Source organism: Gopherus flavomarginatus, chromosome 3 (assembly GCF_025201925.1).
Source record: "Gopherus flavomarginatus isolate rGopFla2 chromosome 3, rGopFla2.mat.asm, whole genome shotgun sequence".
Taxonomy (NCBI): Eukaryota; Metazoa; Chordata; order Testudines; family Testudinidae; genus Gopherus; species Gopherus flavomarginatus.
Genome location: NC_066619.1, coordinates 264,020,642 through 264,164,820, shown reverse-complemented (window position 1 = coordinate 264,164,820; position 144,179 = coordinate 264,020,642). Strand labels below are relative to the sequence as shown.

General features: G+C 42.0%; 2 protein-coding genes across 2 annotated transcripts; both read right to left on the bottom strand.

The window, feature by feature from the left end:
• Window positions 1-26,928: 26,928 nt before the first annotated feature.
• Window positions 26,929-86,328, bottom strand: CPZ (carboxypeptidase Z). The gene is made up of 11 exons (XM_050947651.1): window positions 85,966-86,328; window positions 57,233-57,256; window positions 55,824-56,198; window positions 54,997-55,212; window positions 53,365-53,561; window positions 52,541-52,702; window positions 43,501-43,659; window positions 36,918-37,053; window positions 35,191-35,330; window positions 30,841-30,940; window positions 26,929-28,000 (listed from the first exon to the last, which is right to left on the bottom strand). Exons 1-11 carry the CDS (start codon window positions 86,051-86,053, stop codon window positions 27,636-27,638), a joined length of 1,962 nt encoding a protein of 653 aa, XP_050803608.1. The 5' UTR covers window positions 86,054-86,328; the 3' UTR covers window positions 26,929-27,635.
• Window positions 86,329-110,537: 24,209 nt separating this feature from the next.
• Window positions 110,538-119,634, bottom strand: GPR78 (G protein-coupled receptor 78). The gene is made up of 3 exons (XM_050947921.1): window positions 118,529-119,634; window positions 117,933-118,046; window positions 110,538-113,008 (listed from the first exon to the last, which is right to left on the bottom strand). Exons 1-3 carry the CDS (start codon window positions 119,194-119,196, stop codon window positions 112,771-112,773), a joined length of 1,020 nt encoding a protein of 339 aa, XP_050803878.1. The 5' UTR covers window positions 119,197-119,634; the 3' UTR covers window positions 110,538-112,770.
• Window positions 119,635-144,179: the final 24,545 nt, after the last annotated feature.

Below are 144,179 nucleotides of genomic sequence, written 5' to 3'. Positions count from 1 at the left end.
TTTTTATCAATTATCTGGAAAATATATAAAATCATTTCTGATAAAATGTACAGATAACATAAAGATTGGGGGAATAGTTAATAAAGAAGAGGACAGATAACTGACACAGAGAAATCTGGATCACCTGATAACCTGGGCACAAGCAAACAATATGTGTTTTAATATGACCAAAAGTAAAGTCATACATCTGGGAATCAAGGATCTAGGCCACACTTACAAGACAGGGAACTCTATCCTTGAAAGCAGCTACTTTGAAAAGGATTCAGGGAACATAATGAATAATCAGCTGAAGATAAGCTCCAAATGAGACCAAAATATGATTCCTGGATGTATAAACGGGAATCTCAAGAAGGAGTAGTTAAGTTATACTCTTGCTTTATTTTGCACTGCTGTGACCGCTGCTGAGATATTGTGTTCACTTCTGGTGCCCACAATTCAAGAAGGATGTTGATACATTGGAAAGGGTTCAGAAAAGAGCCACATGAATGATTAAAAGATTGGAAAATGTGCCTTATAGTGCTAGATTCAAACAGCTCCATCTATTCAGTTTACCAAAGATAAGGTTAATGGGTTACTTGATCACTGTCTATAAATATCTGTATTTGAATCTAGGCTAAAAATAAGGCACACATGTTTAACAGTGAAGGTAATTAATTGTTGGAACAATTTACCAAGGCATGCGGTGAATTCGCCACCACTGGCAATTTTAAAATCAAGATTCAATGTTTTTCTGAAAGATATATTCTAGTTGAAACAGGAATTAATTCAAGGAAATCCTGTGCCCTGTGTTGTAAAGGAAGTTAGAGCTATCGGATCACAATGGTCCTTTCCGACCTTAAAAGCTATGAAAAAATGTGTTTTCTACTCATTGTTCAATTCGTGGCCCCATGCCTTATTTACTGCATGCTGTTTAAACCCTGCTTGAAGTCAGAAATATTAAGTTGTGTTAAGTGATAGAATTATGTGCTGTTGCATATCACAGTTTTTCCTTATTCCTGTTACACAGGAAACTTCCATTCCTTACTCCCCAAACTCTCTTCAGAAATGCATATGCTCATTCTTGACATATTCCGTATTGCTTTCCCATTGCTTTACTGGCTGTCATTATGGCACCGTCTTTTGAGGCAAATTGTTTCCCACTGAATACTGTCCTTTTAGTGGAGATCCATTCATATAGTTTGAAAGGGGTCTAAGCTTTTCTTGAACAGATTCTGAGGCCAGGACCTTTATTAATGGCTTTTAGAATGTTAGAACAATGGTTAGAAACAAATTCATTTTAAAAGATATTAAGAATATGCATGAATAAGTTCATAATTCCATTTGATGAGGTTTTTTCCATGTGGGCAGTGGTCTTGGACAATGCTGTATTATATCTAGAAGCAAAATCTTGTTAAACCTGGAGCTATTAACCTGAGCTGCATAGATGATGGGTTGGAAATGAATAGTATGGCTTTGATAACCTTTTCTGTGACTAGCCTAACATTGCTGAATGTTTTCCATCCATGGAGAGCGACACAGCATCATTTGAAGACAGCTTCATGTCAAAGGTTTTGTGTATATTTAGAACATGCAAAATCAATGGAAATGCACAATGAAAATCCTTCTGCAGAATAATTTACATGCCAAAGTCATTTGTCCAGGTTTAATATCTAGTTATTGATATGTCAAAAGTGATTAAATGCTGGATTGCTTTTTGGCAATTTTTTTTTTCAAAGCAGCCTAATTTTTGTGTTGGGGGGCAGATCACCTCTAGGGACCTAAAATCCCATGTTTGGTAACTATTAGAAATGAATTCACTAGGCTAACCCTATTCCTCATTTGTCTGCATTGCAAAATCATCACACAATCCAGCACAACATGAAATCTGTGTTTAAGAGAAGTACACCAGTGAACGTTCAGAGGTGTTACACCAGGTCACAATTGACAAGCCAGGTGAATTGTCAGAATTACAGATGAGAGATTGCAGAACATCTGCTCACGCTTTGTATAGCTCAAGCCTATGCTATTAGTCTTTCTTTTTAATGAATTCACCCAGTAAAAAAGTGCAAAGAGTAGCAATTATACCTGAAGGGAACTGAAAACAGAATTGCTTAACTGGATTCCACAATGAATTCAGAAATATTATTCCCCACTTAACAATGAATCACCTTAAGTTTCTTCTTTTTCATGATCACTTCGTCTCAACATTGCCTCTTGACCCCCTACTATTGAGCCCTTCTGAGTATTCCTGTCTCTCAATATCTGCAACTTCTTTGATGGCTTTTAGCTCTCCCCATCTTCCCTTGGCAGTGGGTTAACGATCCTCTGCTGTTTAAAAAAAAAGTAAAGCCATAACAGAAACCTATGCTATTGCTCAGCTTTCCAGCAAAATACTGCCAAGGGTGGAAGACAGTGGTGAAGACTCTAAGTTCCACATGGAATACAGATGCATAAGTCAAGTAAGTAAGGCTATGTCTACACTACAGCTTATGTCAGCATAATTTATGTCACTCAAGGGTGTGAATAAACCACTCCCTGAGTGACGTAAGTTACACTAACATAAGCACTCGTGTGCACAGCACTGTGCTGGCAGGAGAGCTTCTGCCATTTGTGAAGGTGGTTTTATTATGCTGATGGGAGAGCTCTCTCCTGTCTGCATAGAGCATCTTCCTTAGATAAACTCAAACAGCACAGCTGCATCAGTACACCTGTGCCGCCGCAGCACTGTATGTGTAGACATGCCCTTAGTAAGTCATCCTCACTGCTCTCTTTTATGCTTGCTGTGGTAGAATCCCTTCATTCCTCTCTCCTGCATCCTATGCTTTTTTGACTCTTTTTTCCTCTGCAAATTCTGTCCCTTCAGACCTCATCTGCTGGGACTATTGAGTGTTTCCACATCTGTCTCTTCCACTCCTTCCCTTGAGCCACTGTGCACCTCTGGAGAAAATCCCACCTTTGACCTCTACAGGTTTACACTTTCCTCCTCCTATTTTGCTGTGTTCACTTCCTTCAAATGAAGCTGTATCCGGATCTTGTCACGGCTTCCTCCATAAGAAGATTTCTAAGATCTACCCATTGACTTCTGTCCAAGCAGCTAAAACTCTCATCCAATCCGTCGGCATGTCCTGCCTTGATTACTGTAATCTTATTCTCTCAAGACTACAGCTGAGTGAAATTATTAGGCCAAACCAAATTTCCACCAAAAAAAGAACATTCAGGTCAATAAAAATAGTTTGTGAATTCACAGCAGATTTGCCAAATTATTTTGGCGGAAAATGAACAAAACAACCTTTTCATTTAAACTTTTGCTTCAATTTTTTTGTAAGGTTAAAAAAATCCTTGAAACTTAAACAAGGCATTCTGCTTGACCAAAAACAAAACATACAGTCTGACCTGAAACACGTATTATCTTTTATTTACTTTTTCATTTCAGGTGGACTTGAAACTTCCCTCCCTGCCTCCCATTGTTTTGGTTCAAGCACTGAACTGTAAAACTGGTTATTCGTACACTTGTACACAAAACCTACATAACCATCTCTGGTCTATACAAAACACAGCTGATAAATCACCCTTGCCTATTGCTCTGACATCATCCATCTCTGTGAATCCCTTTCTTGGCAGCAAATTTAAACATCTTATCCTCACCTTCAAGGCCTTTTATAACTGTGCCTCTAATCAGCCACTTGTCTTTACCAAATCCTCCAATCCGCCAATGATACCATCCTACCCCATCCATTTGTCAGCTGTGCATGCCATCACCTCTGTACCTTCTTCCACTTGGCTTCTTACACATGAAGGGCTTGTCTTCACTGCAGGCTAAATCAACACCGCTGCCAATCGATGCAGTGGCGTCGATTTAGCGACTCTGGTGAAGATGCGGTAAGTCAGTAGTAGAGCGCTCTCCTGTTGACTTCAGTACTCCACCTCAATGAGCAGCAGTAGCTATGTCAATGGGAGAGCGTCTCCTGCTGACTTAATGCACTGTAGACATTGCGGTACGTCAATGTAAACTACATTGACTTTCATTACATAACTTAACTTACATCAACTTACCCTGCAACGTAGACAAGGCCAAAATTCTCCACCAAACTGATCAGAAAGGCCACTTCCCTTTCCTGCTTTAGATCCCTCATCAATACCTACCTCTGGCATCATGCCTAGGTTGAGCAGCAGTTGGGGACAACTGACTTTTGCTTTATATATTTATGACAAAAAAAGCAAATGTATCTCTGCATAGAAAATGCATAGATTTGAGTATTTCTCTCATCCTTTGTATGTCACTTAGCTATAGACTGTAAATCCTCGGTGCAGTGACTGACTCTTACCATATATTTGTATAGCATTCATCACTCTCTGGCCTCACTGGGACCTCTAGGAACTGCTGCGGCGTAAATGTTACATGATAATAGTTATAATAATAATTGCCAAATTACATTGCCCAGTTTACAGTATTATCATTCCCCCTATGGATCAAATCAATGAAGCAATATCCCAAGGCCTGCCTCATCTTTATTCAAAATGAAATTCATTCTGAAAGCTGCAAAGCTGGGTGAAAATGAATGCAGCCTTAAATTATCTCTCTCCATAAGCACACATTATTCAGAACCAGTATTAAGTCTGTAAGCACTTGCAGTATAATGGATATCTCCTGCCAGATGTATGTGTTCTTTACCTCATCTAGCCTTCCATTTTTTTTCTTTTTACAAGTCATCCATATGGCAGGACCATTAAACATGTCATAAAAAGACTGCTCAAGTGGCAGTCTTGTTACCCTAATGAAATTACATGTTTTTTTAAATCCTTGTCATTCCTACCACCGTATGGTATGAAAACACAGGCCTGCTAGGATGCCATTTCATGTAAAGTTCAAGTGTCCCACTAGTGAATACATTTAACTGTAACAGCACTTCTGTTAACCAAAGCTAGAATGCAAGTGTAGGGAATCTGCTAAGCAGGAAACTATTATTCCCATCAACACCTTCATTACGGACCTATTGCCCTCCAGAGTGAACACATAGGTACATCCTTGGCCAATAGGGAAAAACTCTATAAAAGATGTTGACACAGGAAATAATCTTTATCTATAGGGAGGGCAGTGGCAAACTGGGAGCAAAACAGGGATGCTAAGTACAGGTGGAGCTGCTGTGAAATCCAGTGAATTGAGCGGCAGCAGGGTATGTGTGGAGTAGACCAGTGGCTCTCAACTTTTTCAGACTACTGTATCCCTTTCAGAAGCCTGATTTATCTTGCATATCACTTAAAAACTACTTGCTCGCAGCACACTATTACTGAAAAATTGCTTAGTTTCTCATTTTTACCATATAATTATACAATAAATCATTTGGAATATAAATATTGTACTTACATTTCCGTGTACCATAGATAGAGCAGTATAAACAAGTCATTCTCTGTATGAAAGTTTAGTTTGTACTGACTTCGCTAGTGCTTTTTATGTAGCCTGTTGTAAAACTAAGCAAATATCTAGATGAGTTGATGTACCCCTGGTTGAGAACCACTGGAGTAGCCAGTAACTGGCATACATTGCAACCAGATTCAGGTCTGTGCAATACTTGTGGGAAACAGATCTAATTTATGTGCAAAACAGGTCTAATTTATGTACAGTATGCAGTTCTCCAGTGGCTACAGTATGTGCTTTCCCCAAACAAATGTTTCAATAGTGTTTCTATTACAATAATACTAAGAAAACATTAATTAGCTAATCAGTAGTCACCTTTGAAAATCATAACCCAAACACACTGGAGGTTTTATGGTCAGGGGAATTGCCAATTAACTTCCTGTTCTCCAACTCTGCACTGGGCCAATGTCTGCTAGTAAAAAAACCCACTTATTCTTTAGTGTCTCAATGATAGCAGTATTAATGACATCAGTGGGGGAATTTATGGGTTTATGTGACAAAATGTACCTCTGTATTCACACCCTACACACTATTTTAATAATCTTTGTACAAAATATGCCTTGTAAGGCATCATTTGAAAACTAATAACTCACTGGTCAATAATATCTTGGTGAAATGTATGTAACAATACTACATGTAAAGTTATGAACATAAGTTGAAATCATGACACGTGTGGTTACCAGGCAAGTTTGGGAAATGGGTAATCTGTTTCTCAGAGACAAAGGACAAGTTGATGCCTAGCCAATGCCTTCAAAGTGGATAGGCCATGACCTATCAAATGACCATTCTTTGGCAAGGAAAGAGGGTAGGAACAAACAGATCTGAACAAACAATTTAGCAAACTTCCCCCCTACATACACACACCAGATTCTGTATCACCTTGCTCTCAGTTGGAAAGAACTTTATCTAGGGGTCACTCTCAGGGAGATTCATTTCAAAGGGTGACTGAACTATAAAAGTGAGGAGCAAAAACCCCTCAAGTTATATCTTTCCCTGTCCATCTCCCTCTTTGCACTTAAGATAAAAGATACAGCTGTTAGACTTTGGGGGAGGGGTCCTGACTGGAAAAGTTTGGTCAGTAATGCTGTTAGAAGGATGTGGTAAGGCCTTGACTTTGAATTAAGTATAGTTTGTTAAGTTAGGTACTAGGAAGCATTGTATCTTTATTTTTCTTGTAACTATTTCTAACTTTTTTATGCCTCATTACTTATACTCACCTAAAATATATCTCTTTGTAATTAAATACATGTGTTTTATTCTTCAGCTGAAACTAATAGAGCGTGTTAAGTTAGACTGACTGGATAACTCCGTTTAAGGTGGCATTTTGTATTGTTTCCTTAAGTAACAACAGACCTACTGTCTCTGGACTGTCCAGGAGAGGGCTGGACAGAATAGAATAGAGGGTTTTTTAGGGGAAATCTGGGACTGGGAGTGTCTTAGGGTCACTCAAACACTCAGGGGCACCTGCATGCTGGTGGATTCAGGTGAGTGATCCAGGTTGGGAGCTAGATGCTGGATCAGGGCCCGGTATGTCACATTTACGCAATTTCTTTTTTTTTTCTTTTTTTTTAGTGCCTGCAAGCTCCTTCTTGAAACTCTTCTTGTTGAGCGCTACTGACCACATGGCTCTTGATTCAGTCCATAAAAATGCATTGCAGTGAGCGCAATCTTTTTGCTGTTATGCTTTTGTTTTTATTTATATATACATACATAGATATTATATTATTAATATAATAGAGAGAGAGAGAGAGAAATATTTTATTGATAAAAGTTCCTTTTCATGTCTGATTAACATTTTTTGAAAAATTTGATAGATTATATGTGAAACGTTTAACCCAGCTGCTGTACTTCCTAGCTCCTCCATAAATTAGGCCCTACATTATGTGATCAACGCACATTTAGAAAAACAATTAATTAATTTTATTTATTCAAGTCCCAGTTGAGTAAACATGAGTAGTCCCATTGACTACAATAATACTACTCCTATATTTAAATTTATGCACTGGCTTAATCACAGAATCATAGAAATGTAGGTCTGGAAGGGACCTCAAGATGTCTTCTAGTCCATCCTGCCACACTTAGGCAGGATTAAGAATACCTAGATCATCGCTGAGAGGTGTTTATCTAACCTGGTCTTAAAAGCCTCCAAGGATGGGGATTCCACAGCCTCCCTAAGTAATCTTTTCCAGTGCTTAACTATCCTTGGAGTTAGAAACATTTTCCTACTATCCAACCTGAAGTCTTTGCTGCAACATGATTCAGAGCCACAATGCATGAGACAATGAAAATGGCTGAAGTTGGTGCGAAACTTTTGGAGACTATTTTATTACATGTGGTCTGATTCTGCAACTCTTATTAAAGCTCAGCACCTACCCAAGACAAGCCAACTCAAGGTCCAATGGCTGGAAGCTAAAGCTAGAAAATTCTGACTAGAAATGAGGCACATGTTTCTTTTCACTGAGAGGGTAATTAATCACTGGAACAACTAACCTGGGAATGTAGTAGCTTCTACATCACTTGAAGACTTTAAATCAAGATTGTATGTCTTTCTAAAAAATAGGTTGTAGTTCATCCAAAAGCTTGATGCCGGAACCACTTGGTGAAATTATATGGCCTGTGCATACAAGACAATTACAATGGTCTCTTCTGGCCTTGGAATCTATAAATACTGAACAGAGGCTCTTATATTAATTGATCTATGATGTCGCTGCACACAACATTTATGAACCATCCAAAGACATTTTAATGGAGATTTTCAGTAGGACCTGTAGGTTGAAGGGGAGGGGACTTCCTTGTTTTGTCCATGCTCTGTAGAACTCCCCAATGCACAGCAAAATCTTGTCCCAAAGTTATTGCAATCATATGAGTAACTTTATTTACATGAGTGTTCCCACTGAAGTTAATAGACCACTTGATTTAAGTGAGCAAGGTTATTTCCATGCACAAGTGTTTGTAGGGTCAGGCCTGAGAAACAAAGGCAAGACAAGGCATAGAATAACTATTCAGGAAAGTTATAATATAGAGAATATTAGTGAGGGTAGCAGCATTGCAAAGATTCCTGGAAAAACAGGGTTCGAAGGAGGGATTTTTAGGAGAGCTGCTCTTGGTTAGAGGTAAGAATAGGGAGCTACTTACAAGCATGCAGAGGCGGGGGGGGGGGGGGGATTAATTGAAGGTACAAACCTGAGAATGAGAGAAGATTCAGTGAGGGGAGCGGATTAGGAAGATAGTGGAGGCATGTGGGAAGCGAAAGCAGAGGTGTAATTGAGGACAATTTTAGGGAAAGGACTCATACTCTGTGAAGGCACAAAAGAGGGAATCCAACGTATTAGATTATTGACTAGAGCAGGACAAATAATTCAATTTTTTGTTTGGTGGGTTAAACTGAAAGATTAGGGAGCAGAGGGAATACAGATTGACCCAAAATTAATTTTTTTTATGTTTCTCATTGAAACAAAAAACTGGACAAAATTGAAAAATAAAGAGGTCATTAGAAGACCCAGAAGCCTTCAGGATATTCCTTTAAAGCTTAAATAAAAAGCATCTGTCCTCTCACTCAAGCTCTAGAGGTGAGTCTGCACAAAAATCCCAGTCCCAAAGAAATCCTATATCGGGGTAGGCAACCCATGGCACACGTGCCAAAGGCGGCACGCAAGCTGATTTTCAGTGGCACTCACACTGCCCGGGTCCTGACCACCCATCTGGGAGAGGGGGGGCGGCTCTACATTTTAATTTAATTTTAAAAGAAGCTTCTTAAACATTTTAAAAACCTTATTTACTTTACACACAACAATAGTTTAGCTATATATTATAGACTTATAGAAAGAGACCTTCTAAAGATATTTAAATATATTATTGGCAAGCAAAACCTTAAATTAGAGTGAATAAATGAAAACTCGGCACACCACTTCTGAAAGGTTGCCAACCTCTGCCCTATATTATGAGATGTTTGAAATCTTTGGCATTTGGAATGTATCTGATTTTACATATGATCTCTGTGTTTATAGTGGTCAGAACCAAAACCATGGATCTAACCAAATCCAAAATTTGCTATGTTTACAGTCCAAATCCTGTTATTAATTTTGTGGCATGAAACTATCTTGTACAAGGTTCCCAGCTTCTTTTTGCTTTACAAGTCACTGCAAATGACGGGGCTGATCCTGCTCCCACAGAAACCAAGGATAAACCTCCCATTGAATTAAATGGGAATGGGATCAGTCTCTGGGATTGCTTTTGTCTTTGCCTGTTTATAAACTGAAGGAGAAGATTGTCATGAAGTCCCAGCTGCAGTCACTACACTCTTCATTTATTTACATTTATTTTAGATTTTTATAGACCACTTGAGCCTACCCAGAAAATATATGATAGTGAAGAATCCACATAATACACTATTCAACAATAATAGCTAAAACTGTATGTGTCACTTCTCAAGTCACAGAAATGATGGTATATGACTAACTGGTCTAAACTAAACCATAGTCAATTGTCAGGCAGGATGTCAGAAGAAGGGAAAAGATAAGATAAAGGAAAAAGGAGAAAGCTAACAATGAAAGAAGGAAGTAGGGAGCAGGGTAGGGATGAAAGGTTCATTTTAAAGAAAAAGAGAAGACAATATTTTGAAGGAAATTAATGTGTTACAGTTGTTCCTGAAAAACAGTGTCAAAATCTGTGCAGTATCATATGCTGTGAGCCCAGTATACTGTGACTGCATCTGCTTGATGCCATAGACATTAAAACTTGACAGTATCAAATTAGGCCTGAGCAAAGACTGGGAGTGGCTGGGTCACTACAAAAAATAATTTTCCCTGTGTTGATATTCATCCCTTCTTGTCAACTGTTGAGAATGGGCCACATCCATCCTAACTGAATTGGCCTCATTAGCACTGACCCCCCACCTGGTAAGGCAACTCCCATCTTTTCATGTGCTGTATAGTTATACATGCTTACTGTATTTTCCACTCCATGCATCTGATGAAGTGGGTTTTAGCCCACAAAAGCTTATGCCCAAATAAATTTGTTAGTCTCTAAGGTGCCACAAGGTGCATTAAATGGCAAGAGGCAAAGAAGTTTGATTTATGGAAAAAATGATTTCTTACGTATCTTTCAGTTTTGTGTCAAATTTATGTACGTCTATAAAGGTCTCTGGGAACATTTTGAATGAAGATTGTAAATGTAAGTTATAATAGAGATGTGTGACAAATTAATAATGAACTCAAAATCTAAGTTCAAGGTATTTTTGCATTCCATTGTAAACTCAAAGTGGACTTTGCTTTTTCAAGAAAATTTTGTAAGGTGCATGAATATATCTAAAACTGATCTCACCTTCCAGTGAAAATATGATTGTGTGTAGCCAAAAAAATGACTATTTCTGAGTAAACATTGGCCATTTTTAGAATAATTTTTTTCCTCTTGATCTAAAGAACTCTGAACATTTCTAGTTTTGAAAAAAAAAAATTGAGGCCAAAAAAAAAAAAAAAGCTATTTAGGAAGATAGGAATGGCCAGGATGGATCAGACCACATGTCCACCTTCTCAAGTGTCCTGTCTCTGACAGTGGCTAGCACTAGATGCTTCAGAGAAAGATGTAAGAACCCATGCTAGGCAGCTGTGGGATAATCTGCATCCCACATAGGTCTCAGATAGTGAAAGATGGCTTAAGCCCGGAAACAAAAGGTTGACTATCCCTTCCACAATTTTTGTTGACATTAATTATAACTCTGGAGGGTCTTCAAAACTCTGGATGAAATGATGTAAAATTGTATCCTTTTGATATTATTATATAAGCATGGGGCCACCTTTACTTAGATTTAGGTGAAACAAAAGGAAAACATTATGTATATGTATATTTTTGTAATATTTAAACACAGACCATTGCTTATTATGCTGACCAGTGTTGTCTCATTGTTTCCCTGTATTTCCTCATCTGTCTATCTGCATCCATTTGTTATCTCTTGTCTTATCCTTGTGTTGTAAGCTCTGGGGGCAGAGACTGTCTTTTTGTTCTGTGTCTGTGCAGCACCTAGCACAACGGGGTTGACATCCTGACAGAGATTCACTTGTTTGTGCACTGAGTTGACTTTCCACCTTCCATCCAAATCCAACTCCTGATCAAAATGGCAGACTTTGAGCACAGACTGGACACAGGTACAAGCGAGAAGATTCAGCTAAGCTCCCTTATTACTGCTTTCAGGTCACTAGGGACTTGATTGTAGCTGAGGCTTAGGTCCAGTGGCTTCCTGTGAGCACAGTTTACACTCTCACCCCTCCCGCTAAGAAATAATCACTAGGGAAATAATAATTTACAATACAAAGTGGTAAAAAAGTATGACTTTTTCAGGGAAAGTTCTGTGAAACCATTTTTTTAAAACTGGTTATAACTCTAGTTATTACTTTCCAAGAATGCACAAAAAATCCCGCAGCTCAAGGAGAAGAAATATGGCACTCACAAAATAGTTCTCTTTGCACATTATTCTCTCCATATTTAGCTTAAGTAACTTTTGAATTGATGAAAATCCTAACCCTTAGTTAGCAGAAGTGCCTAGTTATATATACAACATGTAACGCATTGCAGTTGTCCATTTTGCAGCATGCACTCAGTACAAGACACAGTGATTAGAATCGTGAAAAGGAAAAAAAAATGTTACAGGGCCAACAGCTAAGCAATTAAAATAACACCTATGTTACGCAAATGGAGATATTTTACATATGAATGCTCTGATTGGGTAAACAAGCTTCCTGGATAAAGTTCTGTGGTACCCTATTGTATCTCAAATGCAAAAACCTGCTTGACGCAGCAGATAAATGGTACATTGCTGCCGCTGAAATAGCAAAGTGAACACAATCAGTGAAATCAAATGAAGCACTAACCACTATGGCCTACCTGCAAGTGGCCTGATACTAATGTGATACGGCAGCTGAGAGCAGCTTCATACAACTTTCTCAGCCTCCCTAAGTAATTGGTAACCTCTGACCTCATCTCACATGAGTAGCTGGGGAGAACTACTCCCAGTTAAGCAGACAGGTCAAGCCAAAGCCTGATTGTCTGAACCTTCAAACATGTGACCCTCTTCCTCAAAACTTTCTTTCTCACACCTAAAGATCATGCCACTGGCCCCTGATATTGCACTTTGATCACAGCTTGGAGTCCTTTGTTTACCTTATATATTAGCCCAGTCAAATGTGCCTGAACTGTACACTATCAGTTTTTCCCTGGTCCTTTAAGTTTGTGTAAAGAGAAACTAGCCTGATCTTAGTAAACTTCTATCTTGTTTAGCACGGATCTTAGATATCTGCAAAACTGACGGTGTCACTAATATAATCCTGATGTTGGCATCTGTGACTTTAACACTTGGAGCATCCGAATGTAGTTTAACTGAAGTGATTCACTGAACTTTGGATACCAGTGAAAAAAGGGTTGCTCAGATTTGGGAAGCAGATTAGGTACAAGTGATCTGCTTTGCGTATTCAACCTCTAGATGGAATATGGCCAAATGTATCAATCATGTACTAGTTCTGTGAAAGCAGAATTGTAGTCTAATTGGCCAGTATTCATTAGTACACACCATAAAAGCATGCTCCCACTGAAGTTTTGCAACTGACTTCAATGAAAGCAGGAGCAGGCCCTGGAATTTGAAAGGAGAACACAAAGGGTACATCTACACTGCATCTGGGAGTGCTTCACAGCAAAGGTAGACAGACATACACTAGCTCCGCTCCAGTTAGCACGACAGATAGTTGTGTGGCCACAGCAGCACTGGAAGTGGAAGCTGCTCAGGTTAGCTGCCCAAATACATGCCCAGGGCTCAGATGGGTTTATACTGTAGTGACTGGCCCGAGCTGCCACCCATGCCATTGCAGCCAGTGTGCTAACTCAAGCAGAGCTAGCTCATATTTGTCTCCCTTGAATGGGGAGCAGGTTCCCAGTAGTAGTGTAGACTTATCCCAAGGTTTTGAAAGAAGCCAAAGAAAATTAGGTGCTCAACTCCTATCCAGCTCCAAAGGCTCTGGGTGCCTTTAGTCTCTTTGCAAATCCCATCCAAAAGATCTATAAGTGATGCAAGAAAGTTTGGCATCTCCTCCTCCTTTCCAACATCCCCCCTTACTTGTGGGTAAGTGCTAGGTTGGAATACTTTGTGTAGATATGATTTAGTCTCTGCTCATGTACCTGCATTTAAAATAAGCTTTTGCTCTGTGGTTTTCTAATGCACAAACCCTCTCGTTACACAGAATGCTCTGCTGTGGCTCATGTTAAATAACTAATTTTCTTGAATAATTGAGCAGACATTTTGAAAGTAGTTATTTATATTTGCTTCATACCATAAGGAGAAATGATATTTGTCTGCTCTGCCATAATTTACTTTTTCCTTTTTTTTGCTTTTTATAAATAGCTCTCAAAGCAGGCCAGTATTAAACTAATAAACAATACTGTTTGCAATGTTGTTAATAATCATTGCTGTTGTTATACAATGGTGAATTTCACATAGGCAATTAGTGGTGGGCTTTATCCTCCTATGTCACATACTGCTTCAGTTTAGCACAAATGCTATCATCCTGATTTTAGCAGTAAATATGAAACTTCAGGACTCCAAAAATTTAGTACTCACTTAAACTAGTCAAATCCTTTCATAGTTTAGAAAGCCAGCTGCCTTGCAGTGACCGTCAATTTTATTGTACGAATCAATTTGTCTCCACTGACGGAAAATAATTGCAAAGCAAACAAATTATCCATGGTACATTGAACTCCATTCACTCCAGGGACTCTGAGCTTCCAGCTTTAGAAGATTTTTCTTTGCATCTCTCAAAAAATAACCCCGTCTTAAAAAAACCAAACAAACCAAGACTCTTATTTCTGGTAGAGATCCTCAGGATTTTTATCCTTGCTTAATTTTACAATAAAGATACTACGCAATACAACTAATCTGGATACAGTAAGTCCCAAATCTGCAGCTTTGTGTGGTAGAAGTTTAGTAAAAGCAAAGAAAACTGTAGCTGAAAATGAAGAATCCACATGGAGAGTGAATGTTTGAAAGGCCACACTCAACCTTCTGTATAAATACAATCCACAGGCTACATATAATAGTACCTAACCTTAACTGATATAGGTTCACAAATACGGGTTTAGGTACCTACATTTCTGGGCATGGGTCTGAACATTTTGGCCTTATAACCTATCTTTGATTGTTGAGAAGCACCACTGCAGGGTTCTCAGGGCACTCCAGTTTCCAGCATGAAGTCTTTAGCTCCACCACTCAGATTTCAATTGGTAGAGGTGAACTCATTCCTGGCTGCATGACCAGGTCACTTCCTGATATCAGCTGTGGGGGTCTATTTACTTCTAACCAACACCAAATGGAGGGGTAGAGGGAAACATATGGCATGTAGGGTGCTCTCTGACATTAGTTAATTAGAAGAGAACATTAAAGGGGCAGTGCCTTAAAAATGTATTTCAGAAAAGAAAAAATGCAAACACGGTCTCATTTCCATTCTTTCCAGTATACAGGCCCAGTCCTGCCATCCCTTTATAATGGTGGCAGTCTCTACTATCTACTGTGACTATTCTCCCCTGTGTAAGGACTACTCACGTGAGAGTTATAGCAAAGCCTTCTCTTTGGTACTTAAAACTGAATTTTTGGGTGCAGTTTACTTTGAGCATCAGTGCTTCTTAAAAAAAAAGTGGCTCTGTAAGCATCTTTAACCAGCTGTGTATTTAAAATAACAAATAAAGTAATGGTATTTTTTTACTGTTTCCCCGTTTATTGGAGGAAGTGTGATCTAGTGGTTAGAGCATGAGCTTGAGAACCAGGGACTTCTAGATAGACTTCCATGGCAGTGGGAACCAGGGCCTGGGTTCTACTAGTCTGGCACTGACTCTTGGTGTGACCTTAGGCAATGGATATAATAATACAGGTATAATAATAATAATAATAAATACTCACCTACTTTGCTCTGTGTTGTCTTATTTAGGGCCAGTTAATTAGGGACACATTTTGTTCTCATATACATCACTGTGAATTGAGCATAATTACATTAAAGTCAGTAGAGCTACTCTGGATTTAGACTGATATAACTTACAAGAGAAATAAAGTAGATGATGCAATGCCTATAGAAATCCTATAGAAATACAAAATATTAATAAACATCCTATTTCCAATCATCCCCTAAATAAAATGAAATATTGCTATAAACCTTTACAATATACTATATATATATATATTATATTATATAATAGTATATAATATATACTGTACACTTACTCCTTATTTAAGTGGTAACAGTTAAGGTGATGGGAACTTATTAGAAATCACTAACTGGCATACGAGAGCAGGTGGACAAACAGATAACCAAAAGTCATTCATTTCCTCTAGTCTTTAATTCCAGGAGAGGACATTCACTGACATTATTATGGCTGTAAATTGATAATACGAAATATAGATATATAGGTTTAAGGATATTTTAAAATGTACTGGAATTAATTTTGATCTGTTCTGTGCACTTTTAAAGAATTAATGGTCATATATTAAATTATTAGGCATTTTTTATCCATCTTCCACCATTCAAATCAGCTGATAAATACAGAAACCTGAATTGTGTGGTGGTCATCATAGGTAACCTGGCACCATTATGTAATGGAACCAAAAAGTGTCTGTGTCTAAACTCTGATATGTATAAAGTGAATAAACCACAAACTGGCAGATGGTACATTAGGGACTGATTCTCCTCTATGTAATCATTTACTGCTTTAAACCAAAAAACAATCTCCACCTATGCTTTGTCAATGTCACTGGCTTAACTAAATCAGTTTAAAATGGCACCTTCATTTAAATAGCCAGGACTCTGCGTGGTGATTGTCCTGCTTATCGGGCTATTATAAGAATATGCTGGGCCTGATTATTCACTGATTTACAGCAGTTTAACATCAGCATAGCTCTATTAACTTTAGTGTACTGCAGTTACCCCTGATTTATACTTGCAAGAGTGAAAGTATAATGAAGACCATTGTGCTCATTTCAAATTCATATTTATTTTATGGAGTTTTTAAAAAATCATTTCAGGGGAAACACTTTACTACGGTAATTTTGACTCATTTACCAGCATAAAATGAACAAGGAGCCAAACAATTACAAAGTTAGTAATAGAAAACACCAATTCATGGCTCTTTGACTACTGTGAATAGACTACAGACAACTCCAGGAATGAAATTTAAACAGACTTTTCCATTGTTTAGAGCCATTGGTTTCCCTCACATTGGTTTTTACCCTAAGCACTCATCATAATTAATTGGGTGTGCCATTTATCATGGACTAATTAAGTGGCTTCTACTGTATTTGTCATTGCCAGCAAAGGAAAAGAGCTCATTTCAGCTTAAATTTTTATCACGGGTAAGCAATTTAAAACAAATAGCTTCACAATTTCCAGATAAAAGACATGTTAACTCCCAGCAATAAGCCTTGCCCATGGCAGAGGGGAGACAGCTCATTCCAATGCTCTGCATCTGAGCTATTTGCATTGCAAACTAATTTTTACAGCGTCACAACTTTCTGCAACAGCAGGATTCACTCTGATGGTGCTGCTATGGGAATTTTTCTCTGGTGTTTCATTGTTGCAAAGTTAGAGGAGCTGATAATAACAACTACAAGAGTTGTAATAACAACTACAAGAGAAATCCCTGCAGGTGACCCAGACCCATGCCTTGCCACCGTATTGCTTAAAGGCACGGTGGGCTAGTGGTAACTGCTGCTAGTTCTATTACTCCTTTTGTAGTCATGACAAGGCAGTGTTGTTTCTAAGGGCTTGTCTACACTAGAATGTTTTACCCATAAAAGTTCTGCCGGCATACTGCTGTCACCATAGCTATTTCACATTTGGCTGCCCTTGACTGTGCAGTGTATACTTTCTCATAACATCAGGTTGGATCAGCAAAAGATGTTTGACACTGTGGGTAGGCATCCCAGTGTCCCCACTGTACCATCTGGTGCACTGTCTTTTGGGAAATTTGTGCAGTGTATTGTGGGATAGCGTCACTTCTCTCAGGAAACTGTGGTAGACTGGAGTCAAAATTCTCACAATTCCCGCTGCTTGCACTGTTTTAAAAAAAATTCCCACAGTTCCTTCCCATAATCCACTCTTTTTTTTTCTGTTTTCTGCCAAAGACATGGATGCTGCCCAGATTAGAGGAGCTCTCTTGTCTATTTTCAGGCTCCGCCAAATTATTTTTATTTTCAGAACCAAAGCAACTACTACAGCAGACAGTCAGGCAACTGAGCTACTGAGGAGGAGTGGATGATAAAGACAGTGAATGAAACTGACCAGCTGTGGATGGTGGAACAATGGTTCTGGGCCCATGAAATGAACGTTGTGACACCTTCCATAACCTTGCCTCTGAGTACATATGTTGAAAGGTTTCAGAGTAGTAGCCGTGTTAGTCTGTATCAGCAAAAACAATGATGAGTCCTTGTGGCACCTTAGAGACTAACAAATTTATTTGGGCACAAGCTTTCATGGGCTAAAACCCACTTCATCAGATGCCTGGAGTGGAAAATACAGTAGGCAGGTATAAATACACAGCACATCAAAAGATGGGAGTTGCCTTACCAAGCGGGGAGTCAGTGCTAATGAGCCAATTCAACCTAAGTTACACTACTTCAGTTACATAAGTTAGATAAGAGAAGTCAAAATAATTTAGGTCAACTGACAGCCATGTCTACACTGCGCTTCCGTCTCTTGGGGAGGTGGAGTACACACATCAACCAGACAAGGCTCTGCCATCTACTTAGTTTGTCTACACCAGACCCACTAGATTGACACCTCAGCATCAATTGCAGCAGTGCCGATTTAGTAGGAAGTATAGACGAGCCCTCAGTATAAAGATGATTTATACTGGAATGTTAGTCCTCTTCCAGTATGAGAATAGCTATAGTGACATAAAGTGCCTTTGCATTGATAGAACTGCCTCCAGACATGGAGGCTTGTATGACTTTAATTATACTGGTATATTTAAAGTGGCAAAATTTTCTAGTATAGACAAGAGCTCAGTCACAGTATCTTCAGTTCTCCTGTATGGTACAATTTATTTAGGGCTAGATTGGGTATCCTTTACTCACCTAGAACTCTTTGAGAGTGTAAGTGTTCTCCATGGTGAGTAATGGCTGCATGATCTAGTCCTTTAATAATTAACTCATGATTTTAAAAAGACTTTTTTTCTCCATTACATTCATAGACTGTATGTGCCACCTGAGTTTCTTTCTTTGTGTGTATTCAATTCTATTTATTAGCAATTTACTCTTGCAATAGATTGAAGGTTTCACCTTTACAATCAGATTTTATGGATTATTTGTCAACTGGATTTTGAATGTGTGAGGCAAAAGGTGATTGAGCCAACCAGAATGTGACTTAGGAACATTCATTTGAATACTGGACACTTTAAAAGTAAATATACATTTTGCTGTAATATCATTGCAGCGACCTTCTATCAGCATAACAGCGATAGTGCATGGTCTTTGTTTTAGCTTTGAGGTTTGCTATTTACTGTGCAAATTTGATTGTGATTTTTATCTATGCAGTTTTATCTTCTGCTGACAAAAGTTATCTTTATTTCCAGTTAAAGATGAATAAAGCAAACAGTCAGTACTGAAGTCATTTTTTATTACTCTAACTTATGTAGATTTTATCAGTCATGTCCTCATTAACCATATATTATTGGTGTCATCTGCAGTCACTGTTATATGTTTTGTTGGAATATAAATCATCATTTTTATATGGCCTTAAATGTAATTACTGTTATTGGACATAAATTTAATATTGTTTAGAACATTTGGGCATCAGTCTGCAGTAAGAATTGGTTGCACCTGGCTAATTACGTCTTTTCTCTATGAAGCAGAATGGAGATAAGCAGAAGGGTAACTATGGGGTTGTATTAGCTAACGAATCAGTTATCAGTTGGTTACTGATTAGATATTGAAGCAATGATCCTACTGCACCAACTTTGCTGGGCTGGGCATTGTGTGTGGATGCCAGACTCTTGCCTCCCAAAACAAGTCCTCTCCTCTCAGCTTACCTCTGGTCAGAGATCCCATGGTGGTCAGAGGAAAAGCTACAAAGACACACTGAAAGTATATCTAAAGAAAACGGATTTGGACATTGCAAGTGGGGAAGAGCAAGCCACCAACTGACCCCAATGGCACCATAGCTTCCATCAGGCAGTGGCCCGCTTCGATGAGAAGCGCCTTGCTCTCCAAGCTGAAAAGAGAAAGAGGAGGAAGAAAAAATAAATAACTTTCTCCCAGCAGGCCGCTGGCCTGCCACAAAATGTTTGTACCTACTGCAGGTGGATTTGCAGTTCCAGGATTGGGCCCCTGAGTCATCTCAGGACCCATATGTAAATCTGTGGTAGAGATCATCCTTGAATCGAGGGATCCCGAATCACTGATTAAACAAAATCATTGATGGACATACGTAATGGATGAAATCCCAGGTGTTTCACCATTTACTTCAATGAGGCAAGAATTTCATCCAATAAGTTAGAATAGAAACTCATAAGAACATAAGGACGGCCGTACTGGGTCAGACCAAAGGTCCATCCAGCCCAGTATTCTGACCAATGCCAGATGCCCCAGAGGGAGTGAACCTAACAGGTAATGATCAAGTGATCTCTCTCCTGCCATCCATCTCCACCAGCTGACAAACAGAGTCTAGGGACACCATTCCTTACCCCATCCTGGCTAATAGCCATTAATGGATTTAACCACCATGAATTTATCCAGTTGTCTTTTAAACGCTGTTATAGTCCTAGCCTTCACAACCTCCTCAGGTAAGGAGTTCCACAAGTTGACTGTGCGCTGCGTGAAGAAGCACTTCCTTTTATTTGTTGTAAACCTGCTGCTTATCAATTTCATTTGGTGACCCTTATTTCTTGTATTATGGGAATAAGTAATTAATTTTTCCTTATCCACTTTCTTCACGTCTCTCATGATTTTATATACCTATATCCCCCCTTAGTCTCCTCTTTCCAAGCTGAAAAGTCCTAGCCTCTTTAATCTCTCCTCATATGGGACCCATTCCAAACTGCTAATCATTTTAGTTGCCCTTCTCTGAACCTTTTCTAGTGCCAGTATATCTTTTTTGAGATGTACTCAGTATTCAAGATGTGGGCGTACCATCAATTTATATAAGGGCAATACTATATTCTCCTTCTTATTCTCTATCCTCTTTTTTATGATTCCTAACATCCTGTTTGCTTTTTTCACTGCCTCTGCATACTGCATGGACATCGTCAGAGAACTATCCACGATGACTCCAAGATCTTTTTCCTGATTTGGTGTAGCTAAATTAGCCCCCAACTCAGACTTCATATAGTGAACTGAGCATGGGAACGGAATCCAGAAGCTCCCAAATTCTAGTCTGGGCTCTAACACTTACTTGATGTGTATGGCTTCAACAAGTCATTTAGCCTTGTCACTGGACAATTCATTGGAAGGATTCCCACAAATCAGTGGGAGTAGTTTCAGTGTGTGACACTGGCAGGCCAGCTGCCAGCTCATTATTAGGTCCCCATGTCTGAAATGAACACTGACAACTACATAGCTGGAATCAATCTAGCTCACCTGTGTGTTAATAGTGTTAAATGGGTATTAGAATTAGAAGAATGTGTTTACTGTTTAAACTCTATTGAGTATTTGTGAGTTGCTGCATGCATAAATCCAGGGGTTGGCAACCTTTCAGAAGTGGTGTGCCGAGTCTTCATTTATTCACTCTAATTTAAGATTTTGTGTGTCAGTAATACATTTTAACTTTTTTAGAAGGTCTCTTTCTATAAGTCTATAATATATAACTAAACTACTGTTGTATGTAAGTAAATAAGGTTATGAAACATTTAAGAAGCTTCATTTAAAATTAAATTAAAATGCAGAGCCCCCCCAGAGCCCGGATGGTTGGCCAGGACCCGGGCAGTGTGAGTGCCACTGAAAATCATCTCATGTGCCACCTTTGGCATGTGTGCCATAGGTTGCCTACCCCTGCATTAATCCCATTTAGATAACATCTGTATCCCATACTGCAAGATAATATTTGAGCGGTTGTATTGTAAACCTCTGTGACTATATTAACTAGTGTGAAGGGCTGATCTTCAACAGAAAGTTTTATGCCCTTCCCAAAAGGAAATGTCCATCAATACCAGCTTGACTATTGTGGGATGTCACAACTGGAATGTCCTACCTACTGTCAACAAGAGGACAAAAGCCTTTTTTTATTCTGCCCTCCTCCCTGTGAAGGTGAATCATGCAAGTGGACTTTTCCCATCACCTGAGCTTGCAGCTCAGAGCATGTGGCAGAAGGGGAATAAAACCCCTAACAAGAAGGAACTCATTATCTCTGCTGCTTGGACCTGGGGGGCAAAGTGTTTCTAGCCATAAGAGAGAGATCCCCAGCTGCTTAGCCTGGGTTAGTCCCCTAAAGGACATATAGAGCATGCTTATTATAGAAGCTTCTGTTACCTTTTGAAACATAAAACTGTAAATCGTGTATGTATAACCTGCTTTCATCTTGTAAATAACTCTTTTTTTTTTTTTTAGTATTGTCTTGGTATAGAATCTAAGATGCAAATTGACCTAAGGTAAATGACTGGTCCTTTGTGACTGGTGGTAACCTGAATATTGCTGTGTGTCTTGGTGTAACGGACCATCTATCACAAAAGTGCACTCACCTCTGGAGTAAGATAGAGCAGAGTACCAAAGGGGACTGTCTGTGACTCCATGTTAAGACTGTTATAGTGCATGAGGCATTTTCACTCGGTAATTCATTTGGTGAAATCTAAGTATAGAACTCACAACCCATTTGGGGTTTGTGCTCTGGTTTCTAGCAGTCTTCCTTGAGGCAGCTATTCAAGCTTTTGAGTCACTGCAGGTAGCGTTGCACAGAGCCTTAACCTCTCTGAGTTAAATACATATATCAAATACAAACACGCTGATTAAGACAACTTCAAAAGAAGGGAAGGCCCATATACATAATTACAGTTGCCTTTCAAATATATACTATAGTTATGTTACATCCCCTTCAGTAATTCATGTTTTCAGTGATGAGTGATGAGCAGTGCTGAGTGCCCAGAAGTAATATCAATAATGTAACAAATTTTCTTCATTTCAAAATGTTGTTTCCCTGTTCAAATAGTTTCACATACATTTCTAATAACTGGCCTTTTGTACTACTTAAAGTTTGAGGAAAAAGTCAGAATTGGAGCAGAAAGTGATGATAGTGGGGGAGGGATAGCTCAGTGGTTTGCGCATTGGCTTGTTAAACCCAGGGTTGTGAGCTCAATCCTTGAGGGGGCCACTTAGGTATCTGGAGCAAAAATTAGTAAGTACTTGGTCCTGCTAGTGAAGGCAGGGGGCTAGACTTGATGACCTTTCAAGGTCCCTTCCAGTTCTAGGAGATAGGTATATCTCCAATTATTATGTTCTCCCAACTCTGCACACAAACCAGTTTGGCTCACTCATGACACCAAAATGTGACACCAATTCACAGTATACTGTGCAGATCTTAATAATATAATCATCCCTCTTCTTTCATGCATGCAACAGTGAAAGAGTTAATGGTGACATTTAGAGTAGCTTCACCTGGGTTCTGGGGTTAACCCACTGAGATGAATAAGGACAATGCCCACCTCTCAGAGATATTATTTCAGTCTGTTTGCAGCCATCATTGGATCAGTTTACATTCTGCTCATACTTTGAAGGCTGTCGTCACTGCCATTTAAAGCAATTATTTAAAAAAAAAATAAACTAAGATCCTAGCAAATGATTGCTTCTGGGAAAAGGAATTGGCTTGCTGAGCTGCTAAAAACCTGCCCACTTCAACAGCTACTTCATAGGACTTTATCAGCATGCAAATGGAGAGGTCATTTGAAAGCAGCCCAGTTCACCTTTGTGATGGAAGCATAGTAGATAGGTGTGAAAATTAGGAGAGCTATGCAAATATAAACATTATATATTATATTCAAAGAGAAGTGGTCAATCAAAAGTGGCTAATGATTTTGGATGCCTCCATTTTTGGATGCCCAGCTTGAAACATTTTCTTCTCCTTCCTTCTTTGGAAAAGCAAGAGAATCCTTTGGGAGACTGCAGGGACCATAACTATGGCCGCCTCCTGCACAGAGAGGACAAAAGAAAGCATTTCTGCCTGCCTTCCCCCATCACATTGGTGCAAGGGACAAATATTATCTGACTCAAGAGTTTCTTTAGAATAATAGGAGTTTTCACAATTCTTGTAAAATAGAAATTAATTTTCCTTTTCCTTTGGCATTTTTGCTTATTCTGAATTATCTCTACTGTATAATTAAAAGAGAAACTTCAAATATAACAATAGAAAACACTTCTCCCTGTTCTTCACCTTTTTAAAGGCTGTTAATTACATCTGTATACTGTGCATCCATTGCGGAGTTTCTGCACCGGCATATTAATGCTGAAGCTCTCTGAAGAGTGTTCCCTAGACCTTTAGCAGTTCCAAATGCTTGTTAATGAAACAAGCTTTGTGCATGGCATCCTGCTTGAAATGAACAAAGGTAACAATGGAGACTGGGAAATTAATTATTAAGGAAGATGCTACAAAAACATAGGTCAATAATGTTCAATATGTGGTTGGAAGGTAATTGAAAAAACCATAGGCTTTGACTTAGAAGGAAAAGAAGTCTCACTAGCATGTGCTGTAATTCACATATAAGATGAGCTATGTTTGGATGTAGAGTTTAGACTGATAGTATAGTCCCTCTGAGGGACATGTCACACTCCAAAGTAGTTCTGACATTCTGAAAAAGAGACTAGCCAAGTCTAAATGGAGGCTGTCAGGTAACTTTCATTGCTCTGAATTTCTTTTCTGGGTTCCTAAACCTTTGAGCTGCATGAGGCCCCCCCAATTCATCAAAGCACTTAAACACCTTTGTAAATCCATTCCTGTTCAGAAAAGCAGATAAGCATGTACTTAACTTTAATTCCAATTCCATTTAGCATGCGCTTGAAGTTAAACACACATATAAGGGCCTTCCTGAATTAGGGCATGAGGTTTTTTTCATAGTGTCCATTCTCATGCATTTATTATAGTAGTGCCTAGAGACGCCCCAAATGCTGAGCACTACATACACACAGGCCAGGTCTACACTCAAGCTAGGGATGTGATTCCCCTGCTCATGTACACATACTTGTGCTAGTTCTCATCAAGCTAGCACGAGTATAAATAGCAGCATAGCCGCAGTAGCACAGGTTGTGGCAGCAGAAGCATGGCTGAGGTGTGCCAAATACAAACCTGTCTGAAAACTGGTAGCTATGTACTCAGTAATCATACCCTAACCCACAGTGTAGACACAGTCATAATAAGAGACAGTCTCTGCCCCATAGAGTTTACATACTAAATAGATAAGACAGACTCAGGGTGGGAAATATCATTACTCTCACTTTATAGATGAGATTAAGATCCCAGTTCTAGGGACTACAATCATTTTTAACATCTAACTGGTAATGCTCTGAAACAATTCGTCAGCTTGCTCAATAAGTGAGTTTGATGGCCCCTCATCACTACATTTAAGCCTGCTACTTACAACATGTCCACTTGTAATTGTTAGGAAAAAATAGCCCTTCACAGATTTTAGTGTTATTGACTATTATCTTTATTTGTGGTCCTAAAAGAAAATCCTTTTTGTGCTTGTTTATTTAATGTGGAAGCTATTGTATTCTCAACAAGGCATGTTTATTCTTCTTGATTTTAAAAAATATTTTTAAAAAATTGAAAATTACGTTTTCCCCAGAAAATTGTTGTAACTGAAAAGTGAACTGTTTATCTTCCGGAGAATGAAATAACTTAGGAATTCAGGGAGGTTCAGGCTTCATTTCCAAGATTTTATCTGTTGTTTCCTGCTGGTGTGCCATAACCCAACCCCTGTATCTGGACTACCTTCATGAAACCCATTAGAACTTCAGTCCAACTCCTGATTGTAGTTTGGACAGATATAGCACAGGGAAGGTTATCCTCGCTCTATTTCACACCTAATTCAAATTAGGAAACCCTTGAAGTCTCACTCACAAGAAAAGCTTCTTTGCAATATTTCCTGTCAAATTATCTTGTTACATTTTTTGCTGCTGTTTGCCATTTCAGAGGAGGATTTAGAGAAGGAAATGGATTTTCTGACATGGTCATGCTGCTTTCAGGTTTTCTATGAGAGCTTGCAAAAGGTCTAATTAGCTCTGTGAGATTTTGGAGAATATTAAAATAGCATATAAGGGAAACTGCCATAGAGAAAGTGAGCAGCTAACAGTAAGTAGTTCTGTATAAATTCTGAGTTTGTCAATTCTACCAGTCAATAGGATGGTGGCATTGAAAACTCTATTATAGTAAATACTCAGTTGTAATGGGAGACAATTTTTTTGTCCACTATAGGGAGACAAGAGAGCATTTTTAGTTTGGAGACAAGAATCTTTGTTTGCTTAGTTTTGTTAAATTTATTTTTCAATAATTCATCTCTAACTCTTAGCTAATCATGGGCAAATGACAGTGATTTATATGGACTGCAGTGTGCTACAAAGTTCACCCTGTACACAAGTCAAGATGTTCTTTGTTGTTAACACTATAAAGTTGTGTTCTTTCCTTCTATCTTAGACTCCGATCCTGTGAACACTTAAGCACATGAGTAACTTTACACATGTGAGCAGATGACTCATTAATGTCAACTGGATTACTCAGGTGAGTAAAGGTATGCAGGATTGGAGCTATGAAAGCATCTCTCTGTGTCTCAGGTAACCAAGGCATGAGATGTGTGTGCACATACCATCCATCATGAAAGATACAGCCTACGTACCATTGACAGAGATGAGGAAACCAGGCTTTAGAGATGACAAGGTGATCTTGAGTCCAGTTAATAGAGCAGTATCTGCATGAAGTATAACTCTAAACAATCAGCTTTTTAGAAACCATGATATTGGGGCAGATCTGCACATGGTCTGAATTGATGTAGTTCCCCTGACACCTGTTCATGCCTGCTGAAGGTCTGGACCTCCTCATTTCATCGAAATTAAAGATATTTTTAATGGTTCCAAATAAAATACTTACATCAACATGTCTTATAAACCCAGTATTCACCCAGCTTTTCTTGTGACTCTCTTGAACAGAAGTTTTATCTGATGATCTTGTAGATTTCTTTGATGTTTACTAAGTTCCATTAACAAATATGTTGAATCCAGGCACACTTCTACAATTAAGTCATTGATTACCCTGGTATGACATATGTCACATTTTAACCTAGTTCCCTCATGAATTAGACCATTTAGTTTTCACCTCCTAGTACTTTTTACTAACAAATGTTTTCAGAAATACAAATATACCTTTAGTATTAAAACTATAGTAGGGTCAAATACTCTGACTCCCATGAATAGTACCATACTCTCCAAGTATTCCCATTTATTTCAGTTATCTACTCACGATGTAAGGCACTAGGCAACACATGGGAGAATATCACAATCTGGCCTTTATCACTTTTATAAAATTGTATGGGTCCTTTTCAAGCATTACCAGATGGAAACTGAACGAGAATTTCTCAAATAGAATTTGGGAAAATGTGACTTTGTTCAATAGGTTTCTTTATTAAGAAATGTCTCTTTCACAAGTAACTCATCCTACTGTAAATGTTCCTAATTCAGAAACACAGATTTCTTCTTTCCATATTTCTCATTTCTAGTGAGTCTTTTCCAAAAAGTAATCCGGAGATCAAATGAAGATTTTTTTTCTCTAAAATCATTTTAATCTATGTTGAAAGATTTAACGTACTAAACTTAGTATGCAGAAATAATGTATAAAGGAGAAAAGGCTTTTCCAAATTTTCCTAAAGGTTGTTTTCAGTTTGCAATAATTAATGTGATAAGACATGTATGAAAATGCATTAAAAGATCAGGAAGATTCCTCTGCAGGTACTTTAGAATCTAATAAATAATAAATCTGATGATTAACTGCATGGGCATAAAGAAAGCACATTACTAGGAAACTGAATAGAACCCGGCCTTTGAACAAATGCGTACTGTTTTTTTAATATATAAAAGTACTTGAATATAGTCAATTCTATGAAAAGAGAGAAAAAAAGAATTACAGAAATTGATATTGAGTTAACACTATATTTCCAAATTAAACAGATTTAAATATTGCCATTAGCAATCAGGGTATTAGGATTTTAATGGAACAGTGTCATAATAAGGCAAGCAAAACAATGATCTGACTTAACGCTGTTTGAGCAACCACAGTGGCTTATGTTGGCCTAGAGAGCTGAAGTAAGACCACCACCAAGGCTTCTCATTGTGCCGTGTAGGCTGCCCTCTTCCTTCTCTTGGTTCAGACTGTGCATGTTGGGCATGAGGATCAAAAAGTTCCAATGGGTCGTATTGCTCATATATGTTTTCCATGGGTCCTAGGAGAAAATTTTTAGGCTTTGTATCTAGAGATCGAAGGACAAAATCTACCCTCCCAGCTCTTTTCATCCTGGCAGGCAGAGTGACCCTCTTCATCACCTTGCTGTATCCGATAGCATGAGCACTGATTATGTATCTTCCCGGAGGCAGGAGCCTCCAATAGTCTCCATCAGCAGCTAAAGAAAACAGGTATCTCAGTCCTTTGTCCAGCGGCATACATGCATAAACACATCTATACACAGATAAGCATTGGACATATAAGGGCAGATTTTGAAAAGAGCTCAGCACACTGGGTCTTCCCCTCTTTTAAAAATCAGGCTGCAAGTGTCAGAGTGGGAGCTGCTGGGAATTAAAAATCTGGCCCTTAGAAATAACTAGATTTCCGATCTTGTGAATTGTATTAATATCAGGATAGATGCAGTGTATGTATTACACAGTAGTACGCCACGGCAAACAAAAATGGTGCCTGATTCTGTTTTTGCTTGCAATGGTATGTATACGAAGTAGCTCCAGTGAAGTCAATGGATTTACACCTGTCTGTAGATGATGTAAGTGAAAAAAGACTCAAGACCAATACAGAGATATATTGTATGTCCAAGGGCATAAGAAATTCCTATTTGTAATATATAATACACATGAGACATGGGGCCAGATCCTCAGCTGGTGTAAATAGTTTGTCTCTGATGCTGAGGTGAAAATGTCCCATGAGATGACTACCTTGAAATCCTGCAAGTTGGTGGGCCATTGACTTCAGTGGAACTATAGCAATTTCCTCCAGTTGAGGATCAGGCCTGTGTTTTAATGCATATGCAGAAGGAGGCAGTGCAAACAATGAACATTTATGCACAACTTTATATTTCCTGGATTTTTAATGTTTATTAGCTCAGTGAACATTGTATTAATGCTATTTTTCATAGAATTTCAATGTCTATCTGTTTTGGTTTTTTAAGATGAAAATAAAGGAAGACGAGGGGAAAGAGAGGAAAAAATCAGAGGCGTTCAGCTCCTGGCAATCATAATTTCCTTCATTCATAGGTGCTGGAACTAGAGGTGCTGGGGGTGCTGCAGCACCTCCTGGCTTGAAGTGCTTTCCGTTATTTACAGAGCTTATAGTCTAGTTCGATGGCTCCCAGCACCCCCTCTCTACAAATTGTTCCAGCACCCCTGCCTTCATTTTGAATATTTTGGCTTTGCAACTGTTGGGCATATTCTCTCTTAACTAAAGCCTGGTCACCATAAAATTTCAGCTATACAAACTCTTGTCCATTCTGAAATGAAACTTAACACTCCTTCTTCCTTCATATGGGCACAATATTTGTTGGTTAATTCTTTAAGGGCCTTATTCATAGCCCATTGATGTTAATGAGAAGTCGTTGTCTAGAATGAGGTTTGGAACAGGCCCTAAATCAGGGGTGGACAAACTTCTTGGCCCAACAGCCACGTTAGGGTTGTGCAATTGTATGGAGGGCCGGGTAGGGAAGGCTGTGCCTCCCCAAACAGCCTGGCCCCTGCCCCCATCTGCCCCCTCCCACTTCCCACCCGCTGACTTTCCCCCTCAGAACCCCCAACACATCCAACCTCCCCCCCCGCTCCTTGTCCTCTAACCGCCCCCTCCCAGGACCCCCACCCACTATCCAACCCCCTTGCTCCCTGTTCCCAGACTGCCCCGACCCCTATCCACACCCTCACCCCCTGATAGGCCCCCCCTGGGACTCCCAGCCCCTATCCAACAGCCCTCTGCTCCTCGTCCCCTGACCACCCCCTCCTGGGACTCCCCACCCCTAACTGCCCCCCCGGGATCCCACCCCCTTATCCAACAACGCCTGCTCCCTGTCCCCTGACTGCCCTCCCAATCCCTATCCACATCCCCCTGACAGGCCCCCTGGGACTCCCACCCCCACTCCTCCCTGTTTCCCATCCCCTGACTGCCCCCCCAAACCTTCACCCCATCCTCCCTGACTACCCCCAGGAACCCCTGCTCCCTTACTCAACCCCCCTGCTCCCCATCCCCATACCAGCAGCAGGAGCTTGCAGCCACGACACCCGGCCAGAGCCAGCTGCACTCCCCACGCTGCCCATCGGGAGCGGCGGGCCAGAGTGCGGCCCGCGCGACGGCATGGCTGTTGGGGGAGGGGGGAGAGGGACGACAGCAGGGGATGGCTGGACAGGCTCCCCAACTGGGAGCTCAGGGGCTGGGCAGGACAGTCCCGGAGGCTGGATGCTGCTGGCGGGCCGTAGTTTGCCCATGTCTGCCCTAAATCATGCCCCAATTTCAGCTTCAAAAATGTGCACCATCTCCAATCTAATTTTTAGGTTTACTCAAAGTAGTGCAGTATTCACTACATTATAAGCCACTCTGGCTTTCCACATAAAGCCACCACCAGAGCAAAATTTTACTCCACATGTGACACAATGTACTTCTGGGGTCTAATCCTATTCCCATTGAAATCAATAGCAAAATTCCCATTGATTTCAGTGGGAGCAAGACTGAGCCCTAAATGCTCAGAGCTTTACAACAGCTGAAAATTAACAGTTATGTATGTTAATGACTAGTTAATACAATGAACATAATGTGTAACTCTGTATTCCAATCTTTTTGACTCTGACCTACATACAATCAATCATTTATATATATTTATAACATACTATTCACCTGTGCACAGAGACCAAAATATTGCTCTTTCAGAAGAAAATTTCAGTTTACTTAGCCTAGCAAGAAATTTAATATGAAATTAGAGAGATTCTGCAAAAAATTCTGTGAAAAATTTTGCACTCAGTTACACTCATGCAACTTCATTGGCACTGATAACAGTGGTGTGGGGGAAGGGGTAGATTTTAATCTATGCTTTTTTCTCATAATTCTAGGTAAAGTCACACAGCCAAATCCTGCAATTCTCTTGAGGCAAAATGTCCATTGAATGTAATAGAACTTTTGCCTTAGTGAGGACTACGGTTTTTCGCTCATAGTACATACCATTATTATCATATGAGAAAGATCCAACCAAAATAACATTACCTGTGATAACATCATGTCGGATCCCTTTGACTGAAATTCGGGCATTTTTAATTGGGTTACCAAATGTATCAGACACAATACCCTTTATCCCACGGTGCACCTAACAAGGAAAGGACAAGTTACACCAAATGGTCATATTTTTGTGCCTGCTCATCTTTTCCTGCAAGAAAACCTACAGGAAGAGGAAGTGTAAGAATCTGCAAGGGATACTGAGTTGCTGCCACCTCCACATCAACACAAAAGCATAGGCTAGGCTCTTGCAGGACGACCTTGTGAGGCTGGGCTCCACAGGAAGTACTGCCCAGCAGGAGCTGAGTGGCAGTTTCTTGCAGACCACTGATTGGCTGGCACTATTACTTAAGCCAGGAAGCCATGACAGGAAGCTGTCTGAGCAATAAGACAGACTGTCTGCCTGTCTCTGCTTCAGACCCTGTGTTCAAGAGACCCCAGATTCTGACTTTTGATTCTGCATGTCTACAGATGCCTGACTCTTGGTTTGCCCTATGACCTGCCTTGGACTCTGGCCTTCTAGTACCTGATGTGGCCTGACTCCTGCTCTGACCATTAGATCTAACTGCCCATGTGCTGGTTGTGATAGGAAGCAATCCTCATGAGATTCTCCTCAAAATGAGTCACCATCCTTCTAATTGAGAAGGGTGGTTTACCTCTTAGGGCAACAACTTGGAGGCCTGTGTACAATCTCAGATCACTCTCCCACTCAAGGATCTCCAACCTACAAGCAACTTTCTATTGGGCCTGGGGGCAAAGGGAGATGTGGAAGCAAATCACCCCCCTTTGATGATGGGGGAATATGATCTATGCGTGGAGCATTCCACCTGTATATAGATCATGGGTGCATGACCCCATAACCATTATATTCAACTAATATTTTAAAATTTATGACTTAAACTCAACACAGAAAAGAAATTTAGAGTTAAAGTTTTTAAAAGTGACCTGATACTCCCTATGTAAAGGAAAAACACACTTTCATAAACTATGGAGTAAATTAGGCCAATTTACACAAGGGGAGGATCTGACCCTCTAATCTACTAATGGAATTTACGACAAGGAAAAATGCAGCATTAAAGGATATATAGAATAACTAGATAACTAATAACTAACAGTCAAACAGCATACTGCCATCATGACGGTGCAACCAATTCATTCAGCTCGCTGCTATGAATAATATTTGCATAAGAAAATCAGAGGCATTAAAACTTGTTGCAATAAAAATAAACAAGCAAATATTTTTCACTTATATAGTACCTCATATTCAAGGATCTCAAAGTGCTGTAAACTGTGCATTAATTAACTGAATCCCTCAGCAATCTTGTGAGGCAGACATGCATTATTACTATGTTAAAATCTCTCCCTGTCAGAGAGAACAGTGATGGAGATACTAGAACAATGACAGATGTCAATAAAAAAACTAAATTTGAATATTTATATTTTATATATAGAGAGAGAGAGAGAGAGAAAGAGAGAGACCCTAGAGCAGCAAACTTGGACTTCAGGGTTGTCATTGTGCTGAACAACATGGCCACTCAGAATGTCATGGTAATAGTGGGTATAGGATTCTGAGGGCTTGTCTCCACTTACCAGTGGATTGACGTTGCAGCAATCAATCCACCGCGGGTCAATTTAGTGGGTCGAGTGAAGACCCGCTAAATCGACCTCAGATCGCTTTCCCATCAACTGTGATACTCCACTGGAACAAGAAGAGTAAGGGGAGTCAACGGGAGAGCATCTTGTGTCGACATAGCATAGTGTGGACCCCGTAGTAAGTAGATCTAAGCTACATCAATTTGAGTCACACTACTAACGTAACTCAAATTGCGTAGCTTAGATCAGCTTTCCCCCGTAATGTAGACTTGCCCTGATTCTCCACCTCTAAAAGTGCAGCATCCTACTGCTTGAGCTAAAAGGAAATACCCCTATCTCCTAGCAAGATTAAGCTGGTGACATACATCAGACTAGTTTTAATTCCATGCACAAGAGGGCAAAGGTGCAGATACATAATTGCCAGTTCATAACAATCTGAGACGGTCAAAAAGTGGGGGAAAAATAATTTTTTTAGCATTTTAGTCATTTTTGTTCTGCAGGTTCCACAAATGGACAGTTTTTTATTTATTAGAAATTTTCACAAATATTTATTGAAAAAATTCAATTTCAAAATTCTTTTTCTGAATTTTTTCATTTTTCTGAGTTTTGTAGGCTTCCTATTCTCCACTCCTTTTTCTCCTCTTTTCCTTTCCTCTTCATTGTTTCTCCTTTCCTCTTCTTTCCCCCCCCCACCACTCATTTTGCCCCAGGAAAACCAAGAAAAGCATGAAAAACTAATAAACGATGAAAAAAAGATGATTTCCCCCCCAGTGGAATTTAAAAAATGGAAATTTTAAAAAAATTATTAACATATACAATTTTTTTAAAAGGCCATTTTTTGGATGAAAAGTTTTTTTAATCTAAAAATGTTGACCTGTTCTAATTACAACATTTATTTAGGACCAGATTCTGCTGTTCCTACTCATGTTGAGCACTACCTTACCCTTTCCATAGTTTAATTTATTTGAATGGGACTGCTCAAGGTGTGAGGTACTATTGAACAGAAGGAACCAGAATCTGTCCCTTCAGAATTATTAAAGCAGATTGGTGCAGTTTTCTTTCCAGTCATCCTGCAGCATCAAAGTATGGAAAAATCTTAAATCAGCATGAAGTGTTAAAAATAGTGGGCCTTTCTCTCCACTAATTTGCACCCTCATCATTAACACTCATGCAAAGTAAATGGAAAACACTTCCAAATCAGAAGGACAGAATTTCACTTTCTGAGGAGCTGTACATTCTGTATACAGGGTACAAGGAAAAAAGAGAATCTGCCTCATAATGCAGCAATTCTATTTCAACTTTGCTTTGCTGGATTTAGGACAGATTCTGTTTTAAGTCCCATTTCTGACATCTTTTTCTGACATGACTTCAATAATTACTAGGCAGTGCAGGTAAGAGTGACAGAATTGGGCCCTTAATTACTTTATTGCTATTGGGTTTATTTTGTTTCAATGAATACAGGCCTGATCATGTATCGTTACAGTCAATGGGAGTTTTGTAACTGCTTTCAATAGGAGAAGGATTAGCACATAATTAGCACATATAAATATATGTTTAACTTTTCCTAGTTAAACCAAGTAGATTTATGCGCACACCAAATAATCTGGTAAATATCAGAATGAGAAAAGTTTGAATTGCTTATGGCAGACTTAATCCTTATCAGGAGTAATTCAGTCAATCTTATCTAGAGAGTTTTCACTTACTGTTCTGCATTTGCTCAAAAGGCTTTTCCAGCATAGACTTCTACAGTATCTCACACTATAAAAATCTTTACATCTTAAAGGCTTCAAGTGCAATATATATGGATTTAATCCAGTCCCATTTGGACCCACTAAAACTCATTTTCATCAGACAGCTGTAAAATGAAATGAGGTTGGTGGTCTGGATTGTAGTCTTTATCGAATGATGATACTTACCACAAGTAGCAAGAGGTTGCTTAAAAAGGCCATAAAAAAAGCTAACACACTCCTAACAACTTTAAATTACTATATAGTCTATCAATATAAGGCATGACAGAAAGCTGATCTGCTAATGGCTGAGAGAAAGATGTCTGCCTTGAGTCTCTGTGATCAGTTACCTGTTACTAGTGAGGCATTTGTTATTGCTGAGTGAGCCTACATAAATTTGGTTTGCTTGTTCCTCCATAAGTTCAGGGTCCAGACATTTATCCTAACAGCTTTTGTTCAGAAACTGAGCTGAAATATTATAGGAACAGGATTTCCAATGAATTGTTCAAGATTTCCTAGTTTCAGATGGGTCAAAAACAACACTTAAAAGGTCTCTGTTACAGAATAGTGGAACTTCAGACCAAAAACATGGAATCGGAGAAGCATGTAAAAATGAAAAATTACCTAAACTTATTGGAAATTTAAATTAAGTTTGGTTTAGTTCTTTGAGAGAGAGGTTGAGTCTTATTTTTCTGAATGAGTTAGTCTGTCTCTAGTATTGGGTTTTGAAGAGTTGATTCATAAACCCACCTGAACTGTTTATAGACATTTCTTCAGTCCTATTTTGTGTTGTACTTAAGCACATCTCAATCTTCAACCCATCCACATGTGAGTTAGGGAAATAATATCCACTTTCTTAGACAGCTAAACTGAGGGACAGAGACTGATGTGGGAATATCTGAAGATCAAATGCTGTCATAAGCATCCTCAACAGGGAAAAAAATAACAATGGAATCCCAACAAAGAATGCAGAAGAAAAGCCACAAGCACTAAAGGAATATATATAGAAGTAGAACTCTACCATTTCCATAAAAGTCAGAAGGGATTCTTTGTTTTCATGCCAGGCTGAATACAGTTCCTCCTCCAAAGGAAACTTTTCACATCCCAGCTCCAAGGTGATTTCAAAACAGTTTGTGTGAAGGTAATTAAAATCTGCCATACCTAAATTAATAGAAAGGGAAAAGGGAAGATTATGAACAATCCATGTCACATTTAATTAGAACTATGTTGCTGCAATTAGTTGAGTACCAAATGCAGCCCTGTGGACAAGGATGTATATGTTGTGTAGAATGACTGCATCTACCATATGCACAGTATTCTGTATATTTGGAGCTTTACTAGCATTATTTTAAACATCAGTTAACTAATTAATGCTCACAACACCTCTCTGAGATGGGTAAGCACTATTATTATTAAAACTCATTTACATTTGTAGAAGCTAAGGGTATGGCTACACTTGCAACTTCAAAGCGCTCCCGCGGCAGCGCTTTGAAGTGCAAGTGTGGTCACGTTACCAGCGCTGGGAGAGAGCTCTCCCAGCGCTGCAGGAACTCCACCTCCCTGTGGGGATTAGCTTACAGCGCTGGGAGCCGCGCTTCCAGCGCTAGGGCACTGTTTACACTGGCACTTTACAGCGCTGTAACTTGCTGCACTCCGGGGTGTATTTTTTCACACCCCGGAGTGAGAAAGTTGCAGTGCTGTAGAGTGCCAGTGTAGCCAAGGCCTAAGGCAGAGGGATGGGAGTTGTACATGATCAGCTTTATACCATAAGGTACCGCCCACAGTCACAGGGAAATCAAGGTCAGAGCTGGGTTTAGAACTCTGGAATTGACTACCAGGCCTGTGGTCAGAGAATGAGACTTGTTCTTGGACTGGGGAATAAAGAAAACATCTTTGCTGTCTTATGGTATCTTCTTCATTATTATACCATCTAGCAAAGGTACCATACCCTGTCAGCTGTTCCTTTGGTGGCAGCAAACCTCTAAGAGAAGCTAACATCATGAGAACCCTGTTCCTCTATAGGAAAGGTCATGACATTATTTTGTACTAAAATGTTAATCACAGATAACAGGCACAATTTTCAAAAGCACCCCATTTTCAAAAGTTATTAATCACTTAGGAGTCTAAACCACTTTTGAAAATAGGACATAGGTGCTTTTGAAAATTTTACTCAAGTATCAAAAATAGAACAAGCCTGAAAAACCAAATAATGCTAATGATAAAATTGTATTGGAAACTTGAACACCAATGAATTGGATGTCAGTTGTGACATTTTTGCTTATCATGCCTGCTACTAATAATCAATTATAGTTTAGTCAATACAGATTAAGCACACTTGAAATCCATAATGTAGAATATACAAAATTCTGCATTATGGATCTGAAGTCCAAATTCATGCTGCTGTTGAGGCATTAATGTTTCATTCCTATGTGCTAGAAAATTTCAGATTTTAACACCAGAACAGCATTTCATAAATACACAATGCCAAATTCATCCCATGCATAACTCTATTGATTTCACCGGAGTTATGTCAGGGATGAATTTGGCCTGCTCTATTTGAATATAGACTTTGCCATTTAAATCCTCTAAAGACATTTTTGTGCACTGGGGGCAAGGTTGGATCCAAAGCCCACTGAAATTAATGAGTCTTTCCATTGAGTTCACTGCCTTGGATCAGGCCCTTACTTGTCTCTCTTAAGGGTCTTACTCAGGTTTTGCTTCACATGACATAATGGCAAAGAGATTTACCTCCAGTAAAGCTATACCACTGAGCACCGTTTATAATGCCTCCTCGTTTTACGAAGTTTCCACCACAACGGGCTTCCGATTTGTCTGAGATGATTGGATGTGCACCTGCATATGCTTTAGACAGCAATCTAAACATCTGAAATGAAGGATTTTGAAAAATATTTACTTCTTCTGTGAACTGTAAGCACTTCTTCCACTTATCTTCACATCACTGAGATCCACTCCAGCACAATCTGTTCCTACCCACCAGATGGTGTCCTCTAGACCTATGTGCACAGAGGGAACCTCTATACAAGGATCTCCTTCTTAGATAAAATTGACAGAAGTTCCTGAGTCACCTAGGAGTCCAAATTCTGAGACCTATGCTCCTAAGTCACCAAGGCGCTTCAAAAAAAAATCCATTATCTGCAATGCAATGACAAAGGATTCTAAATAACAGAGCCACTTTTATCCTAGTCTCTACTCATCTGTGATTTGAGGAATAGATAATAATAACGATAGTAACTTGCTTTCACTTTATCAAAGGTGCCAATGCTCTGGGGTCTAAACAGTTTTTCCACAATGCCTGTAACTTGAGGTAACAAAAGGAAGTTACAGGCCTCTTTATTTCTCCTGGCACAAACTAAAATGTTTATAACAGCTCTAGCTTAGTGTCATTAATACTCGGTTGCATGAATGCTGCTAACAGAGACTGAAAAGTGTTAGAGAGAGACACTTAGCAGTGCATGTGACCAGGTAGAAGATTCTGATGGTGAAGAGTCTGCTTGAGGGAACTCAGCCAATGCTATAGGCCCATAAAGAGCAAATGTGCCATAGTGATTAAGAAGTGGAGACCGCAAGTCTATGAGTACATGTGACTTCTGAGTCAAGAGCCTGTCTGCAGCTTGGAGAGAGACTGCAAGGAGAGGACAGGCTGCAGCAAGGAAAGAAGAGGCTAGCCTGCAGCTTACAGGGGCCCCGCGCCTGCTACCCGGAGGAACCACCGGAGCTTCCCCGCACCTGCTACCCGGAGGAACCACTGGAGCTACCCTGGGCCGACTATCCGGAGGAGTTACCGGACCTGCCACCCAGCCCTGGCAGCGACGAACCCATGCTCCTGGACCCTGCAGAGGCTAATGTCAGGACCCAGGTAAGCTCTAAGGGGGGGTTCGGAAGTAGCCCGGGGGGCAGCTGACCCCAGTCTGGCCGCAGCCTTACCAGAGCCTATGTCAGTGTGTTGTGGCCAGGATCCTCGCTGACTAAGCAGTGGATCCTTAGCTGCTGCTAGGGCCCCGGGCTGGGACGCAGTGGAGTGGGAGGGCCTGCGTCCTCCCTGCCACCCAACTCCTGGGTGGCAGACTCCCCCTCTCTGTGGCCTGAGGAGGCCAAAGCCTATCACTACTGCTCAGCCCTGCCCAAGGACCTGAGCCTACTGACTCAGTGTTTGTTGCCCGCCCTGACCGAGGATCAGGGCCTTAACTGCTATTGTTACTCAGGGCTCGTCCAGACTGGGGGGGGAAATCGATCTTAGATACGCAACTTCAGCTACGTTATGTCAAATATCTAAGATCGGATTACTCACCCGTCCAGACGGCGCGGGATCGATGTCCGCGGATCTCCGTGTCGATTCCGGAACTCCGTTCGGGTTGATGGAGTTCCGGAATCGATATAAGCGCACTCGGGGATCGATATATCGCATCTAGATTAGACGCGATATATCGATCCCCGAGCAATCGATTTTAACCCGCCGATACGGCGGGTAGTCTGGACGTACTCTCAGCCCTGCCCAAGGGCCTGAGCTTCCTGACTCAGTGTTTGCTGCCCCACCCTGACCTAGGGCCAGGGCCTAACGGGTATTGTTGCTCAGCCCTGCCCCAGGGCCTGAGCCCCCTTGCCCTGCAGAGCAGGCAATTGCCGCAAGGACCGCCAGACTATTTCCCGGACCCACCGGTGTGCAGTGAGCCAGTGTGGCTCCCCTCCACCCCCGGAGAGGATTGAGTCCCGGCCACACTCATTTACACGCGCCCTCGATACTTCATTTGGAGTCAGACTGAATGAGTGAAGGGTTTGAGTTTGTTATTTATTAGTATTTCTGCTAACCACGTATCAGTGTTGGCAAAGGGACAAGTGAGATAATTGTTGAATGAAGACAAATGAATATTCATGTAAAATTTGAAGGAAGTCCATCACATTGTTTCTGAGTTACAGGACATGAAAAACTACCCCTATTTCAACATCTCAGACAAAATGTTTTTGAGTTTCCCTCAAGTTTAACTGTGATTTGTTGCCACTCTTTGCACCTTCCCAGATAGTTAAATATCCTTCATAGTTCAAGGCTGTGTTGGAAGAAAATAGCTAATAATTAAGTACATTTACAAAAAATATTTGTGGATAGTTTGGGATCCAATCCTGATCCTACTAACTTCTAAGGGAGTTATGGGCTCAATCCTGCTCCTACTGATGTCAATGGGAGATGTGGGGTAAATTTTTTAGAAGTGCCTGAGAGCTTGTCTACAGTGCCTTGCTAGTGGCTGGCGGCTGCCTTGCTGGTGGCTTCTACTCTGCACTGGGCTCAGCTGCTGGTCCCGGCTAGACTGGGGAGGATGGGACTTTCTCTTCTCCTGCACGGCATCCAGGGCCTGGTCAGACCCACCCCTAGATTTTCCCCTCAGTTGCAGAAAGCTCTACAAACTCTTCCCCACCTCCAATGCCCCTCTTCCTGCACTCCTCACCTGCAGGGGAAAGAATCTGTGTACGGAGAGCTGCTCTGCATCTGCCCAACCCCCATATAGCCTGATCCCTTCATACCCAGTCCCCCTCACCAAGCCTCACCCAGAACCCCCCAATGAGCCCCACTCCCCCTGCACCTGGACCATCCTGACAAGCCCCCCACACCCAGCTCCCCACTCCACCAAGACCCAATCAACTGCACTTGGATCCCCACCCAACTGAGCCACACTGTCCCTACATCTGAAACCCCCCCCCGAACCTCCCCAGACCCGCGTGCTGAGATCTATCCCCCCCACACCCATACCCCTTCCTGCTGATTCCCAACCACCTTCACCTGGACCCCCCTGCAGAGTCCCATTACCATTGCACCCAGAACCCCGCAACAAGCCCCTGTGCATCCAGATCCCCACACTCACATCCGGATCCCCCACTGAGCTGCCCACACTCAGATTGCCCCACACAGAACCCCCTCAACCCACACCTGGATCCCCCCACACCAAGCCCCTCCACACCTGGATCCTGCCTTGCTGAGCCTGCCTGCCCACACCTGGTGCATCTGGCATGGAGGGGCAGGGCCCTGGGATGTTTCTGGGGCAGGCCAGGTCCTTGTGCTGTGTCAGGGTTGGGTGCAGCCTCACTGCTGAGTCTGTGTCCTGGGGTGGGAGCTGCACAGTGATCTCCCACCTCTGTGCAGCCAGTAGCCTGTACTCCCCAGTCCAATGCTGGAACCTCCACATTTATTTGACAAATACATTTTGCAGAATTATAAAATAGTGTGCAAAAAAAAATTTTTTGGCACAGAATTTTTAATTTTTTGGCACAGAATGCCCTCAGGAGTAATGAGCTAATCTGGCAGCTCCCTACATAAACCAGGTACAGCAGTGTCCCACATCCCCAACACCAGTGGAATCAGGAAGGGGTAACATAGGGGCCAAAATGCCACCAGAGAATATATTTACATGGGGGGAGTATCACTGCCCATTTCAGTCTGTTTTAAGTACATTTTGCCACATTGGCTCAGCCCAGAAATGACTCAACAGGCTGGAGAACCTGAGCCTGCAAGTTTAACTTCAGCAGTGCTGTGGTGCTTTACTTTTTGCTGCAACCAAGGATGCAAATTTGCCCTATTCCTCTTTGCCCAGGTGATTTCCACCAGGTCAGCAGTCAGAACAGAGGTTACAGCTAACAGAACAGCAGCTAAAACAGAGCAATGATATTTCAGGATGCAGGTCGTCAGACAACAGCAGCTGCAGAGGAGATTAGTTAAATGCAGGTCACTTAACAGGTGTGGCTTTATAACTCTGACATTTAAAGGGATACTGCTTACATTGCACTCAAATTGGCTTTAAAAATTTATTTTAATGAGAGAGAGATCAACATGTACTCTTCTGCCTGCCATGTCTTTTAACTTGGTAATTTTTCCAGTCCTTGTAGCAATGGTGGATCTAGTGAACACTGCTTTGGTGCCCTAGATTTAAATGAGACTCTCTAGGTGCAGAGTCCCTCACACAGAAAGGGGCCTGATTCTCCTTTCCACCTCCCAAGTGTGAGTCAGGAATCAGGAATATCTCCGGTGCAGTCTGTGGAGTCCCATAGCTGGAGAGCTGTTATGTGAGGAGAAGGAAGCTCACAAACACCAAGTCACAGGTTACTGCTTATTTTAGGGGAATTTTAAATATTTCATTACAGCAAGTATTGGTCAATACGGGCCCAATGCTGCTCCTTTGGAAACGGGTCGCAAAAGAGGGATATGAGGGTAATTTTGACCTAGACCTGAGCCTCCAAAGAGCTCAGGGTATGTCTACACAGCAAGGGAAAACCCACAGCTGCTGGTGCCAGCTGACTTGACTCACAGGGCTCAGGCTGCGGGGCTGTTTCATTAATCTGTAGGCTTCCAGGCTCAGGCTGGCGTCCAAGCCCTGGAACCTTCCCATCTCGCAGAGGATCTGGAGCCTAGATTTCAGCTCAAGCCCAGATACCTACACAGCAGTGAAACAGCCCCACAGCCCAAGCCCGAGTCAGCTGGCACAGGCCAGCCATGGATGTCTAGCTGCTGTGTAGATATATCCTTAGAGGCCCATGATATCACTGGAAGTTGAAAAAGAACAGTTCCTATGCAGGAGGCATTCAGCACCTGACCGTTTTTAAAGGGCTGTGACAACATTGTTCACGTGTAATGGTACCTTACTCCACAAGACAGTACCTCACTGATAAAGAAAGCAAGTGAATGGTGATTTTACAATTCCAGTCACTAAAACCTCAGCTCTTTTCTGTTCTCCAGTGACTTTTCTGAGGCTAGCTATGCTCACCTTTGATTGAAAGTGATTCGCAGAACATGCAGCTGGGTGCTAAATTAGAAATCTTTACCACAGATCAGTGATTTAACATAAATTAAAATCCAATAAAATCCACTAAATTCACTGGCTGTAAACCATCTTCTCCTACCAGATAAAGAATGGATTTCACCCTCTTCTTCATAATGTCCCGTACTGAATTACCATTCAGTAAACCTATTTGTGACATGCTATGTTCAGCATCCCTACTTTGTGTGGCTTCCCCTGCTAAGTATATCGCTGAGTATCCAAACAGACTTTATGCAGCTCAAAACAAGACACTTAATACCAGTTTCCTAACTGCAGACCCATCAACCCAGTCCTGTACTCCTCAACACAAGGATCTGTGCATCACACTAAGGAAAAGTGGTTTCTTTGTTTTTTTGCAGCATTGGTTTGCTAAAGAAAGTGGTGCTTGTTAAGACTGCCAGGCATTTCTGACATAAAAGCAAAAACTTCTCATTACTTGTGTCAAGGACTAGTTTTAGGAAATCAAAAAGAAGTAGAGAAGAGGGCTGAAAATTGTGCAGCATATTTAAAGCTCCCAAAATAAAGAATAATCCAAACCAGGGACTAGAAAGACAAATATTCACTCATTCATCTTAACCTGGAATAACTATTACAATATTGCCCCCTTCTGGCATCCTTTATTGCCTTTACTTTAAATGAAGATTAGAACTGTATGTCCAGGACCTGTTCTTGTAAAGCCAGTGGAAGTTAGATTGGCCCTTAACTCCTTAAATATTAAGGGGCAGTTTCTCTGTTCCCCTACACTTGGTGGTATTATTTACACCAGTGCAAAGTGGATGTAAAATGCTACCAGAGCAGAACTGTAAATATGCAAGTGACTCTAGAAGGTGCAGGACAGTGGACAGTTAGGCCCTCGTGCATTGTCACTGAAATGTTACGTTTATTGGTTTGGCTACAGGAAGTAAACTTTCCTATGAGCAGATCTGTAAATAGTTTAACTCTGCAAGTCTTATTCTTTATTCCCCCTGAGTCTGACAATAGGAGCACTCAGCATTAGCACATCTCTAGCCCCTTAGAAGCCAATGCATAAACTCCCATTGATTTCACTGGGGCCATGTTTACGCTATGGGGCCTAAAGCTGGTGCTGTAGCGCCCTAATGTAGACACATCCTATATCGATGGAAGGGGTTTTTCCTTCAATGTAGGTAATTCACCTCCCCAAGCAGCAGTAGCTAGGTCAGTGGAAGAATTCTTCCATCGATCAAACCACATCGAGACCAGGGGTTAGGTCACCTTAACCCTGGCACTCAGGGGAATGAATTTTTCACATTCGGGCAATGTGAATAGGTTTACCTAAATTTTAATTGTAACCAGGCCTGAGAGTGATGTTAGACCAACACTGAGTGTTTGATTGCTGAATTACATTCACTCTTTCATTGCATATTTAGAGATATTGTTGCAAGTCAGGAATTCACAAAATCCACATCAACTCAGCGTTAAAAGGATTGGTTCCAAGTAGTTCCATATCTGGAGCTGTACTAGTTTATATAGCCATCTGAAAGAAGTATTACCTTCTCATCAGGTGTAGGGGAGAACATTTTCTCTTCCAGTGGATGCCTTGAGAAGTCATAAGGATAGGTAACAACTAATTCACCTCCATGGAGACTGGCAGACAATACAAATGGTATAGCCCTCATCCACTTCATAACTGCTTTTGTCTCCGGTGCTACCTGAAGAGCAGAAAGAAAAATCACTTGAGTGAACATTCTGTTTAGAATGGATTCACTTAAAATAATTTGGGGCTAGCATGACCCTTCTCATAGAAACACCTGCAGATAGCAGTGTGGTGAGGAAGAAAACTGTGTATGATTCCCAGCTCTCTTGCTAGGGGATGGGGTGGTGGTTATTTGTCCCATGTAACAAGCATGGAGTTTGGACCCCAAAATCCAGGGATCTTCCCTTTCTCCAAGACCAAAAAAATTGTTATAACAAAATTGAAAGTCAGACTCAAAATTCCTAGCCATCCAGACCCCAAAGGCAATAGCCATTTTTGGAAAAAGAACACAACCTGGAGAAAAGACTGGTCTGGACTATCTTTTTGTTCTGTGTTTGTACAGCAAGTAGCACAACGGAGGACTGGCCCATGAGTGGGGCTCCTAGGTGCTACAGTAATACAAATAAATAATAATATGTGATTTGAACTAAAATTCAGATTGCAACAAGATTAAGGGCCATAACAGTGGTTACATTTTAATGAAAATGTAACATGTTGCTTTAAAAATTTTCCCTGGATACACTGGGACTCAACTACAAAATCCTCGTGTTCACTACCTGTTGAAAGACAAGGTAGAAAACAACTTTACATGGACTCTTGTAAGATAATTAAGGATACGATTTAGTCACAGAAGTCACAGATTCCATGACTTTTCCGGACCTCCGTGACTTCTTTGATTTTAGCTGTCCGTGGCTGTCGCCAGGACTGGAGCCGGGGCTGGAACCGGGGCTGTGCGCCCCCGCCCATCGGCTTCAGCAGGGGCTAGTTCTGTTCGTGCATGCTCTGTAGTTTGGGCTGGGGCTGGGACAATGTCCCCCCTTCCCGCATGGCAGGGAGGCTCAAGCTGTCAGTCCCCACTTCACGGGGTTCCAACTGTAATTCTCTCCCCATCAGCCCTCCCTCCTGGTTATTTTTAGGAAAAGTCACAGACAAGTCATGAGTTCCTGTGAATATTTGTTTATTGCCCATGACATGTCCTTGACTCTTCCTAAAAATAACTGTGACAAAATAAACAGAGAAGTGTCTCCATGTCCATGATATGCACTGGTATAGCCATGCGTTGCTTGCAAAAGAGTTCAGTGTGTTGAATCTAAGCCATAGGATTCTTCATGTTGCCGTTTCATGCCATGAAGTAAACAGTTTCCTTTGAAGCAGTGAGGGCCTTGTCTGACCTCAGTAGTTACTGAGGAATAATTTCATTCAGGGCTACATTATAATTAGCTGCTCCTTAAATGCAACAGTGACAGCTGGTGGCCAGTTAGGGTAATCCTTGAAATACAGCTGTCAGAGTGTTAGTTTTAGGGAGGGATTTTCCTTCCATTTGCACCTTGTGGGATCATTGACAGCTGTGGAAAGTGAGTGCAAAGTGGCTGTAAAATGGTACCAAATGAGAACAGCAATGTGTTTGCACAAATGTCAAAGACTACACAAGGTGTAAAGCGAAGGAGGGTCAGGCTTTCTTACTTTGGGCCCAGTAGTGCATGGCTCTATGCAGGGCTGCTAAAGCCCTCTGCCACCTCATGCTTAAATACAATCTGCGACCAGAAAATAATCAAGGTTGGAGGATGACCATCCCTTGGCCAACTGCTCACTTGCATGAGTGACTTCCCAAGTGCACCCCCATAAGTATTGCAGGAAATGTGTTGACAGTTCAGTAAAGCAAGTGGCATTCTTATCCAAGAGGCATATATACCACTGTGGAATACTATTATGCCATTTAATGTGTAGTAGGTGCTGGGTAACTGAGGAAGGCAGCTGAAGCAGCATTAGGCTTTATATCCACTGTAGACTAGCCATTGGTATGGATGCTTATAACATATTTGTTGAGCGGGGCTGCCATTTCATTTAGTAGAGGGCAGTATGCACAAGCACACTAACCAGTGCAGAACAACCTGAAAACACCTTTTCTGGTGATAGCCAGGGCAACTGTTTCCCAGGACCCATATGAATGGTCCTTTATATTGATGCCAGTTGCTGATTAGGGCTCTTCTGCAGAGCATGCAGCCATTGGTAGACAGTGGGGCTTCATTTATTTTATGTCAGTATTTTGCCAGGTGGCATTTGCTGTATGTCAGGGTGCCAGGCTCAGAAGAAAATACTGGATGAATGACATCAATTAGACATATCCAACATCTGGCTGTAAGATTTAATAATACCTATTCTGGGCATATACACCAACCAGCAAGGATGCTGTCAGTTGGCTTGAAAACACTAAGAAAAGTCAATGAAAATGAAATCTGAAAAGATATTTAGGGGTTGGAGTGCTCAGTGTTCCAACATCAAAGTTATTTGGAAGCTGTTTTAAGAGTGATTTAAGCACTTAGGTGCCTAAATCCCATCAACTTCCAATGGGATTTTGGTTCCTAACAGTGTAAATCTCTTTTGAAAATGAAATTTAAGCTCCTAAATGCTGAGTGTCACAATACCTAAATACCTTTAAAAATCTCGGTCTAAGTGTAACAAAGGCTGCAGTGCTAGCTCTAGGCAGCAGCAGTGAGAAATCTGTTTGATTGTTTGATGTCTCAAAACAGTGAGAGTGTATTCTTCCTACGGCACTGTATAAAAATTAATTAGTGAACATTTTATAGTCCCGGGACACTGTGGGACAGGCGGCTATGTGGTAAGAACTAGGGGAGGGATAGTGATGGACAGAATAACAACACTCCAGAAATCACAAATTATTTTTACTTCATTGTTGTTAGCATTTAGCTGGTAGAAGTACTGTGGAACTGGCAATTAAGTAAAAAGCTACAAGAAAAAAATTAAGTTAGTTCCTGTCTGATCTATGGAAATCAGTGTTATAGTGATGGAAGAAAAGAAGATACAGCTAATAGAAAAAAATATACTGAGGAGGATGGCAGGTAACCAGAGGATAGACAGAGTTCTCATGAAAGCTATTAAGGTGAAGATGAACTTGGAATTCTTAATGACAGAGAGGCTGGAGAGCACACTTTTGAGGTTGGATGGATATGTGATAAGAATGACCAGCAACGAAAGCATGGGAGGAAGAGGACAGCAAGTAAGGGCATGGAATACCTAGGATACGATGGGAAGACACTGTCAAGAGAAGTTTGAAGAGAAAAGGACTGGAACTCCAAGACCTATGATCCTGTGCCAAGGACCAGAAGGAGTGGTGAAGAATTGTGGGCACCTCCGACCCTGTGTAAACAGGAAAAGGAGTAGAGAAGTGAAGTATTGTTAGCATTTAGGAACATGCATTTCAGGACTTGGCATGTCAAATTCTTCTGTCATTCATCATCATTTGGGATAACTGAAGTTCTTCATCCCCATTATTAGCTATGCTCCAGTTTCCAATACAAAAAAATACCTTTGCATATATTTGCATGCCAGTATCACTAAAAACTATAGTATTACAGGTGAGCCCAGAGAGAAAGACATGCAAGGAGTGGATGGAAACTATCATCTCCTTGCTTCCCCACAATTGACTCTGGGTTTTAAAATGAACCCAATGCCACTGATTCCTGTGAAAAAAGAAGCAGAGAGGTCCTTCAGAAAGAAGTTATCATTCTCATATTCATTTGTAGCATTGCAGTAGCACAAAGGATCCCTAGTAATGGACCAAGATAAAATTGTGTTAGGCACTGTTGACCAAAAAGATGATCCCTGCCCCAATGAATCTACAATAAGACAAGAGAAAACAGGTGAAGATAGTCAGACAGGGGAATACAAAGGAACAATGAGACAATATTTGCCAGCATGTCAGGCACACTGGCTGCCTAACCATTGTCAAGTTTGGTAATATGGCAATTCCCCCATATGTTCAAGAGCATGAGAGGATTTTACTCATGGTGCATAAGAAGGGAGACCATTTGAAAAGCCTTGGGGAGTTGAGTTCCACGGGTAAAGGACGCTAGAGAAATCTTTCAGGCACACATAGGTACATACACCAAAGGTGGGGGAGAGAAAATTGCTCAGAGAGTTTTGTGAGAATGAACTCAGGGAGTCTCAGGGGAATGCTCCCTTCTGGGTTTGCAGTGAGAGTGGGCTTTCCACAAGGAATCTGAGACCTGACTCCATGGATCCCATGAAATCAATAAGAAAAGTCAGGCCCTTCTGGACTGATTCCTGGGCTTCCTTCCCAAGCCTTGGCTCCCTTTAACTCCATCCCTTCTAAGAAGCAGAAACTGCAGAAATAATTTAATACAGCCTGGAGAAGTACTGATGCCCTCATGGGTTTCCTCTTGGGATCAGCTGGATGACCAATGGACCATGCTGTGGCAATTTTGATGCCTCCCAGCTCTGTCAGTGCCCACACAAAAGCTGTTGAGTAATTGGGAAGCCTGCGGCAGAGGGGGCTCAATTCATCTTCTCTGGTTTCAGGACACAAACCTGTCTGCTCTTTGCTCTTCTCTGAAGCAATGGATAGGCATGAACACAGACCCTGGCCTATTCTTAAGGAAACAGATATACTCAGATTTCAGTAAAAGTTTTTTATTTAACTGTTATATCAATATTTTCTGGGACAAGCCCAGATTAAATGTCTTATTCAGAAAACTTCTAACCTCAACCTCTCTCCATGTTTCTTTCTAGCCTACTTCCTTGGCCCACGTCCAGACTAACCCGCTGTATCGGCGGGTTAAAATCGATTGCTCGGGGATCGATATATCGCGTCTAGTCTGGACGCGATGTATCGATCCCCGAGCGCGCTTACATCGATTCCAGAACTCCATCAACCCGAACGGAGTTCCGGAATCGAAATGGAGAGCCGCGGATATCGATCCCGCGCCGTCTGGACGGGTGAGTAACTCGATCTTAGAAATTCGACTTCAGCTACGTTATTCACGTAGCTGAAGTTGCGTATCTAAGATCGATTTTCCTCCCCTAGTCTGGACGTGGCCTTGGTAGATACTTACTTACTCCACAAGATGGTGAGCCCGTTTGTGATGCTGGCAGACCAGCTTCCAGCCCATGCCACAATCCCCATGTCTCAACCGAATACGAACAAATACCTAGCTGGAATCAGTCTGGCTCACCTCTGTGTTGATATTATTAAAACAGGTATTAGAATTACAAGATTGCATTTAGTGTTAAGATTTTCTTGACTGCTGGTGAGTTGCTATGTGCATTAATCTCACTGATGGCACCTGTATCCTATATTGTAAGGTAATATTTAAGCATTTGTAATATAAGCCTCTGTTACGTTCTAAATCACTAGACAGGAGAGAGACATTAACTAGTGTGAAGTGCTGACCTCCAAAGCTGTTACATCTTGGTTAACAAGGAAGGTCCATCAACACCACAAGGACTATTGTGGGACATTGAAGAGAACAAAAGTCTTTGTTTCTCTGCTCTCTCCCTCCACACCTCATGAACAGGAGTTATGCAAGTTGATTCCACTCATCATATGAGTTCACAGCTTAGAGCACATGGGGGAAAGGGAATAAAAAACCCTAACAAGAAGGAACTGTATCTCTGTGACACCTGGACTCTGCGGGGGCATAGCTTCTAAGCACAAGTAAGGGATCTCCTGATGCTTAGCCTAAGTTAGTCCTTTAGGACATATACAGCATGTTTATTATAGAAACTTCTATTACCTTTTCAAATGTAAAATTGTGACTTGTGTGTGTGTGTGTTTACCTGCTTTCATCTTATAAATAACTCTATTTCCTTTTCCCTGTTAATAAATCTTTAGATAGTTTATTATAGTATTGGCTACAAGCATTGTCTTTAGCATGAGATCTAAAGTGCAACTGACCTGGGATAAGTGAATGGTCCTTTGGGACAGACTGTAACCTGAATATTGCTGTGATCCTTGGTGTAAGGGACCATTTATCACAAAGGTAGGCTCGCCTGTGTGGCAAGACAGATTGGAGTATCCAAGGGGACTGTCTGTAACTCCATGGTTAGGCTGTTATAGTACCTGAAGAGTTTCCACTTGATAATTGGTTTGGTGAAATCTAAGTATAGAAAGCACAACTCATTTGGGGTTTGTACCCCATTGCCTGCTTTTGCGTTATTGCAGAACAACTTGACACCATTATTATTTTATCGCTGCAAATTTTGTGGAAAACAATTAGGTTTTGCAACCCATATAGCAATTTAGCTTTAAAGAAACTATATTTTTAAATCTACATCCTTCTGGTTCAGCTCCATCAATGGTATCAGACTCTACCCTTTGACTATTCATAGATTTTTTTTCTTTTATGTGGCTTATTAATTCACCAGAAGTCCTTTGCCTTTCAGTCACAGACAATCATTCTTAAATTATCCATTTTGCAAGAGCAATTTAAGATACAATTAGAAAGGAGCTAGATAATTTGGCCATAAATACAGTGAATGGCCATTACCCTTTTTAAACCTGATTCCCATTTCTGTCAATTATATTGTATTTAGCCACTGTCTCCATGGTCTGTAAAGATGCTTTGTTTTTTTCTTTTAGAAACAACTGGACTAGATTTCCTACAGTTTCTGCTAGCCTCCACTATAAGCCTCCAAATCCTCTATGAATCAAGGCAATTTAATTTATTTAATCTCTGATAATGTTTCTCAATTTCAACTCTGACCATTTATTACGATAATTGGTAATAACAGAGAACAAAGCTTGTTGTAAGGGCAAGGATTATGGGAAGGGAAGGGTTTTTTCTGAGTTTATGTGACTGGCAAAGAGCTAAAGAGCTTGCTTTCAATTTTCCGATCTCCATGTGGTGCTTTGGAATACCTGCATAATTACTGTAATAAGCCAAGTAATAAATACTATTAAGTAAATTGCAGTTGAAAGGCTGGCTTTGAAGCAGACATATTAATGCACAAAGCTGAGTTCCATAACTGCCTCCCCTCACTAAGGTAAATGGTTCAGATCCCTAGCAAAATTGATGCTCATTACATCAACGACTCATCTGGCTCTTCTGTGCCCACTGCTGTCGGAGTAGGTTAACTCCAGACTCAGAGAAGATTCATGCAGTTTCATCCCTTAGCTAAATGAAACTGTAGTTGCCAAAGAAGTTTTGCGTGTGCCTTCAAGGTCACAGGATGACAGGTTCTCTCATTCTCTCTCTACACAGCACACATCAGAAGGTACTTTGTATGTTGTTGAGCTGCTCGTTATGGAGGGAACAAGTTCTGTGTGCATTTGTGGTGTGTTAAGTAGTCACTTCCTTCATGGCTAATTCCCCTGTAAAATGCAATGAAAGGCGTGCAGTAGAACGGTTGTAGCCTCTGGTATGTTGAAAACCCTCAGTAATTTTGTGCATTTTGTTCCTGTTCAGGGCAGGTTTAGACAACAGAGAGAGAGGTTAAAATGCCAGTGGCTGCCTATGCCTTTTCGTGTTACTAGGGGAACAGAACTTGGGGTAGCAACAGTGGGAAATTTGGGACAAAAATACTAGGGACAAATTCTGTCACCCACCCAGGCCTTTGTATGCTACTGCGATGGCCTACAGGGGCTGTAACGGCACAACAGGAGTCCGGGGAGAATCTGACTAGTGTAGGGCCTCTGTACAAGCTGCTCCACACAGAGCCTTGAGAGAAGTCAGCTGGGCTCGGGCTCCAGCTACATGGGGTAGCTTGCAGGACCAGAGCATAACCAGCACGTTTATCACAGCTGTCATGGAAGTTGTAGGTTTGTATGTCCCCCATTACAGTAATATCTGAGCAACACACACTCTGTAATGTATTGATTCTCACAACACCCCTGTGAGGTAGGGCAGTGCTATTATCTGCATTATACAGATGGGGAACTGAGACACAGAGAGACTAAATGACTTGCCCGTGATCACATAGGAAGGTTTGCGGAGAAGCAGGGACTCTCCAGAGTCTTCTGCTAGCATCCTAATTTCTGTATCATCCATCCTCTCCGGGACTTTGAACATTTGGGATTGCATGCTGGCAAACAACGGAACCAATTTCACTGAAAACCTACCCAGATGAAAACAAGGGTTGCATGGGGAGTTGAAGCGAGAGCAGGAGCTCCCAGACTCAGGGCTAGTATTTTGCCTCACACTTACAGTAGGTGATGGATTCTGTGTTTCCTCTGTTTGTAGGGGGATAAATTGCAACTGCAGCCACTGGAGCTGGGGGATACCGCCCCCTGCCATATGTACAGCCTTTGGTACACTTGTCCTGTGACCGGGGCTAGGAACTAAAACACTCCTGACTATCACACTCTTACTATGCAAGCACGTGCCTTACTTAACTTGCTGATGATTAACTTCAGACCCAGTGCTGCTTCTGCTGCTCCCAGTACCGGGAAGGAGAGGTAACAGCTGCTTTCTCTCACCCACCTTCCAGTACTGCTGCTGGTGGGTGGGAGTGTGAATGAACAGGCACTGAGATAACAGCTTCAGTTACCTGAGCTGTTTGTTAAAATGTGAGCTTGGTCATTTCCAAGAAATGCTGAGGATACATAACTCCCAATGAAATCACTGTGAGCTTCATGGGACAGGGACCGGCTTGGTGTTCTGTCTGCCCAGCACTGAGCGACAACTGGGGCTGATAGGAGCTACCGCAATACAAATAATAAATGTAATAATAATAATTAATTAATAATCAAGTCAATATGAGTTGTGGGTGCTCACCACTTGTAAAAATCAGGCCCTCCCAAATGGTTTCTATTGTACAATAGCATATAGTTAAATGAAATACTGAAACCTGTGATTTGTGACATTTTTGTTTGCTATTCATTTGAGACGTCTGCCTTTTCTGCCATGACCAGCCATGACTTATCATACAAATCCTATGCACATCCAACTAGTCCTCCTCATAAGAATAGCATTAAGCTAAAACAAGCATCAAGGATAACTTGGTATTGATTTTTTTCAATATTCATAATTATCTGAGCCTTTCGACAATATATTTGATAAAACGTCTGTAATTCATACCTTACCCTCCCAATAGGATTGTGGAATGGGGATGTGGTCTAGGCGTGCCCATCGGAGCCCAGCTCTGTTGTAAACTTCAGATGTCAAGTCAGGGAAGTTTCTGTTAAGATCAAGGTTCTGAGCAGTTTGACGTCCATTAATCCAACTATTGTAACCAGCTCCCTAATTTACAGTAAAGAAAGAAAGCTAATTAAACATCCAATCCTGCCTGTCTCATAATGTTTGGGGTTCTAAAAATGTTATTTGTTAATGAACAAGTGGAAGTTTTAAATGCCAAAAAGGCACCAGAGATTTGTTAAAAGCGTCCAGAAAGTGGAAATAATATATTTATTTATAGAACACTCTTTATCCCAAAGGACCTCAAAAGCACTTCTGAGCACCACTGATGTGACTCCAAGGTGGAACACAGCAGCTGTTAAACAGGGTTTAAATCAGGGTTCAGCAAGCATAAGAAATATTAATATTTAATTATATCTGATCTTCTAGCTGAGAGAGAAAATATATTAAATGACAAGTTAGTACGAAATAAAAGGATCAGCTTCAATCATCAAAATTGACTCATTGGGCAGGCTACTGAATGTGCCAAAAAGACTTTCATCCGTATCAGACCTCCAGCGTACAAGCAGGAACAATGGAAAATCTAGTCCAAATTACCTGTTAGTTTTGTTAATCTGGGCACTACAGAGCAGCTGCCCAGCAAATCAGATGGGAATAAAATCTGTTAGTCAATTATTGTCAAACCCCAAATTTCCCAAGCCCCAGATTTTCCTCTCTTTTACAAGGAATTTTATAACATATTCACTTCATTGTAAAAGGTCTTTTACCTCTTCTGCAGCAAGTTCATACCCATCTGGGTTCAGTGAAGGCAGAAGGTGAATTCTAGTGTTGTTTATCAAAGTCTGGATCCTGGGGTTTCCAAGGAGATATTCAGAGCACAAGTATTGTGCAAGGTATATTAACAATTCTTTCCCAACAACTTCATTTCCATGCATGTTTCCAATATACTTAAATTCTGGCTTCACTGTGGAAAGATGGAGTAATGAGATGATTTGTTGTAATTCTGAGAACAATTGGATGCCTTCCCAAACCAGTGCAACGCAGATAGCTGACAGATGAGCCAGTGAGTTTTATTTACAGTAATTTAACATGCATATTCCTGTAAACATCATGTCAATTCCAGATCCATTTGCACCAACTTCAAGTCAGTTAACAAATTGAATATATATTTTTTATACAATAAAGTGAACTATTTGTTAAGGATTCACAAATGTTATGAGGCAATCCCTGTGGTTAATGATGAGAACAGCTAAAACTAACTATAAATAAGAGTATTTTCAGAGGAATGCAAACAAAAACATCTAGAAAAAGAATCATTGGCTAAGACATCAGCTAGACTACACTGTGATGGGATCTATCAGGCCTTCTCTATCCTCTGCGGGAGGCATGAGCACCCTGACACTCCGCGCCCAAGGAAAAACCTTCTAGACCGGGTGACCAACAAGGCAGTCCTCCAGAGGCCTAGAAGGGCCAAGAGGAAATATTGACCAATCAAGAATCAGCAGGCCTGTTAGGAGGTTTGGCCTGCTTTTCCCTGAGGGCAGAGCTGGGTGAGACTGGGACACAGGAGGAGCACCTAAGTGCTAACCCAGAGCCCAGACCAGGACCTTACTCTAAGCTCGGCAAGTAAGCGCTTGCATTCTGAAGGCTTTTTTCTTCTGTGTGTAAAGTGGCAGACAGCCGAATCCTGAGCTGGGAGTTATTTTTGCCCTCCTTAAAGTCCCGTTATGCTGTTCAGAGTGGTGTAATTGCTTGCTAAAGTATGATTTTTATGATAAAACATGTTGAATTAATGGTTTTATTTTAAAACATGTTTATTTACTGGTTTGTAGGCTGGTAGAGGGAACATTATATTATTAAGGACAGTGCTACCACTGTTCCTTTAACTGGAGGCGAAGAATGGCCTAGTGGTTAGGCTTCTAACATGGGACTTGGGAGATTCAGATCCCTACTCTGCTACAGACTTCCTGTGTGACCTTTGATAACAGATGGCTCTTCAGTCTATCAGAGAAAGGTATAACACGATTCAATGGCTGGAAGTTGAACTAGACAAATTCAAACTAGAAATAGGGTAAAAATATTGAAGTAGGGGTAATTAACCATTGAATCAACTTACCAAGAATGGTGGTGTATTCTCCATCACTGGAAATTTTAAAAATCAGCATTGGATATTTTTTTCTAAAAGACATGTTCTAGTTCAATGACAGCTATCGGACTTGAAGCCAGAATTAATCTAGGGAAGTCCTATGCAGAAGGTCAGACTAAATTATTAAAATGGTACTTCTGGCCTTAAAATCCATGAATTTATAGGGAACATGATAGAAGTGCGCCATATCTCACCCTAAGAGGATAGCTGTCAGAGTTATGTCTACACTGCAGCTGGGAGCATTATTACTCACTCGGGTCATGATGTCCAGGATTAGTTGAAAACTCAATCACAAAAAGATCTCTCCCTTCAAAGCTACGGCCAATGCTGTAAGTTCTTGCAATGTGGGAGCACCTAGAAGCAGTCTTCTTCAAAATGCTCACCATTTTGGAATACGAATGATGGGTGAACTGAATTAAAGTTGTAGGCACCTCCACAGTTAAATCTTCCTCAGCTAATTCTGGCTCCCCTGCAGAGAAAAATTATAACTGCAACTAAGTGAGGTCAAAAAGTTTGTGCCAGAGTGGGGTTATCAAGTTACAGTGAACAAACACGTGCCCCTCTGTTCATAAAACATACATTTCCAATAACTGAAGTATGGAAATTATAAATGAACCTGAATCAAAACCTTAGATCTGAACAAGAACCTCCTTCATTTGTTCTTCCGTGTGAGGTATGCTAGTCCAAGTCTCCAAAACCAGCTACTGCACTTGCACAATGACAGATATTTTAAGATGTGCAGCCATATTTGCTGTGAGCTTCACCAACTAAAAACTGGCCTGCAGTACACTGATAAACTTCAGCCTTAAGCATAGAGACTGGTCCTTTAAATCTATTGGATCAAATTCATCCTTGGTGTAGCTCAACTGACTTCGGTCACCTGCACTATATACCTCTAAACAACAAAAAAAAATAACATTCACAAAAGCTATTTAACTTCCATGAGCTAGTTAGTATTGTGTGATTCTTGTTGTTCTAAAATTTCAGGTAAGACTTTAAGGTATAATACAAAATCTGTAGGTATATTACAGCAATCATGGATAGTTTATTATGATGTGCCTGTATAGCTTCAGTTCTTACCTCGTAGCTTTGCCAGTGGATCAAAGCAACCTTCTTCTTCACCAGCAAAGAAGCGATCGCAGTCTAAGAAGTAGGGCCAAGCCATGTCTATTGTGTCAAATGCAGGAAGGCAATTTTTTCTCAGGTTTTCACAGACGTGCCTGCAGGGCTTTATCATTTTGTCTTTTTCACACCGTGGAGCCAGTATTGAGCAGCTCAGGAGTCTCAGATCAGGATTACATTCTCCCTGAAGCAAGTTGTGTAGCACGCTCATGAGAATATATTCAGAGCTGAATTCAACCACTTCTCTGGACTTCTGATCCAGCAAATTAGGATACATTGTTTTGGTGTAGGGAACATCACTACAAGAGCCTAAGGTGATGTCCACGCATTTTGCTACGAGAAACGATAAGATGAACATGTGAAAAATACCTTGCTCATTAACTACACTGAATCCAATGCAGCTGTATTGAATAATAAGTTCAATTAATTTAATCTATTTGCTGTTCACAGATTGGCAATAGATCACAATATTCTCAGATATAATTATTGTTTGAAACTATTTGCCAGATGATTCTTAGTCTGTGGCTTTTTGTGAGTAGTTCACTGCAAGCAGCCAGTATTCAAAATTTCAATTAGATTTTCAATTTTTGTTTTACACATGGTAATATTTCTTTTCTCTGGTTGGCTGAGTCTAACTCTTAAAATCAGATTTCTGGTATTTCAAATTCAAAATTTGAAATAGTTAAATGGACGGATTCTGACCACCACAGTGGGTGCAAGTCTGGATGCCTGCAGACTCCCCTGTCATATGGAATCCCCATGGGGCCAGAATAGGTAGTGTGGCCAGAGAAAACAGTTGAGAGGGACAACTGGTGTAAGTTAGGGTAACCCCAGGACTGCTCTATATCTCACCAGGGGCAAGATCTTGGGCATATCAGCCCCAGCATGATGGAGCTGAAAAGTTGGCTGACATCTGCCTTCTACCATACATTTGAACTGGAGGATATGGGCTAAAGCAGATTTATTTAAAAAATTCTAGCAAGTAGAAATGTTTTTGCAACATTTAACCAGTTAAAGAAACAAAAGGATAAACTGGTATTTATCACCTATAGTAGAGTTATTGGATATGACGACACTGGGCAACTTGGATGTCCAAGTCTGAGTCTTACACTCTGTGCTGAGGCCCCGGGCTGGCATGAGATGATGTCACAGTAGTGGCAGCAAACTCTTACCTTGGGAGAGAGAGAACATCTCCCATTGCTCTCTAGTACCTGACTAGGGCTAATGCATGCAGTAGTATTGCCAGGGTCCCGGGGCAGCTGCATCCAGCTGAAGGAAAGAATAACAAGGAAATAACTAGGAAATATTCAGGGTGCTTAGAGCCCCAGGAGGGGCAGGTGGGGAGAGAACAAGAAACCACACCATACCTTTTTCTCCTGTTTGGCATTGTCCTGCAAATAAAGAGAAGATAAATAGGGATTAGCATCATGAACAGGAGAAAAGAGTTGCTGCAATATCTGTCTAGTACTGTAGTTCTTGCTGCATCTCAAATGCAGGGCTGGCCTTACCATGAGGCGAACGGAGGTGGCTGCCTCAGGTGCCAGATTGTATGTGTGTGTGTGTGTATGTATGTGTATATAGGGGGGCACCACTAGGACCCAGAGTTAGAAAGTTGTGTCTGATGGTGCATATGATTCTCTCTGCTCTAGATGCACAGAGATGGTGGAGTGCTGTGCTGGAGGAAATAAGAGACATAACAGGCAGGCAGGAGAAAAGTTGAGATGGAATAACAGAAAGCAGCAGGAGCTGCAAGGAGAGAGAGCAGGAGAAGGAGCCTCTTATGTACCTCTCTAGCACCCCCAGGAGCCTGGACTGATGAACACCAGCTTCTCAGGGAGCTTCCTGTTTCCTGCTGCTTCCCTGTACCCACTTGAGGAGAACAGGCAGTCAACTGAAATAGTAGGAGCCAGTTAGGCCCTTAAGTTGATATCTTCCCTCACCCAGGCCCTGCTACCAGCTTGCTTATTTGTCCCCTTCAATTGAGTGTTGAGAGCCACTATAGCTGGCACAGAACAGCAGTCATGAGTGAAAGAAGAAAATGTCCCTCTGGGGCAGCATTCAGAAAAAGAAAGAAAGCAAAGGAAGCTTTTCTATCTAAACAGGAAGTGCTCTCCTGAGATACATAGACACAAATGTTCACGGTGAGCCTTCTGGTCCCAGTAAGGATGTGAGTGGTAAGGAGATGCCTGACCTTCCAGTTAGTCAGAGTGCTGGTGACCTGGCAGCTACTGCAGCATCCATATCTCCATCTCAAATGGACGTAACCATGCAGAAGAAGAAGAAAAATGTAGATCAGAGAAGAGTGTGGTGGAGGCACTAGAAAAAGCTGCTGCTGACTTGAGTTCCTTAAGCCTAGATACAGGACTGTGGATCCACCTGAGCAGTAGTCTGAGGGACTTCCTTGTACTGCATGGGCCACAGCAAGTAAAAAACTTCATGTTCCCCAAAGACAATGAAAATAGAAGTTTCCATCCAACACATTACTGGTATGAAATCCCGAATGGTGACAAAGTGGAGAGGCCATGGCTTAGGTACTCAAAAACTCAGAATGCTATATGCTATTTTTGTTGCAAATTCTTCCAGTCTAATGTTCCAGCCACATTGGGTTCTACAGGAACAAAGGACTGGGAAAACCTAGAAATCTGGCATGCCATGAGAAGGCAGCAAATCACCAGAGAACATTCCATAGGTGGAAAGAGCTTGAGATGAGATTAAGGTTAAAGGCCATCATAGATGATCAGCATCAAGAGAAGATTGCATCAGAGTCTCTTTACTGGCAAAATGTTCTGAAAAGGCTCATTGCCATTGTAAGAATGCTTGCTACCCAAAACCTAGCATTGCGAGGCACTTCAGATCAGCTGTAAGTGCCAAACAATGGAAATGTCCTTAAAATTGTGGAGCTGATGGCTGACATTGATGCTGTACTCCAAGAGCATCTAAGAAGAGTCACCACCCAAGAAATGTATACACACCACTACCTTGGAAAAACAATTCAAAATGAGATCATACAGTTACTGGCAACAAAAGTCAAACAGAAGATTGTGGCAGATCTGAAGTCAGCAAGATATTATTCTGGACTGCACACCTGACATCAGCCATCCGGAACAAATGACTTTAATAGTGCTTTTTGTAACAACAACAGAACCTAGTGAAAATGTCCCTGCAATGGTGACTATCAGAGAGCATTTTCTAGAATTTATTGACATTGATGATACTACAGGAGCTGGTATGACAAATGTGCTTCTTAAAAAGCTGGACGATACGGGAATTGCGATAGCTGACTTGAGAGGTCAGGGCTACGATAATGGTGCCAACGTGAGAGGAAAGAACAGAGAGGAGTGCAGACATGGATCCGAGAGTTAAACCCTAGAGCTTTTTTTGTTCCATGCAATTCTCATTTATTGAACTTGGTGGTCAGTGATGCAGCATCAGCTTCTAGTGAGGCTGCTGAATTTTTAAATATAATTTAAAGCATTTATGTATTTGTCTCTGTATCAACTCATCGATGGCAAATTTTGAAGCAACATCTGGGAACATCCTCTCTGATACTGAAACCACTGAGTGCCACACGATGGGAAAGTCGAGTGGAGGCAATAAAGCCTATCAAACACCAAATTGGGAAGATAGATGATGCCATAGTTGCCATTATGGAGGATAATGCTATGACTGGAACTGTTTATGGGAGAACAGTGGCAGAGGGAAATGGAATCACCAGAAACATACATAACTTCAAATTTCTGTGTGACTTAGTGTTGTGGCATGACATACTGTTTGAAATAAGTGTTGTAAGCAAGAGACTCCAAGGTGTTGATCTTGATATATCTGGAGCAATGGAACAACTGGACAAAGCAAAGTCATACCTACAGTCTTACCAGTCAGATGAGGGATTTCAAAATGTTCTGAAGAGTGCACAGAAATTGGCAGAGGAACTTCACACTGAAGCTCTTTTCCCACCCATTCAAGAATACAAGAGTCACTGAAGAAGAAGACATTTTGATTATGAGGCACGGGATAATCCCATAAGAGACCCCAAACAACAATTCAAAGTTGAATTCTTTAACCAGGTGCTAGATTGTGCAATACAGTCAGTTGAAGAACATTTCATGCAGCTCAAGGAACTGATACCAGTCAGCTCTGTGTTCTTGGGGAACCAGGGCGCAGTATCTAGCCTGTCTGACTAATGAAAGGACACCCTCTGCCCCAGCCGTTCCTGGAACCAAAACCGATCATAGAAAAGACTTACAGAGAGCAGTGAAGGGCGGTGGGAGACACACCTAGACCCCTCCTGACAAGGGTGACAAGATGAAGACATCCTACTTGCATACCAAATAGAGAGCAGAGACAACTCCCCTAGCCTCATCTGCATGAAAGATGGGACAGGGAGACATCTCAATTTGCATACAGAATGGAGAACAGAGAACCGCGCTGAACTCTGGGACCAGAAAAAGCAGGGAAGCACTGTATCATGGGAATCTCTGCTCCAGATGTTAATGAACCTACGTCTGCCCACACCCAGCTCAGCAGTTATAAGACCAATTCTAGTAATGAATCCTTGATTGATTTCCAAAATAGTGAAGCAGCCCAGTTGCATTGTGAGCTCCCTGGAAGAAAACACCACTCACAGCCAAGGTTGATCAGCTCCTATTGTCTAGCCTAAAGAAAACCCTTGAGTTATTAAGTATCAGAGGGGTAGCCGTGTTAGTCTGGATCTGTAAAAGCAGCAAAGAATCCTGTGGCACCTTATAGACTAACAGACATTATGGAGCATGAGCTTTCGTGGGTGAATACCCACTTCCTCAGATGCATGTAGTGGAAATGTCCAGGGGCAGGTATATATATGCTAGCAAGCAAGCTAGAGATAACAAGGTCAGTTCAATCAGGGAGGATGAGGCCCTGTGCTAGCAGTTGAGGTGTGAAAACCAAGAGAGGAGAAACTGGTTCTGTAGTTGGCAAGCCATTCATAGCCTTTGTTCAATCCTGAGCTGATGGTGTCAAATTTGCAGATGAACTGAAGCTCAGCAGTTTCTCTTTGAAGTCTGGTCCTGAAGTTTTTTTGCTGCAGGATGGCCACCTTAAGGTCTGCTATAGTGTGGCCAGGGAGGTTGAAGTGCTCTCCTACAGGTTTTTGTATATTGCCATTCCTAATGTCTGATTTGTGTCCATTTGTCCTTTTCCGTAGAGACTGTCCAGTTTGGCCGATGTACATACCAGAGGGGCATTGCTGGCATATGGTGGCGTATATTACATTGGTGGATGTGCAGGTGAATGAACCAGTGATGGTGTGGCTGATCTGGTTAGGTCCTGTGATGGTGTCGCTGGTGTAGATATGTGGGCAGAGTTGGCATCGAGGTTTGTTGCATGGATTGGTTCCTGAGCTAGAGTTATTATGGTGCAGTGTGCAGTTACTGGTTACTTGAGTCATCAGTTTACCTATAAACAAATCTAGTGTTCTCCCTTGAACCATTGTATTTTCTCTACAAAAATCTCTATTCATCCTCCAGTCAGGATTCTGATGCTTAGATCCAAACTATGCATCAGTTCCACTGGGACTCCATATTCTCCTACTGATCATGCTGGGGGTTCTGCCTGTCTCCAGCACTCAGGACCTTGAGCTACCACCATCATCTGGGAACCCTGACCAGTTCAAACTTCAGGAAGCGGTGAGATCCCCTTCTTTCTCTCTCTCTGTTTTCCTTTCTACCTTAGGTGTTAACCTTTAATAATGTATGTTATGTTGGTTTAGCCCTCCTTGTGTAGTTATCACTATTATTCAATAAATAACTTGTATGGTTAAGCTGGTTGCTTCTCTCTCTCTTGCTGAACTTTACTCTTTTGTGTTTTTAGCTTCCTCCATATACTCTGCAGCAACGCTTCTTTTACCTAAGCTAAAGATCCCTGCAGCGCCCAAAATACTGTGGGGTTTGCTCATCAAGTAGGTTACTGCCAGTACAATTGTGATGTGAGAGTGGGGATAGGGATGGGACAGCTTGAAAGTGCTGCTTGACCCAGTCCATAGAGCCTGGGGGCATATATGGGGGGGCAGCTTGAAAGTGCTGCTTGACCCAGTCCATAGAGCCTGGGGGCATATATGGGGGGCCAGCTTGAAAGTACTGATTGACCCGGTCTGCTCAGACTTGCTCTGTTAATGTATGTGTGTGAGTGTTTATCCGGTTCTGGGGCTAGAGAAACCCAGCCCTAGGGAACCGAGGTCCTGCAGGATAGCTCCATTGGGAGGGGACTTGCAGCAGGGAGAAGTAGAGCTCCATATAAAAACACAAGTGACACAAGCAGTACACTGATTACAGAACCCTCCCTCCCAGCCCCACAAGTAGAGTAACCCGAATAAATGAGCATACCCCAAAGTAACGGGCAAATCTGGTAACAGAACACAGCAGTATATTTGGGATGTTGTATGATATTCCAAAACTCCTCACTATGCCTGAAGAAGACCTACACCAGCAATGCAGGGCACTAGAGACAGTGTTGACACATGATGACATGCGCAATATTGATGCGAGTGATTTAGGTGATGAACTGAAAGCCCTTTGAAGATACATTTCTGCAGGATCAACTCCAAAGGCTGTTCTGGAATATATGTACACAAATAAGATGACCACCCTCTTTCCAAATGCTTTTGTTGCTCTGCGCATACTTCTAACACTTCCTGTAACAGTTGCCAGTGGAGAACGCAGCTTCTCCAAGATGAAGTTAATAAAAACACATCTACGCTCCACAATGACACAGGAGAGGCTTGTCGGCCTTGCAACTATCTCAGCAGAGCATGAGTTGGCCCAGACTGTGGACCGTTAGCAGGAAGCAGTTCAAATCTTTGCAACCAAGAAGGCACGGAAAGCACCACTTTCATTATTCAGACAGATAATAATGCCAGTGTTTACTATGCAGACAAGAAAAATTACATTTGCTGTTCAGGCGTTTGAAAGTTAAGTGTTACTTAAATTTTTTGAACAAGGCAATTTAAGCTGTTAGTTCTCCTTTATTGGGGTAGGTAGCAGAGCAGTACCATGAGAGGAGTAGAACAGGAAGAAGGCAGAATTAAGACCTTTCAAAGTTTTGGCCCAAGCAAGGGGACATGGGGACATCATTTGAGCTCCCTGCCTCAGGTGCCAAAATGTTGTGGGCCAGCCCTGCTCAAATGTTTGAACTCAGAATAAAACATGCCTAGTTAAGAGACTTTTTACAGATGCAAACAAAGATACGTGGCAATCAGTTAGTGGCTTCGAATACCAAAGGGAAACACAATGCAATATTACTGTGGCTTGTAGGGAAGGAAAGGAAAAGTTCCATGTGATGTCAAAACCTCAGCTCTCCTGTGTCCCACTAACATTCCAGCCAGGAAAAATATGGGCATTATTGTCAGGTGTATCAGTCTAATCCAGTGGTTCTCAAACTGTGGGTTGGGACCTGAAAGTGGGTCTTGAAACCATTTTAATGGGGTCAGCAGGGCTGGCTTAGACTTGCTGCGGCTTGGGGCCCAAGCGAAAGCCTGAGGGATTCAGGCAGTGGGGCTCAGGTTACAGGCTCCCTGGCTGGGGCTGAAGCCCTTGGGCTTTGCCTTTGACCCCTTCCCCACCTGGGCCAGTGGGACTCAGGCTTTGGCTTAGCCTCCCAGGTGGTGGGACTCAGGTGGGCTCAGGCTTCAGTCCCCCCCTCTTGGGATCATATAGTAATTTTTGTTGTCAGAAGGAGGTTACAGTGCAATCAAATCTAATCTAATCTAATCTAAAGCATTTATATCGTGCTCACCACTGTAGTAACTGAGATCCTAACAAATCTATCAACACCACAGTATACAGGCCCACGCATGATCTATGTCCCTTTCTCTCGAAAGCAATTAGACAAATTTTATTTTAAATCTTCCACCACCTCTTCTACCTTCTTATTTTTTCTAATTTTGGCAACTAAGGCAAAATGATGCTACTAAAATAAGACTCCAACTGTTTGTTTTTTTCAGTGCCCCATTGGAAATAACAATTATGTGCGAGCCTCGTAAATATCAAAGGTTATGTTTCCACTGGCCTGTATTGGGGATCTAGCCATGTAGCTGTAGCCAATGGGAGGCTGGCAGCTAGCTCCTCATATTTGTTCTTATAAAACCAAATGTATTATGTCTACTAAGAAAAGTGTGAATTACTACTCCCAGCATATTTAAGAGTTATTATATGAATTCATTCTGTTAATCACTCTCTGGAAACCAAAGCAAAATCATTAACATGAAAACAAAATTAGCACTGGAATTTGATCTTGACGATGGGCAATTTAATGGGAAATGAGTCTGGTTATGTATCCTGAATTATCATCAATTAACATTACTCTGTAAACCATTTCTGCGGCTCTGTGCTATTATAAATATTTAATTTTTGACACCAGCAATTAGTGGTAACCAATACTCTTGTGGCAACTTTTTGAATATATACTATTTATATAGGCTTTTTGTCCTGGCTTGGTAGATAATGGTAATAACAAACAATACTTAGTGCAGCTATATGGTGTCTTCCATCAGGGGCTTTAAGTGTGCTTTCATTAACTCAGCCTCACAATCTCCCTGTGAGGTAGGTATTATTAACTCTAGTTACAGATGAAGACCCTAAGTGACAGAGAGACCAATTTCCTAGTTTTTGTTTTGAGAGCCTCAAATCTGCCTCTTGCATCCACAATGTTATGACTGGAGATAACTGTGGGTGCATTTTGTAGCATATAAGCTGGAAAGGAACAATCAGGTGGTCAGATATTTCATACTAGGAAATGCACCAGCAATTATTTCTGCCTATATAATCAGAGGACATTTTTCAAAATCAAGCCTTAAGACCCTCCTCTCTGCACTCACAGTGATTATTAGCGATAGGTCCCTTTGTTTCATGGGTTACCTGTTAGGATGGATGAGACAAAAATCATTTCCAGAAAATGATTGTTCCCTGTCCACTCTAGCTGGTCAGTCAGGTTCAGCAGCAGTGCAGAGGGAACTGCTACTGACAACCAGGGCTGATTGTAAATAAAGCTTCTGTGACTTGCCCAAGTTCATGTTCTTCATTGGTCTTGGTCATAATCACAAATCCCCTGTGACAGGGTGTATATGGTCCTTTGTTGCTCCCTGCTGGAGGTCAGGGCTGGCCTTAGTCCAAATGGCACCCCAGGTGAGGAGCATCTTCATCCCTCTCCTCCCTCCATTTGTTAAATTTTTGAATACCTTATTTTTATTGCACCTGTGGCCCATTTCATAACTTGGATGCACAATTTGCATGCAGATTTATCCCTGACATATAAGAAGATAAATCTGCACACTAGGATCTGTAAATCTATATTTATTCATGCCATAGATAACCAAATAAAAAATTTGTTTCTTCTACACTTATAGAAACTTTTAAATTTTAAGAATAACGGAAATGTACTAACATCAAGAAATTAAACTATGCCCCAACATTGGGTAAACCAGTATTAATAGTGTTACAGTAGGTGTTACAGTAGATGATAGGGTTAAAATGTTAACCCTAGTCGTTTAGTTCAAAGGGTCACATTTCTCACCTTTGCCCTCGCGAACTGAAGCACAGCGTCAGAAAGATCCAAAGATTGGCCAATGGCATTTTGAAGTAATAAAATAGCAAGTGATGTCAGTCTCTTATCAGCCATCACTGATCAAAGATATGTTTTAATAAGCTTGAGTTTCGAAAAGCTGTGCTCACTACTCACAATTGTGACCAACAGGCTGATCATATTCCTCAAAGCTTTCCACACATTAGGAAAAGTGTCATTCAGCTCTGCATCATGAATGAATTGTAGAACTTGGAGCGGAAAGTGCTTCTTGTGTGGCAAAGTGTGATGGATGTTGTCCAATTCGACACAGAGGTCTTTATTATGCATGCATCTGAGGAAGTGGGTATTCACCCACGAAAGCTCATGCTCCAAAATGTCTGTTAGTCTATAAGGTGCCACAGGATTCTTTGCTGTCTTTATTATTGACATCCAAACATTCCCCATGAGTCAGCATCTGGTGAAACTCTGTACGATTGTTCAAGAGTATTTTCCAGTCGGCCAGCAATCTGCTAAGGTCATACCAAAACCCTCCTGGTCTTTTTGTGGTGCTTCCTTTGTCCAAACCTGTCTTTGATGGACACTCGAGCAGTGTCAACACACAAGTAAAAAAACTCTCTCTTGAATTTTTCTTCCAAGCTTCCCATCAACCCATCTGTACTCTTGTAACCAAACTATCTCTTCTTCTGATGAATACTAGTTTCTTTGAAGACAGGCTCAACTCCTACATTTTCCACCATTTCTTTGGCAGCAGTGATGACATCTTTGAATCCATTATTTCTGTAGGCCACAACGAAATTAAGGCAGCTACTTATCAAAATAGTAGCAGTCACGATGTCCATTGACTGATTTTGTAATGTCTTGCTTAGAACATTTACTTGGAACAACATATTGTGCCAACCCACAACTGAGACCAGAAATTTAAAGTCTGCTGTATGGTTTGCCAGGCTTTGCACCTTGTCTCAGATTCCAGCCTTGGCTTTACTCAACTGCACCAGCTCCATCAGAGCATTGTAAACCTCAGTCACTTGGTACCTCACAGGTCTTAGGCAGTCAATGTGGCTCTCCCAGCAAGTGTCACTTAGTGGCTTCATGGTCAGATTTGTAACATTGTCTGTGAGGCTCCACAGGCTCAGATAAAAGGTGGTGAAGGGCCTTAGCAGGTCAGTTCCTGACTGGGACCAGAAGGGTGAGGAAAGGTGCTCTACTCTGGCCACAGGAGTTCATCTGGCTACATTCACTATTCCTAGGGGAGAGAGGACGTTAGAATGCTAACCTCAAGGTAATGACCAGAGGTAAAGGGACAAGGTGGGAAGAGACCCTGGGAATGCAGTAGCAACTAATCAAAGGAAGCAGTACATGACTGCTGTTCATAGGGTCCCTGAGTTGGGATCCAGAGTAGTGTCCAGGCCTGGATTTCTCCACCGGCCACTGGGAAAGTGGCCTATGCTCCAAGAAAGAGGACATAAGAACATCCATACTGCATCAGACCAATGGTCCATCTAGCCCAGTATCCTGTCTTCCGACAGTGGCCAAAGCCAGGTGCTCCAAAGGGAATGAACAGAACAGGTAATCATCAAGTGATCCATTCCTTGTCGCTCATTCCCAGGTTCTGGCAAACAGAGGCTAGGGACACCATTCCTGCCCATCCTGGCTAATAGCCATTGATGAACCTATCCTCCGTGAATTTATCTAATTTTTTTTGAACCCTGTTATAGTCTTGGCCTTCACAATATCCTCTGGGGAGGAGCTCCACAGGTTGACTGTGTGTTGTGTGAAAAAAATACTTCCTTTTGTTTGTTTTAAACCTCCTGCCTATTAATTTCATTTGGTGACCCCTAGTTCTTGTGTTATGGGAAGGAATAAATAACACTTCCTTATTTACTTTCTCCACACCAGTCTTGATTTTATAGCCCTCTATCATATCCCCCCTTGGCTGTCTCTTTTCCAAGATGAAAAATCCCAGTCTTATCAATCTCTCCTCATATGGCAGCCATTCCGTACCCCAGGTAATTTTTGTTGCCCTTTTCTGAACTTTCTCCAGTTCCAATATATCTTTTTTGAGATGGGGTGACCACATTTGCACACAGTATTCAAGATGTGGGCATACCATGGCTTTATATAGAGGCAATACGATATTTTCGCTCTTATTATCTGTCCCTTTCTTAATGATTCACAATACTATGTTCACTTTTTTGACTGCCGATGCACATTGAGTGGATGTTTTCAGACCTGATCCTGTGCTCCATTTAGGAATAAATCAAGACTTCCCTCTCTTCTTGTGGGTTCCAGGACTAGCTGCTCCAAGAAACAGTCATTTAATGTGTCAAGAAACTTTATCTCTGCATTTCGTCCTGAGGTGATATGTGCCCAGTCAATATGGGGATAGTTGAAATGCCCCATTATTATTGAGTTTTTTTATTTTAATAGCCTCTCTAATCTCCCTGAGCATTTCAGAGTCACTATCACCATCCCGGTCAGGTGGTCAGTAATATATCCCTACTGCTATATTCTTATTATCCAGCATGGAATTACTACCCATAGTGAGTCTACATTCAATGTTCTATGGATAAACAGACAAGGCTTGTTTAGAAGCCCAAGAGAAGGATGGGATTTAAAGGGCCCAGAGACTGGGCTTAAGACCCAGGTGAGGGCTGACAGTTTATTGAACTCTTTACTACACCGTAAGGGGTTCATTCCTTTTTGACTGTATGACTTGGCTGGAGGGCCGAGTCACCAAAGACCCGCATAGTGAGGTTGGCAACCTACAGGGGGAGAAAAGATTGCAGCACCACACCCAGCCAATAAGGGACACTCATGAGAGATGAGTGTCTCTGTCATATTCCCCTGGTGTTTTTCTTTCTAACAGACCTCAATCATTAAATGAGACAGTTGGGCATGCACACTTTGCCAAACTCTATTCCATCGCTGACCAGGAATGTTACACCCATCAGTGAGTGTGATATGTGGCAGTCTCAGTGGAAACAGTATTCTTCCCATTCAACTGCAGTAAATGGTATTTTAGCAGCAGCTGGGGACAAGAGGAGAAACCCAAAGAGAAAAACATAGCAAGCTTAAACTGCTATAATACTACTGGTTCCTTCCTCCCTGGCCATCCAAGAAGCAGCAGACTTGCTAAATTTAGCAGCTACCTAATCCCTGCCTTGCTGGCCAGAAGGAAAGTTGCCATGATGGCAATTGATGGAAGAGATGGAAACACTCACCAAGTTATATACAGTGGCTCGATTCACACAAGGGCCAGATAATTTTGGGAGCAGTAATATATGTAAATATACATTTTATGAGAGGGAGTATACTAGTCTTGTGCTTCAGGGCATAAATTGATCATCTACATCTCTCCCCCATTATAAACAACACTGAATATTTGCTAGATGCCTTATGGATTGGTCTTGGACTTCTTTTCTTCACCTGAAACTTCACATACTGACTAGAAAAGCAGCAAAGAGTCCTGTGGCACCTTATAGACTAACAGACGTTATGGAGCATGAGCTTTCATGGGTGAATACCCACTTCATCAGATCCATGTGTCTAGACTAGAGTTGGTCAGAAAACAAATGTTCTGCCCGTCAACATTGTTGAGATTTTTGGAAGGAAAAGCATCACACATTGGGAGGAAAAGCCAAAAATTTTAAATATTTCATGGAACAAAATTCTATTTTTTTTCCCCAAGTCAATCAAAAACTTTTGTTTTGATAAATTTGAACTGTTTAATTTCAATTTCAACCTTTTAAAATTTTAATATAATATAAAGTAAGTTTAAACCTTTTTGTTCTGAAAATATTGAGAAAGAACATTTTAACATTTTCATAGTGCTTTTTTCCATTTTCTTCTAACAATTTCATCAAATCAATACAATTTCTCACAAATAATGGTTTTGATAAAAAAGCATTTTCTGATGGAAAACCGTTTTGATGAAACATCCAACCAGCTCTAATGTTGACCGCTGTTCTAGAGGTTTCATAGACTTGATGGTCCAGAAATATGATCTCCTATAACAAACTCTGGGGCATATTCCCATGAAAATGAGCTAATTAGGCAGTTAAGTTAATGAATTAAGTTAGTTCTCATGCTGTTGGTTGGACAGTATGGAGGACAGCAAATGCATTATGTGTCTCCATCATTTTCTGTCTTGATCCTGATAGAGCACATTAGGGGATAGAATGCCATCTGTTGACATCATCTTGCCATCGTGTTTTAAGTCTTCCAGGAGTCTTTTTCCATCCTGCTTTCACTGGGTCAAAGTTCAAGATGATTCTCACCAGAAAGTTGGAAGGAACTCTGAGCAAATGACCACATTGTCTTAGAGAGAGTTGAGTGACCGTTTGAGAGAGCAGGACCTGATTAGTTAGAAAATGGATCTCTTCATTCTATTGAAATTCATACCATTTGATGCTTCATCTGTACCCAACTTCTTTTCAATCTTGACAGTGAGAGACCTTTTTTCAGTCCCATCAGTCAGAATACTGACTACCAAAACATTATATATCCTCAACTTCATCTCTGTACTTATCAGGGTGTTCAGTTAGCAAAAGACATTTCTAATGAGACACGTCATTACTGATGACACTCTTGCAGTGCAGGCTTCAAGTTTTTTCTCAGTGCCACCCACTTTATGAACAGTAGAGTGGAGGTAGGTGATATCACCAACAATCTTGACTGGGTGGTCACCCACTAGGGGTTAGTGCCTACAGTCTGTTGAAAATACCTATCTGGAAGAATTTTGGTTTTATTCCCATTAATTTTGAGGCTTACTTTTGCCACTGACCTTTCTGGGCTTTAATTGCTGCAACCAGCACTATATTGACAGCAAAATCAGTGTCAGTGAGGTTCCTGTCATCAGGATGCCTAAACTGCATTTACTTAATGTGTGGTCTAGCATGTAATCTATGCTGGCATTGAAGAGATTTGAGGCAGCAATGCATCCTTGTCAAACACCTTGTCAAACACCTGACCTACTTCAGAAGATGGCAGTTCTTTTCCCACTTACAGAATGCAGCTTGAGGACTTATCACATAGAAGACAGAATATTACGCAAAGCTTGCCAGGGAGGCATACAAATTTCAAGCTCAGCCAAAGCAATAGAGTCAATCATGGCCTTGATATCCACAAATGCCATGTGAATAAGTCCTTGAATTCTTACGCCTTCTCGATATGCTAGTGCACTGTGAAGATTTGCTTTGTCATGGAATGAAGACAGCTTGTTGTGGTCTTCTCTTAACTCCTTAAAATATCATCAGCTCAGAACAACAAGAGAGAAGGAAAAACATTCCCTGGGACAGATAGAAGAGTAATTCCTGAATAGTTATAAAAGTCTTATTTGCTGCCTTTACATTTCCAAAGTGGTAAAATATTACCTTTTTGCCAGTCAGACTGGACTGACTCTTCTCTAGATGATAATGAACAGTGTCTGCAGCCACAAAAGAATAGTTGGTCCTGTACTTTTTAATAATGCCACAGGAATTTCACAGATTCCTGCTGCCTTATTTCACTTCAGCGTCTTTACAGCACTGTGATTTCAGTGATAGTGATTTCACCAGCACGGTTCTGTGAAAAATGGGTCAACTTGGCAACAGCCTTAATGTCAGGGTCCAAAGAAACTGGGGTGCATGTAGCAGCTGTCGGAAATGTTCCCTCCAACCTGCCATGAACTCCACTTTTTCATCGATTAGTTGACAAAAACTGAAGTAGACCACACCAAGTTAATGACCTTTCTCATGAATGAGGTTGCACAGGTGTTTATAGAAGGGAAGCCACATTGTTCCTGGCAGAAGCTTCCTGAAGTGAGATGGTGTAGCAGGGTGGTCCCCTGCTCCTGCCCTTTGGGGCTTAAAACAGCCCAGGAGAGGGCTGCGGCTGGGGCAAGAAGCCTGGGCTGATTGGGGGAAGCAGGCTCAGCTGTGGCCATGCCCCAATCAGGCCCAGCTGGCCCCTATAAGAGGCTGTGAGCCAGAAGCCCGGGAAGTCTCCCTCTGCCTGTAAAGGGAGAAGAGCCTGGCTGCAGGGAGCTAGAGACAGGGTACCTGAGTGAAGCAAGGCTGGGGAAAGGCAGAGGAGCTGGGGAGCTCCGGCCTGGAAAGCCCCAGGCTGCAGCCTAGCATTGGGCCAACAGGTACTGGGGGTTGCAGAGCGCAGCCCAGGGGTAGGCAAAGGCAGCAGGTCCAAACCCAACCTTGCCAGTGATGAGTAGGCTGATATTGCAGTCTGCCCCAGGGCGCAGGGGCTAGACAATGACTAGCAATAGTTGTATACTGAGGCGAGGTGGGGATAGAGGGTTGTGGGGGGGGGGTCCTCAGGGAAGGGAGACCCAGATTGGAGGGGTTACTGCCAGGGGGCAGCACCCCAGGTAAACAGGGCACTGGGGTCCAGGGAGGGACACGGGGGCCAGAGGACAGGCAGATCACCGGCCTGCAGAGGGCACTCTGGAGCTGGAATGAGCTAATTCCCAGAAGTCACCAGCAGAAGGCGCCACAGGGGTGAGTCCGCATGTCTACAGATGGCTTTGGCTTTCATAAAAACTTTTCAGTTAGTGCGTATTGATTTATTAAGTTAGTGCGTATTATTTAGCTTATGACATACAGTCGTATCACCTCTCACATGTGATGCTGTTCAATGATGATTAAGATATTAACAGAGATTCAGGGCTTCCTGGCTTTTTGGGAGGTACTAATGAGAGTCATGTCAGCATCAATTATCTGAGATCTAAAGTCTGTCCAGGTGGATTCAGCATCAATATATTCTGACAGCCTCTCCAACGTGTTCAAGATCTTAACTACATAGTGGTTATGAATGCTATTGATTTCTAGATTAGATAATTCAAATTTTGGTAACCCAATGGTTGCTTTACCTATGCTCTTTTGTCTGAAATTGGTGAAGACTAATTTGTGGTCAGTGTTAGTGAGTGCAGTAGACCAATAAGTACTGCAGTTTCTGATGGATGATCTCTTGCAACAAAGAGATTATAATGTAATCAATCATCATCCTTGTTCATTCCATCATTCAGCCAAATAAATCGGAGATTTTGCTTCCTATAAAACCAGGGGTTCTTAATGACAAGCTCATGAGAAATGCACAGCTGTACAAGGCATTTGCTGTCATCCAAGATCCAGGTATCCAGGATAACTGGTTTAATTTTTTTCCCATGCTCCAACAGTATTACCAACAGTAGCATTAATGTTACCAAGCAGAGTGATGAATAGATAGATCTATTAATAAACAAATAAAGTTGACCCCAAAAGATATTCTAATTTTTAGATAACGAGCAGAAATCTGCTGTCAGTAACATGGATGCAATGCCCAAGTCAACTTAAGTTACTTATGTCATCATACAATTGGCTCCATAGATAACTCTACAACAGAGATGGCTAAAGATTTGCTACTTAATTTGCTGTGTTTCTGATAACGAGATTAGAATTTCATATACATAAAAACAGAGGACAGCAATGTTGCAAGGCCCATCCCAAATGTGCGTTTCTGATTAAATAGTTCTTTGGAAACTATCATGATCCCAAATTCCAATGCTTGCACATAATCCAGAAGTTATGGTTCAGCATGGGACAAAAATACTTGTCCAGGGCCCACGCTTCAAAATAATCAGGGATGCACTTACCTGGGCCAAACCCTCCCTGAAGTTGCTGCTGTGCACTCTCCTCCCCAGGGAAGGGTCTGTGGCCCCTGATCCCCACACAGAGGCCAAGGATCTGTAAGGAAATAACACAGGTCCTGGGGCTCTGCAAAGAGATGACCTATGTTGCAGTGCTCCACCTGCTGTGTTCTGTCACACAAACAGTGCCACTGACCATACCAGATCAGCCCCTCCACACAGACTCTATTTCAGAGACCCATGAAATTGGAGGTGATGCACAGAGCATTGATAACTGCCAGCTCCTGTGGTTAATCCTGAGCCCTGCTCCTAGTGATTCACAGGTGTCAAGGAGGGACTTCCATAGAGTGAATGCTGCAGAGACATTGCTCCCTTTTATGTCATTGATCCCCAATTTTAGACCCTTCCTCAAACAGAACTGGATGGATACAAAGAACCGTTTGTCTTCCAGATCCAGTGGACCCTGTATGCGCTGTGTTTATTGTTATCCCTGGCTGCTCTCCAGGACGTGTAATACAATTTGGGACAGTATATCTTTTATTTAAAAATATGGATAAAACCCCACTATTGAAGAACTGGTTGGAGCTGCCTGAGTGCTTTCTATGATATACTCTTCTACTTTCAATTTGCAAAGGCAAATTTTGAAAATCTAGAATACAGCATATACACATTCCAGCACCAAGCTTAAATCAGATGATTCAGTGGGTGAAAGATGCAGGCTGCTAGGATTAACCCTCACCCAGCCAATGTGACCCTATAGATATTTCCAGTATCATGGTTTAGTGTATAGTGGATTTTAATGCAGTCAATAGTGAAGCCAATGGGGATCTTGTGTGAAGAAGGGTTGCAGGTTCAGTCCCAGAGTTGTTAATTAATCTAGACCCACAGAAGAACCTCAGCGGAATAATGTAACGGTGTCATTATGGTTTATAGACCAAGCCAGATTAGCTCATTTGTGTTATCATGACCGACACATGCACTTCTTGGGTCACTGAGTTTCTTTGTGAGTATGAGAGGAAAACCCTGGGCTTCTGTTGTTGGAAATATTCATTCCTTTTCTAGAAGGGTTTCTAGACAAAACATCTGCTTTTCAGAATATACACAAACCATTTCAAATTCCATGGATATTAGCTTTGGTTTTGTTTTGTTTTTGCCAGACTATCTCATTACCCAACTCAGTTTTCACAATGAATGTTTTCCTTGAAACATTATGTAGACAAAAGCTGCTATTAAGCAATAATACACAACAAAACAAATACTGTTGGGTAATTTGGTTTTGCAAATGAAAGCACAGAACAGCAGCTGGAAACAATAAGTGGAAGGCTGCCTAGCTGCTCTACATGACCACTGATGATAATAGGGGGAACTGAAGAGATAGGAGCCATTTTCAGGGACCAGAGCCACCAGTGAGAATGGAGGTGACAAATGCCAAAGGAAGAGGAATTTCCAAAAGACAAGGGAATGAGGCAGCTGGGCAGTACGTCCCGCGAGAAAAGGATTAGGTGGCCAAGCAGTGTGTCCAGGGCAGAAGGGAACCAAACGGCAAGACAGCATGTACAGGGAGAGAGGAGGAAAAAAACACAAGAAGCAGATAAATATTTCCTGGAAAATAGGACGAGTGAGGAACAGAGTGGAGCGGGTATCACAGGGAAGTGGTGTGATTGCAAATAAGAAGGGGTAGGCAAGATTGTGAATGGCAGGCGTGAAATCCATGAGAGAATGTCCTCTCAAGACCTGGTCTACAGTATGAGGAAGTTTGAGAACCAGAGATATAGATTAATGCCTAATCTCCCTTTGCTTTGAAAAATAATTCATAGCAGTATGAGAGGAAGAAGTAATAATCTCTCCTCTAAACCATACATATTTGGAAGTTTTCCCAACATTATCCTTTATTTTATTACCACTCATTTTAGGACCCTCCGTAAGCCTAGAAGATCAAAGACCAAAGATATTGTGGGTTGGAGACATGGCCATAGTCTCTGTCCTCCTTGAGGCCAAAGCAATCACCCACCCATTGCTTAACGGTGTTGCAGTTACTCTTTCCCTCAAACCACCAGAGGCATTTGCCTCTCTCCTCTTCAGTCTAAATGCCTCCAGAAACAGGTCCTTGGGTGCTATCCTCCATGTCTAACTGGTTCTTAAAGTCACTCTATGAGGAGCTCTTCCAGCTGAATCTTTTAAACAGAAAACAACAGCAAAATAAATGCATTTTGGCCTCACATAAGGTGCTTTTGAAATCTGTGCTTGGGCAACTACCAGTTTAAAAATAGGGACTGCCAGATTGGCTGGAGCTTTTGACAATGACGCATGTGGCCAGGCTGCTTTTCAACATGCATTTTCCCTGAACAATGCTAAATTAGAGGCCCGCAGATCCTTTCTTTTAATGCTTCTTTCATAAGGGAAAGTTAAACCAGCTCAGCTGCAGGTGTAACAGATTAAAATAACAGGTGAGATGGGGTCAGGGAGCATTCAGAACCCCAACAATTCAGAAAGGGATCTAAATAACATGGTGTTACTGAAAAGGAGGGACAGTCTTGTGGCTCAGACATCGGACTAGGAATCAGGAGATGTGAACTGAGTCATTGGCTCTGCCACTGTCTTACTGTGTGACCTTGGGCAAATCATTTAACCTCTTTGTGCCTTATTTCTTCAACTTGTGTTCCTTTCTCTGAGCCTTTAGCCCGAACCTCTCTAAGGTTTTCAGGGGAGGGGCTGTCTTTACAGTGACTGGCACAGTGGGGTGTTCTCCATCTTCCACCAGCTGCATGGAACCACCCCAAGTCCCACCTTGGAGGCATGAGTTTGTAGCATGAATTCTTTGGTAAAATCCAGGCTCAGCAGCACCAGTTTGCTGCAGAAAACATGCCTGAGTGGGCCAAATGCATCTAAGTAGCTTGAAGTGAAGTGGACCTTTTGGGGCAGCCTTATACTTCAGGAGGTCCATGGAGGAGGGGGGCATGATACAGTGGGAAACCCAGGGAGAGACCACATATAGTATCTTGTTAGCCCCAGGAACGACTTCACCTGCCTTTTGGTAGTAGGGAACTGGGCACTCTAATAGGGCTGTTCCCTTGCTGGCTAAGGGTCAGATTTGTTCATTCCCCAGGGCACATCCTAAGGAGGAGCGGCGCCAGGGTTTTTGGCGCCCTGGGCGGGGGTTCTTCCGCACTCCTCGTCATTGGCGGCAATTCTGCAGCGGGAAGGGGTCCTTCCGCGGCTCCCGGTCTTCAGGGCACTTCGGCGGTGGGTCCCGGAGAGAGTGAAGGACCCGCCGCAGAATTGCCGCCGAAGACCAGGAACGCGGAAGGACCCCCCCGCCACCGAATTGCCGCCAAGCGTAGCAAAATGCCGCCCTCCCAAATCCTAGCGCCCTAGGCAACCACCTAGGTCGCCTAAATGGAAGCGCCAGCCCTGATCCTAAGCATTTTGTTTCAGCACAGCCCACCTTACACTTTCCAGAGCTAGCTGTTAGGCCTACCTTCCTTTGAGATGGCAGGACAGTGGCAATCCACTTCAGATGATGTTCCCTGGTGCTACAATAGACAACAGTGTAATTGAGATAGGCCTCAGAGTACTGCCAGTGGGGCTGCAGTACCCTATCATTAACCACTGGAAGTGGCGGGAGCCCCTATAGAGTCCAAATGGGAGCGTTCAAAACTGAGAGAGGCTAAAAAGGGTGGCAAAGGCTGTATCATCTTTAGACTCTGGTGCCAGTAGCCTTTCATAAGGTCTAGCATGGCTATTAAGCAGGCCCTACCCAGCCTTTCCAGCATCTCATATATTCTGGGCATGGTATATGTTCTGAACCTCAACATGACATTACCCTCTCTAAGATCAATACAAAAGTGAACACACTTGTCAGGTTTGGCTACTAAATCAATGGGGCTACCCCATTCACTTGGTGTCTCCTTGACTACCCCTAGCCCTAACATATTTTCTAGCTCCCTTTTCACCATCTCTCACACTCAGATCTGGAATTTTCTTTTCTGTACCTAACATCTGGATAATTTGTGTATGGTGCTCAGTGAGGTGTGTCCGCCCAAGCTTGATGGTGAAGATGTCATAAAAGCTATGGACTAGCTTGTGGGCTTCCTCTCTCTGCAGGATGGTGAGGTTGTCTCAGGGCCGGTGCAAGGAAGTTTCGCGCCCTAGGCGAAACTTCCACCTTGCGCCCCCCCAGCCCTGCAGCAGCTCCCCTCTGCCCTGAGGCGTCCCCCCCTCCTGCGGCAGCTCCCCATCCCCAGGCCCGGGGAGCCCTGCGGTACCTCCCCACCCTAGCTCACCTCTGCTCCGCGTCCTCTCTGAGTACGCTGTCCTGCTCTAATTCTCCTCCCAGGCTTGAGGCGCCAAACAGCTGATTGGCGCTGCAAGCCTGGTAGGCGGGAGAAGAGAAGCAGCGACTGCGCGGTGGAACCCCCCAGCTCCCGGCAGAATGCTGACCCCAGGGGAACCCTTGGGCTGCTGGCTGCCGGCGGCGGCGCGCTGACCCAGGGGAACCCCTGGGCTGCCAACTGCCGGCGTGCTGACTCAGGGGAACTCCTGGGCTGGCGGCGCGCTGACCCAGGGAAAGCCTTGGGCTGCCGGCTGTCGGCGGTGGCCCGCTGACTCAGGGGAACCCCTTGGCTGCTGGCGGCCCGCTGACTCAGGGGAACCACTGGGCTGCCGGCGGTGGCACGCTGACCCAGGGGAATCCCTGGGCTGCCAGTGGCAGCTCAGACTCCCTCTCTCTCCCCGGGCAGCGGCCGCTCAAACACTTAAAAAAAAATTGGAGAGCGCCGCTTTTTGGCACCCCCAAATCCTGGCGCCCTAGGCAACCACCTAGTCTGCCTAAATGGTAGCACCAGCCCTGGGTTGTCTCCCAGAGTTACAGCAGGACAGACCCCTACCTCTGGCACCCCCTGGCCATAGGCTCCAGGGGCCAGATGAAATCTACCTCAGTGCAGACGAATGATATATCTACCAGGGAAAGAGGAACCAAGGGGCCCCTTTGAATAGATTGGGGACTCACCAGCTGGCACAAGGAGTGCAATAGTTCTTAATCTCTTGACATATCTCTAGCCAAAATAAATTAGCCAATACTCATTTCTGGTTTGGTTTGTTTTTTCATGCCTAAGTGACCAACCCAAGGTATTTTGTGGGCCAGCCTGAGGATCTGGGAACCAGCAATTGTGACTGGCATATCCCAGTTTGGACTCTTTGACCACCTGAATCAGAACATCTCCCTCTAGTTCAAAGTGAGGGTACTGTGCATCCTATACCTCATCCACTAGGGTCCTGTTCACCCTGGCTAGACGTCCATAAAAATGGCTACACTCCAGCATTTGTTCTTGCACAAAATCACTGGAGTTGGTGAGAGACTAATTATGCATCAACAGGGTCACCAAAGATAATAACCCTTGCGTGGATCTATCAGGGGTGTCTGAATTACTCTGGGTCACTGTGCCCTTCTTTATTTGTTGCACTGGATCAGGGTCTGTAGGGCCCCTGAGACCTTGAGTTGCCCTAGCCTGTGGTATCTGGGAGTCTGACCTCTGCAGGGTTACCCACAGGGGATTCGAACCACAGTGGGTGGCAGTGGATTTATGGGCCCACCTCCTCAGATCTTATGTGGTAGCAGAATTCGCTTCTGGGCAAGATTCTCCTTATGGGTTTTCTACATTAGTATTAATTAGGTCAGGATCAGCAAAGAGGAAGCTCTTCCCAAGTGGTGCATCAGCCTCCTCCTGTGGGATGGGATCCAGACAGGATTGGTTTGCCTTCTGTAGCAGGCCCATTACTGGTCCCCAGACCTGACCCAGAACCACTAGATATGACAGTTCTTTTGCCCCAGCCACTACCAACTTCACCGCTCTCCTGTTTATGGATAGCTTAAGTTGGACAGTGGGGTTAGGCTGGAAATCCCCATAAATACAACCTATCAGCAACACCCCCCAACACCCTATCCTTGGGAAATTGGGTCCCAATAGCTGCTCATGGAAAAATGTCTGGCCAGATCTGGAGTCAACCAACCCCACTGACTGTAATGGGGATAACTAGAGCACTGAGCTCCCTGAGGAATGCTGAGGTCTTGGAGAAGCAGGCTATGACATCATCACATTCCATAACGGTGCAGGAGCTGTAGCCATGGCCTTCCCGCCCACAGCTGAAGCAGATCTGGGCTCCTTCCTGTCCCTAGGGTTGTACCAGTACCCCTCTGATCGGTACTGGCTGTCAGCCAGGAAGCAGCTTCTGCAGCTCCTGTCTGCTCCCCTTCTCTCATGGGCCCCTTTAATCCTCACTCAACTTACCCTTTGGGGACCATTGCCCCAAAGAAGGAGAAGTCTCCAGTGGGGGGCTGTCCCAGCCCATGGAACAGCCTTCCCATGAGCCTCTCAAATCCCTGCATTGTCTCCTCTTTCATGACACCAACACCTTGCACGGGGAAGCCAGTGGACCCACTTCTCTTGATTCAGGTCAGGCAGGTGACCAACAATCTAGGTTCAGCCTCCAAAAAGTTCTCAACCAAACACACTGCGGTCTCCAGTTTGTCTGCCCCATTCCAGTAAATTCACTCCCAGGGTCCCAGTGGCATGATATAACAGAACTGTTTGAGAACCACCTACTCGATTATTTCCCTGGGGAACTCAGATTCTGGCCTTAGCCACCAGCAGCAAAAGTCTAGAAGGCATTGTGCTGCAGCCCAGGGTGAAGGCTTCAGCCTGGTACTGTTGGTGGTAACCCTCTACAATGAGACCCAGCTGATTCAAAATAGCAGCCTAAGGGCTCTATAATCCCTGACCATTGTGCAGTCTTAGGCCCTATATGCTGCCTGAGCCTCCTGTCAGACGGGGGCCAGCTGGAAGGACCATTGCCCCTGGGACCACTGGTGTGCCAGGGCCAGCTACTAAAATGTCTAAGTACCATTCCTGATCATCTTCTGGTCCCATCTTGGTTAGGGTCCCTTCCGCACTCAGGTCTATAGGGACAATGTGTCTACCCCTGCTCCTTGGACTCCAGGGGGTCCCTGGCTCACAAGACAGAGGAGGATTTGTAAAAAACAAATCGTGTCAAACTAATCTGATAGCTTTCTTAGATAGGATAACGAGTCTTGTGGATAAGGGATAAGTGGTGGATGTGGTGTACCTAGACCTTAGTAAGGCATTTGATATGGTCTCGCATGATATTCTTATCAATAAACTAGGCAAACACAACTTAGATGGGGCTACTATAAGGTGGGTGCATAACTGGATGGATAGAGAGTAGTTACTAATGGTTCCCAATCCTGCTGGAAAGGTATAACGAGTGGAGTTCCGCAGGGGTCTGTTTTGGGACCGGCTCTGTTCAATATCTTCATCAACAACTTAGATATTGGCATAGAAAGTACGCTTATTAAGTTTGCAGATGATACCAAACTGGGAGGGATTGCAACTGCTTTGGAGGATAGGGTCAAAATTCAAAATCATCTGGACAAATCGGAGAAATGGTCTGAGGTAAACAGGATGAAACTTAATAAAGACAAACGCAAAGTGCTCCACTTAGGAAGGAAAAATCAGTTTCACACATACAGAATGGGAACAGACTGTCTAGGAAGGAGTACAGCAGAAAGGGATCTAGGAGTTATAGTGGACCACAAGCTAAATATGACTCAACAGTGTGATGCTGTTGCAAAAAAAGTAAACGTGATTCTGGGATGCATTAACAGGTGTGTTGTGAGCAAGACACAAGAAGTCATTCTTCCACTCTACTCTGCACTGGTCAGGCTTCAGCTGGAGTATTGTGTCCAGTTCTGGGCACCACATTTCAAGAAAGATGTGGAGAAATTGGAGAGGGTCCAGAGAAGAGCAACAAGAATGATTAAAGGTCTAGAGAACATGACCTATGTAGGAAGACTGAAAGAATTGGGTTTGTTTAGTTTGGAAAAGAGAAGACTGAGAGGGGACATGATAGCAGTTTTCAGGTATCTAAAAGGGTGTCATCAGGAGGAGGGAGAAAACTTGTTCACCTTAGCCTCCAATGATAGAACAAGAAGCAATGGGCTTAAACTGCAGCAAGGGAGATTTAGGTTGGACATTAGGAAAAAGTTCCTAACTATCAGGGTAGTTAAACACTGGAATAGATTGCCTAGGGAAGTTGTGGAATCTCCATCTCTGGAGATATTTAAGAGTAGGTTAGATAAATGTCTATTAGGGATGGTCTAGACAGTATTTGGTCCTGCCATGAGGGCAGGGGACTGGACTCGATGACCTCTCGAGGTCCCTTCCAGTCCTAGAGTCTATGAGTCTATGAGCTGATCTGGCCTGAAACTGAACACCAGTACTGTCAAGATGGAAAGGGAATCCCATGTCCAATGGCTTGTGAAGCAGCAGCAGCAACTCCAGTTCCAGTGATTTATAGACCAACTGCAGCAGATCAAGCTGCCCATGTTCTCTACCATATGAGATCTAGTGTCATTTTCCCAGCCCAAATAAACAGTCAGATGGCCAATCAGCCAGTCCTGGTCCCTTTCCCTCAGCGACCCATTTATGGGAACTTATACAAAGTTCAAATTAGCACAATAGTAGCAAACCAAGGCAACAGTCACATTCACCATTGGGCATTCCCCACAGCTCTACAAACCTGAGGGCACCAGTGCAGCTCATACCCAGCTATTTTTCCCCATTGCTTTCTCCCAGGCAGCCCTTTAATCTGCTTCACCTAATAGGTCAGGGTTAACTGGCTGCTGCCCGAACCCTATAGGAGCTGGGCTAAGGAGTGCCCTTGTACATGGTCACAAGGCGTAATTCAAAAATCCATGACCCAACTTTCTATAAACATTCATAGGAAAACGTCGTCACTGGGCTGAAATCATACTTGAAAAATTTCAGCAGAAAAGGATCTTTTTGGAAATTAAGATTTCCCTGTCAGGCAATTTCCCCATATAGTTAGTAGTTTCTATTCCTGCTTTCCTTGTTAAATGTAAACCATAATATATTACTATTTATATTATTTAATCTATACCAGTGGTCCCCAACGCAGTGCCCACGGGTGCCATGGCGCCTGCTGGGGCATTTATGTGTGCCCGCCTACTGCCCAGCAGGGGAGAGAAGCCGCAGCCCCACATCTGCCGAGCACAGAGAACTCAGGCTGCAGGCACAGTGTTCTCTGTTCCCGGCAGGCGTGGGACCTGCCTTGTGTCCAGCAGGGGAGAGAAGCTGTGGCTCTGTGCCTGCCAGGGACAGAGAACTCCGGGGCTGCAGGCTGCGGGTGCTGGTGTTCTCAGTCCCCGGCAGGCACGGGGCCGTGGCTTAAGCCAGAGAGAAGCCGTGGCCCTGAGCCTCCCGGGGACAGAGATCTCCAGGGCTACAGGTTGCAGGCGCCAGTGTTCTCTGTCCCTGGCAGGCATGGGGCCCGCCTAGTGCCCAGCAGGGGAGAGAAGCTGGGGCCCTGCGCCTGCTGGGGACAGAGAACTCTGGGGCTGCGGGCACCGGTGCTCTCTGTCCTCGTGGCTTCTCTCATCTCTCTGGATTCATATATTATGTAATATTAAATATGATGATTTTCATATTATTTAATGTAAAAATACAAAATAAGCCTTGAAAAATTGTTGGCACCCACCACACTCCTCTGAAAACATGAATGTGCTACTGGCCACAAAAAGGTTGGGGACCATTGATCTATACCATATATTGCATGGGATGTCCATTGTGGCTGGGTTAATATTGATGTAGAATTATTGGGCCAAATTCTCCTCTGAGTTACAGTGGTATAAATCCAGCATAACTCAAATGAATCAATGAAACACTCCAAATTTTAACATGTGTAACCAAGACCAGAATTTGGCCCATTAACTTAAGTATGTTTGAGTTCATAACTTTAGTATTAGCATTTGTTTTCGCATGTTTTCATCTGTGTGTGTGTATAGACATAAACATCAAGGGAAAAGTATTTAGAAATACCTAAGGCAGATAAACCACTATTTATGTGTACTATATGTATATTCATTCACACACAGAGATAGGGCCTTTTCCAAAGCCTATGGAAGGCAATGATTTTTATGGGCTTTGGATTAGGTCCATAGAGAAATATATGTTTTGAAAACATTTTTATAGAGATAAAATATAATTCCAAAAATATTTGGTTTTACCTGCCTTCTCTGCGCTGGAAAGGGTCATCGGTGGGGGGAGCTATTTTTGATATCAGGGGCAAAGTCAAATTGGCCCTGGCTGTCTAAGTTTATTATTTAACTAAGCTTTCTGAAGTGTGAATGTGAATGTTCTGGCCCAGCTGGACAAGGTTATCTGTAGGATGTGTCTGGCATATTGTTAATAGTGAGATACCTGAATATAGATTTGTGGTGGAGGTTTTCCACTGAAAGTCAGTGGGATCTGGATGCCTAAATCTCCTTTGGAAATCTCCTGCTTAGGTGCCTAACAACTTTAGGTATTTTATATCACAAATTGTGATAACAATATCTAACACAATTCTGCCCTTTAACCACTAGGTGGCACCAGAGACAGCTGCGAAGATAGCAGTTACATTTTCTTCAAATACACATACACAAAGACTCCTTCCTATCCACCTAAATATTTTATATGTTCTCAGCAGTAGCACTAGGTATTTGGATGAGCAAAGTTTTTGCTATAGGCAAATTGCAAAATGTATGCCTCTCACAGCTCAGCTGCACTCATAAATAACCATTTAAGATGCGCTTTTCAGAAATGTTCAGCATTGCCCTAACTCTGTTCCCACTGAAGCTGTTAAAGCTCCCATTTACTTCATTGGGAGCAGAGTTAGGACAATGCTGAGAACTTTTGAATACCCCATTCTTAGTAAACATATTATCTTCATTAATTTGCCCCCTAAAGCTTTATTGCCTATAGTGTCTCAATAGCAGAGCTGGCTCAATCTCCAAGGAAATCATCCACTTTTAGTATTTTAAGCTATGTGGATTGCAGACTGCCTCTGTTTTGTTTTTATTTTTCCTGACACTAAGGATAAAGTGATGTATTCCAGTTACAAGTGAAATATACCATTTAGCTAGGGCGTTATCCACGACTCTCCAGGAAACAGGCTGTGTGCCAGAATGGAATCTCTTCCTCTCAACTCTCTGTCTTGTTCTTGGTCTAGCTTATTCCCAATTTACAGATGGGGAAATGGAGGCACAGAAACTTGTCCAAGGTCACAAAAAAAGATCAGAGGCAGAGCCAGGGATGGAATCCAGGTCTCTAGAATTCCAGGTTAATGCTCTACTCCTTTGCCAGTGGCAGATGCAACTTCCTCACCTGCCCCTCCATAGGGAACTATAACCATCTTACTCTGGACCCATTGGCCAGTTCCTTTTCCATCTCTACCACCCATCTGCATTGCCCTGTTCAGGGCTGGTGCATAGCCTAGATCACCACATGCAGGGTGTGCATAATCTGTGAGCCTCACCACAACTATCTTCCCCTTCTACTCAGAAAGGTGGCAGTTCTGCTGCAGTGAAGGCGTTTTGCAGGCCCGTGCTGCCAGTTGAAATTTATGTATCATGCTTGCCCACACTGAAGTCAATGGCAAAACTCCAAGTGACTTTAATTGGAGCATAATCAGATCCTACAAAGAAATTGTATACTGTACCCTATATAGTCTCTTCCCATAACTAGCTCTGAATATTCTGTGATATTTATCTTTGAGCAACATGATACAAAAATAAACCTCTTCAGTCTATAGTAGACGTCACTTTGAGGTTTGTGAAAGCTGCACTGACAGATTGTATGCAGCATCGCCCATTAATTGTAGCGTCTGCCATTTCAGCCTCAGAATAGAATCTATGGGTTATATTTAAAAACTCAAATTGTAGCTGAACTTCTGTGGGTAACATTTAGGTCAATTTCAGGTTAAATTCCTTCCTCTTCTGACAAATTACCAGTTATAAAACAAAATATAATGTCTTTTATGAACCATTTTAAATTGAAATCTATCGGATGTAATTTCCATTCCCTTACCTTTGGATTTTCTTTGGTGTAACTCTTGGTTCCACTAGAATTACTCTGTATTTATGCCCATGTACATGAAATCAGAATTAAGCTAATTTTAAAATAAATGAATAAAACACTGTATACATTTTTTAAAGGCTACTGAAGTTTTTCAGCACTGGTCAGTTTTAAGTGTAACTTTAGTTTCTGAAATAAAAGGTTTCATTTCATTTTAACCAAGTGCTCCTATATAAATCTAGCTTTTATTTCAGTGCGTATAAAAGTGTCTATCAGATCAATCTATCCAAACTTTGTATAAGTTATAACATGCTAAAATCTACAGCTATCCAGCACACTTAGCTCCTCATACAATTCATTTGGACTAGATAAAAGTTCCTTTGGACTTAATAAGTAACCAAAAAGTAAATGTGAGAAGATTTTCATAAGCACAAAACCACACACCAGATCGAAAGTTCATCTTCCAACAATCTGAGGCTCACTTTCCTAGAAAGAAAGGCCAGAGCGAGAGAGAATCTTCTGTGTTCCCCAAAGCAGGAATTAGAGGGTCCTATTATCAGGACTATCCCAATATTGGGGGCTTTGTCTTATATAAGCAACTATACCCCTCTCCTGGAAAAAAACATGTCCCAATTTTTCACATTTGTTATCTGGTCACCCTAGTCCTATCAATTGTAACTTTGTAAGCACTTCAACAAAGAGACACAGCCACACATGCTCTATGAAATGCTGAGGGGAAAACATTTTACATCCACCAACATCAGATACTTGGTTCTCTATTACAAAGCAACACAGTTGGCTTCCTTCTCACTCGTGCTTAGAACATAAACACGTTACTAGCATTGGCAGTTTGTGTGTCTTCCAAAGAGCAATCCGATCCCCACATGGGGGGGAGAAGGAGTTGTTCTCCCCCTCCCTCAGCCTGAAGTTTGCTCCCTGTTTACCTCCAGAAGCAGGGCTGAGGGAAAGGAATGAAGGGGGGCTCGTTAGTTTTTAGCCTTACCTAAAGTTTCCTGGCCAGGTTCACAGCGTGGGGCAGGCTCAGTGAGCCTAACCAGGGCACCAAGAAGCAGCAGGAGCTTCAGAAGCATGCTGGAGCTCCTTTATGTGCAGTCAGACTAGTGATGTGGCACTAGCTGCTGGAGGAGTTTCTCCACTTTGAGCCTCCACGCCGCGCGCTCGTTCGCTCTCTCTTTCCAAGCTGCAAAGGAAATTAGTGCAATGCAAGTGCATGCCCACATCTTACAGGATATACGGTCCAGGAATCATATTACAGTTGGCCTTAGTGTTTTGAAAGCAAAGGGCTTTAAGACAGGAGGGAGAGGCCCCTCCCCCTGGCAGGCTGGCGTTTGATTTTGTTAAAAGCTTCGGGGGGGGGGGGTCCCACAAGAATCCAGCCGCCTGCTCGTTGAGTGAGGGCCCCTCCAGCGTGTTTGCTCTTTGTACAGCAGAGCTCCCAAGGGAACTGAGAACTTCCCTCCAGTGTGTGACACAAGAGCTTGCAGAAAGTAACTGACTGTAACTGCCTGGAAAGGCACCGATTAAAAGAGAGAGGAATCACAATGGACTCCCGTCCTGTAACTATCTTCCCACAAATGATATTTCATATGCTAGACTAATTACACATTTAAAACAGAATGCACATTAAACAATGCAGAGCCTTGATGTGGTTACCTCATCAAGAACGGCCATAATAGATCAGACCAATGGTCCATCTAGCCCAGTATCTAGGGAGAACATATTTCCCAAAAAGGAAAATGGAACACTACCTGGGGCTAGCCCCCAAGGGCTCCCTTCCCTCCCTCTTCCCTCCCCCACAGCGCAGGGCTAGCCTGAGCCCTGCATCACACCCCACACAGGGCTGGTGTCAGTCCCTATCCTGACCTCGCCCCCATGCAGGGCCGGCCCAAGATGCTCCCCAGACACACACGGGGCTGGTGTCATCCCCCGCCATCCCCACAAGTTCCTGCCAGGGGTGCTTTTTTTGGCAAAACTGGGCATTTGTCCCATTTGTTCTTGCCAAATGCTGATGATCAATTAGCAAGAGCAAATGGGACAAATGCCCAGTTTTGCCAAAGCCGTTGAGACAGCCAAGAAAGGGCGTTGAAAAGGGACTGCCCTGGCCAAAACAAGACATATGGTCACCTTACTCGTATCCTGTCTTCCAACAGCAGCTAGTGCCAGATGCTTCAGAGAGAATGAACAGAACAGGGCAATTATAAAGTGATCCAACCCCTCTGGCTTAGTCCTAGGTGCTGGAAATCAGAAGTTTAGGGACACTCAGAGCAGGCAGTTCTGTCTGTGGCTATCTTGCCTAAATTGATGGACCTATCCTCAATGAATTTATCTAATTCTTTTTTGAGCCCACTTATAATTTTGGCCTTCACAACATCCCCTGACAATGAGTTCCACATGTTGACTGTGTGTTGTCTGAAGAAGTGCTTCTTTATATTTGTTTTAATCCTGCTCCTTATTAATTTCATGGAGTGACCCCTGGTTCTTGTGTTATACGAAGGGGTAAAACACACTTTCTTATTCACTTTCTTCATGTCATTTCTTCAATGCAGCTAGAATGCAAAGCTATAAAATAGTGACCAGCTTCCTTCTGTGCACATCCCTCATGCATAAACTGTTTTGCTTAATATAAAAGCCACTTTACATTTTTTTAAAAAGTCGATAGATGTTTAATAGGAATATTTCATGTGTACTTTTTCCAGAAGCTGGAAAAAAAATCTAGAAAAAATGTTTTAATTGCTGCTTTGATCTGTATTAATTTCCCTTTTAAATTATTTTGAGTCCAATTTTATTTTAAAATTGAGAATATACCTTACATATTTTACACTGATCATAAGTAAGTGTAACCTGGGAACTAGAAGAAGGTTTCTAACCATCAGTGGAGTGAGGTTATGGCACAGCCTTCCCATAGCAAGAGTGAGGCAAACAACCTGAAATAGATTTCGATAAATTTATGAACAGGACTATATGATGGGGTTGCCTACGATAGCAGGGGACTAGACTCAAAGACTCTTTCCTGGCCTATGTCCCCATGTTCCCATCTTAAAAAGTTTACGTTAGAAGAATTTGTAGGGCTATATTCTCGGCTAGTGAAAAGCAAGTTAGTGTCCTTAAAGTGGAATGGACCACCTCCAATTTATAACAGCCAATAGCTCAAATGGAAGTTATGGGTTTGATGGAGAAAGTATTGGATGAAGGTCTGTTTGATTCAGTTAGATAGGTTATGTGGGCTAAAGGGTTAACATAACCCAATCACTGTTCAACATTAAACAGTATTAAACAAAGTCCTGGGCCTGGTATACAGAGACCTCAGCTGCTTAATTCCTTGGCAAACACACCATTAAAAATCACTTTCACCTTTTATTAAAGATGCGAAAAAGAAAGAAAAACAATGAAAGCATTTGAAATAGAAAGTATTCAGTAAGGCTTTCATTTTAACAACATCCCCTGTTCCCTTTCCTTAGCTGGAAAGAGTTTTAGCAGGAACAATCCAGAGATGGTTTTAAAGATGATAATAACTGTCCTTTTGGGTAAAAGAGAAGAAATGAGTTGAGATGGACTGGAGTTGTTGTTAAAGTCCGACCCTGTTTCATCCCAGATGTGTTTGAGATTTAGCCAGAGCCAGTAGGGGTGGTGATGTTGTCTGGGTCCCTCTCTCTGGCCCAGTCTGGTCAGGATATCCCTCAGGATTAGGACAAAGAAGGTCCAGAGTCCCAGGAGCCAGTGGGGGCAGCAGCCATGATGGTGAAGCTCATTCCAGTAGCATTTGTCTGTTCTTCCAATTGTTCTCAAAGTCTCTTTCTTTAAGGACCCACAAGGGGAGTGGTGGGTGGGGAATAGCCCATTTCCTGGTTATTTAGCCCACCATTTAGGTCTAATAGTCAACACACCAGTTTTGGTTCTTTAATTTCCAGTTCCACGTCTTCTGTTTTTATCAAGCGTGATTTTAACACAGTTATTTCAGCAGGCCTCTTTTGTTTAGATTAATTCACATTTTCTGTCTCCTTTACGTACCTTTTCCCATGAACATTTATTATTATGTGTCATTGTGACATTTTATGAACTTTCACATACTTTTTACAGTTGATCTTACAGTTAGGGTTAATTTGTCAGCCCAATCATCAATCAGTTCTACGGCCTGTTTTCTGGAGGAGATCAGCCTAACTGATCATCATGGTCCCTTCTGGCCTCAGCAGCTAATAAATTATAATTTCTGAAACAGTGATTTTCAACCAGGAGTATGCATACCCCTGAGAGTAGACACAGGTCTTCCAGGAGGTACATCAACTCATCTAAATATTTGTCTAGTTTTACAATGGGCTACATAAAAAGCACTAGCGAAGTCAGTGCAAACTAAAATTTCATACAATGACATGTTTATACTGCTCTCTATATTATACACTGAAATATAAGTACAATGTTTATATTCCAATTGATTTATTTTATAATTACATGGTAAAAATGAGAAAGGAAGCATTTTTCAGTAAGAGGGTGCTGTGACGCTTTTGTATTTTTATGTCTGACTTTATAAGCAAATGGATTTTAAATGAGGTGTAACTTGAGGGTAGGCAAGACAAATCAGGCTCCTGAAAGGGGATCCAGTAGCCTGGAAAGGTTGAGAGCCACTGTTCTAAAATAACTTCCCTGATGCTGTGATAAAAGGAAGACAAGCTAATCATCTGCTCAAAATTAAATGATGCATTTATCTGTATCTTTCTGAGTGAACCCTTGGACATTAATTAGTTACAGTCAGCTATATGATATGGATAGTTACAGTCAGTTTTATGACTGACTAATTAATTACGGGTAGGTAATTGCAATTAGAACATACATCCAAAATTTGAAAAAAAGAAGCTAAAACAATGTGGGACTAATGATTTTGTGAGTACCCTGATCACGTTGTTCACATGTGGCATCGTATTCCCTCCCTTTTTGTCTTTCAGCTTGTAAAGTCTATATGGCAAGGACTGTAACTTCATAAATGTCTCTACAGTGGCTAATATGCAGTGTAGTTGTACGTAGAGAGAAAAGGTGGATGAAGTGATATCTGACCTAGCAGTCCTCATCCTCAAAGGGAACCTGCACAACACTTTCAAAAAGATGAGCCTGGGCACTTAAATGTATTGCTCAGCTAGACACTAAAAATAATAGACTGAACAGAGATACTGGATTTATGGCTTACTACAACAATCTATAGCCCACTTAACCCTCTTTGTCCTGTGACTGCAGAGAGGTTAATGGATAAACATTATGGGGCAGATTCTCTTTCCTGCTCTGGCCCTTCTGTGCCATGATGGTGATGCAAGAGCCTTGAATAGGCCATATCTAGCCAGGTGAGAAATCCCCAGCTCTATGGGAGATCTCTGGTGGTGAAAAGCTACTTTCCTCTCCTTGCCCTGTGTAGCAGATGGTGAGGGAGGGAGGAATGCTGTAATAATTGGGGTCTCATAGGGCTACCCCAACTGTCGGAAAGTGGAGAAAAGTTTATAAAATGTTCCAGTCATCTACAACAAAAGTTGATGGGAAAAGGGAAGCAAAAGGTTTTGTTAGTCCAAGCAAAAAGTCTAGTGATATAACTTAAGGACTGTACTCAGGTCATGTCTGGTAAATAAGAGGGGCGTGGGACTCAACCCCATGCTCTGAGTGTCCCTAGCCTCTGCTTGCCAGAAGTTGGGAATGGGCGACAGAGGATGGATCACTTGATGATTACCTGTTCTATTCATTCCCTCTGGGGCACCTGGCATTGGCCATGGTCGGACGACAGGATACTGGGCTAGACGGACCATTGGTCTTACCCAGTATAAACATTTTTTTATTCTTAAATCAATGGACAAAAATTGCTGTGTCAAAAATTAAACCTAATTGTTCAGCAGAATAATGAGCCCATGGGCTATTCCAACCATCACTGCCTTTTGAGATCCTAAAAAAAACTTTGGAGGAGAACAAGCAAATTAACTGGTTGGTTGGTGGAGACAGTGGTCTGGGAAGGAGCAAGCATTACCATAATGGCTGCCATTCCCATCATCTTCTGGGTCCTGGAGATCCACCATGGCATCACTGGGCCTTTGTTGACCTGATCCTGAATGATGTCCTCATCAGACTGGGCCAGTGAAAAGAACCCAGATGTCATTGTCACCTCCATCGGCTTCTGCTAAATCCCAAATGCCAAGTGGCTGTCACACACCCCTGCATAGGGCCTTTTCTTTCCACACTTTATTTCTTCTCTCTCCTTTCTCTCTCCTTTTGCCTTCTGTCTAATAAGATTCTGTCCTAGCCAGACAGGTCTGTATATTTTCCTACACTGCTGTGAGCCTCTGACAAGTAAGGCAATTGCAAGCAATGCCCTAAACAGCCCAATGCAAGTATCACTTTGCCAGGTTTCACAGTGGCTAAGTCCATATGCTGTGTCAATGTTTTTCCAGCAGCGAGGTTGCAAGTGAGAGTCAGCACCGGAGATAGAATCTGTGTTTCTCTCTACACTGTTCTTTTCTTTTCCCTTTTGTGTGTGTTTGTCTTGTTTGGTCTTCTTACAAGTGGGCTGGACTTTAACAACAATAACAATAGCAATGACAACAGCTCCAGCCCATCTCAGCCTACTTTTCCTCTTTACCCCCAAAACAATGATGTTTTCCTTATAGAAACTCTTTACCGCTAAAGGCAAAGGGAATAAGGAGTATTGTTAAAACAAAAGCCTTTACCTAATACTTCATATTTCACATACTTTAATTGTTTTTCCTTCTTTGTTGTATCTTTAATAAAAAGGTTTAAATGATGTTTAATTATGTGTTTGCTGTGGCACTAAGCAGGCTGAGGTCTCTGTATTTGAAACCCTGAGCCATGTTTAACTGTTTAGTGTTGTATAGTGACAGGGTCACGTTAACACTTTTGAATCTTGAATTTTGATCATAGTAATGATCACAACAGGGGCATGGAAGGGGTGTGGCCAGAGCATGTTGAGCACCAGCTAGCATATGGTCCTTTGGGGACAATAACCTGCTTGCAGAGTGTAGAACATCCCTGTAGTGCTGAGTGGATCTTGGCCTAACAGAGAATCAAGCCCTCTAATCATAGTAGATTGACTCACACTGATGACTATCAAATATAATTGTAAGTAAAATACAGCACAGTATAGTAATGTAATCAAAGGGTAACTACTCCCTCCCACAGATAAGCCCACAGGAGGGGCCAACAGGACAGGAAAATGCCACTAGCGTCTGCTGAAGCATATGATTCCTCGTGGAATTTGGAATGGGTGAGGCAACCAGGTAGGTTCTGGGGATCAGCAGAATAGGAACCCCTGTTGCTCCCTAGATGTGCAGAGGCAGGAGACATTTACATGAACATCTCCTGCTTCCTTGCTGCTCCAATACTTCCTTCTAGATCTGAGGAATGCAAGTTCCATGCTGGATACCAAAACGCTATGGTGAAGTGCACCATAGACATGTGTGATAACTACAACAAAGGTCATGAGCAATTAATTAAAAAAACATTTCTAGGGAGAGGCATTCTATTTGTATGGCTCTTTTCCAATCATGTCTGGGTATGCTCCACTCTAAAAGAGCTCCACTCTAGCCCTGGTAACCTCCCTGAAACTGATAGAGTTGCTCAGATTTTATTTGATGGTTGAATTTGGCCCAAATTGCCTCTAGAACTGTTGATTTTTTTCCCCATTAAATCTCTTAGTTTCCACCAGTTAAAAGGGCAAAATCTACAACCCTTACTCACCTCGAGTGGTACCTGATCACATGATTAGAAGTGTTCATTTCAATACTATTCAAGGTGAGTAAGGGTTGCAGGACTGATCCCTAACTATGTGGCTCCTAAAAACTTTCCTATGTTCCACTGCTTTTTCTACAGTGCCTTCTGATGTCCTTCCCATTGTCTCCCATTACTATGCCTGGAACAAATTTCTTCCCTGGATTACTTTTTCCTCTCCACAATACAATTTTTCAGGTTCCCTGCACATATTTACATACCACAGATTCTGTAACATACATTTTCGGCAGCTAAGCAGATCAGCAAACAGAAGCCCAGTTTATTGGGTTCTGCCAAATCATTCTTTAAACCACTGTATCCAGCTTTCAGCAGCTGCATTAACTCTGCTTTTGTTTTTATAACAACTTGACCCTAATGTCAAATACTAATAAAATAAAGTAATGATTGCCTGTCATTCTGGGAATACTTATTCCGATTATTTTGGAAATAACCACAGCTATTATTATTTCTCTGAAGGAAGTATTCTGGGGAGCCACTACATTAGATCGACTTTCTTTCTGAAAAAGATTTTATGCATTTAAAATGGTATTGTATGTTGTATACAGTTCATTTGCCTGTCCCAACAAACAAGCTGTCATGTGCAGTGAATGACATCCTATATAGCAGTATCAAACAGAAGACAATAAAGGGCCAACTCCTCAGCTGACTTCAACAGACCTCTGCCCATTTACACTAGCTGAGAATCTGGGCCCCAGTGTTTTAACAGAAATTCTGTACCTGGTTTGACTGTCTTTGCCTTGTGAGCATCTGACACTCAGAAAGTTAAAGGGCCGGCATTCTGTATTACAGCAGCCCTTAGAGACCCCAACAGAGACCATGTCCCCATTATCCTAAGCACTATACTAAACATGTAATGTGAGACAGTTTGTTCACTTTCCTTTTATTTAGGGGAATTAAGCTCAGTGGATCAAATTCTGCCCTCATTTATATACATTCACCTCTCTGGCCTGGTCTGCCCTTGAAGGCACAGTGCAGGATGGCTCAAAACACATTCAAGGTAAGTAGAAAACAGTATAACCCAGGCATTGCACTTCCCATAGTGTGGGTGGGATCTAAGGTGTAAGGAGGGGATTCAGTTGTCAGAATTAAACTCTAAAAAACATAAATAAATAAATACCCACTTTCCCCCAAAGAGACTGGATTGTAGAAATGTATGTTTAAGACTGAGAGAATCAATTGCAGATAGTCCCAGGAACAGTTATACTCATGTCTGGTGGATTTTGTCAGTTTGCAGGAAGCTCCTACAGTTTTATTGCTATTTCATTAGCATTAAAAGTTGGCAACAAAACAAATTAGCCCAGGCAAAAATCTGTTACCCACCACCTCCACCGTAAATATAGGTGTCTCCCTTCCTCACGCTCAGGCACCCCCTACCTACTGCACACCTCTGAACAGACTGTCTATGTCTCTCACTCACTCACACCTCTTATGTCACTCTCATGCATTACACACCCACATACATATTCTCGACTTTCTTATGTGTGGACGCATGCTCGCACCTCGACTGTTACACACAAACATGCACACTCCCTGCATCACAAAAACATACTTACCATATGTTTCTCACACACCTCCACCCCCCACATGACACCACCTCATCTTTCACTCACTGATTTGACTCACTCTGATTTACCCCATTCGTTCTCACCCACATAGTCATACGTACACAGGAATTGTCACACTGGGTCAGACCAAAGGCTCATCTAGTCCATAGCCTTTCTCAAACAGTGGCTAGTACTGGATGCTTCAGAGGAAGATGCAAGAAATAGGCAGAAATGGGATAAACTGCTCCCATGGAGGTCTCATCTTAACCCAGAATACCGAGAGACTGTCTTAAGCCCTAATGCATGAGATTTAATATTCCTTCCAAATTTTTCTTAGCATTAACCATTATAACTTGGATTATTCTTGTTACTGTACAAATGACCAATCCTTCTGCGAATCTTGCTAAATTCTTGCCCTCAACAACCACCTGTGGCAATGAGTTCCACAGTCTATGCATTGTGTAGAAGTATTTCGTTATATCAATTTTTAATTTTCGACCTTTCACCTTATTCTTTTTTTGGGAGACTGGGAGAGCACAAGCTCCCAATGTCCCTTCTCTAGGCCATTCATTATTTTATGTACTTTTATCAGAATGCCTCTTATTTGTTTCCTTTCTAAGGTAAACAATCCTAATCTTTATATCCCAATCCCAATATCTTTCTATAGGATTAAGTATCAAAGGGGTAGCCATGTTAGTCTGGATCTGTAAAAGCAGCAAAGAGTCCTGTGGCACCTTATAGACTAACAGATGTTTTGGAGCATGAGCTCATGCTCCAAAACGTCTGTTAGTCTATAAGGTGCCACAGGATTCTTTGCTGCTTTTTCTATAGGATTGGGTTTTTTCATTCCCCTACCATTCTGGTTGGGTCCTGCTTCATATCTAGGGCTCCTATGTGCTACAGAAATACAAATTGTTATCCTCATCATCTGAGATGGGTGACCCGGAATCATTACCAGCCTAGTCACTTACTCCTCCAATCATCCAGTATTTATCCTAATCTAATAAGCCATTCTTTGTTATCCAGATGTGACACTGTATGATTGAAAAATGACCAGTTATATCATTAATCTTGCCACTGTTTTACAACTGCAACAAATCTTGTACAAAGTATGTCATGTAAGATATCAATGGAAAAGTTACCTCTTTTCTGCTCTGATCTCTGGACTGTGGACGTACACTAACAGGAATATCACAACCAAAGGACTGAGGACCTTTCAATCTTTTGGAAGTTATCAGAGACTTTACAAGCCAGGAGTCTGTAACATCACTGCTACAAACTTGATCCAAGAACATTGCAATGATTATATGTACCTGATTTCTTTGAACATTTCAATGCTCTCCTTATTCTTTTCTCTTACAAGTAAACCTTTAGATATTAGATATTAAAGGATTGGCAAAAGAGTGATTCTTGGCTAAGATCTGAGTTATATGTTGACCTACGTATGTGGCTGATCTTTTGAGATCTGAAAAATCCTTTGTTTGATGAAATTGGTTTTAAGTAGCCACTCATCATAAAGTCTAGGGTCTGGGTGGTGAAACAAGGGCTGGGATGCCTAAGGAGACTGCAGTCTGGACTTCTTGTGAACCAGTGCAGTGAGACAGAAGTTTACTTTTGTTTCTGGCTTGGTATACCTAATGATAGAATAATCACCAGTTTGGGGTGATCTGCCCTATTTCTCAGCAGTTTGTCCCAAATCTGGTATCCTCAGCTGTGACCGACTGAAGCATGGTGACATTTGGTGTATTTGGCAGGATTCATAGAACCTGGTCAATTAAGCTTTGGATCAGAACCCCATGCTATTCAAACACTTGCAATTTGATAGTGAAAGTTTTGATGGTTGAAGAGGACTGACAATGCGTGAATCACAATCATATTCGGATTGTGACTCAAAGTTTAAATAATTATGTAAAGAACGAAAAATAACCCTTAAAGGGGAAAGCTCAGATCAGAGAATGAGAGATTTGCTTATGGACAATGACCAGGGAGCTGGGGCTCTGCCCTCACCTGCCCCAGATGCAGCTGCTGAAGCAGAAGCAGTGAGAATGCTATTAGTGAAAAACAAGCTATGGTTTGAACATGAATAAAAAGTGGCAGATCTTCGATTGCAGGAAAAGCAAAATATAGCTGATATGGACAAAGAAGCAAGCCCTGATTTAGGGGGTGACCCTAAACTGAACCTCACTTGCTAACCAGGGGGTAAGGATGCCAAATCCCAGTGAAGGAGAGAGTTGGTGGGGGAGACAGGTGTTCTTATCTGGTAGCATAGACTTTGCCCAAAGACTCCTTTCCAGAATTCAATGATAGAGCTGATTGGACTCAATTGAAAGTCCATGTTTCAGGCTACTGATTCCCAGAGGTAACATCGAGGCCTTGTGTGAGGACAGTGAAAGACATCATAGAGACTGTACTAGCCATGAAGTTCCCCACTAATTGCTGAAATCACTGAGAGCAGGGTTAAATGTTAGAACCTCAGAAAGTGCTATTGTGGGAGGACCAAGCAGCAGTGGCTAGTAGCAGCAGAGAGACCGTGGCAAGCAGTGTCAGGGAAGCAATGGCAGCAATAGCCAGCAGCTGCAGAGGGACAGCAGCCAGTAGTGGCAGCAGAGAGAGGCAGCAGAGGCATGGCTTGATTCCCCTGCTCAACCCCTGCTCCAGGAGACAGAGGTGAACCCCCAGGAGCTCTCCTCCTGACCTCTGGGTCTTCACTAACCAAGGACTGCCAACTGTGAGTGGAGTGCTGCAAGAAAGAGGGGAGTGATGTCTTAAAGGGCCATTTATTCGTTGGACTGAGGCAAAGGACAATGCCCAGTACCCGCTGGGGTTGAGTTTGCTTACAGTGACATGCTTTTGCAAGTGGTTGTGGTGTTTTCCCAAATTAATGCCAAGTTCCCTTTCCCTCCTAATGAAAGTTCTTTTGTTATACACAGACTCAGTGCTTGAGAGAGGGGAAGTATTGCCTTGTGGACGCACCCAGAGGTGGTGTTAATTGTTCCCCAATTATTAGCTGGTAGCTCAAGCCAGTTCTGTTTTGTATAGTTAAGAGGAACCCCGGCAACTGAACCCAGCCATGTTGCTGCCAACTACACCTGGAACAAGGATTGCACATGCACACAAGTGTTTGCACGTTTGAGACCTAGAAGTGTTTGCACTAAAAGCAATGGTGTCCATTCGCCCCTCTGGCTACTGCTAAACCTTCCATGCAGGGGAATTCATTGATATCTGGCTCTGGCTTCAGGTTAATTGCATTACCAATGCATTTCCCAGCAGTAGCCAAGAGAATCTTAAATAAAAGATTGGCTCTGGTTGGATGCAGCAGAATAACTCGCAGCAAGGGCTGACTTGAGCAGAGCCACTTGCAGGTTATTGTAAACATGCCAGGAGACAGTGTTACTAATGCTTATTACTGATCTATGTCACCTATGCCAAATCCATTCCTTTCCCTCTGACCAGAGCCAATGGGCTGTGACCATCATTAAAGGCCACCTGAAAATCACATTAGGATTTCTTTGCTGCTCCATGCTTCACAACACTGCAGCCACAGAAAGGGCTTGATTCTTATTTACCCGAACACACTCCTCTGGCTGTGCAAGGGGGGCTTATTTACACTCCTCTAGCTGTGCAAGGGGGCCTCAATTCTAATTTATTCCCACTTTAAGGCCCCTTTAAATGGCCAGAAAGATGTTATATAAATATTCAGCTGGAGTACTGTGTCCCATTCTGGGTATCACACTTTATGAAAGATGTGGAGCAACTGGAGAGAGTCCAGAGGAGAGCAAGAAAAATGATAAAAGGTTTAGAAAACCTGACCTATGAGGAAAGGTTAAAAAGATTGGGCAGATTTAGTCTTGAGGAAAGAAGACTAAAGAGTGACTTGATATCAATCTTCAAATATGTTAAGGACGGTTATAAAGACAACTGTGATCAATTGTTCTCCATGTCCAGTGAGGGCAGAACAAGAAGTAATGGGCTTAATCTCAGCAAGGGAGATTTAGGTTAGATATCGGAAACACTTTCTAACTAGAAGAGTAGTTAAGCACTAGAATAGGCTTCCAAGGGAAGCTGTGGAATCCCCATGACTGGAAATTTTTAAGAACAGGTTGAAGAAACACCTGTCAGGGATGGTCTAGATTTTCTTGATTCTGCCTCAGCATATGAGGCTGGATTCAATGACCTCTTAAGGTCTCTTCCAGCCCTCCATTTCTATGATTCTATAAGAATTAGGCCTAGAATATTTTCCCCTCTATGACTGTCTGCAAAACCTGTATAGGCCACTTGTGCTCAAAAATCACACTTATTAACATTAGGGGAGGAGAATCTGCCAAAGCCAAGCAGTCTAGATTAGTATTTCCTCGATCGTGGTTTATGGACTACAAGTGGTCTGAGCAGGACTGGCTAGTCGCATGGCTCTGACTCTCCTCTCTGCTTCCAGTTGCTAAATTGTGTTAAAAGTAGCTAACAACCCATAAACGACTTGCTCATTTAATTACCATTTCTATTTATTATTTAACATGATTAAGGACACCAGAATCTGGACCTGTTTATTCTATGGCACCAAAAAAATGCAGGAAATGTTAAAATTTAGACCAGCCAAATGACTAGAGAAAAATCCTGCACTTGCCAAGAGAGAGGCAGTGGGTGTTTTGGTCAGTTCCCCTCCACCCCACACATCTCTGCCTTTTATGATAATTTTCACAATATTTAGCAAAGTTGGAATTTTTCTGCAAATGTGGCTTTAAGCAACATTTATCTCAACATTCTGTTTATCCTCCTTTGTGAACCATGCCACTGTCTCATTCTTAGAAGTTACTGCATACAAGTATCTGTAGCAGAGGAAGAAACTGAAATTTAATTTATGGATTAAAATAGGAGGGTATTAGAAAAAGAGGAGTGGAAGAATTTGCTTTCCCTAAATTGTACCTTAGGGTTTTTACCTCTAATGGATCATGGGCTAAAATCATCTACGCATCTCAATTATGACTCTGAATCTCTGTCAACTAGTAATTATTTTTATCATTATCTATCTGAGCCCATATTTGAATCAGTTCACTAATGGCAAAAGGATAACTGTTCTGTCAGAAATCCTCAGAGCAATTTAAAAATTAGATTTTCTGCAGTAAGTTTAAAATATGACTTTAACCATTTAATTCTTTTACAATTTTTTCCCTATTTCTCTTCCCCTGAATTTTCTCATATATGAGAAAGGAAACCAAAATAAAATAATAATAATAATAATAATTAATAATAATAATTAATAGGCACATTTAATGCTAGGATCAGGAAAAAAATGGCTGTTTCTGGGTAAATGTAATAACAAAAAATGAATTTGCCAAAATAAAATAAAATAAAATAAAATAAAATAAACCTTTAAAAGTACTCCATCTTATCTGAATTCGATAAAAACACCTACCATGATAATTATATTTTATTTTGCATTCTCTGCCCAGCTGGTCACAGATTAATAAAATAAATGACCCTCAAAATAAGGTCCTCAGACTCACTTCCTGGTGGTCCACAGAGCTGATTCCTCTGTAGTGCTGAAACATGCTATTAAAACAGAAAACTGTCTTATCATCTTAGAAAGATTCAATTGTGCATACGTCAGTCTACTGTAGAGCCCCGTGGGTGCCAGCCACAGTTCCCTTGTACTTGTCTGCTTTTTTGGGCTGATGCATAAGAAATGAAGTCTCTTAAAAGGTCTTTTTCTTTGTCAGATAAAAATTGTCTATGATGAAAATTCAGCTGCAATCAAATTTATGGATGACACCAGAACTGGAAGAGGAACAAACACATGAGGATAGAACCATGCTGCAAAGTGATGCAGGATGGGCTTTAAGTGACAGTGAAGAAACATTAAGTATTAATACATACAAAGTCTTATGCCCAGAGAGATGAAATAAGCAGCAGAGATACAAAATGGGAGGACATCAGTGTGACCTTAAAAGCAGCCCAACACCAGTTGGCACATTGGTGTCATAATATATACCAAAAAGATGGGTCATAAACATACAGCTAAGGGTAGCATAAAGTCCCTCTTTACCCTTGTCATAAACAGATAGCTAAGGGTTAATGTCTCTTACACCTGGAAAGAAGTACCTGAAACACCTGACCAGAGGACCAATCAGGAAACAAGACTTTTTCAAATCTGGGTGGAGGGTTTTTTGTGTGTGAGTCCTTTGTTCTTGGTCTTCTGCCTGACTCTCTCTCGGCTATGAGGGGATTTCTATTTCCTGCTTTCTAATCTTCTGTTTCCAAGTTGTAAGTACAGAGATCATAAAAACAATAAGAGTTATTGTTTTTTTTCTTTTGTATTTACATGTCTATAGTTGCTGGAGTGCTTTGAATTGTATTCTTTTTGAATAAGGCTGTTTATTCAATATTCTTTTAAGCAATTGACCCTGTATTTGTCACCTTAATACAGAGAGACCATTTGTATGTATTTTTCTTTCTTTTTATATAAAGCTTTCTTTTTAAGACCTGTTGGAGTTTTTCTTTAGTGGGGGACTCCAGGGAATTGAGTCTGTGCTCACCAGGGAATTGGTGGGAGGAAGAAGTCAGGGGGAAATCTGGGTGTGTTAGATTTACTAGCCTGACTTTGCATTCCCTCTGGGTGAAGAGGGAAGTGCTTGCGTTTCCAGGACTGGAAATAGAGAGGGTGGACTCCCTCTGTTTAGATTCACGGAGTTTGCTTCTGTGTATCTCTCCAGGAACACCTGGAGGGGGGAAGGGAAAAGGTTTATTTCCCTTTGTTGTGAGACTCAAGGGATTTGGGTCTTGGGGTCCCCAGGGAAGGTTTTTCAGGGGGACCAGAGTGCCCCAAAACACTCTAATTTTTTGGGTGGTGGCAGCATTACCAGGTCCAAGCTGGTAACTAAGTTTGGAGGTTTTAATGCTAACCCCCATATTTTGGACGCTAAGGTCCAAATCTGGGACTAGGTTTATGACAACCCTGTAAAGGGTTAATTCCTCTTTTACCTGTAAAGAGTTAAGAAGCTCAGATAACCTGGGTGATACCTGACCAAAAGGACCAATAAGGGGAGAAGATACTTTTAAATCATTGGGGGAAGGTGTTGCTCTGTGTCCCTCGGAGCCAACCAAAAAACCAGGCAGGGAAATTACATCTTCTTTAGTATATCTGAACTAAGCATCTAGTCTTGCAGAAATAGTAAGTAATAGCAGAAAAGAAATGCATTAGATTACCTTTTGTTTTAGCTTGTGAATTTTTCCTGTGCTAAGAGGGAGGTTTATCCCTGTTTTTGTAACTTTAAGGTTTTGCCTAGAGGGGAAATCCTCTGTGTTCCTGAGTCTTTTGTTACTCTGTAAAGTACTTACCATCCTGATTTTACAGAGGTGATTCTTTTATCTTTTCTTTTATTAAAATTCTTCTTTTAAAAACCTGATTGATTTTTCATTGTTCTTAAGATCCAAGGGTTTCACCTGTACCAATTGGTGAGGATATTATTATCAAGCCTCCCGAGGAATGGGGGTGTAGGGGCTTGGAGGGGATATTTGGGGGAAGGTAGAGCTCCAAGTGGCTCTCCCTAAATGTTTGTTTAAATCACTTGGTGGTGGCAGCGATATTATGGCTCGAAAAGAATTTGTGCCTTGGGTAAGTTTTTAACCTAAGTTCATAAAAATAAGCTTAGGGGGGTCTTTCATGCAGGTCACCACATCTGTACCCCAGAGTTCAGAGTGGAGAAGGAACCCTGATAGGTGGCATTGGAAAACTAATAACTCACTGATCATTCATATTCTTGCATGATGTCTGTACAGTAACCGCACAGAGGAATTGATAGACAAGTTCTTAAAATATATTTGGCAAACAGTGCCTAAGCCATGCCTGTTGCAGACCAAGGAATGTGGTTCCATTTTCTTGAATGTGTCTCCCATGTAAATTAGGCAAGGTTTGACCAAAGACAAAAGAAAGCACATTTACATGCCAGGTAAACAAAGCGATCAGGAAAGCAATTAGGAAGGATGACTACTTAACAATCTGTATGGAGGGTGGAGACTGAACTGCCCCAGTAGTTATTCCTGCCTCTTGGAGCAGAGTCAGTGGACTTTGGGAGGATATAAGGAGAGAGAAAAAGATGTTTTTGCATCCATCACTTGATGGAGTAAAGAGGCCAGAGCCCTGGAAATCACAGAACATTGGTGCCTCCAACCAAGGGAGCTGAAGTCTCTGGGAACTGAGTTTAGATGAGAAATCTTGTCAGGCTGAAATTAAGCTTTAGTCTTAGAAATGTATTTTTACTATTGTTACTATATGTAACCTTTCTATCTTAATTCCTCATGTGTGGTATCACTTAAATCTATTTCTTTTTTGATTAATACATTTGCTTTACTTTTAACATAAATCAACACAGTTCTGTGATTGAAAGAAGAGATGTTAGTCAAACCTCACTTAAATTAATGAGATGCAGTTTGCTGTCTCTTTCCAGGAGCAGCAAACTTAGTAACTTCTGTGAGTGTTGCAGGAAAAGGCTGGACACTACACCATGGACAGTTTTGGAAAAATCTGGGTTTGGGAGGACGTTGGAGTCATGCTGCAAAAAGTTACTGGGTGGTGGAAGCCAGGGTGTGAGCTTCAGGTGTGTTCACTGTCTGTTGGTGTCCAGGCTGTGAGAGACAGTAGCACAGCATTTAAGACATCCATAGCTGCATGGTAGGCAGTGATACAACCCCTTACTGGTCTGGGTTTCAGGCAGCTGAGCAACACGTGTTATATGCATTATAGCAATACTTAGAGGCTGCAGCTCAGGGCAGGGCCCTATTCTGCCAGGCATTGTATCCATAGCATGAAACAGTCCCTGCCCTGGGCAACCTACAATTTAATTGAAAAAAAAAACAGATGAAGGATGGGGGAAAGGAATCAATGTTATTTACTGATGGGGAACTGAGGTCCAGCAGGAGAGAGAGTGATTTGAACAAGGTCACAGAAAAAGTCTGTGGTAGATAAGGTGACCAGACAGCAAATGTGAAAAAATGGAATGAGGTGGGGAGTAATAGGAGACTATATAAAAAAGATCCAAAAATCGGGACTGTCCCTATGAAATTGGGACCTCTGGTCACCCTAGTGGCAGAGCTGGAAATTCAACCCAGAACTTCTGAGTCCTCCCCTTAATGTTACTACATTGCTTTTTAGATGCCTAAGGGCTTGCATGAACATTGTTAAGGGAAGTTGTGGGCACCCAGTCTGGGTTGTTAGGAGAGATGAGATCCATGAGTGACGAATCTCTATCTCCCTTACAATGTGACTGAAAATTTGAATACATCTGAGTACCACAGAACTAAACAAGGGGAAATAAGTATGTTGAAAAGATTTGTGCTGAGAAACAAAGGTCTTTCTCTTCTCCTGATCACAGATGGAATATTAAAAATTAATATAAGCTGTACCAGGAAAGAACTTAACAGTCCTATTTTGAAGTTGAGTTCAATTACTCTCTCTTTCTCAGATCAGAAAGCTTTACAGTCAAAAGATGTAAGAATATTCTCCAGGGCTAGCTTGGGATAGAGCTGTGACATTGGCAAACCCGGTGCCAGCTTATGCCAAGGCCCTTAGTTCTCAGCTGAACACTGATCAATACTTAGCTGGAACCAGTCGGGCTCACCTGTGTGTTAGTACTGTCAAAATAGGTATTAGAATTATTTAAAAAAGAGCATAGTGCTTAGACTTTATGGAATGCTTGTAAGTTGCTGCATGCATTAATCTCACTTATAATATCTGTATTCCATGTTATAAGGCAAGGTTTCTCAAACAGGGTCACCGCTTCTGTAGGGGAAGCCCCTGGTGGGCTGGGCTAGTGTGTTGACCTGCTCCGTCCTCAGGTCCGGCCGATCGCGGTTTCCACTGGCCACGGTTCACTACTCCGGGCCAATGGGAGCTGCTGGAAGTGGCAGCCAGTACGTCCCTCACCTCGCACCACTTCCAGCAGCTCCCATTGGCCCGGAGCAGTGATCCGCAGCCAGTGGGAGCCGAGATCGGCCAGACCTGCGGATGCGGTAGGTAAACACACCAGCCCAGCCCGCCAGCGGCTTTCCCTACAGAAGCGGCAACCTCTGTTTGAGAAACCCTCTTATAAGGTAATATTTAAGTGTTTGCTCTATAATTGCAAAGCACCAATCAGGAAAGAAGCATTAACAAGTGTGAAATGATAGTTTGCCACAGGAGGTGTTATATCCTGTCTAACAAAAGAAGGCCAATCAACATCAGACAAAGCATTATGGAATATCAGAGGACAAAACGACTTTGTTGATTGTTTCTCCCTCCGCTCCACCTCTGTGAAGAGGGCATATGCAACTGAATTCCTCCCAAAAGCTGAACTTGCAATTTGAAGCATAATGGGGTAGAAATAAAGGGCCATAACAAAAAGAAACTATCTTTTATGCTTCTTGAACTCTGAGGGGAAAAGATTACTAAGCATGTAAAAGTTCCTCAGTACTTAACCTCAGTAAAGGTTTACTTGTAAACATATAAACCTTGTATTTAACCTTGTAAATAACTCTCATTTCTTTCTCCTAGTTAATAAATCTTTAGATAGTTTATTATAGGACTGGCTACAAGCATTGTCTTTGGTGTGAGATCTTATGTGCAATTGATCTGGGGTAAATGACCAGTCCTTTGGGACTGGATATGAATACTTCTCTGATGATTAGTGTAGGGGGCCATCTATCACAAAGGTAGGCTTCCCTATCCTAATCAATGAGAGCTTTTTGATTGGCTTCAATAGGCATTGGGCCAAACCTATATATAGCATCTCTTCCCTCCAAAGAAATCATGTGTACAATGACCTCCAGATGCAGTGATTCTGGTCTGAGCATTAGCAGGAAGCTCATTAGGTCCTGCACCTGAAAAGAGAAAAAATATATTGGTTGTAATAGTATCCAGTGGACTCAATGGCTCCTGTTACGTGGTTCAGCCTAGAAAACAAAGTTCAGACTTATTAGCACCACTGTGAATCACTCCCTTATTTCAGTACCAGAAATGTCAACAAATTGAAAGGAATTTGTAGAGGAGCAACAAAAATTATGAAAGGGCTTGAAGGAATCACTCATCAGTAAGTAGTATATGAACTTCAGTATATATGTTTTCCTTGGCCAAATGATGATAAAGGGCAGATGTAAGAACCATTTACAAGTATTGGATGTATGTACAAAACCATGGAAGTAAAGAATTGTTAAGGCTGGCCCAAGTGGGGATTAAAATGACTGAAAAGAAAATGAAACTGAATAGCAGGTTATTTTTCATAGGAAAATAGGATCTACAGTATCAGCACTGACCTTTGGCTAAAGTTTCATCTTAGTTACATGTGTACATCTCCCACTGGTCAGTCAAGTCAATCCTCCTGATTCTGGCAGTGGCCAGTATTTAGGGTCTGATCCTCAGCAGATGTAAGTCATTTATATCAATGGAGCTACACCGGTTTGTACCATTTGAGGATCTGGCCCTCACAGATGGTGTTTGGAAAAAGATGAGATATTCCAAATAATCCCCCTATACAACTCAGTTTGATAGTAGCTTTTCCTAATTAAAGATTGAGGCAAAGGCCCACAATGGGCACAGCTACAACTGTCATTAATAATCTTAGCATGATCCATCCTTTTTTAATATTTAGCCATACTGTTTAACTCCATGACCTACCATGCCAACAATTTCTACAGGATGACCATACGCATTGCTTATTCTAAATTTCTCAGCCATTAGTTTCCATGGGTTATCCATTGTTGTTCTTTCCATAGGGAAAGGGGAAGAAAGGGGAAGACTTACTCATCTAAATGCTTAATTGTGCCCTTCAGAATTCTGATGATTTCAGTCAGGTCCTACCGGGGGAGCCAAAGCACTGCTTCCCAGCATACCTCTGGAGCACTGTTCACATCCTGAGAGGGGAGGACACCTCATTGCCTCCTGGGGAATAGCTGCAGAGCTGCTCTGAGGCTGAGCCTTGAGGTGATGTCCCAGACTACAGCAGCCCTGCTGTTATATATTGCTGCTGTGTCACAAGGGAGTAGTGATCCCTCCAGTGTCCCTTTGCGGAGAGCAGAGTCTCCTGGCTGAATAACTCCCTCTCTCAGTGTCGGACTCATATGCTACCTCTCAAGGGGTGGTGTCAGCCCAGCCGTCAGGGTCAAGTTGTTCCCTCCTGGGGGGAGTCAAAATATCTGCATGTCAAAAGGTTGTCCCTCCACTCCAATGTAATTTCCAACACCCCCTCCACAGGGCACTCAGCTGAGAATAGGGGACCCCAAGTACAAATCCCTGCTCTGCATCAGGCAGAAGGGAGAGTTGACCACAGGTCTCCTGTATCCTAGGTGAGTTCCCAAACCACTGGACTAAAGGTTACAAGAGACTTCTCCTCCTTTGCCCATGTCATTTTGTGTGGAGTTAGGAGTACTCTGAGTACACTTACCAGATTGGCCCCTGCAGGATAGATAGGATAGGCAATGCCTATTCCACCCAGTCTGAGGATCCTTCTGGGGCTTAGGTGTGAGATAAGCACCAGTGTCAGGACTGAGGCAATAGTGTGTGTGCCCAGAGGCAGAAATGTAGGCATCTCAAGGACTTTAATGTCAGAAACTTAGGTGCAAAGGGCTTTAGTACTTCCATAGTTAGGCAGTAGCTGATCAGGCATTGACAATCTCAGTGGCATTTAAGTTTTGGAATTAGGCACCTAAAGTGAGAGTTAGGTGCCATGTCCTTTGTGGATCTGGGCCCCAGTCACTTTGGAACTGCTCCTGCTCCCCTTTAAGTCAGTGACAAAGCTCCTATTGACTTGAATGACATAGAATGAGTCCCTCCAACTCAGGTTCCTATTGCTTTACCAGTTTTTAAGCCAGGTCAAGATTTTGACCCTTACTTTTTAGTTATTTGTGAACAAGGTGTGGGGAAGGATCTTTGTCAATGCAGCTAGGCAGATGCTCCACAGGGTGTAAAAGTTGCAAGAAGAAGCTTTCTGGCTATATTTAATAATACTATGTACTCAAGTGCTCTTCATCTCTGGCTCTCAAGATGCTTCATAAAGGTGACTAAACAATATTGTGCCAATTTTACAGGTGAGGAAACTGAGGCACAGTGCAGATAAGTCAAGGAAATACAGTGTCAGTGACGGAGCCAGAAATAAGGCCCAGGTATCATAATGCCTAATCCAATGTCCTCTTCAGAGCATCAAACGTATTCCTGTAATGGTTTTTATATTTTAAAATGAAATGCAGTACAATCCAAAATCATAGATTGTACTTTCCCTTGCAGATCACAAAAATCACAATCAAACAATAAACACAATTCAAGATCCTATTTACCAGCATTTACAGGAACATGTTAATGCAAACTAGGTACCTTTCAAAGTGTACCAGCCTGGTCTACATGGGCAGTTCACACATTAGCATGCTTTACAAATCACACCACTCTAACATGTTTTGCAAGCATCAAGTAGACAAGCCCTGACTCCTGCATCAAGCCTGTTACACAGCTCTGAAGGCAGAGGACCAGCATGTTCCATGTGTCGTTGGACTGAGGTCAGCTCAGTGCTTTATATCAGAGCCTGGTGCTTTGAATAATCAGATATAGCAGTCAAGACTTATTTCCCAAACCAAACGTATTGAAAATAGATTGGAATGTCTGTTATTGCCAAGAAAAAAAATGGCTTTACTGGTCCCCTTTAAGTTTTCCCTTTGCCAGTTGTACAGCAGCGTTAACACACTGGATACCTTCAGTGCTTCAGCAATCCCTTGGCCAAATTTAGGGCCCATCTCGCCCTTGTGATCTCTCTGATCAGTTGTTTTTCCCCTCACTTGCTTGGAACAGTCTGAATAAAGAGGCAGTGTTTGTTTAGCCTGCAGAACAGATTCAAAGCTGAATTCCAATCTGAGCTGTGCAAATGCAAGGTGGGTTGTAGGCTAGTTCCATTGCACAAAGGTCATGTAGCGCCAATTAACATTTTCTTCTGGTTAAGTACAAGTCTAATGTGTGAAGTCAATGGTATAAAAAAAATCAGTATTATTGATGAAATACCTGGCCAATCCGCGAGCGTGCTGCTGCATTCTCAGTGTAAGTCACAGGACAGTTATTTACTGTGTTTGAACAAAACAGTCTGAAAATGAGCTGCAGCATGTGCCTGCTGCAAGAAAGAAAACAGGGTGTTTGGGTGTATAAAGAGGGGAATTAAAAAGTGAAGTGAAGGTGCTAATGAAACTGTTGTATAAGGGCCTCATCAGGCCTCATTTGGAATATTGTGCGAGTATTAAAGCTTGAGCTTAATACTTAAAAAAAAGACATTTGAATGTTAGAAAAATGTGTCTAGATAAGTGAAGCAAAGCTAATTTAGGGTATGGGGAGAATGTCTTCTTAGTAAAGATTTCATGAATCGAACACATTTATCCTAGAAAGAGAAAGGAAGCTTAGTTGCATAGCTAATTAAGGTTTTCAAACACCTGACATGATGCCACAAAGGCTCGAATAAGAATCTGTTCACAAGATGTGAAAAGCGCAAGATTCAGAGTGTAGCCCATGTTAACCCCAAAAAAACAGGCAACAAGGGGAATGGACACAGGATGCAGAAAGAAAAGTTTAGGCTGGATAGCAGAAATGACATTTTTGCCCAGAGGGTCTTTAACATACACAATAGGACTCCTAGCAACCTAACAGGGGCCATTAGTGCTAATGGACTGAAATCTAGGATGAGGACTTCTTCAGTAATCAATAACATTTCTAACATTTTACACCTGCTTAAAAAGGAGAAGGCAGGAGTGGACTAAAATGATTGATGGTTCTTTCTGTTCAAATGTGTTTTTGTTCACATTTATACACACCAAAAATCCTAACTACTTTATTTACAATGAATGAACACGTTTCTGGTTAAGAACCACTGAAGTTTATTGCATACTCATAAAAGTCACCAGAAATTATTCAGCCCTTACTCTGAATCTGCTATCATGCTGACCTCTCTGCATGTCTGGGGAAAAGGGGAATACCAATGGTGGGAGGAGGACTGGGAAAGATGGGAGTGGGACAAATCGTAATGCTCTCCACTACTGCTATTCTGGATTGTGTCGCTGCCGTAGGTAGTGGGGAGAGGCTGCTGTAACTTAGAGCATCCCCTCGGCTGCATAAATTATGTCCGTTGCCATTTTGCCAACATTGGGAAGCCACAAAGGTGGTTTAAATCCTTGCCTCAGCCTGCTGTGCTTTGTCAATGTACAGAACAGAATCTGACCCACAGAATGGAGAGATTTACTTAGACCTGCTTTTCAAAAAATCAGATGCACAACTGTGCACCTAACCTGCTCGTGCAGTTACCATGATAAGATACACACACTGGCTATACACATTAATTACAAACACACCAGGACACTTGCAGATACAAATACCTGAATCATGCTGAGTGTCCATGAATTTGTACACATAACTGTACAGGAATTTCTGTATGCGCAACTGCATATGTAACTTTTTTGGGAAAAAAAACATGCTCATTGTGTCATCTAATCCCCAGCTCCCTGCTAGTACAGGCTTTTTTCTCTACAGTATCTTTTCAAGGGCTTTGTCTAGTTGAGTATTAAGTAGCTCACAAAATGATGAACTGCATTTCTAAAGATAATTTTAACACATTAAGATTCAAAGCTGCTATTTTTTCCAAGCAACCTTAAGTTTAACCCCCACTCACTGAACTTAAGATCACTTTCTAAATGCACTGTAACACGTGGGTTAAAATGATGCTGAAAGAATTCTGATTCCACTGTAGTTTTCATATAGACAGCTTGAAACAGAAGAATATTGCATATGTCTGTCAAAGTGAAGTTAAAAATCTCTTGTGTTAGTCAGACTAGGGTGGGATAATTCCATATTCAGTAACCATTCTGTGATGATGATTATTCACAAAGGTACATCAAGTGCTAATTTATACATCAGAATTATCTGCTCCTAGGGCTTCATCCTGAAAGGTGCTTAGTAACTTCTGGAACTGAAGATCACGGGAACTGAGGGCACTAAGCCTCTTACCGTATTGAGCTTCTATTACAAAATATATGCCTGACACTCTATCCTCAGCTGGTATGAATCAGCATGGTTCATTTGACTTCAAAAGAGATGCACCAGGCTTCACCCAGTTCTGGCTCTTGATTTTTAAAAGAGTGATGTCCTGATTTCAGATATTGTCATAATATCTTATGTTTCCCCTTTCATATTTATTTAACACTAGAAAATGTAAACACAAATAATATATTTATTCATTTCCATATTGTTTTGGAGGTCACATTTTGCAATACATTCAGCTAAGTATGAAATGTAATACTCAAAGGGAGCAGCATTGTCTTTAAAAAACTATAGCTCAGCTAAACATTGCAGCTATCATCAAATGCACTGAAGTTCACAGATCAATGTCGTAGTGACAGATGTTAGAGCACATCAAAACTTTTTGGCACAAAAATGCTTGACTCTAAAACAAATTAGCATTCCTCCAGGAGAGATGTCTCATTGTTACACTGCTGATGCAGTTGCTATAAAAGATTTTTTCTGAAATATTGTATTTACACAAAATCGGAGAGAGTACAATGATTTTACTTAGTAGGCAAAATCATGATAGAGCACATTCAGCTTTAACACTAGCCAGCTATAGGTGCAGAACATGGAGGCCTAATTTACTTGCATTAGAAAGACCTCAGCTTTTGAAAGCAGAGGATAACATGATGAAACTGTATTTGCTATGCAGGATGAGCCTTTTCACTGACTTCGCTGAGATTTTAATAGGGCCCTCTAATCCTCTCAGATTGCAGATAATGGGCTCAGTCCTTAAACTGCTGAATGCTTGACCCTGGTCCTGCAAAGTGGTTAAACATATGCTTAACTTTAATCATGTGCATAGTCTCATTGACTTCAATATGACTTACCTAAGGGCTTAAAGTAAATCACATGCTTAAGTGCTTTGCTGAATCAAGATCAGAATTCTCAGTTTATTGCAGGATCAAGGCCAATATTCTGTCCCTAATTTTAATGCTACTATAGCCTAAAAAAAACACTCTATACTTTGTCTTATAGGTATTCTTCTTCTTAAAAATACATTTTAAAATTGATTTTGTTTGGTTACAAAGCATTAGTTTATTGAGCTCCACAGAACACTGCTCATTCATATCCATTATAGCATATAGTTGATGGACTACTGTTCATAATTTGTTCCAGTATTTTCCAAAGACTTTTTAGATGAATAATAATAATTAATAATAAGTAATAATTAATAAAGTAATTAAATAGGTAAATTAAAGGCAAAAGCTCATACCATATTGCTGCTTTTCACCAAATTTACCTGATGTATGAAAGATTTTTTCCCATTATATTTTCTTTAAAAATAATTACTCTATTTTATCCTGGTATATGTTATCAGATAGCTCTTGAACAAAAAATATCTTAAATATAGTGTCACTTCTACAAACTAATTGACCTGATTTCCTCCTAATAAAAGGTGTGTTGTGTGGACCTGTCTCAGTGACATAAATTACAATGCTAGTTAAATATCAAAGGGATAGCCGTGTTAGTCTGGATCTGTAAAAGCAGCAAAGAGTCTTGTGGCACCTTATAGACTAACAGATGTTTTGGAGCATGAGCTTTCGTGGGTGAATACCCACTTCGTCAGATGCATGTAGTGGAAATTTCCAGGGGCAGGTATATATATGCAAACAAGAAGCAGGCTAGAGATAAGGAGGTTAGTTCAATCAGGGAGGATGCTAGTTAACTAAATTCTGATTATGTCTTTGTTGCTGTCACTGCGATTATTGTAATTATGTGGTATCACAAAAGTGCTAAATATTAGTAAATCAGATACATAGTAACAAGATAACTTTGGTTATGCTTGATAAAATACTGGCATACTGAATACACATACCACTTTTAAAGTCTATGTTACAATCATGTTGCCTTATAATAAATAATAATAATCTCATTTTCAAAGTGCTCATCCATAATACCCATTCTAGGCATCAATACAACAAGCCATCAGTTAAAATACTCTTTTAAAATGTTCTAAAACTAAGACAAATCCAGGATTGCAGATGCAAATATATTGTACAAATGGTGCTCCAACTATCTGTTCATGCCCTAGGCTCCAATGGTCCCATAATCTTTGCTTGAAGAGAGTAGGATGCTAGATCCTCAGTAAAATTCCATCTGGAATGTTATAGGCTTTAAAAGTTAAACTCAAACCTTGAACTTACTCCACTTGCCAAGAAGCAGTCAGTGCAGAAGGCAAAGCAGTGGCTAGGCAGAATCACCTCTGCCCATCCTGGACAGTCTCTCTGCAGCTACATTCTGTACCAAATACAGACAATGGAAGAGCCTGTTTTGAAAGCCCACAATGAAATGCATTGCAGGAATCCAGCTTTCATATTCAGAAGGTATGCTTCACCAGTGTCCAGTCCACGTGATAAATCAGGTGATATCATTCTGGTGGCAAAAGTCAGCCCTAGCTTGAAGACTAATGACTGTCAGGATGTTAGCATGTTCTGTGTAAGCAATAATCATTTTCAGTGTCTAGAGAGCTGTTGTAGCCAGATGAAGGATACAGGTCCCTTTTAAGTATCCTGTTGACAATGTTGATCATGACTTTCTTGTACTGTTGACGTAAAAGAGAATAAACAAATGGATCTGATGCAGCCTTACTGTAGGTGAGGCACTTGCTTACAATCCCCCAGTAGTAGTTTATGGTAACAAAAGGAAGAAGTTCTATCAACCTGTTAAACATTAACAAAGAGGAAAAGCTGAAGGTTACATCCACACTAGCAAACCATTCAACTCACATTTTCAGGCATAATATCATCTTAAGAATTAATTTTTATACTATGCAGCACCCGAGGGGATGATCCTGCAGTCATTACACAGGTAAATTTATGGGAGATTTTCCTGAGTAAAGACAGCCATGAGGAGGAAAAAGTGTATTAACTATATATTTAAACACTGAGGTCACATACTCCCATGTCTTGTATTCAAAGAAGTGTAGCAACTTATTGCAAAACCTTCTGCCTAATTCTACTTGGTGAGCTGTCCTAGCAATTGGCAATATATTCAAGATCTTAGTGCTGTCTGACAAGGTTTTGCCTTTCTGACTGCTTCCCTCTCCCTAGGCAAGCTGTAGAAAGACGTGTAAGATGTACTATAGAATATGGAGCTATATATCCTTATGTAATGATATCGTGAAATGTTATGTACACCTCTTCCCTGATATAACGCGACCCGATATAACACGAATTCTGATATAACGCGGTAAAGCAGTGCTCCGGGGGGAAGGAGGGCAGGGCTGCTCACTCTGGTGGATCAAAGCAAGTTCGATATAACGCAGTTTCACCTATAACGCGGGAAGATTTTTTGGCTCCTGAGGACAGTGTTATCTCAGGGTAGAGGTGTATGAAAAGAGAATACATGATGCACTGGTGTGATATAAAGCACCTCAAGATAATACACATTGTCTCATGGACATTTGCTCTCATTCTCGATCATTCAGACTACTTCCCCTCTCTTTTGCAATCACAAGATATTCATGTGAAAACGACTGCAGTTGCTTACTTGGAAAAGTGGAATTAGGAAAGTATTTATGCATTTTTAACTGTCTGTTAATATTATTTAGCAGATGGAAACAAGGAAGAGATGTCATTGCTATGTGACCAGCTACCTGTCTTTACAGCACCACCATGTGCTCTGTGAATCACCAGTAGTCACTGAACCACAGGTTTAGAATCTTGGGCATAAAGACTTTGTCAGCATGACTTTGAGATGGGTGTGTTAATCATGAGTAAGTCAGTGAGTCTGTCATGGAGGTCATGGAAGTCATGTATTCTGTGATTTTCTGGAATCTCTGTGACTTCTGCAGTGGCTGGTGCGACTGACCCAGGTGCCACCTGAACAACTCGGCCTGCCACTGGGCCAGCTGCACTGACTGCTGCTCAGGCAGTCTCAGGCCACAGCACCCCCCACACACACACAGCATCAGCAGGAGTTTTGAAGTGTGAGGGGGCTCAGGGCTGAGGCAGAGGGTTGGGCTTTGGGTGCGGGAGGGGGTGAGGGCTCAGGTATGAGTGGCTCCCCGGAAGCAGCAACATGTCCCTCCCTTGGCTCCTAGGTGGAAGTGTGGCCTGATGGCTCTGTGCACTGCCTCCACCTGCAGCACTTCCCCCTGCAGCTACCATTGGCCGTGCTGCCGGCCCTCACCTCCCCCTCAGCAGCAGCGGGGGTCCCAGTCCACTCCCACAGTGCCCCCGAAGTGTCCCCAAGCCATCCCCTAGAGCACCCGCAGTACCTCTGGGCCTCCCAAGTTTTAGTCAGGGGTATATAGTACAATTCATGGACAGGTCACAGGCCATGAATTTTTGTTTAGGGCCATGACCTGCCCCTGACTTTTACTTAAAATACCTGTGACTAAAATGTAGCCTTAATCATGAGTGGTGAAATTGTAACTGAGTTAAGCAGGTCATCTCAAATGAGTGACAATCAGCAGCATACAGAACACCATACTATAACATCATGTATTCTGCCTATGTCACATCTGCTACTGAAAAACTCTTTTAATAAAGTGGAGAAGTTTCTTTACAAAATTATTTGTATAATTTTTCATATCTATTCACCCACAAAGCCTTAATTACCATGGGGCAGGCTGCACAGAGCTCAGAAGACACCATAAATACCTTTGAGATTGACCTAAACTATCTTTTCTATACATTAAAATGTAATGATTTTGAAGTGTGATCTCCCAGGCATTTCCAGAGCTAGGAATGAAGTCTTGGTCTCTTTAGGAAGCTTGGAATTTCCTTTTTCTTGTAGTACAAAGCTCTCATTTTTCAGAGCTGAAGAATATTGGATTTTAAAGTTATATGCCTATAAAACCTGGCACACATTCAGGACTGAATATTATGCATCCTGGGCCTCAGAGAGGTGAAATACTGCAGCAAATTCCACAGCTGTGTGTGTGTGCATAGGGTGGGGAGAGGAGAACACTTCTCTGGCAACTGCATTTAAAGAAAGTAGCTGATATCTGTAGCTTCTCCAGGGCTTGGAATGTTAGAACAAGTCTCAGGGAGATGGATTAACGACATAAAGCAGGCAAGGAGGTCAAAAAGTGCATTATAACTAAGTGTATCATGTGGATCTGCAATTTATCACATGGTACGTGGTTCCTCGGTTTATCCTGTATTGGATATCACCTCCACATATGGTATTTATGCTTGATCTGTACAAAATGAATATTTTTGTAGAACACTGTCAAACAGAAGAACTGTATATATAGATATACTTGAGTATGTCTGTGTATTATATAATAGATTATGGTCCCAATCCTAATCTACAGTAAATGGAAAAACTCCCATTGACCTCAGTGAGCTAAAGGGTAGTGATGATAGCAATGCTGTTATAGCAAGGATGAACATCATCCATTGGGTTTAGTCCCAACAGACAAAATTTATTGTTGATTTCCAAAATCTCATTAACATTTCTGAAGTTAGGGGCAAATCCTGATCTCAGAGCATAGCCTGCGTAGCCAGGCAATGTGCTGGGGAATCCTCTATCCCAGAGCATCCATGAAGACTATTCTAACTCAAAGGCTGGTGTGGTCTCTGTGGACCCGACACCGCCCATCAAGTGGGGAAAGAACGGAAGGTCTACATGGCAACAAATATTCCAGCCCTACCCCAACCTTCTCCCTGGTCTAACCCTGCAAGGAGCCCTCAGAGATGCCTATGTAGCCCTCCCCAAATCCTTTCCATTCTGCTGCCCTCTGAGGCCATGGGAGCAGGGACAGAATTCACCCTTGATAAGTGCATTTTAATTTTCTTGCTACTGACATATGCAGTGTCACTTAGTGCATTAAGAAAATGCATTATTAGCTGACATTTACATAACACCTTGTCTGGGGAATGGAGTGGCTTTCTGTTTCAATTGTTTATGGGAAATATTTCAGAATTAAAAAGTGTCTGGAGGCCGGAATTTGCTGAACAGGGTATAATACAGCCTGAATGAAGATGGCAGAATCCATCCTTTGCTTGGTATAGAGTTTTAGCTTGATGGTCACAATAATGAACAGAAAATGACTCATACGGTACTGAACATTAATCAATTAACCTTTTAACTTTCTGGTGTCAAGTTAATATTTGTAACAGTTCTTCTAGAAGAGGGGAAGTGCAGCTGCCTAGCCAATCAAGCAAGAACCTTTCAACTAATAAAAAAGTGAAATAATAAAAAATGTCATCTCAAAAGTTAAAACATACATAAGCTAAGGCTGGAAAAATTGAGAACAATTTATATGGTCTGTCCTTCAAAGCTTTCTTTGGTCCAGCTGTCCCATTGAAGCCAAGTGTGGTAGGAACAGGATGAGTGAAGATGATAGTATATGGCCCTAATTATTCAAAATCAGCATATTAAACTCAAGATTTTCAAAAGTTAGTAGTGTTTTCGGTGTTTGGGTCTCCAGCCTGATGTGTCTTCAAAGGGCCTGATTTTAACACTTTCTGAAAATCAGGTCCCTTCAAGGTGTCATAAATTGGTCACCCAAAAAATTCAGGCTCCCACAAAACACAAGTCACTTTTGAAAATCATGACTCAGTTTCATCCTTGTTAAAAATAACGGGCTGGATTCTCAGTGATGTAAATCAGTGTAGCTCCATTGGTTTCTACTCTGCTGATTTACACCACCTGAAGATCTAGTCTGTTGATATTTTAACTAACCTCTGATTTAAACTGGATATTTTTTAGTATTTAGGAGCTGACACTTCCTGGAAAACTATCCTGGACCATTGAAGTTAGTGGGGGTTTTGCCACTGACTTCCATGGGCACAGGATTAAATCCTAGTTTATTTCTTCAATAATATTTCCCGGCACAGCAACTATGGGCCAGATCATCAGCTGGTGCAAACCTTTGTGGCTCCATTTAAGTCAATGAGCTTCAACCAGTTGAGAATCTAGTCATATGCCTCTAAAAAGCGCACACACACACACACACACACACACACACACACACACACACACACACACACACACACACACACGTATATAGATTGGAAAAACTGTCCCTGCTTTACACACACATACACACACACACACACACACACACACACATATAGATTGGAAAAACTGTCCCTGCTTTACACACACACACACACACACACACACACACACACACACACACACACACACACATATATAGATTGGAAAAACTGTCCCTGCTTTACTGTTTATTTTATACTTCAGTGCCTGAGTCCATCTTTGGACTAAGTAATGGAGGTGCTGCTGATAAGCCAGACTGCTAAAAACCCCCAATGGGATGTGATGAACTCCTGGTTTCAGTCCTAAAAGCCCACTCTTTCTGAAAGAGGCATCTATACCTTGTTGTAAAAAAACAAACAGAAAGATCTTATAAAACTGCACGGTCTCATATTACTTTATCAGTTTACCAATTAATCTGGTTTAGCATGATTTGGATCCCTATGTTTATATGTTCATATTTCCCCAAATCTATCACCCTTCCTCCAACCCAGTATCCCCAATGACTTTTAAGGTTTGTTTGTTTATTGTTATCATCTCAATGTCTTTTTGCTGTCCCAGGAATCTTGGGGTAGCTTATTCTTGATGGCATATTGCTCCCAAAGGCTCCCGGAAGAGGCAGGGAGTACTAACCTGGTGATAATGTAAGGAGCAAAGCAGATCACGAAAGACCCTATAAAAATACTGATTTTCTTAGTAGCCCGCTGCCGCCTCCTTTTCTGCTCATTAAGACAACGCTGTTTGACGCTGAAAAGGGAAAATAACAATCACTGCGTTAAGACAAGACGCGAGGAGACTCTTGAGACAACAGTAAAGTCTACTATAGAGACTCGGTTTCAGATGCGGGAACTTGTCAAATGAAGGATATGCAAACATGCCGAACAAAAGCCCCGAACCCACCAACCCTCTGGATACTGTTAGCGATATAAACACCCATGAGGGACTCAGCCATTCAGTGTCCTGGCTTTTCTGGGAACCTTCGCTTCCCATTTAAACAAAGCTGCCTATCCATATATCATCACAGGCTTCTGACACTAAATGAACAGATGAATTAATTAAACAGCCTTTGAAGTTAGAAAAGAAACGCTGCAGGAGAAGGGGCCATCATGTCGGTAGGACATGAATAAAGACGCCAAAAGGAAAGCAAGATATGGCTTTTGGGTCCTTAAGGGAGAGGGTGATTTCAAACACTGTGAACATATCGGAATTAACACACACACGCACATTACCTGGGATGGATATCTACCAGCAAAACCAGCGTTTGCATTGTAATAATGTCTATCCTTTTACAGTGGAACCTGGCCACTTTGAACACCTTTAAGTAGGTGAAACACAGTATCACCAGGGACAGCATGAAACTGGTGGCGTGAAACACGATGGTGAACACGGTAAACCTCCTCCTCTCTGTCTCTTCTCCCAGGTGCAAGGTGCACGAGGCATACACGTTGCTATAATCTACCCAAGAGAAAAACAAGGAGACCAAAGGGAAGGTCAAGGAATGAATCCAGGAATAGCTCATCAGAAGCAGGGCGTCTTTGTACCGCATCTTGCTGGTGTAACTCAAGGGGAACACCACGGCAATCCACTTGTCTATGCTGAGGGCTGCCATGCTCAGCATGGTGTTGGAGGTGAGGAAAGTTTCTAGGAAACCCACCGCTTTGCAGATGCAGTCACCGACGGGCGGCTGGTTTCTCAGGATCCCCAGCAAAGTGAAGGGCATGTTTAAGACTGTCAGGAGCAGGTTGCAGAAGGACAAGTTGACCAGGAAGACCCCGGGGACTTGCTTGCGGAGCTCGGTACTGTAGATGAAGCATAGCAGCACCAGCAGGTTGGACAGCAGAGAAATAACGAGCACCAGCACCAGGATAAAAGCCAAGAGAACTCCTGCCAAGTCCATTTCTTACCAGGTAGCCATGCGCCCCTTGGTGAGCAGAGGGTAGACTTCAGAGACGGAGCGGCAAGTGGACATGGCAGGTGCCTCTCGGGGGGACTTCCAGGGATTCCCAGGCATGTTGGTGGAGGCTCTGGGTGGATCTGAAGCTCTGGCTGCCGGAAAGCACAGGCGACCGGCCAGCCGGCGCTGTCCAGGGTCCTGACACGATCCCACCTTCTCCCCAGGTCGCGCCCGACCTGCCCGCTTCAAACCGCCCGCAGAAGTTCCTCCCTTCCCATTCCCCGACCGACCGACCGACCCGGGCACAGGGGGGAGGCACCTGCTCAGCTCCCAGCGAGTCCCTCCGGCTTCTCTTCGGCCGCTCGGCAACTCCGCTGCTCAGCCCCTGAAATAGTCAAAGCTCCCCAGCCTCCCGGGGTGACTCATGCGCAGACGGGGAGCGGCGAGCCACAGCCTCACCCAGGGAGCGCGGAGCAGCTCTGCCTCCCCTCTTCGCTGGGCACAGATCAGCTGGGAGAGCCGCCTGCCAGCGAGGGCGAGACAAACTTCCCGCTAGCGCGCGGCAGAGAGGGGAGCCGTGCAGCCAGCTGCCAATTAGTTATTAATCCTTTAGCGATTACTAATGCTCATGCATCACCGGCAAGGTGCCTGCTGTTTGGCAAGGCGCGCCAGTACCCTAGTAGTTATGATGACTGTGCGGGGGAGGGGGTTATTTCATTTATTATTATTTGGGAGGGGGGATGTGGCTGTAGGCAACTTGGCCCTCATGTCCCATAGCAGGTTTCCCTTGCTTGTTTTGAGTGATGTCTTCTCTGGCACCATTTCCCCTTCTACCTCCTCAAAGAGCCCACAGATGCAGTCAGCATTCAGGGACGGGGGTCATCTCCCAGGGATCATCACCAGAGCAAAGAAATCCAGCAGTGAGGAGTGTTAACGTACCGCAAAACCCGAGCCCTGCTATTCCTGGACTAACCCTTCTATTAAACCTGTAGACCCTGTTGGCCAAAGAAGTGACAGGCCCAAGGCTGTGATAGCACTTTCAGCAGACACCTAAGGTCTCTCTGAAACCACTTTCAAATCAACCTGTTAGTCGATAGGGAAAATATTTCCATAGCTAGAAGACTCCGTTCTTTTTCTTTCATTTAATAGTCACAAGGGAGAGCCAAACAAGATTTTAAAAGGCATACTTAAGGAGGACCCACAGTACTTTAGGGAAAGTTTGGGGGTTATTGGCAGAAATGACAGGTGGACAGAGACTGTGCCTACATGCCTTACAGAAGGTTGATTACACAGAGACATCACAAGCCTTGTTCTTACATAAGAAAGAAATGCATTTATTTTGTTGCACCAAAACAATGGCACAGAAATAAATTGCCAGGTCTAACCACTGTCACAATCACCAGGTCTAACCACTGTCACATTTTGCAGTTGATCTCCAGTGCTGAAAGGAAGAAAGAAGAGAGAGAGCTTGCTTGCCACCAGAAATGAGCATTATGATCCTAAGATGGTGCAATACATATGCAATTACACAATGTAGACTTGTAAAGTACATGTTCTCACAGTAGGAATAATGTTATTTTTAAAATGCTCTTTAAGGGCCTGATCTAAAGCCCATGGAAGTCAACAGGAATCTTTCCATTGATTTCTATGGGGTTTGGAACAGGTCCTAATTGAAAGGGTTGCCGTGGTAAGGTTTTATGTTTTAATGAAAGCACAGAGCAGGGTAGCATGAAGTGTGTTATCTGGAAATGTGTGCTGTGTTATACTTGAGGACAACACTGAAGTAGGATGAATGTTTTCTCTCATTAGTAAGGCATCACTTCCCAAGTCACAAAATGGTGAATAAATCTGACTGTCAATATAGTTGTAAATTCATATCAATGTTTCAAAAAATTCTATGAAAGAGAGATAATATGAACACCTTTGCTTCACAGCCTGTGAATTGGGCTGCTAAATCTGTAGTTTCAGGGGGCCACTCAAAGCCATAGCTAGTAGAGGGCCTACAGGGAAAGAACCATCATTTAAAGAGCCTTGTGTATCCACGAAGAGCAGTGATTCTCAACTTACTACATATCATGATCCCTTTTTCCACACCAAGATCTCTCCAGGACTCCACCCCCATCTAACTGGGGTTAGCCATGACCCACATCCCATCTAGTAATATTGGAAGGGTAGGGTGCTTGTAAATGTCTGACACCTGATGTTAGTGACCTCCTGTTTAGTAGTGCGAAGTGAAGCAGCTCTAACTTTTAATTATGACAAGGTCTACTATTTATATGTATAACACTCTCCTACAACATCTTCAAGAGCAGCCCTTTTCTGTCAGTTCCAAATGGAGGTGTTGAGAAGCTGAAAGGACAGCTATAGATATATAATCATTTGTCTATACAGTTTTTGAAGGTTTCCCCCTAAAACCTTTTGTCTAAAGCAGTGATACTCAGACCTCAGTGGTTCAGGATCCAAATTAATGATCAACATTACCCAAAAGAGCCACAGTAGTGTGAATTCATTGTTTCATTTAATATGGTACTATATTCTCATATTTTAACAGTATGACAGGAAAAAATTCTCACAGCAAAAGGATTGAACCAAGTATTATTACTTTATCAACTACAGTTGGTTAATAACATAGTAAAAGCTTCCTTTTTGGTTAATGACTTAGATTGGTTAATAATTAAATCACACAGTGGTTTAATATCATGTGCTGCAAAGAGCCCCTGGTGGTTCCTGAGCCTCAGTCTGAATATCACTGTTCTAAAACAAGCTTTTCAGAGGAAGAATGGATTGTTTCTATATACTGGTGATGAGATGAATAAATTAAAACAAGCTGGAAAAAATGGGAACAGTAGCAGGAAGTAAAACAAAGAAATCCAAGTTCTTGTTAGATACGTATGTCTCCACCTTGCAAAGACTTATTCATGTACTTAACTTTATGAATCCCAAGTAGTCCCTTTGGATGAAATCCTGGCCCCACAGAGATCAATGCAAGTTTTGTCAGTGACCTAGGATTTCACCCTTTGACTTTTGTGCAATTACTCACAGTGTGTAAAGTTAAGCAAGTGTCTACATTTCTGCAGGATCAGAGCCTTATATTGGACTGTCTATATTAATCCATTCACACCAGTCACTAAAATATTCATTCCACTTCACTTCTGATTCATGTACACATGTAACATAAGACAAGGGTCACACTAAACAAACCCTTACGCTATTCAGAATGTCTTTTCTCTGACCCACACTGCAATATTTCAGCTTGTTTGTCTTCTTTGAACTCACATCTCTCTGTGTGTCCCCCTCTGAAAGGCCTGAGGCTGTTGCTCATTTTCCCTACTTTACAAAAATTTCCCCTACTCTGAAAACATCTGTTCACATAATTTCCTAAAGGTATTTATTGCAGTTTTATGATGGGCTTCCTAGTTTTGTTACAGTTTCCTTACACACAGGTACTCAGAAACAAACACAAAACTAAACCCAGAAGATTATACTTCAATAATTTTTATCAATGCCAATCGTTAACTCATGAATATAACTGGAAAGAGATTGGAGGCTGTTTGGGATAAGGATGGTCTCTTAGGCCTTATCTATGGGTGTAAGTCGACTGAATGTACACAGCTTCAGCTACATGAATAATGTAGCTGGAGTTGACATAGCTTAGGTCGACTTTCTGCAGTGTTTACACCATGCTGCATCAATGGGAGATGCTCTCCCGTCTACTTCCCTTACTCTTCTAGTTCCGGTGGAGTACTGGACTTGATGGGAGAGTGATCTGAGGTTGATTTAGTGGGTCTTCACTAGACCCACTAAATCGACCCCAGGTCCATCTATCGCCACAGTGTCAATCCCCCGGTAAGTGTAGACAGGTCATTAGGCCCTAATCCTGCAAAGACTTATGCACATGCTTCAATTTATGCATGTAAACAGTCGCATTTAAAATCGACAGAACTACTTGTGAGTTAAGTAAAACAAGTGTTAGCAGGATCAGGTCCTTACTGTATGTTTGTTCAGCACTGAGCACAACAGGCCCCAGTCTTCACTGGGGTCTCTGGGGAATACTAAGGTAATAATTGGAGATATTCCAATCTTCTAGAACTGGAAAGGACCTTGAAAGGTCATTGAGTCCAGCCCACTGCCTTCACTAGCAGGACCAATTTTTGCCCCAGATCCCTAAGTAGCACCCCCCCCAAAGACTGAACTCACCACCCTGGGTTTAGCAGGCCAATGCTCAAACCATTGAGCTATCCCTCCCCCCTACTGTAATACAAATCATAAATAAGAACAAGTTGTTTATAATTAAGTATTCCTTAAAAGTAGATACCATCCAGTAGAGACAAATCAGATAATTATTTTATTCTTTTTCTTTTAATGGATGCATACATTCTTAAATCTTCACACTAGTCCTTTCTAAATATTGACTACATTTTATTCGATTTAGTGTTAATGGACTGCATTAATTGGAAAGGAATAAGGGATGATTCAAATTCCCTTTGAGTTTCACACCAGGAGAGATGTGTCATGCAGAATTCCAATATAGATCACAGCTGAACATAATGTAGCTGTAATCCGTGCGTTTGCAATAGCTAGGAATGCGTTCAATTTGCTTCTATTTTTAATGAAGGAGAGTGAAACAGGCAGAAGACCTCAGACAAATTGCATCAAATTATGTGCACGTAAAGGCAGGGACGAGGACGGAGGGGAAACTTTTCACTTCCTTACAAATTCTTTTTCTTTCTTTCTTTCATTGGCAGGGTTAAATTAAATGAACTGTATCATGGAATGGAATGACTCAGGAGACTGTTAGTGAAAACAGTATCTTTAACCTACAGGTCACTGGTTTAAATATGACCCAGATCAGGAGTGAGCAAAAGACGTAACCATGTGACTGGTTTTCAAATGTAGAATGATGTACTGGTTTCAGTGCACTTACCAATAGACAGATGTGAATGTCATGTAATCCTCATCACCACCATTATAACCAGGTATGTTGGCATCAGATCACTGGCTTTAATTAGTGCTACAGCATTAGTATTGCTAGCTTAATTTGCACAATCCCACCCGAGCAGCAGCAAGGCCTTGTTCTGTGTACTACTTTCTCTATTCCAGTGTCCTGTTTCATCGTGACTGATTTGGATTGTAGGCTGTTTGGGTCAAGCAGTGTGTCTTTATCTGCTAGGTAAAGCACTATGCATACCTATAATGCTATACAGAAATATGAAATAATAAAATAAATAGCAATACAATACATAATGATAATGGTATGCTAATTAATACACCAGCAACTGCATAGAAAATCCATAAGCCTTATCATCAGTCTAATGCAATTCCTTTACCTTGCATTCCAGCCCACAAATAGCAGATTTAGTACCTGGGGAATAGCTCAGTGTAAAGATATTCCTCATGTCATGTAAACAGTATAAGACCTCTACACTGTCCCTCTTGCAAACCCCAGCGCAGGATAGGAAGAAGAGAAGCAGAAGAACATACACATATATTCTAAGAAACAGTCTTCTTTAATAGGGAAAGGAGAAGAACAGAAAATTCATGAAGTCCACTAGGCAACTTGCCATGCAGACTGAATTTACCTGGGAAACGCTTAGATATTATACCGATGTGCTCTGCGGAGACAAAATATAAAAATAATGAATTATTAGATTTTTTTAACAGAGACAAACTGAACTAATTTTGGTGCTTAAATCATTCAACAACATCCTGCTATTTGCAAAAGAGTGTCCATTTCGTTGAGTTGGCAGAAAAGCTAAAATAAAGAAAAATCCAAGTAAAATGTGTATTATTTGATATAGAGGGCCTGATTCTTATCTCATGCCAGCTTTATGCTGTCCTTACCCCTGGTTTACAATAGTGTCCAAGACAGCAGAATTAGTTCTTTAACTTTAGGTCATTACTTTACAAAGTTCAGTGATACTGTAACAGTGAAGAAAAAATAGAATGATCAAGGAATTTCCCTGATATTCAATAGGTATTATAAACAGAAAGTAGAGAGTATGTAGCTTTCCTTCCCTTTTTCTGGCTCTCAATTTTGTCAATTCTGTAGTTCCTAGGTGCCTCACATTGATTTGTTTAAATCAGATAGGAATATATTAATATCCCTCTTTCATACCATTTTTCTGCCACTGCTTCCCAGAAATACAATAGTTAATGCTAACAGCTTTGTATTGTCCCAGCTTGTAATAAAACTATTGTGACTGCAGGCATGCTGATGAAATTCCCGGGGGTCTATTTTTTTTTTTTTTGTATTTTTCAATGAATGTGACAATGGTTAGCACTCCCAGGAGCCAGCAAACATTAAGTGGCATTTTCTGAAACTGCTGAGACAATTTATTTACTACAGAGCGTTCCAGGAGCTGGAATATGAAGACGCAGCCTATGAACTCCTATCTGACTACATCATCATCATGGCAAATCTGAAAGGGACATGGCCTCCTTGCAAATGCGCTGCCTCACAGAATAATCTCTGGTCAGGTGCTTAAGGTGGTCTGATTGTATATTCAGTTTATTCTATCACTGGCAGTCTTGTCATGCAACCAAAGCTTTTGACAACCACATAACTGATAGCTGTCTAGCTGCATTCCTTGGTACACGCACTTCAGAATTTGTTGGTCTTCCATTTTTATAACATGTCCATGCTAAGAAAATCACTAAAACGGAATTGTTACTAATGGAGTCAGTTTCTGAGTTTGACTTCAAATATCCACATTTCTGATCTTCTCTTATTACAGACGACCCTAAATTCTCGGCATAAACCACACCATTCTCCTTTCATAGTGCTAGTGTAAATCAGGAGTAACTGCATTAAAGTCAATGGGATTACACTGTAGAAAACCAAACCAGAGTAAATGAAAGTAGAACCAGACTTGTAGTGCAAGGCTGTGTTGTAAAGAATACACCTGTAAACACAGGATGCAGTTCGGGGCATGCACTGGACAAAGCACAGAGAAAGATCCACCCCCTGGATTTTCAGTTCTAAGGAGCATGTTGGCAGAGGCCTTTGCACCATCCCTCGCTGCACAACCATTCAAGGGCTGCTCACAATATTAATATTTCTGAACAGGAGAAAATTGGGGTGGGAAGAAGAAGAGGTATTAGCAGGGGCAGCTCCAGCGTTTTTGCTGCTCCAAGTGGTGGGAAAAAAAAGAGACATGATTGGCGGCACTTCAGCAGCAGGTCCTTCCCTTTGAGAGGGACTGAGGGACCTGCCTCCGAATTGCCACTGAAGACCCGGAAGTGCCACCCCTTTCCATTGGCCAACCCAAGCACCTGCTTGCTGAGCTGTGCCTGGAGTGGCCCTGGGTATTAGAGTGAGGCCAGCACACCAGGGACATAGGCCTCTTGGGTAGAGCTGATGGCACAATTTCTCTGGTACCATCCTGGGCCAGTTCAGCTCTATATAACCCCCTATGCTGGGCAGTGACATAAGTGTTGTCGTCTAGCCCTATTAAGTCATAGATTTCATAGATTCCAAGGCCAGAAGGGACTGCTGTGATCATCAAGTTTGGCCTCCCTGTATAATACAGGCCACAGAAATTCCCCCCAAATAATTTCTAGAGCATATTCAGGCCAATGAAATCACTATCCCTCAATATACACAATTAACCAGGTTGCTTTTCCCCCCCTCCTTTAACCCTCAAGTTTAGTCTTGCAGAGGTATGTCCAGGAAAGCATTTACTTGAGCCTTCTAAGCTATAGTTTGCCTCAGAGGTGCTGGAATGGGGGTCCAGGAGGCCATGGGCCTCCCACTTTTGAAAGTGAACAACTCAGCCCCCTGCCCCTCCTCTTCTCCCCTGAGGCTCTGCCCCCTGGCCAGGTTGGAAGCTGGAGCCCGGCCCAAGTAAGAGCAGCCCAGGGAGTCCAGGCAGCTGTGGGGAGCTGCAGACCCTCCACTTGCCTGACGTGGGGGTGCCCAAAAACAGTCCCTGGCCTGTGTCCCTGTCCCTGGGTACCCTTGCCCAGGGCAGGTGAAGAGTCTGTGGTTCCCCACAGTTGCACGGCCACCCAGAGGATTCAGGGGGCCTGGAGCAAAGCAATTTCGGGGGCCCCTTTCATAAAAAAAAGTTGCAATATTATAGAATACTATATTCTTGTGGGGGCCCCTGCAGGGCTCGGGGCCTGGGGCAAATTGCCCCACTTGCCCCCCCCCGAGCGGCCCTGCACAGGTGGCTCTCTTACCACGGCTTGACTGCAGCTATTCAGCTCCCAAGGCCCCTGAGGTCCGTCTCCCAGGCCAAGCAGGAAGCTGGAGCTGGGTTGGGGTAAGACCCAGCCCACGCTGGCTGCTGTGGGGAGCTGCAGACCCTCCACCTTCCCTGGGCAGGGGCCCCAGGGGTGAGGACATAGGCTGGGGATGCTCATAGCCCTCCTGCCCCTGGTAGGTGGAGGAGCCTGGGATCCCTGGCATGACTCCAGATTCAAGCTTGGCTGGGGGCGGGGCCATGAGGGGAAGAGGAGGGGTTGGGTGGGGCCTCATCCCCTCCCTCCTCCTATGAGGAAAAATCCATCGCCCCTGGCTGCCTTCCTCTCACTAATCACTGTAGACTGGTTTTTTCACACACCCACTAATGGGTGCAGCCTCTGTTGGTGAAGGTAAGCAACGGGCATTATCTGCTTCATGAGAGAAATAGTGAGCTATTTTCAGCCTAAATCTTTCTTGTGATACCTAAGTATATTCCTCCCATCATTCTCCTTCAGCCCCACCCACTGACCCACTCTCACACATACACAAACACATTCTCATGGGAAGATTCTAACTCAGAAATGATGTCAGTTTAAAAAAATGTGATTGGCAAGCAATAAATCAGTCTATAATTTGCTACTCTCATAAAAATGTTCTAAGTGGCCGAGGCATTTAAATTTAAATAGTGGCTATTGTGTACGCACAGCTGTTTCAGCAATCAGTATTGTCATGCACCTTTCCCGGTATGTTTCACTGAGACAGTTTATTTTTTACAAAAACTCCATCCATTACAGTAAAGAAAGAAAAACGAGGAAGTGCCAGGTTAAGGCTGACATTCTATAACAAGCTACTGTGCCTTGGTATAGCAGGGGTTCCAACACATTGTGTGATGTTGCCTAGGAACAATAATAGTGCTAACAACAATACAGTCCCAAGTCATCCCCTCCATTACTGCAGAAGGAGAAACTGAAACCCTTGCCAGGAAGCATAGAAGCAGGGAGCATGTCTTTCACAGCAGCATTGTTCCTTCCCTTGGATTCTGCTAAGGTCCCAGCTTCGGTCTAGGGCTCTATTTGTGGAGAGTGGGTGGACTCCTGCACCAGCTGTGCCATGAATCCTCCCAAAAGGTAATGCTGCTTGTAAGCTTTTGTGCAGAGCCCCGCATGGAGGTCACATGATCCTCTGTTCTCATACAGTTCCTATTCAACAAGTTTACTTATAGCAATCTATCTAGATATAAGCTCCTGGGACAGATTTCCCATCCCTTTGAGCCCCTCCACACATAGCTAATACTGTTTTATTGAGGGGAAGGTCTAGGTGAACAGTTAATCTTGTGTCTCCCACCAGCTTCTTTCCCATTTGATGTGTATGTGGGATCACCTCTTCAATTCTTGGTCATCAGGGTCAATAATGACCCTCTCATACACACTAAAAGAAGAACCACCACATGGATCTTCTCTCTTGCAATCACCAACATTTTATTTGAACCGGCTTAGGTAAATCACATAAAATACAGTCACTTCCTCTGAGCTACTGAGGCAAAATGGCTTCCACTAACCAATCACAGCCCCAGAAAATATACTGTGTGGCTTATTTGACCTTACTTTGTTGAGAAACTCATTATGATTTAGTTTATTTTCAGCAAAGGGTTTCTTCACTTACCTAACTTTATACTGATCTGACTCATGAAAAGGTCTTTTGTCTGAGCTGTCTCATTGAGCAACTTTTGTAATTTATATTGAAACAAACTGGTAAATTATTGATTAATTAAGAATTCATTTTTGCCCCTTTGCAGGTCACATTTAGCCCCTGTGTCTGGACTGCACAGTCATTTTCGTTAACACAGCACCAGCTCTGGATCTGGATTTCTGTAACCACATATCTAGCAGCAGCAGCCAGTGCACACCTTTATCTTATCAAAAAGGGTAATGGAAATTCTATGTGGCAAGACAGGAAAGTGAAAAATCACTGTTCCCGTTTTCTCATGTTAGACAACACCAGGCAAAGGTCTTCTAGGACTGTTTAGCTCCACCGTCTGTATTCAGAAGAATCCTGAAACTGCAGCTAGATTTTGGTTCCTATGGCTGTCAAAAAGAAAGAGAAAACGTCACTCATTCAGAAATCGAGCTCTTCCAAAAGTTTTTGGTGGAAAAAAGTGTCCTTGAAACTGAAATGTTTTGCAGAATTCATCCTGTGTAAAACAAAACAAATAAAAAAATGTTGGGAAGGTATCTGTAACTGGAGAGTGAGATTCTTTTGAGTCCAGTGGTTAAGGTACTTGGGTTCAGATATGAGAGGAGAGAGGTTTGAGGGCCTGCTTCAGAGTGATCTTGCATATAAACTCTGCTCTGACTGAGTCAGAGCAGGGATTTGACTGTGGTCTTGCACTTTCTAGGCTAGGGTCCTAGCCACCAGACTATATGGACTTCAAACCGCTCATCTTTCCTCCTGCCAGATTTTCCCAAACATTTTTGAAAGGTCTTGTTTTTATTCTAGTGGGAACAAAAACACATTTCAAAACCTCAACGTGTTTTGAAAAATGAAATTGTTTGCCAGCCAGCTCTCTTCAGAAACAGTTAGCCTGACCTGCCTACTCTCTGGTGCTGCATTATTTTGTCACTGTTAATCTCAGACGCTTCCCCATCCCTCCTTTTGTTAGTTTAAGCAACTTCTTGTGTCTTGTCTTATATTTAAATTGTAAAATCTTTAGGCAGAGACTATCTTTCAATCTAAATCTATCCGAACCTACATCTACTACAATGAGGCCCTGATTCGGATTGAAGTGCAGGCACTGCTGTAGTATATATAATGAATTGTTATTGCTGTTGCTATTATTATTCCAGTAGCTCCAAAATGTGATTGGTACAGAACCAACACAGAAGAGTTTATAGTCCCTGCCCCAAAAAACTTACATTTTTTGGATAATATATTGATAATATACTGGTAATATATTGATAATATACTGATAATATATCGACCTGTCACATCTTTAGGCCCTTAAACCAGAAAATTTACAAGAAATATTCTCTTTGCATATGCTTAGCTAAGCCTAGTAGAGAATATAACAGCCAGTTCTGTAAGCTATTTTGTATAAGATATTGTACATGATTTAAGGGCATATAAATGTCATTGCACTCAAATTATTTTGCAAAAGTGGCATTCTAAAACCTGGAGGTTCATTAACTTTACTAATTTTAGGGTTATGTAGCATTGGAATTACATTTAAAAAATTGTTAACATTAAAAATCAGTAGTCAAGATACAAACAGGATTCTAGAGGAGATGCCAATTCAATGAATACATATATTAATTTTCATAGTAACCAGGTAGTACCTAAAAATTGATAAGCTTATTGTGCTTTTTGGAGAAAATATCTTTCCAAACTTTAAGCCTTCAGATCTGATCATTTACATATTCAGAATCTGCAAATAATAAGGTGTGATACTCTCTACCTTTAACTAACTTAGATGCAAAATGCATAAGTCACTAATAACAGGTTACTTTATTCAGGCGGCTACTTGACTATTTGTTATTGGAAATGAGATTGCTGAGTCATATAGAGAGAGACATGAAAACTTTATTTAGTACTTAAATACATACACATATAATAGCAATTATAGAAAAGTAAGGTAAGCATAGCAAAATGATCTCCTGCATTGTGCATAATCACAGCCTTATGGAGGTCATCAGAAGTGAAAATGGAAAGAACAAGAAATGGAAAAGCACCATATATGGAAATGATGATACGGTTTACACTGTCCTGTCATCCCAATTAGGGGTTGCTCTTACAATCTTTTATAACCTTTTTTCATTACATCTCCATACATTTGGGACTATATTTGATTAGGTCTCAACCTCTTGCCCATGTTTATTATTCTGGGGGACCATAATTAAGGTTCTGACTGCTGGCTTCAGCTAATTACATCAATACAATTCCCAATAGTTTTGGCACATAAACTCCAGGATTACATGTACCAAAAGGTCCCTAAAAATCTGCTAATTTAAACTCAGTCTGTTATTTTGTTGTTTGTGTGTTCATCACCAGATATATATTGCTAAATCTTATAACCTGAAGTCAAACACTTAGGCTGTCTATTCAGGCCTTATATAAACTATGAGGCCCTATGAGGCCTCAAGCTTATTACAAAGTTTATTTCAAATACTTTTGCATCATGTTTTCCCCTACTTGGGTTATAGCTTTAATTGTTTTTAGTATCACTTCTGTAAGCATTTTAGCTTTTCCTAACATATAGGTGATAGTTTGTTCCTAGTCAAGGACCTCCCAAGAACCATTCAGGAGTCAAATGTCAACAGTACAATTATAGTGGGCAGTAATATTCGATACTGTACAGGAAACAGCTGTAATCTAATAAACAGTATACATTATCGCCTAAGGCTGAGATCAGTGGGAGCCTGACACCTAACTTGGAATATCCCAGGCTAATGTGTTGTAAGCACTTTTTATTTTTCTTCTTAATTCACATAGTAAGACAATCCTGTATATTATACAATACATGACATTTGCATTTACAATAAAACCATTTACACTTTTGAAAATTATGTTCTATATGTTTGAAAGACAAGTGACCCAGATCATTATCACAGCCCCTTTCTCCTTCAAGTGAGAGCTGGTTCTGTTCCTTTTCAGCAAGCTTAGGGCTAGCCACTCTGCAGCAGCCTCAGTTTCCTTTTTCTCACTTTATATCACTGTCCCACACACTCAGCAAGATTGAGGTTGAGTGACTAAGCATATGCCCTGCCTTTCCAAACCGGTGAGTCTACATTATGTGACAAGTGCAATCCATCCTTTCTGCTAATAAAGCTGGTGCTGACTCATGATGTAAGCAGCAAAAATAAAAAAAGATGAGTTTAGAATCGATATGCTGGAAAGAGAGGAGAACTATGTGTTAACCAGGAGACAATTTTAGGCTACAAAAATGTGTAATTCATCCATTTTATCAAGCTCTTTTGTTTTTATTTTTTGCATGTGAAGTTAAAAAAACGAGAAATTGCTCTCAATCCATGTATATTCTTGGGTGCACTATGAATAAACTGCACCATATTCAAATATTCTCTTTTTCATTATCAATTGCCTCTAATTATTCTCAATGTATAACATTAGTGCTGGAGAGTAAGGGGCTATATTTGGTGTCTCTTTCCACTGGATGAGCACTAATGGGGAATGATTAACAAGAAAACCACTCTGCCTTGCCAATCAAGTCTTAACGCAGATTGGCCATTTGGCCAGTGTGTTTCATGATATTGCACATCTGAAAAGTGAATACTATTAGGATGTAGATATATAAATGTATGGTGAGTTAATTAATATGGGTAACCCAGGGATCTGTTTTACCTTTGTTCCTCTTCCAGATACAAGTTCAGATTTTAAAATGGATTCAGCATTCACCAGCATTTTATCCTCTTTAGTTTGGATGAGAACACATATGAAAATATATATTTAAAATGTGCATTTTATCAAACTGACTCAAAATAGGAAATGATAAATCCTGGCTTTTCTGGTGGGAGGAGGAGCTGTAGAACAGGAGTAGCTCAGCAGAGGAGGTCGGGGTAAAGGGCTCTGAAGGACAAATGAAGCCAGAATAAATCTGTGGGTGCAATTAGCAGTGACATTTGTTGCTGCCCTAGAATGTCAGTCCACTCCCACTGATATCAATGGGAGCGCAAAATGCTCAACAATTTGCAGGAGATACTTAACATCTTATCCAATCATGCCCTGTCTTCAAAGTTTCATAGGGACCGTTATGATCAATTGGTCCAACCCACAGGCCACAGAACTTCCCCAAAACAATTCCTGTTTGAACTAGAGCATATCTTCCAGGGGAGAAAAATCCAATATTGAATTAATATTTGATAGCGATGGAAAATCCATCACAACCCTGGAGAAAAATACAGCTAGAGCATCCTCCTTTGCCTATCACAAAGGTATAAAGGAGGGCAGGATCATGGACATAACCCATTTAGCTGGCTACAAACCTTTGAAGCCATTGGAGCACCTCCAATCAAGCTATCTCACCTCCCCAGAATACAGGAAGTGTAGTGTCAACATTATGCCTGGGTCCTGCATAAACATGCTGGAGGGGAAGAGGCTGTCTGCACCTTCTCCCTGCATTTCCCTTGACAGAGCAGCCAGAATTTAATCTTGAATTTAGTTTAATAAATACATTACATTGGGCCAGATGTATCCCTGGTGCACCTCCACTGTCTCCAATTGTTTTATAACATATCCAGACACCCCATTTAGCACAGTATATTGACAGTTTAACAAACAATTCTTACCTATTTTCTAGCAGGACTACCCACATTGTGTGAGTCATGAAACATTGAGGTGGAAAATCTCATTTCAATGCAGGATTATTTACTATGCAGTGATATCCTAGTCAAAGAGGCCTTGCACCACCTCCTTGATAGACTATTCCATGTCTTGAAGACTGTAAAATGTTCCTAGTACTCAATGCAGACGAGATTTTTCCCTCTTTTAATTTTATCCCATTGTTCCCATTCTTCTATAGTTCCCTAAGTCATTCCTCTTGATCCTTGGACATTTACATCCATCAATAGTTTTAGATTGTTTGCTCTTCAGGGCAAGTATTATATCTGCTTTTGTGTTAAAAAGACATCTAGCACATTTTGAGTGCTACTTCAACCTAAATAAATAAATACAAGCCAGCCTCTGCCACAGTTGTTCATGCCAAGTAATACTTTACTTCATAAGTAGTCCTATATAATCCAATGGTGTGCAAGTACAAGGAAGGCGGAATCTAGCCCCATGTTTGCAAATTATCATCATATCCATATTGTTTCATCTCTACATGGCTTAAGCTCCACATATCTGGCTCTTTCAGTCTTTCCCCATGAATCAGTCCTTTCCATCCCTGCTCATTTTTCATGTTCTCCTCTGAAATCCCTCCTACTTATTAATATCGTCTGGTAACGTGGTACTCAGAAATAAATGCCGAGTTTTGAGTACGTTCATACCAAAGCTGTATGGAAAGGCGTTGCCTTGGGGCTCTAGTCATGAACCAGAGCCCCATTTTGCTAGGCACTGTACAAACACAGAACAAAAAGACAGTCCCTGCCATGAAGTGTTTACAGGCTAAATATAAGATCAGAGACAAGAAGTGGATGCAACCAACAGATGGGCTGAACATAAGGAAACAATAAAATAATACTGGTCAGCATGCTATACAGTGGTCACAGCTGCCTCCTTAGTCCTTCCCTAGTCTATGACATGCCTCTGCAGCTCCAGATTTCATTGGCCTGTTTTGCTCTTTTGTCATGTTGCAAACTCCAGTCAAATACGCTGTTCACTGTTAATCCTATGTCTCCTTCATCACTGCTATTCCCCCGCCTTCTTTAGCCCATTGAATATCCATGTTTCTGATTATTAAGCCAACAGGAGAGCTCTCTTCCGTTGGCTTAGAGTAGCTACACAGCTGCACCACTGTAAGTTCTCTAGCGTAGCCATAGCCTAATTTTTAACTTGTTCTTTTTCTATTTTAGCCTCAGATCCTACCCCATTTACACTGATGTTCACTATGTTAGTCATCTAATCATGGCTAGCTTTTTTGGTAAAAAGTGAAACAAAAAAGGCATGTTAACACCTATTGCTACATTTTCTGTTATTGTCTCTCCCTCCTCATTGAGTAATGGGCCTAACTTGTCCTTAGTCTTTATCATTTGTAAAATGCTTTCCTGTTACTCTTTTGTCACCTTGCCTCAGTGAGTCACAACTGAGGATGCCAAATTCAGGGCAAACTACTCAGAAATGGGGCAGACTCACCCCAAACTGGTGGTTATTCTTTCATTAGATTATACCAAGACAGTAACAAAAGTAAACTTCTGTCTCACCACACTGGTTAAAAAGAAGTTAAAAATCCAGTCTCTGCAGGCATTCCAGCTCTTGGCTCACTACCCAGACACTGGACAAATAACTTCAGGTACAAAGATGATACATGCATATAAACAGGATAATCATACTTAGCAAATCAGAACTTTTCCATTGACACCTTACATGACATACTTTGTGCAAGATTTGATGCAATTGTATAACAGTGGGAGCAACAATGATATACATGGTCATAATCAATCATGCAGCATCACACTATTATTCCACTAGCTTGTTTTATCTCATTTTGTGCTTTCGCTTTCTAATTTTGTCCCTGCATGCTTGTGTTGGGTTTTTTTATATTCATTCTTCGTAATTTGGCCTAGTTCCCACTTTTTATAGGGCTCTTTTTTGAGTTTCAGGTCATTGAAGATCTCCTGGCTAAGCCAAAGTGGTCTCTTACCATACTTCCTATCTTTCTTATTCACTGGCATAGTTTGCTCTTCTGCCCTTAATAATGTCTCTTTAAAAAAAGATCTGCCAGCTCTCTTGAACTATTTTTCCCTTAGACTTGCTTCCCATGGGATCTTACCTACCAATTCTCTGGGTGTGCTCAAGTCTGCCTTCTTGAAGTCCATTGTCGTTATTCTGCTATTTTCCTTCCTACCATTCCTTCAAATCACAAACTCTTGTCTTCATGATCACTTTCACCCAAGTTGACTTCCACCTTCAGATTCTTAACTAGTTCCTCCCTGTTTGTCAGAATCAAATCCAGAATATCCTGTACCCTAGTTGCTTTCTTCGCCTTCTGTAATAAAAAGTTGTCTCCAATGCACTCCAAGATCTTGTTGGATAATCTGTGCCCTACTATATTGTTTTCCCAATAGATGTCTGGGTAGTTGAAGTCCTCCATCAGTACCAGATTCTGTATTTTGGATGATTTTGTTAGTTGTTTTAAAAAAGCCTCATCCATCTCTTCTTACTGGTTAGGTATAGCGGACACCTACCAAGACATCAGCTTTGTCTTCCAACCCTTTTATCCTTATCCAGAGACTTTCAACAGGACTTACTCCCATATTTATCTCAACCTCCGTGCAAGTGTGTACATCTTTGATATACAAGGCAACACCTCCTCCCTTTTTCCCCCATGTCTCCTTCCATAACAAGCTGTATCTACTATGCCAATATTCCAGTCTTGTGAATTATACCACCAAGTTTCTGTGATGACAATAATGTCATAATTGTGATTATTGACTAGTATTGCTAATTTTTCCTGTTTATTCCCCATACTTATTGAATTAGTATATAGACATATTTCCCCTCATAGTCCCTCTTTGTCTCTCCTTTGTCCCTGCTGTGATTGTCCATGTTCCCCTCAGATTCTGACTCCTTACCCAATCTCCATGTTTCTGACTTACATGTGGACTTCTGTCTCCTGCCCCATCGAACCTAGTTTAAAGCCCTCCTCACTAGGGTAGCCAGTCTGTATCCGTAGATACTCTTCCTCTTCTTTGATACGTGGACCCCACCTCTTCTTAGCAGTCCTTCTCAGAACAGAATCCCATGGACAAGTAAGCCAAAGCCCTCTTGGTGACACCATCCACTCAGCTATGTATTTATCTCCAGGATGTGTCTATCTCTGTTCGGGCCCCTACCTTTGACCAGAAGGATTGATGAGAACACCACCTGTGCCCCCAACTCCTTCACCTCACTCTGAGCCACATAGTCACTTCTGATCTGCTCTGAGTCATATTTTGCAGTATCATCAGTGCCCACAAGGATGAGCAATGTGAAGTAGCAGTCAGAGGGCTGGATGATCCTTGGCAATCCTTCTATTATGACCTTAGCAGGCAGCACACCTCCTGTGATACCAGGTCAGGCCTGCAAATGGATGTCTCCACCCGTCATTGGAAGGGAGTCAACTGACCACCACCACCCTTCATTTTTTCTTGGGAGTGGTGGCTACAATCCTCCCAGTCTTAGGGGTACATGGCTTCTCCTCTTCTACCTTTGGGAAATATTCCTCATCCCTCATTGCCAGGGCAGCATACGATGTTTTTATCTCTATGTATAGTGGGTTCAGAGCTAGGGTGCTGCACTAACTTCTGCCCAAAGTAACCAGCACACCCATTCCTCTCTGTGAAGGAACAGTTTCCTCCTCCCCTACTGGTGCTACTGCAGTCCTCTTGAGCTGGATTTCTTCCTCAAACTTGAAGGTTTCCATATACATGTGCCCGGATGCTCCTCAGCCTAGCCACATCCTCCTGTACCTCTCCCACCTGCTTCCTGAGAGATTGTACCAGTAGGACCTCTGACACAGGATGGTCTCCTCTGCTTGACTTTCTGTGAAGGGGAAATGCAGGCCACAGTCTTTGAAAATCCACACCAGGACCTAGGTAGAGGCCTTTATAGTCTGATTCTCTGTCTGGACACAGGTGCAGATGAAGGAGCCAGGAACAATGTTGGCACTGGCAACACAGCTTTTCTGAACCCTAATAGTTTTATTTTGTCTCTTTCCTACAAATTCCCTCTCAAACTCCCCGGTTTGTTAGCTCCACGGGGTCACTTAGCGTGTGGCTTTTCATTCTTTCTTTACACTCTGTCAGACAGTTTTCAGCCCACCTGACTATGCTGCTATCCAAGTTAATTTGGCAGTAAGATTTCATGAAACACAGCGCCAAATGCTTTCCTAAAAGCCAGATATATTATGTCTCATATGTTCCCTTCAGACACATACTTTGTAACTTAGGGGTACATTTTCAAATGGCACTTAGGCACCTTTCACTTTCAGTAGCAGTTATGTGTCTAAGTGCCCTTCACTCCTTCAGAAATCTACCCCAGACCCCAAAAAGCAATCATGTTCACCTGCCAAGGTCTATTCTTTATAAACTCTGCCTAGGCAGTGCCTCCCTGGCTATACAATAAAGGGAAATGGACCATGACAGTCAGATGCAGGGATCATTGCAGCCTAGCTGACAGCTCTATCGACCAGCCAGGGGAGGGACAGAGCATATCATGGTGAAGAATCCCTTTGCCTCAAGGCAAGCGTGGGAGCAGGGAGGATAAATACTATTGTGCTATCAACCCTCCTCTGTCCCCACTTGCAAACAAGTAATAACTGATTGCAGAGGAAGAACATCATTACAGAGCTGCCTCTCTCTCCTCTGTAGTGATTCTGAGGAGGTTGTTATAGCTGTGGTGGCCTTTGTGTGGAGGACAAGGCAGGATGCTCAGAGGGTCTCTGGAGGAGGGGCGGGGGAGCTGTTTTTCCAGTGGTGTTTCTATTGGTTTCAGTCAGGAATATGCTGCATGAAAGGTTTTAATTAGTATGGGTTTTAAGGAGTTAGCACAGAGTAAAAAGAAATTAAACACCTTCAGAAGAAAATTTATACCAGTGTGTGGGTTCCAACTGTGCATGACTATTCGATTAAGAGCAGCTCCTGTTTCATATAAAGTGCTGGAAATGAAAAAAGTTTAGCATCAGTAAGGTTTAAGTCATTCCATCTCTTAAAATGACTAGAACTAAGTCCAAGCAATGGTTCAGTCAGTGTGGCATTTGAGCTACGGGCCTATTAGCATTTTTAGTGCGGCCCCTTTGCACCACTCTAGCAGTGGGAAGGGGCCTTAAAGTAGGAGTAAATGTAACCATTCTTCACAATGTCAGACTAGTGTAGAGATTTTAGTGGAAATGAGACTCAGGCCCATTGTTTTGTCACAAGATACTACTCTGGAAGTGATAGTGGTGACTCCAGAGGTAAGCACAGAGCTTTCTGAAAGTCAGAATTTTTGGTTCATGAGAAATTTGAAGATTTTGAAATTTGAGTTCATTCTGAATCAGACCAAAACCAAATTTAAAAAAAAATGTCTCACGAACCGGCAATCCCGCCTTTCTTCCCGCACCAAACATCATTTCAGAAACAGGTTGTTTCCAAAATGAAATATGCTCCCCAAATCAGCAACAGGTGACTGAAATTGACATTAGCAACCATGAAACTGACAAGAATGTCAATTTCAGGCAGCAGCCCTGCCATACAGATAACTCCAGGGCTGGGGAGCCTCAAGGCTTCTAGCTGGCCAGGCCAGCTGGCTCCCTAACTGTCCTGATTCTCATTAAGCTGTTGGAGTCATCCAGCCTGGGGAGCCAGCTATCCAAGTAGATAGAAAGCCCAGAGGTTCCTAGCCCCAGGGCAGCCCAATTTGAAGTAAGGAAATACACAAGTTCTTATAGGAACATTGACGTAGGAAGGGACCTCCTGGGTCATTGTATCTGGTCCCCTACTCCTTCAGGCAAACCTGTCCTATCATCCCAGTCATAAATGGATCAAGCTCCAACCTATAACTAGTTAGGTTGTTTGCATCAATCAAATTGAGTTTCACCAAAAAACCCCAATGGACACCTAAGTATGTTTGGTTTATGCATCATTCTGAGATGTGACTTTTGGAAAACAAACGTTCATGTCAACTTTTGGGAAACTGATGATTTCAGCGTGCTGATGCGGCTTCATGGAATGGCTTTTGATACTCTAGAAACAGTGATTTAGTGTCCATCTCTGTCAAAACAATTGATTGGCATTACACAACTTGGTGAGACAGGATTGGGAGGGGAGAGAAGTGACAATGATGAAGCAGTTCATTTTACCACCACCATAAAATGTCAAGAAGAAAGAGTGTATGTTGACACTGACAGGAATTTGACTCATCTTATATTTGAAGTATAGGGCCAGATCCTGATCTCCCACTATAAGCAGTGGAAAGGGGCCATAAAGTTGGCCTAGCCAGCCAGTTGAGGAATCCCCTTGGCATGGGGAAATACCTAGGTTGTTCAAAGCCAGCAGAGTCATCTCTACACCACCTTCTCTTCATAGCAGCTGGTGCCAGGGTCATGCCGGGTGACACCCTGGGTAACTGCATGGCCACACTGCTACTGTACTGAATCAGCCAATGGTTGGCACAGGAATGAGGGAGTGCAAAGGTGGTGTAAAACTACCTTTTTCCCCCTCCCTTCAGCAAGCATAGTTTGGCCAGAATCAAGAATTGGGGACATAGATTTTTTTTCCTAAATTGCTTTTTTTGAATATATATTGTGTTAAAGTAGCACAGCACAAGCGTGTGTACAGTCAGGAAGATACAACACAGATAGTTGGGAAAACAATGTCACTGTCAAGAGCATGTTTTAAGGGAATGGAAAAAAAGTACATGAAAGAGATAAAGTGTAATATAGACAAAACTATATAAATACATATGTATTGTTGCTTGAGAACTGCTGATTGCACATGTCATACCATGAAATCAAGACCCCTGAAATATGTATGCAGGTTCCATCACATCTCTAAATCCAGAAGTTAAAACCTGAACATTGTGTTTGCTTACAGGGAAATGCTGGTGGCGTGAACTATCTTACTTAAGAGCTCTTCACCTTCCATCAGTCCACTGACATTCATTATGTCACTTGGATATTTTATGCAATCTGTCAACAATTCCTGCCTCCTTTCTGCCTCCTCCATATGTACCAGCCTCAGTTTCTAATGTGACTTCACTTTCTGATTCAATCTCTGTCAGATTTGCATTCTTATTATGTACTCTTCCTTCTGACTCACTCTCCGAGGCCAAAATTGCCTCAGTTAAAAGCCAATAATTTAGGGAATCCAGATCTTTATTACCCTTATTTTTCATTTCCTGCCTATTATTTTTGTTATAAGGCTCATTCCCTTCTCTGTCTCATTGCTCTAGCTCCTTTATTTTGGTGGCTGGCATTATGGTTTTCTTGAGAACATGAACAAATTCAAGGCTTTAGAGCAATTGAAAGTAAGTGAAGAGAGTCCGGCCCAATGATCCAGATGTAATAAGAGCCTCACAATCAGTAGCTTAAGGGTACATATATGGTGGAGGAAGAGGAGAAGAAACTCACCTACAAAGCATCTGCCTCTACAATTTAGCTCACACCACTATGCATTCACTATTTGGTAGACAGAAAGGAAATCTACAGACTGGCTCATTTTAGTAATGACAATTTTTCATTTATCTTTATCTTTTCTACAAGTATTTTGGGTTTCAAATTTCATCCCTAAGGTTCTTCTGACCTTTAAAGCTTGTCTAAACATATAACGCATAATGATATGATGGAGCCCTGAATTGTCTCCAGAACGAACACGTGACATCACATAAGTGTCCTCAAATTGTTAATTTGGTCTGCAGCCTTGTACTCCAGTTGGACTCCACGATACTAAAAAAATCTGCCTGTGACTGTCAGAAAGACTGTATCTTACCTCATTTGTCACAGAACTGTCCAGAGTGACCCATGTAACTGCTAGGCTGAAACCAAGAACTTATATAAAACAGAACAATAGGTAAGGCTGGTAGTGCGACTTATTATTAAGGTTGCCTTACGCTTCCCATTATATGACCCTATATTTAGTGGCTTATAACTTTGCCAAATTTTAATCATCTGAGCAGAAATTTTGTATGCTTGGCATCTAGCTCAGTCTAATTCTTTTCTGGAAAATTTTAGCGGAAAAGGTTCAGCTATTTCCAAGAACAAGACGAAGAAACTACATTTGCCCATGTTAAAAAAATCTGACAACTTTTTCTTTGAACAGCTCAAGCTCTATGCTTTGGAGCAGAGACTTGACATTTGATGAGAGAGTGGCCTTTGTACTTTTTTGCCATCCCTATGAAGAGCTGCTCAAACTTGGCTAAGTGATAAGACTTTGAAAAACGCAGTTTGTGCATGCTCAGTAGAGACAGATTTAAGTAGCTAAAATCTCCAAAGATTCCGTCTTCACTGAGCATGCTCAAGCTTTTCACAGCTACTAATGCTGACCAGACTGCTCATGTACCATTCCCACAGAGTAAGTGATCATGCACCAACCTAGGGCTGGGGGCTGAAGCCAAATTTTTCCCATAATGGCTCCTCCCATCTGGTCTGGGCCAGGATGGTGCTAGGCAGGGGAATCAAGAACAGTGAGCCTGTCTCTCCTGTGCTCTCAGAGATGCCCTTCTTGGCAGTCAAGCAGCATGCAGAAGAAAGCCATCTGGATAATACTAGATAATACTTATCCTGCTATGAGTGTAGAGGACTGGACTAGATGATCTCTTGAGGTCCCTTCCAGTCCTACGATTCTATCCGATTCCAATGCAAAGGGGAGCAAAAAGCTGGACCAGAGGGGAGGGAAAGGAGTAGATTGGGACAAGGAATATGGTGAAACTAGGACTGGAGAAGTGTGCAGTAGGAAGGTTACCTATACTGCCATAATATTAAGGACAGACACATTAGGGGCAGATTCTGCTAGTGCCATTGAGTCGATTGGGATTACATTGGAACATCTTAAAGAGCTGGTACTTTCAACATGAGTAAGAAATAGCCTCTTCCTAGATGCCCCCTCATGGCCTAAGGTCACCCTGCATGTTCCCTACCTCAGTTTCCCCTTTCAAAGAGCTCCTCAGATAAATGCCACAGAGGTTTTCATGAGTCCAATGGCAACACTTCTCTGTAGCGTCTGATTGTATTCACCTCAAGTTCATAAATAAATGCAAAAGTCTTCTGCTGCTGCTTTAAGTTAAGAACAGCCCCTCCTTCCTGAGACCTGCCTCTTCTTCTCTCTGAGCAGCTGGAGAAGACACAAGGCTTAGCCTGCCTTCCTGGCCTTCTCCCCAAAAGAAAACAAAACTCCCATCTGGGGTTTTCTATTCACTTACAACTCCCAGGCTTCCCCACTGGAGTCTCTCTTCCTCACAAACCAGTGCAGGAGACTTTCCCATCCTGCAGCTTCTCCTTTCTGGTTCTAGACTTTCACCTTGGAGCTTCCTGCTGCCCCTGACAAGGGAGTCACCCGATCCCTACTCAAGCATTCCTACCTGGTAACTAGGGTTGGCTGGTGCCAGGTCTCTAGCCCTTCAAGAGGCAACACACCCTGTTGCAGGAAGGAATAAAAATTACTTGTTATATGTGGGAACAGCAACAAATAAACAGTGGCAGGCTGTAAACTCTATGGGGCAGAGACTATCTTTTTGTTCTGTGTTTGTTTAGCACCTAGCACAATGGGGCCCTGATCCACAGCTGGGGCCTCTAGGAACTACAATAATAACATAACATAAAATAATAATGCCTCAGAGGCTAGCAATACTGGTTTGGCACCAAGTGGGGTATAGTCTGCCAACCCAACCCAAAATGGAGAATCCAGGCAAATTAATTATTATTATGAATGGTATAAAGCGGGCTGCAGAAGAGTTGAGCTGGAAGGCAGCTAAACTTCTCACAGTTAAACTTCTAATAGCAATTCTGGCAAAGATCCAGATGGTGCCAGCTCCTGGTAGAATTCTCCCTCCTGAGCCAAAAAGCTTCACAGTAAACACAATAGGGACAAAAGACCATCTGAGGCTCAACAGGAGGATTGCAGCAGACGCAAAACAAACCAAAAAGAAACATTTAGAAATGGTGTTGATAGACCACCAAAAGGAAATGACAGCCTCACACACTCATAGATAATTGAGACACTGAAAATGCACAAAGTTCATCCAAACATCATCTCCTTTCTGCCTTCCTTAGTTTATGACTATCTGGAACACTTGACTGTCCCTGGAAGGGACTCTCATTGGCAAGGTCCGAATTAAAAGGCAACTCTTCCAAAGGGATTCCTTATCCCCAGTGCTGTTCTTGGTAGGGATGCTGCTGCTGACATGGATACACAAAGTGCACTGGATACTCTAAAGTGCACATGGATACTTCAGTGTGCACTGAGAGCGTCACCTCAGTGAATTGGTGTGAATTCAAGACACTCCACTTCCTGTTTTACCAGTGGGGATTTTCTCTTTCGACTTTTTTTCTCCTCTTTCTTCAATGTTACACAATTTCAGGGACACTGTGTTAGGTATGCAGAACCCTCTTGATTGCTGTTAATAACTCCTTCACCTGCCAGATTAAAAGAAACCGCAGAGAACACAAAAAACATATTACTTG

Bases quoted from the DNA above. Each gene is read 5' to 3' on its own strand.
- GPR78 (XM_050947921.1), bottom strand. From the start codon at position 119,196: ATGGACTTGGCAGGAGTTCTCTTGGCTTTTATCCTGGTGCTGGTGCTC. The intron at 118,047-118,528 runs GTAATGTGCGTG...TTCCCTTTTCAG, and splicing joins CTGGTAGATATCCATCCCAG to CGTCAAACAGCGTTGTCTTA. The intron at 113,009-117,932 runs GTTAGTACTCCC...AATGTTTAACAG, and splicing joins GCTCCTTACATTATCACCAG to GTTGATAGAACTTCTTCCTT.
- CPZ (XM_050947651.1), bottom strand. From the start codon at position 86,053: ATGCTTCTGAAGCTCCTGCTGCTTCTTGGTGCCCTGGTTAGGCTCACT. The intron at 55,213-55,823 runs GTAAGAACTGAA...TTTTCTCTGCAG, and splicing joins TCCACTGGCAAAGCTACGAG to GGGAGCCAGAATTAGCTGAG. The intron at 37,054-43,500 runs GTAATACTTCTT...CCTTCATTTCAG, and splicing joins CCCCTACACCTGATGAGAAG to ATGTTTAGATTGCTGTCTAA.